The sequence below is a fragment of the Pleurodeles waltl genome, chromosome 3_1 (assembly GCF_031143425.1).
Source record: "Pleurodeles waltl isolate 20211129_DDA chromosome 3_1, aPleWal1.hap1.20221129, whole genome shotgun sequence".
Classification (NCBI taxonomy): Eukaryota; Metazoa; Chordata; class Amphibia; order Caudata; family Salamandridae; genus Pleurodeles; species Pleurodeles waltl.
Window position 1 is genome coordinate 455,464,284 of NC_090440.1, and position 144,179 is coordinate 455,608,462.

The following is a 144,179-nucleotide window of genomic DNA, read 5'->3' on the forward strand; positions in this document are numbered from 1 at the left end:
TCTTCAGGGAGGTCAAGAGCTTGTGGTCCAAGACACATTGATCTGTTTCTGAGTCTGTCAATCATGTTTAGTGTCAAGATCAAATATGAGTTGTCAGAGATTTCAAAAAGTCCACCTGGAGTTCCAGCTTGTTTATTTGCCATGTGACAGCTAGTAGTGTGTTGTTAACTGAGCTCAGCAGACTGCCAGTGAGAGTGGTTGTGATTGGTAGAATGTCAGACTCTTTTTTTCTATTTTTGGCTTGGACTACTTCTTTACCTGATTTGATCTGTTGTACATCAGAGAGGTCCATTTAGAAATGCTCATTGTCCATTGGCATGTTCTCTGCTTAGAGACTGTGTTCCATAAGGAATCTTAGAGGCCTCCTAGATGAAGGCTTATCAGCTAAAGATTAAAAGGCAACAATACAACACGAATGGGGCCCATACTGTGAATGTGAACTTGAGGTACTGTCTCAAAGGTATTCAGATTTACTGAATAAGCCCTGGGCATTGTTTCTACTGGTGGTTTCAAAATAGATGACTGAATTATGGTGCAGTTACTATTAATAACCCCATGTAATTCGTGTGCGACAGGGGAGCTTGCAAGATGCTGTTAAAGTGCTTGGGTGTTTGTGCAAGGGGGGAGCTTGAAGAATGCTGTTTAGGCTTTAAGGTGTTTGCACCTTGATGGATTCTCTCAAATAATTCTGTGATAGTGTGTCATGGATGAGCCTATGTTGATTTGCCAGCTGTCCATGTAGAGTATATTATTGCAGGTTGTTTGCTTGAATTGGGTTGTGAGACCCCTGAGTTCATTTGGAGTGCTTGTTCTGTATCGATCAGTGCTTAATTTGTGCCAGTTTTTCCAGGGCCTCAGCGCCTGTACTTAGTTGTAAACTCCAGCCCCTAGTTATGAGAATCTACCACATGGGGGTGCTATGTGTATATTTCTTTAGCAGAATTAATTAGTGGAACATTTAACTATTTAATATATATTTAAAACATGATAAAACTAGGACTTAAACCTACAGTTTAAAGTGACATAAGGGTTATGCAGCTATAGTGGACCCATGTGAAAAACCTTGGGCCCTGGCACTGAAAGTTTTACAAACTAATCACTGGTCCTATAGATGTTACATTTTCCCCAAAACACACAAGAAATCTGCTCTCATGAGTGCAAATATAATCAACCTGGCCAAGAAAATAAGGCTAAACTAGATAATTGACACATCACAATAAGGACTGGGAAACCCGTTACTGCTTGAAGGAGAAGCTCTAGATAGATGCTTGTAAAGTATTAAAGAAAAACATATTTCCCTGTAAATTCAGAAGTTTGTCTTTCATAAGTGTCAGTTGTTGATGGGATTATATCTCAATAACTGTACCACTCACGGCTTGGAATACTGGGACCCTGACCCCCTAGAGCTTGCTAAGTTATGCTAGAAGACTGCATTAACCTGTAGGAGCCTAATCATCACTACACCATGTTTAAACAAGCATTTGCAATGCAATGGGTCTTGTGTTTGCTCGAGTTAGAGCTATTAGTATTGTAAACTCCTAACCGGACTTTTCTTCCCACATAAATTGAAAATGAAAAGTAAAACAGTTTCACATAACTAACCAGACTTTTCTTACCATATAAATTGAAAAGTAAAAGTTTCACATAAGCGAGCCAACGGCCGCCATAAGTGCAAAGCAGACACACAAAAGGAAATAAAGGTTCACTCTGCAAAAGTGCAATTATCCACATAACCGGCAAAAGTGCAATTACCTATGTAACAGGATCGATGTTATGGAAAGCATTCCACTACTGCCCAGCGAGATCGCGCTGCTAAATAAAGAGAAAAAGTAGTCCAGAAAGTGAACGGAAAACATCGAGCCTCATATGTTTTCAGTAGTTGATCGGTGCACTCGAGGAGGGCTCAACACCGGAAAAGTAATGACGTATATATGCCTTTCGCTAATGAAAGCAAGCGGATTTTAAAAGGCACCACAAACCAATGAAAGTGACTGGCATGATATGGGCATGGTTAGAAGCCCAAAGAGAGATTCCAAGATAGGAGAGAGCGCTTTGTGCTTGCCCCTAAAAAGCAAAGTGTGGGGCCCAGAAAATTCCCTTTAAGGATATGTTTTCGGGTGCCAATTTGATCTACAACTGTCAGATTTCTAAGGATGAGCCTGTTGAATTTCATGATTTAAGACTTCAGCAGTCGCTGTAAATGTGGCCGTAATACCGCCAACAGGCTGGCAGTACATACCGCCACATTATGACATTGGCGGGTTGGCTACAGCCGACCCGCCAATGTACCACACCAACTGCCATGGTGGTAGCAGCTGGTAGGCCAGAGATAACAATCTCCAACCCGTCGGCCACTACTGTCCCAACTGCGGAATTATGACCCTGCATACTGTCATGGTTTTTGTGGCGTTCGTAATGCTACGAAAACCATGGCGGTAGGCCCTACCAGTGACAGGGAATTCCTTCCCTGTCAGTGGTAGGAGGACCACCCACCCCCCTAACACTCCGTAGACAACCCCCACCCCCTCCTCCATCCACGCTCCACTCCCTTCCAATCCTCCCCCCGCACACTCACTGGCACACACCACGCATTCACACACTCACTCACACAGGCATACATGCATTCATACAGGCATGCATCGGTTCATTAACACACAAATACGTACACACATTCAAACCAACATGCAGGCACGCATTCACATTTCCATTCATTCACTCATTCTCACACATGCACACACACACGCAAACAACACCACACATTCATTCACATTCACGCACACACTCATACATTCATGCACATACCCCAACACACAATCACATCACCCCCCACACCCCACCCCTGTCAGAAACCCGACTTACCTGCATCCAGGGGGTCTCCTGGCAGGGGACGGGATGGGGTGGTGCAACCGTCAGCAGCGCCCCCCAGCAGAACACTGCCAGGCTGTGTTATATATCATACTACGGCTGGCGGCGGTCTACTGATGTGGCGCTGCTGGTGGTAGTAGAGCCACCTTAACATCGTCCGCCAGCATGGCCACAGCCGGATTCCCGCCCTTCTTGTGGCGGAAATCCAGCTGTGGTTATATTATGGTGGATGGATGGTAGCCGTCTGCAGCGGTAGGCGGCACTTACCACCAGCGTTATAATGTTGCCTATTGTCTTCAAGTACCCAGATTTTCATTTTTCGTGTATTTTGCACACATTTCCAAACGGTTAGTTGATACAAAGCAAAATATCCTTTCAAATGATAATTTTCATTATGTATTACTAGAGATTTTATTACATTTGCTTTTAGGCATTTGATTCATTTTATCATCCTTTTAATGAGATACAATCTGTTTTCCATGCTACATCAGGTGATGCTCATCAGACAGAAACACAAATAATTAACTTTCTGCAAAAAGACATGAAAACAAACACAGATTCTAATTAAACTGCATGAGATTAATAGTCATACCATAACCTAATTTTTAAATAAACAAACACTTGGGTGGAAATAGATCTCAAGAGCTCTTTACATAAACACAGCAGAGACATTAGTTAAATGTTTATTAGTAGCTGCCATATTAGCATGTCATGAAGTTACTGCAATATACTTTATTGAAGAAGGTCATTCCACATGCATTTTTTACTTAAAATATGGTACCTAAGAGAGTATTTGTTGTTAAAATCGTTGAACACTGTAATTGCCAGTTTCTGTTCGGGATATCTTAATATTCTTAATAAAGAACTACTAATTACGCATGATCATGGACTTTCACATATAATTGTTATCATATCTAAATTCAAGAAGTGAGATTGGAGTCCATATAGTGAATTATTCGTTGATCATACATTGGTCTTTCTTTATCATGTTGTCTTTAGATCCTATGTATTCATCGATTCTGGTAAGTGGGATGTGATTACATCACATGTTAAATTTGGAACAATGCTTATGAAGCCTTAGAACATAAATGAGCAATGTTAAACACTTTAAACAGTATCTATTGTAGTTCTGTCAGACTGGAATATTTGCTAAATAAAACAAAAACATACATGTTGTCTACTCATTTTATTAGCAACATTAATTTTGATACAGACACTGAAAGCTAATTTTAGACAGCTCTGGTACTGGCAAAAACATCTAATTTTGGAATTACCACATGCTGGAAATGAAACTTTCTGAAGGGTTGTCCCCAAACGTTTTGTCTTTCTCCTCCTATTTTTATGACCCTCTTTCTGTTGGCTTTAGGACTGGGCACTCTACCACTACTAATCATTACTAAAGTGCATGTGCTCTCTCACCTAAAATTTGGTACAAATGGCTTACACATGTTTTGCTTGTTTGATTTACTTGTACTTCCCTTGTAAAGTGGTAAACCATATACCAAGGGCCTGTAAATTAAATGCAACTACTGGTCCTGCAGCGCTAATTGTTCCTCCCACAAAAGTAGGCTTTCAAACTTGTCTCAGGCCTGACACTGCAGGGCCTGCATGCGCAGGTTACTGCTTCACTAGCTTGGCAAGTCAAACTACTTGCCAAAGCCTGGACTCCCTTCTTACTACATCAAAGTCACCCCTAAGGTAGGCCGGAGATAGCCCTATGGGCAGGGTGCTGAGTATGTAAAAGATGGAAAATAAGGTTTTATGTGTTACATGCCATAGAGTTGACAAACACCCTATTTTGTTTTACATTGCTTTAGGTGCGGGTCCTCTCGTAGTTTATCACTGGGAATTCCCTTATATTTGTCTAAGTGGTAACTTCCAGTCTATGAGGAGTTGTGTGTACATGTTTGGTATGTTCAGAATGCTAGTGAGAAATCCTGCTAACTAGTGTAGGTAGGTTTTACATTAGTATTTTAGAAATGCCACTTTTAGAAAGCGGGCATTTCTCTGTGTTTATAACTCTGCTGCTTTCCAGCCTGACTCCAATCCACGGCTGGGGAAGAGTGACAGCTCCACTTTGTGAATACTCTCCAGACAGCCATCCAACAGTGAGGGTTAAGTGTGACAGGGGTACATCTGCATTCATCTCTATATTGATGGTCTTCCTGGGATGGAAGAGGGGGTGCACTTTACACTGGTATAGGCTGTTTCCTGCTCTCATACAAAGGGCTCGTTTGCCCCCTACTGATGTCTGGAGTCAGGGTACGGGAGAAGAGAAATTTTTGAACTGGTCAGATCTGCCCGGAAACCTTTTCCTGCCTTCTATAAGCTGGGCACTTGGAGTATAAGTACAGGGGCTCTTGCCCATGATTTTTAGAGCACTTTTGGAACTGGAACTGAGATGGACCTCTGCCAGAAACAGACTCATCAAGGCTGCTCCTATGCTGTTCCCTTTCTACCTGCTGTCTGCTGAATGGCATAAATGACTCCCTGGATTGTTTTAATGCTTGTAAGCCTGCTTCCAGGTGCTCCCTGACTTTGGAGGACCCAGGCACAACAAGGACTGCCAGGAGGACCTGCCATCCCTCTAGATGAGCTGGGCTGCCTATCCCTGTTTTGCCCCGTTGAGAGTCTCCCGAGGAGCCCAGCACAGGGAGATCACTGATTTCCAGCTCCTTGGCTCACACCTGGAGAGCTCATTGTATCTTTATTCTTGTGTGCTGACTCCAGTATCCTCCAGGAGCAAAGATGGGTGCTCACCCCTCCACCCCCTTTCGACTACCAACAACCAAAAGGATTCCCCTCTCTTCAACTTAGCAGCTTTAGTCATTTAAGGCTGTTGAGGCACTTTACCTGTTCCCCCAACCCATCACATGCAGAGTGGTTCACCTTGCCTCTAGGGGAGAGCCAGTGTCATGATAAGCCTCCATATGCAAGCCCCCACATCTCCTTGGTAACCTGGGATCCCTTTTCTGGTGACGACGGCCAGAACCCTGCAAAGGAGGCAGGGGTTAGTTAGGAATGAGGCCTCTGCCATCAGGATCATACAAGCATGGGGCATCTAGATGAGAGGCCTGTGGAGCAGCCCCGAGGCAGTACAGACCACCATTTACAACCGTAGAAGGTGCCGGGCACCATCAAAGTGCGTTGCTCTGTGTCCAGGGCCAGGCCGGCACTCTGAAGACTTGCTCAAGCTGGCCCTTTCCCCTTGTCTTGGTGCATACCTGCACTGAATCCTCCACGCAGCTCCCTGAGCTTGGCACAATCATCCCTTTGCCCACAAGGTACAGTGGAGTTAGAAGAGACTAGCAGGGGTTATATCACCATCCCACATTCCTTCACCAGCGGCCTGAGTTTTCAGAAAGGAAAAGCTTGGCTTCAGGTCGGCAGCTGCACTGCGTACTCACAGGCAGCTGCAGCATTCCTGAGTGTGAGGGAGACAGGACAAGGTCCCCTGCGTGGTGTGGCAGATTGTGCTTCTACTCACTCTCTGGAGACGGCATGTGGGCTGTAGCACTGTTGAGGGTGAATGCAAGGAGATCTGGGGAGGTCTTCCTATCCCTACCAGCAGGGTGTACTGGTGGGCCCTTGTTCAGTGCCTTTCCTATACTACCAGAAACATGGATGCACCAGCTCTGTAAGCTTAGAGGTGGAGCTCGAGGTATCTCCAGCTTTTTTGTGCTACTCCCTCTGAGCAGATCGTTTATGTCACCTTACCATTTCCATGTTACTTGGCTCAATAAGTTGCTCACTGGCAGTAGACATACCAACTGTATAATGCACATTGCAATGAGATTGGAGTTTTCTTCTGTACAAAGTGGTGGGTTTCTGCCTGGCTGAGGTGCATACCCTAGCCAACCAGAAATGCAATTTCTAACACTGCACATTTACACTTCTACCCATTTAGCTTAACATGGTAACGACTCAGTACTGTAAATGAGCAAAGAAATTTTGAAGAGGTGTAAAAGACAGATAATTCTTGAACAAACTGTATAATTTAGTTTTTTACTTTTCTTGAGAAGTATATGTGCATATATTGTACAGTGGTATTAGCCTTGTATGCTTCTTCGTAGGATATGTATTTTCCAGGTTAGGCTCGAAAAGGTCAATATCTGAATGTGTGTTGGAACTTTTACGCTTGCAATATTTTGCCTAGAGCTGCCTTGCATACTGTCCTTCAGGTTCCTTAGTAAACCTAAAAATGTCCCTATTTCTTACACTCTTTGGAAAGACAGGTTGCAGAGGGTCAAACAGGCCTTTTATTCCACCATCCATTTCCCCATTGGGCTAGAGCCTTGGAAGCTGGGTTTTGAAAGGCCGTGGCTGGTCCAGTACTTCTGGCACCTTCATCCAGCTTCTCATGATGAATTAAAACAGTCACTGAGAGGCTTCAGGAGAGATAGAAACAGCGGGGATGGGAAAGATAGAGGGAAAGCAATTGGAGAGGGAGTAGAGAAAAAGGAGAAAAGTGAGAGATAGAGATAGAGATAGAGCATGGCTGGATGGATGAAAAAAAGAGATTGCACAAAGAGATGAAAGGAGCAGGTCTAGTTTGAGAATTTTTGCCTGGGCTATTTTTGGTTTCCTAGCCTGGCCTGGGGCTGCACCATCGGAAATAAGTGTGTGGAATGGGTAAGCCCAAGAAACCATGGTAATTTACAACTATTGTTATGAGTGCTCTGTAATGTCCACTTTTGGATCAAAGGTCTATTCCTCCGAAAATATCATCTGTCTATACCATAACAGTAATGTAGTAGTGTGAATGTTGTGTGTGATATTCTCCATTTCTACAAATAAATACATGTTAACAGCTTTTCTTGGATGTACTGTATGAAACTGACCAAGAGGGCTTCAAACAGGGACTAGGGTGGGCAACAGAGAGTAGGAAGTGGCTAAATGCTTTTTATAAATACTGTTACAAAGGTTTAACAGTCTTTTGCTTTTTAGAAGCTCTCACAAAGGCAGCCCGAAGACTGAAAAATATATTGTTCTCTTATCTTTAGGAGTGTAGAATGAGCTTGGATCTCATTTTGAAAGAGATCCTATGGTTGATACATAAAACAAGGTGAATGGATAGTGCAGTTAAAATAATAAACTTACATCAAAAAGAAATAATATATTAGGTGAATACTTAAAAAAACAAAGAATAGTGGGGAAGAAGCTGAACTATAAAAAATATGCTTAACTGATTCGCTCATAGTATTTGCTGTAAGTGGAAGTGATAATTCAAATGGAAAAAATATTTTAAGTGTTAGAAAAATTAAATAGGGGAAGCTTCTCACACATGCCCTTTCTAGCAAAAAAATGCAAAGGACAGCAATCATTCCCTTGACAATTCTCATTACTTTAAGTGGAAAGGGTGTGGAAATGCCCTCTGAATTGGTGGGGTCAGTTACAGCGTCACATGCCACTAACAAATCCACTCTCTTTTGGAAGCTGGACCACTTTAGCAGTGTTTAGCCTTCCTTTGACAGAATTTACACTGTGTTAAGTTTAGCCCTAGCGACTAACCTGACCCATTGAGAAACGTTCTTATCTGCAGCCCTCACCTGGGATAGAGGTAAACCTATCCTACACACATAGGCCTCCTAGCATGTTAATAGAACAGCCATGGCCAACAAGGTGACGTGGCTGATCCTGCCACCTAAGTCAGGCTTCAGTCCCCATGTGAGGACCACCTTTTCCCTATAGCCAAGCAACCCACAGTGGACACTTTGAACTGTCAGTGTCAGACAGTAGCCTTCTAGCCACTGACAGACAGGCGTATGCTCCAATCTAGTGTCTTTAGTAGGCCTCACATCAAGCCATTGGGCCGGCAAGAAGACACCCATCAGCTTCTGAGATATTTTTTGCCTCTTAGGTTTTCCAGAGTAGAGGGCTACAACCTCAACCTCAGATTACAGATACCCTCCTTCAACTCTCACTTCAGCCATCTCAAGGTCAGTATCCTGAAATTTACAGTGTGCCTGGTGCTCCAGAACTTCAAGACCCCTTCATGGGGTCTATGTCTTGCAGGAGTTTATCTGGCACAAATCTCCTGTCTTCTGTTGCTGGCTCTAGCAGGTAACCACTCAGACTCTTGTTTTCCCACACTGGATAGCACCTAACTCTCACCCTTTACTTGTCTCCACGGTCTCTGCATCTTATGCTTGCGCAAAACAATGCGACATCTGTTTTTGAGGCTCTATGAGTATCCGCACCTTCAGGCTCTTTTCTTACCCATGGTAGCTCACTGCCAAGAATGTAGTTTATAGGCATGTAGAGATTGACAATTACACTCCTCTGGGCAAATACCCCCTTCCAGTCTAAGGATGCCATGACTGTTTAGTAGCCAGATTCCTGCCCTTGGACTTTCTTCACCCTGCAGATATTGGTGTCAGAAAAGCATCTCTTCCACTACTAATCAATGAACTTGCCAAACCCAAAGCCAGCAACATAGACCCCCCACACACACAGCCCCTATGTGACGCACTTTCCAACCACTTCCTCCACAAATTCCTGGACATCCACAACAGCTTCATACCACACACACCCACCACACATACCCCTCACTCACCCAACCCAACCCCCACTCAGGACCCCCCCACCACACTCTTCACATGGACCCCCACCACACACGAAGAAACCGAAAAAACCATGAACTCCATCCACTCCGGTTCCCCCTCCAACCCCTGTCCACACCGCATCTACAACAAAGCTAGCCCTGCCATCGCTCCCATACTCTACAACATAATCAACTCCTCTTTCGACTCCGCCACCTACCCAGACCCCTGGAAGCATGCGGAAATCACCGCTCTCCTAAAAAAAAAAAGCCGACCCAGAGATCCTCTCCAACTACCGCCCCATCTCCCTCCTCCCTTTCCCCGCCAAGGTTGCAGAGAAATTAGTCAACACCCGCCTATCCCACTTCCTCGAAGCAAACAACACTCTTGACCCCTCACAATCTGGGTTCCGCAAGAACCACAGCACAGAAACCTCCCTCATCGCATGACCTGACGATATCAGGACCAAAGTCGACAAAGGCGAGACCGTCGCACTCATCCTCCTAGACCTCTCTGCAGCCTTTGACACCGTCTGCTACCACACACTCCGCACACGCCTCCACAACATAGGAATTCGCCACAAAGCCTTTGACTGGCTCACCTCCTTCCTCACTGACTGGACCCAGAGAGTCCGCCTTCCGCCCTTCCACTCCAACACTACCAAGATCACCTGCGGAGTCCTCCAAGGGTCCTTCCTCAACCCCACACTCTTCAACATCTACATGATCCCCCTAGCCAACATCCTCCGAGCACACGGAATCACTATCCTCTCCTATGCAGATGACACCCAACTCATCCTCTTCCTCACCCGCAACCCCACCACTGCCAAAACCAACCTACACGCCACTCTCCTCGACACTGCCAACTGGATGACCACTAACCACCTCAAGCTCAACTCAAACTAAACCGAGATCATCATCTTCGGCCCCAACAAAACCACATGGGACGACTCCTGGTGGCCCACAGCCCTAGGCCCGCACCCACCCCCGCAACCCACGCACGCAACCTCGGCATCATCCTCGACCCCTCCCTCTCCATGACACAGCAAATCAATGCTCTAACCTCCTCCTGCTTCCACACACTCCACACTCTAAAAAAATCCTTCAAATGGAAAGACAGTCACCCACGCACTCATCAGCAGCAGACTGGACTACGGTAACGCCCTCTACGCTGGCACCACACTCAAACTCAAACGCAAACTCCAGAGAATCCAGAACACAACCGCACGCCTCGTCCTTGGCCTCCCCCGCCACAAACAAATCTCACCACACCTCAAATGCCTTCACTGGCTCCCCATAGACAAGAAAATCACATTCAAGATCCTCATCCACGCACACAAATCCCTCCACAACACCGGCCCAACCTACCTCAATGAAAGAGTTAACTTCCACACTCCCACATGCAACCTCCGTTCAGCCGACCTCGCCCTAGCCACAGTCCCCCGCATCAAACGCACCACCACAGGATGCAGGTCTTTCTCCTACCTCGCCCCAAAAACCTGGAACTTCCTCCTCACCGACCTTTGCAAAAACCAAAGACCTACTGGTCTTCAGAAAGAACCTCAAGACATGGTTGCTCGATCAGTGACCCTCCCTGCCCCCTCCCTGTTCCCCCGCCCCCAGTGCCTTGAGACCCTCACGGGTGAGTAGCTCGCTCTACAATTTTTTTTGATTGATTGATTGATTGATACCAAGATGTGGCTGGCACAGGTATCCCACATAACAGGACACATATCCTGTTCACTGTGACCCTGTAGAAGTACTTCCTAGAACTCTCAGGGATCACCAGCTTACTTTCTAGGTCCAAACTGAGGTGGTATGGTGGGTAAAAAGTGATGGATTGTTATGCGGCTTGAGCAACTTCCAGTGGCTGAGATTATTTCAAGCATTCCATCCATCACCTTGTTGTTTTTGCACTTGTCTTCCTAAGTGCGCTGGGTATGCTCAGATATTGAACCCTGTCTCACTGTGCCAATGCAACTGAAGAGCCCTAAATAGAGTGAACCGGTCTTAGGTTGCTTGTGTTCCAGTTCAAGGAATACCTGGCCTGGCAGTTCGGGCCAGACTGTTCCGTTGAGGAACAGGGTCAAGACTGATTTGCATATCTCTGGGTCCAAGCTGAGTTGGCATGGTAGGAAAAAAATGATGGATTGGGATGCAGCCTGGGTGACTTCCGGAGGCTAAGATTAATGTAAGCATTCCATCCATCACCTTGTTATTTTTGGAGGTTACTCCCGGTGTCACAGTATTTTTTGGCCTCACCCCATAACCTTCTTCTAGATTGATTGCCTTACTATCACCCTTCAGCAGTACCTCCTATCTCTCTATACGCCCCTCTCTCACATACATATAATTTATTTATAGGGATACTCAGGCAAGTGTAGGGTGTACGAGCATTTTACATCAGACACACATTATGTAATGAAACATATGTGTGCGTTGGACTTGGCCTACTCTGCAGGGTCACCCTCCAAACCTTTTGCCTTTTCCTCTCCTGTTTCATTTTAGTTGGCCTTAGGACTGTGTTCACTTTAATACTGCTAGCCAACACTAAAGTGCTTGTGTTCTCTCATGATTCACTGCATTCTGTGGGTGTGTGTTCTTAAACTGCCATTTTGACCTGCCAAAGTTATCCTTTTGCCAGACCTAAATGTTCCTTTTTAATGGCTATGGTTCACCCTTAGGGTGGGCCCCAGACAGCTTAGAGGGTGTGGCACACTGTATGTAACCTCTCCCAAAGGATAACATTCGAGTTAACTTTTTACATTTAATAAATGTAATTTCCAAATGGGGACATCTTACCAGTTGATGTTTGGTGTCTTTGGAATTGTAATGAAAAATTCCAATTTATGAAGTCAGATTTTAAAGTACAATTTTGAAAATGCCACTTTAAGAAATTTGGCCTTTTCCTACCTTTGCCTTTTGGTGCCTGCCGACTGTCTCTGGGCCATATGACTGGATATAGTTGGCAGTTAGGCTTTGTGTATTCATCCTAAATAGCCCCACACATTGGGGAGCTTAGGTGTGACTGGATAGACCATCACTGGCAGGATACAAGGGAGAAGCTGGGTCCCTCTCCAATTACACTGGACTAGGTTGTGTCCTGTCCCAACAGAAAGGGCTACATACCCTCTGTAGTTAGCCTGGAGCCAGGACCAGGTAGGCAGGGTACCTGCACATTTTGAAGATATTCCTCTAGAAGCCTAACCTCACTTCAAAGGCACAACTGGGTATAAATACTGTACCTTAGACACTAACTATTGAGTACCCTTCTGGATCCGTGGATACTCTGCCAGAATGAGGGACTGCTGTGCTGCTGAAGGGACTGACAGTATGCTGGACTGTTGCCTCGAAGGACTGCTGTCCTACCGTGCAGACCAACTGATCTCTTGCCTGGGTGAGAAGAACTGGACCTGCATCTATGAAACCCAGATCCCAGAGTGGCTTCAAGGGCTAGTTGGCTGGCCTCCTGTTCTGAAGCCTCAGGGACACAACATGCTTCCAACAACCTTGTACCTGCACCTCAACTCTGCTGTCTCTGAGTCCACACTGCCAAGCGGTGCCACCTTGGTCCAGGACCCTTGGAAGTGGGCTTAGGATGCTCTGCCAGCCTTTGTGGATGTGAGGGAACTAATGATACAGAGGTGAACAGAACCAACACATTCCCATTGCTGCATGGATTGGACCCAACATAAAGACCCACACCATGGCCCACTGGACTCGCCGCTCCACAATGCATCCTGAGCGCAGGCCCTCAAATTCCTCATCTATGGCAGCCTCGACGATGACGACGGACTCTGCATCACAGTCATGCAGCGCTTCAGAACTGATGCATCACCCCGACTGCATGCTACATCATTGATGTTGTGCTTCACATCGTAAACCCTGTTGCTGGGATCCTTGACAGCAACCGAGGCCATCGCATCTCAGCTTTGGTGCATCTTGGAACTGATGCATCACATCAGCTACTTGGTGTATATTCTTCCCTGATCCTCACATCGCACTAAGAAACCTGAATTTTAGATACTCTGATGAGAGGGCCTAACTGAGTCCTGTAGCCAGCTGGTGCTCAATCATGGTTGGCCTAAACCTGTGATTCTGCCCCTTACCGGAATGACCAGATGGGTACTTTGTGGATTTTGGCACTATTTTCACTGAAATCTTTAAAATTGCATATCTCTGGCAATAATGATTAGATTTTTGTCATTTCATAAACTTCTATTTTTAAAATTGGGTGGTGTTTTCACTCTATTAATGTTTGAAGTGTTGCACAAATACTTTAAACATTGACTCTACATTAAGCCTGACAGCTCTGTGGCAAGCTATTATATGGTTGAACACAGATTTATTTACGATTGGCTTGCGACTCAACCTGACAAGGATTGTGGTTTCCGCTTGACCCTTACACCCAAGTCAACCAGCAAGCCAATTTATGACAAATACTTATATGTTTACGCTAAGGTAGGCCTTAAACAGTCATTATGGCAGGGTACATTGTATTCAAGAGGTTAGACAAGTAATTTTAACTTTTATACGTCCTGGTAGTGAAAAACTCTCAAGTTACTTTTTCACTAACGCAAGACCTACCTCTACAATAGGATTACATTGGATTACCTTTTACATTTAATAAGTGAGAACCTTTGCATGAGAGCAGGTAGGACTGCCATGCTGGTATTTGAGGAATTTAATTTAAACCCCTCTTTAAAGGTAAATTCTGATTTTAAGTCACAATTTTGATAATACCATTTTAGAAAGTTGCCAATTTCTTACTTTACACATTGCTTATAAGTTAAGCTTGACTGATTTTGTACCACTCTACCAGGGGGTTGAATACAGGCCATTTCGGTGACTCTTGCGCTTCAACCTTACAGTGATTGGGGCATTGCTTGAGAAGGGCTCACACCCTACCTAACCAACAGGCCAATTTCTAAAAGTGCTTAAATCTGGTTTTAGAAAATGTTACATAAGACAATGAGGATTACAAGATGTAGGAATCACTTGTTACCAAAACCAGTAGGCAGTATATTTTATTTTACAAGGGTTTAGTCTGGAAAAGCAGTGACTCGGGATTTAAAATGTATCACTGTGGTTGGTGTTGGCTTTACTAATACCCAAACTAACCCTTTTTACCAGCATTGGAACTGGGAAAAACATAACGTTTATCCTAAACCATGCAGTTTGCATGCAGCCCTCTGATGACAGTTTATAGGCCAATGTGCTGTAGTAGGATTGTAACATATAAACTGTCAGTAACAAAAGGAACTCTGTGACAAAATGGATAACTGACTTAGCTATCAACATAAAATACAGTTCTGCGATCTACATGGTACATGGTCTTTGCAGCAGGGATATTAACCCTCTGCTCTATTTTATGATAAGCCAAAACTGTCAGTAGGCAAAACACTGATCTCTCTTCAGCAGGAACGTTAAACACTAGAGTTATCTTGACATTTTTGTTGTTGCCTGGAATCTTCTGGTCACACAAGGAACTGTGAAGCAGGTGCTTTTAATCCTATATGTTGTTTCTAAACACAGCTCCCCCCATGTCCAGCGCCAGGTGGAGCTGCACTTGTTGCACTCCCCTGAAGCCAGCCCTTATTGGAAAGGTTCATGGGCCATCACACCAGAATACTTAAAACTGAAAATATGATAAGGAATAGAATGGTAACCTGGCTAGTTTTCATAATGCATTTATAGATTTGCAAAATCATGTGCTGTGTAAGGCCACACCCAAAAATGTATGTGATAGATACCCTGCTACACTCAAAACACTATGCTATTCTGATGTTACATTTGCAAGTAATATACAGAAAAGGAAAGAGTTAAATTGTTAGCCGAGATATTTTCATAAACCTGGATTAAAATTTCCAAGTTGTGAAGAGATATTTAGAGATAGTAAATTCAAAGGCTTAAAGGTATCTGTTTGAATATCCTTACATGCAATGTTTTTGAGCTGGTTAAGAAGCTTACCATCTGCTCGTCTTCATGAGGAGACCGAATAACATGGTGTAAGCAGTTGGTCAAGTTAGATGCTGCAACACTCATACTCGACCTCTTACACTACACTCACATCACACAGCATTTCAAGAGGCTTCACTGGCTCCAGCCAGTCAATTCAAACTTCTCACACACACATACAAAGCCCTACACAAAATAGGACCACCGCTTTCACTCACATACATTTCCTGCATCTGCAGAAACAAAATAGGAGGTTCATCATTCTCCTACATTGCCCCCCAAGACATGGGATGACCTCCCTCAACATAGCCGATCCTCCTTTTAATTCTGGAGAAGCTGTAGACCTGGCTCTTCCTATAAGCATCTTGGGGACCACACACCTTCCCAACTGCCTGTATACCCTCTCTGGTGATTAGTGAACTGTACAACTCAATATAACATAACATAACAAAGCTTACACCACTTTTTTTGTTGGCCCTAACAATTGACAAATAGAGGTGGGAAACTTTATTGAAAACCCCTGGGGAATGTCTCTTAGGAAGGGGTAGATAAGCCACAAATCTTTGGTTAAGCTATTTAAAGAATATACTTTGTGCAACTGGCATACCATCACTTTGGCATAATACAGACAAAATAAAACATATTTACCCTGAAAGTTCTCCTCTAATCTTTGCAGAAGATATTAGTCAAATAAAACTCTTAAAGGAGAATCTGTTTAAATGTCATCTATCCAACTACTTCTGCGTCCCCTTTTCTTTGTTTCAACCGAGTATCTTGTCCATCAGAGACGTTGTTGCTACCTGCCAATGTGCCTATTTTTTCATCCAGTTTTATTCCGATGCGAGGCAGATAGAGCCTTTGACGTAATTTTTCTTTGTTCTGTAGAACATAGCTCCTTCCTAAAATATGTTAGTGTTTAGAATTTAGCAAAGGCCAGAAGTGAATGTTGGTAGACTGAGTCACAAAGAACGTGTCAACAGTTTCAATGTATCAGACCTTGGAATGCAAGGTTTTTGATCTAAGCAATATTGAGCTTTTTTGGTGTGTGCATATTTAAATGAGTAATGTGCCGGGGATGTTGTTGTTGTGTACAAAGATCATCCACAGAGCTGGTGACATAGTAGGATTCTGCAGTCCCTGTATACACTTCTGTCTCTAATTTCTTAATAATAGGCAACTTGTGACTACCCAGTCACTGATTATAAAGAAAAGATGTAGAACTCCACTATCATAAAGTTCAGTTCTGACATCACAAGGTGAAGGTCAGGTCGGGAGCATAATTGAAGCAGCTGTTTAAAGCATCACAAACAGGATGTTTTTCTTTCTTCTTCCTTATTATTTTGCCTTACAATGACAACATGTTTGCTGTTTGCACTCATGAGATAGTGAGAAAAAAGCTAGAATATATCTGCATGTTTCTTTACATTCCTAGCTAGTGCAGCTTTATCTTTATTTTTAAACTTACTTCGATTGATCTGTTTTTGATATATGCTTGCAATAAATGACTAACAGGCTTTTGAAGTGTTGAACTAGAGGTTTTATTTTTATTCTTCTGGTTTGCAAACATGCTTGCTTTTACATATGATAGAGATACCACCAAGGTTTGAAGCTGTTTGTGGGTAAAGTGAAGTTATTAGATGGGAAGTCTGGCTATGACACATCTATCGTATGCTGATTACATTGTTCTGTTAAGCCACACAAAAATAGGGTTGCAGCGGCTGGTTAGTGCCTTGGGCGAATTTGCAAAGACAAACAAACTAGAGGTTAACACTTCAAAGACAAAAACGTCACAAATGTCAATAGGCTGCTCTTTGAATCCTGCAAATAAAATAAAATTGAACGGTATCACTCTTGATACGATCTGCAGCTACAAATATCTTGTATTTACGGTAGACAATAAGATCAATTTTGTGCCGCAAAACCAGTATATTCTACAGAAGTGCAAAGCCTTGGCACTCGCTTTCTGCACTCTTGCTAAAAGATTAAAGGGCCCATCATATAAACCACTAATGTCGGTTATGTCGGCTAAATTCCTTCCAGCAATTACATACGGAAGCGCAGCCCAATACGGGAAAGATGCTAGCCTTCTGGAAAGGCAACAAATAAAAATCTATAAGCAAGTCTTTAATCTTCCTCGCTCTGCTTCCCCTTCACAGATAAGGCTAGAATTTGGTCTAATACAACAGCAGCTCAACAGGAAGGCCCACACAATAAAGATCTGGTACAAAATAAGTAAAAACACTGTCAGCCCGCTAGTAGTGGCACTATGGAATTCAGTAACTCAGTATACAACAGGTACCTGAACAACTCCTTGCAAGAGATGAAAACAAAGTACCTATGGGATTCCAACATCTCGTATTCCCTTTTGTGTCGAGCGATAAAAAAGGAAATAAGTATCCAATCCTTTCTAGATGATAAAGCTAAACTTGCGCAACGCTCACACGCCTGGCTGGTAATGCATACTTATACCACCATGTCCCCATCACAATACCTGGCCGCAACCTTCGCACTTCACATCAAGCATCGCTTTTTGACTCTGCGTTTGGGAACATCTCCTGCTAGAGCGGATCAACCATCGTGGAAGAATAGAGGAGAGACTTCCAGCAGGCTATGTAAAGGCCCAAAAGAAGATATGGTTCACCTGATTTGTATTTGTCCAGCCTTAAAGGAAGCCCGCAGACAACTATTAAAACCGCTTTTTATGAGAAATGGGACTCGTTCCTGTCGGTCAGCAGTGATGTCAATGTTTGATCCTAATGATGCACAATCAATATGCAAATTTATCAAATTCTTGACTGCACACACCAAAGACGTAAACCTGCTATCCGGGATGTATGCTTAATCACGCATTTTTTTCACCTTAGAGTTAAGAAACTGATTTTAGATCCGCGCATGGTTTCATGGCCAAGGAATTTACGGAATTTTATAGAATTTTTGAATTTTTTCTTTTCTTTTTTTCTTTATACATGATGTATTATGAGATGATTGTTATGGTTTTTATTAACTAAACAATAAAGATTATTATTATTATTATTATTAAAAGTGAAGTTATTAAAATCTTTTATGTGAGATAAAGTAGGTCCTGGCGTACATGATAAGGATTTTGCAAGCCACCTCAGACCTTTATAACATTGTAAATGAACTCGGCCTTTGGCTTCATTCCTCTATTTGGTTGCGAAACTCCTTGGTGTCTTGCAATATCCTTATAATGAATAGCTGGGCATACTTTAGTACTAATGTAATGTTGCATAAATTAATTCAGTGGTTGTTATATGTGTAATTGCTTTCATATAAAATTAATCACTGCTTTCCTATATCAGAAAATGGCTAAGAGTTTTAATGACAAAATAGTATGATACTGCAATCACTAGTAGAAAAGATTTGTCTTATGGGCTCTAATGTAAATTATATGGACCTGACTGTCACGTACCTCAAATGTGTACTAGCTTCATGTCAAACTGAGCAATATATCATACTTATTTGATGTCTACCCCTGATAATTTTGAGTGGCGTAATACTGCAGAGTAAATGTAGTATTACTAACAACCAATACCTCTCTATACATTGCCAAAGGTTGCACCTGCATTCACAGTGTTTTACGCTGCCAATTCAAAATACAAATGTCTTTGAGTAAATATGCCAAGTAAGCCATCAGGAAAACCTAAAACAACAAATTGGTAGGGATGCAGTCAAATAAAAAAGGATGAGGGTTAAGGATTGCACAATGGGAATGGTGTAGATTAGTGGAATAGGTTACTTAACATCGAAAAGAAAAATGCATAGTCTAGGACAAGAACATCAGGGTTCACCCCATTATAAAGGAAGATGACTTTTCCTCATCATACTATGACCACAATAGTTTTGCAATGCAATGTTATATGGCAATGTTATGGTAGTGCTCAATACACCACACAAACATGTTGGACCAAAGATAGCATTTAATTGTACTTTTAATTCATTTTCAAATTTGCAGCAGGGGAAGTTTTTCTTCTGCCACACTGTGCAAATTTAGTATGCTAATTTATTAATTTAAGTTTTACTTTTGTATTTTCCCCAGGATTGAGGGGAAAAATGTTGTGTCATTTCCATTTGAGTTTGGTTGACACAGAGCATGACAAATACTTAGCTTTGATCCTTATGCAGCATCTAGTTTAATTTTTTAATGTATTCTTAACCCCATTGATGTTGAGGGTGGTCTCTGTGGGCGTGTGCTGGGGATGTTTTCGAGGCATTCCGGCAGCAACCTGTGTTGGGAGTGTGTGCTCTCCCCTTACAACCCTGCAACATGCCTCCATTGGGCATAGTATCAGATGAGCTTCCACTGCCACCCGCAAGCCCTCCCTCAGCAATCTGATGACATCAGCTCATGTACTGCACACTAACATCATCAAATACTGCCAGGGATGTGCTGGAAGCCATTCGCTTCCAGCCTGTCAGAGAGAGGAGGTGAGTACTTCTCTGGGTGGGCAGTTTAGGCAAACAGGCACGGGATAAGGAAAGAGTTTTTTCTTTCCACCTGTGTTTGTAGTGGATTCCTGTTCAATGATCACTGGTGGGGCCATGATCATGAAGCAGGAATCCATTACCCTAGACCACCAGGGCTTTTTCTTTGTTGGGGGAGTGGCCCGTTGGACATGGGTCTCTCCCTTGTGGGACAATAATTTATCCATTTTTTGGCCCCCCCTCAGTGAGAGTTCAGCCATTTTTTGGGGCCGATCTGCCCCCAGCAAGGTCAAAACACACTAGATGCCAGGGGCCAAGGATTATTTGAAAATTGTCAGGGACATCCCTTGGGGGATAATTGTTTCTGGAATTCCTCCCTCCTGAAAGGGCAGATTGGCACCAAGGAAATGTGTTTTGAAGTGTAGCAACACCTTGGGCAAGAACCACTCTCCTTGGGGGGCAGTTTTTTGGTAGTCTTCTTCTCCTGATGTCAGATCGGCCATTTTTAGGCTGATCTGCCATTTGGAGGGGGGAGAAGCTAGTAGACACCATGGAAATATGGTTAGAAGGGAAGCAACGCCCTGGGCGAGTGTAGCCCCTTTTGGGGTCCATTATTTTTTTATTCTACCCTACACAGGGCAGATCAGCTCTTTTTAGGCCGATCTGCCCTTTGGGAGTGTGGTAGCCCATTAGACACAAGGGATTTTTATTTAAAGGACAGTGACTTTTGAGGACCATATTTCTTTATTCTACCCCCGCTCAAAAGCAGTTAGTTTTTAGTCTTTTTTTGAATGGATGGGGTCTCAGGGTGGGAGGTAACACTTGAGTCACCAGGGAAAAGGGCCATGTATATGAAGGAGGATTCTGCTTCTGGACAGGGTTTGATTCTATCTGGTGATATTTTTTTTGCGTTTGTCACGCTTTCTTTTGGGAGAATTTCAGTGTCTTTTGATTGATCTTTTGTTATTATTTTTATTTGTATTTTAAATTTATTGCAGTGTCAATCATTTCCTTTGTCTTGGTGATGATTCCTGTTTGCGGGTGCAACAGTGGCAGATCTGTAGTTTGTGGAGCTGAGGTTGGAAAACAACTCCTTTGTGATCTTTTCATCCAATGTGTGTCCTTGGCCTTTTGACTGCTGTACTAATGTTTGGATCTTTTGTTTTTTGTGAGATTGTCTTTCAAAGTAACATATTGATGTGTACATGTTCTATACTGTTGTGTGATATGTGTAATGTGTTTTTTTCAATTTTCAGTGGGACTTCTTTGGTGTTTGCTGTGTCTGTGCAGAGTAGACAGAGTTGAGCCACAGTCTTGTTGTCTCTGGCAAGTGAGTGGAATAGTTTTTGAGTATATAGGTCTTTGTGTGCTTTGTAGTGATTGACTTTGCTTACAGATTACTGTATGCCAGTAGATTTGCTTTCTATTCGATAAAGCCACAGTTGTATTACTCATTTTATACAGTGTTGTTTATTGTTAACTATTTGTTATGTTACTTTTATTAGTGTGGATTATGGCTAACTGCAGGATTTCCACTCAGCAGGTTTTTGGTTTGCTTTTTGAAACTTTCTCTGACCGTGGGTCTGAGACTGACTCTGCATCTGAGGCAGAGGAGGAACTTTAAGATTCAGGCAGTGCATTTTCTGTTTGAAAAGAATATCTGATAATGAAGCCACTATCAGTGCAGAGGAAGTGCCTCTTTTAGAGGCGGACGCTGATATGCCAATAGTGCAGCAAGAAGAATCTGGATTGCAGACTGGGACTGAAAATTTTCCCACTGGAAGTGCTGAACTATGGGTTGCCCCAAACATGGTTCAGCCTATGTTGCCTGCCTTTAGTTGAGTTGCCGGGTGTAGAGTCAATACTGAAAATATTCTGCCCATAAATTTATTTCAGTTGTTTATGGATGATGTATTTTTGAGAGAAATTGTTGACCAGACTAATTTGTATGCTGAACAGTATTTGAAGGACAACAGTGCTAGACTGCAGCCCCATTCTAGAGCTAACCAATGGACTACCACAAATCTGGATGAGCTGAAGAAGTTCTTGGATTTAACTTTTTGATGGGAGTGATAAAAAAGCTGTCGCCATCTTCATATTGTTCTACTAGTTCCTTGATGGCAACTGCTATATTTGCTACAACCATGAGTCATGATCAGCATTTGCTTGTGCCTCGAATGCTGCTTTTGTTGATAATGTTTTAGCATAGCCACAGGACCACCCTGATTGTGACAGTCTCTTCAGGATCCGGCCTGTCCTTGATCATTTTGTAGTTCAGTTTTCAGAAATCTATATTCTAGGGCAATAAATGGCTTTCGATAGGTCTTTGGTCCTGTTGAAAAGCCGTTTGGGTTTTATGTAGTACATTACTAGCAAGAGGGCACATTATAGAACTAAGACGTATATACTGTCATAGCAGGACTGAATATGTCGGTAATTTCAGGGTGCACACTGGTAGGGATTCTTATATTGATCCCCCCTCATTGTCCATCCACCTTTGGAATCAGTGAGAAAATTGTGTGGAAGCTTGGGAGTGGACTTTTGAACAAAAATCACCATTTGTACGTAGATAACTTCCAAACTGCTGTGCAATTATTGAAAGTGGATGCGGTTGCTTGTGGCACAATCTGCCCTACCTGTAAAGGTTACCCTAAAGAGCTTGGATGTACAAGTCATCAGAGGGGGGGCAGTGCATTGCTTGCAAAGGGGTGAATTCCATCTGTGAAATTTTCAGACAGGAGAGATGTCCATTCATCATAAAAGTACTTAACCTGTGACTCATTGGGGTCAGGTTGCTTAAGTGAGCAAACCTGTATGCATTCTAGATGACAATAAACACATGGGTGGTGTAGAAAGAGTAGATTAAACGGTTGGAGTCTTACAGTGCTATTCATAAGTCATACATTTGGTAAAAGACGTTGGCTGTATATTTGTTTCATTTGGCAACCTTCAATGCTTTTGTTGTATTCAAGGATTGGTATCCAGATTCAAAGATGACCTTTCTTCAGTTTGAGCAGTATGTGATAGGCAGCCTTGTTGTAGTTGAGCAGGCAAGTGTTTCTAGCATTAGAATAGTGGCGGATGTAGCTAGACTTTCCTGATTACATTCCTGCAACACCCAAAAATACTTTCCTTGTCAGAAATGTAGAGTCTGTGTCTGAAGAGGCATGTGAAAGGAGAGTCATATGTACTGCCCCAAGTGTCCGTCTAGCCATGTGCTATGTGTGGCCACCTGTTTTAAATCATACCACACGCAACTGAAGTATTGGGAGCAACCATGAGATTAAAAGTGAACTTTTTCCCTTTATATATTTTGATCAGTTTCATGGTTGTCGGTAGTTTGATGTATTCCGTTAAACTTGTTGTGTTTGTAGTCATAGTTGGTTTTTCATATCCTTCAAATTGGTTTGTGTTTTCTTGTTTGTTAAAACAATTTGATGACCATGTGCGTAGACTGGTGCTTGGCTGGTGGATATGCGGACTGGTGTCTGGTTGGTGGTGAGTGTGGATTGGTGCTTGGCTGGCAGTGTGTGTGTAGACTGGCACTTGGCTGGTGGTGTGTGTGAACTGGTGCTTGGCTGGCGGTGTGTTTGGATTGGTGCTAGGCTGGTAGTGTGTAGACTCGGTCTTGGCTGATGGAGTGTGTAGACTGGCACTTTGCTGGTGGTGTGTGTGAAATGGCATTTGGGTAGAAGTGTGTGTAGTGACTTGTTGCTGGTTACTACACACACATTGCCAGCCAAACATTAGTCACAAACTCTGCCAACTGACAGGTGATGTCATTATTTTGCCAGTTCTGTAGGATTATGAAAGGGGTGGGCCCTTCAATGGTACTCTTTATTGATGGGAGAGGTGTAATGTGCTGGGCCCGCGGTGGGTGATGTGAATGGCTTTGTGTGTGTTGCGCATGAAAGGTGTCTGAATGGCCTGTAAAGCGGTTGGTGCCTTGTTTTGGCTTTAAAGCCCATGAGCTGTGAGTCATTGGTTCAGTATCCTGAAGTTTCATTTATTAACAGTGTATTTCATTTTTGTGAAATATCTTGTCATTTAAATTTACATTTTGAATGTTTTACTCATCCCATCCAATTCCAGGAGCAGATGGTTGTGCAATCATATTTGCCTTTTCTGTCTTTCTCTGATAGGGTGAACATTTGGTCTAGGGAAAATATACCAACTAGTTTATTTTCATGAACTAGACACCAGGGGGACTCCAGGGTGGCTTGCGTGGATCCATTAAATGACTGGAATATGCTGGGAGCCTCAAAATTCCTGGCAGCCAGAGTCCCTACATGTCGCCTGATAAAAGTGGTACCTCAACAATGTGGGTGCGCCTAGTGGCCACAAAAGTGCAGGGCCCAAGACACAATGTGGCAACATCAAAAAAGGGGTAGCTTCAGGGGCAATATCAATAAAAGGGGTAGCTGCAGTTTTTGGGCTGAGTTCAGTGGCCACCCAGGAAACCTACTAAACCCAGGCATTTCTGAAATGTAGACACCCAGGGGGAGTATAGGGTAGTGTGCCTCTCATGGAACCCATACATTTTCTTACCCATAATTCCATACAAACCCCAACATGTGACTAAATCATACATTTTCCTTGCATTTCTATGACATATTCTTCCAGAATCATAAGGAATCCACAAAATTCCTAACACTTAGCATTTCCTTACTTTTCCTCATAGACGTGCTACCCCACTTGTGTTGCTGGGCCTAGTACCTACAACAGGAATGGATCAAACTAATATCAAAGGCAGTCCTTGCAAAGGGAACACATATGGACGTGATGCTCCACCACAGAAGTAGGGCAACATTTATATTGAGATAAGTGGGAGAATGCTGGATGGAAGGAATTTCAGGGATTTCTGCTGATTCCAGAAGTCTTCTTCACAGAAATGCAAAAACAATGGGCAATAATAGGCACATTTTGAGGTTTGCAATGGCTTGTGAGTAGGAAAGTGTAATGGGAACCACACCTCACCCATCCTGGATTTTCTAAGGTGTCTAGTTTAAAAAAATGTACAAGTTTGCTAGGTTTCAATTGGTGTCGGCAGAGCTAGGGCCAAAAATCCACAGCTAGACACAATGCAAAAAAGGTCAGTTTTCAGTAGAAAACTTGTGTGTTTTGGGGCCTTTCCTGTCACGAGTAGGCCTGTGAGGAGTTCGCGGAGTCAAGATAAGCGTGACTCTGCAAAGTGGTTAAAAAACTCTGACACACTACGCAGAGTTCTGCGGGTTGGCGGAGTTTCCCTTTGCACCCACTTGCATTGGGTTTTATGTCAAACACAACACAGAGTATTTATTTACATTCAAAATCTGGCATGAACGGCACCATGAGGTTCGCATAGACGTGGCCATTTTTTTTTCTTACTTTGTTCAACTCCTCCCTAATCTTTTCTATCCTCAATCCTCCTAATTAATCTGTCCCTCATGTGTTAATTGTATTAAGTTCTTGTTTTTGTGTCTGTCTATTTAGAGTTTTTTTTTTTTAAATGTAATGTTTTTTATGACTTTTTGTATTTTTGTTTAACCCCTTGGGTGCGGGAGTCGGCCACTGGCCGACGCCTGCACTACCTTCCTGGTGCGGGTCACGACCAGTGGCCGACACCAGGGAGGGGGTTAATAAATCCTTGGGTGCGTCGCGCCCGAGGATTATTTTTTTTTAAACCCCGGGAGACATGGAAGCTTTTCCGTGTCTCCCCCCGCCCCTCACCCGCCCCTTTGTGACTTGCGCTGACGTCACTTTGTTGATTTCCCCATCGGAGCAGGAAGCGCCCTTGCGGCCGCTTCCTGCTCCAATGGGGAAAACGGCCCCAAACGGCCTTCCCCCGTTCGGGAAGGCCTCGTAAGAAAGGGGAGACTCTCCCCTTTCTTACGAGGCCTTCCTGAAAGTGATTCCTGGCCCCCGATCGCAGCACAGTTGCGATCGGGGGCCAGGTAACACCACTAGACACCAGGGATTTCACTTGGGGTGGTCGCCCCCCTCGGAAAACGGGCTGTCCTCCCCCGGGGCATATTTAAAAAAAAAAAAAGGTAGGTGTCCCCTGGCCGGGCACGATCGCTCGCGATCGCGCCCCCCCCCCCCCCAGGGGCTAAATTTATTTCAAAAAATAAAATACACAAACAAAAAAAAGAATAAAAAGAAATGGACAGTGGGTCACCCGTGGGCAGGGCGACCCCCTGTGGGGGCAATATTTTTTTTTTGTTGTTGTAGGGTTTCCCTGGGGGTTATTTTGGCCCCCAAGGAAACCATACAACTACTAAAAAATATATAGATCTATATATATATATATAGAGCTATATATATAGACATATCTATGCAGATATATCTATCTACATGATATATCTATAGATAGATCTATATATATATATATATACGTATATATATATAGATCTATCTATAGATATATCATGTAGATAGATCTATATATATATATATATACATATATATATATATATATATATGTATACATATATATATATATAGATCTATCTATGGATATAGCATGTAGATAGATAGATATAGAGATAGATATATATATATATATATATATATAGATCACTTTTGTCAATACATGTGTGGTTTCCCTGGGGGCTACGATCGGCCGCCAGGAAAACCAGACCCACATATAAAAGTGATCTATATATACAGTATATATATATATATATATTTGCCACCAGTTGTCTTGCAGTTGCAGCTTGCGCCTTCAAAGCAATGCACATACTTCAACTGACGCATTTCAACTGTAGCTTTTAGGCAGCAATAAAAAAGTCAAGTAAGTATTGTGATTATGTTTCTGCTACAAAAGGATCAGACTTTTGTCTAGTGGCAGTTTTAGTGCCATAAAGAAGCGCAGAAGGTTTATATGCCAACTGCAAAGAGCAAATCTGTATTTTATGTATATAGCTGAGTACATTAGTAAAGTCAGCCATTACCTGCGCTGTAATACAAATGAAATGTATGTGCAGGGTGGAGGGCGGCTATGGAGAGATGAAGGGCACTTTTGCTGGGTGGTAATGAGGGAATCCGAGGAGGAGGGAGTGGGAGCACCAATAATATTTGTTGGACTGGGCGCAGGAGGTGCTAAAGACTGTGACGAATGGTATGTGACAAGGTGTTTTTTGAGTGTCTTGAAAGAACTTGCTGATTGAGGGAAGAAGCGCAGGTAAGGTGGCCTCTACTGTTGCACGTATCTCACACACACCATTGATTTTGTGACTGTCTACGTAGGCTAGTGTTTTAGAGCAACAGATTAGCCAATAGCAGAGATTGCATCTTCATCTTGATGGATGACTGCTGCCGTCACTCGGGTTATAGAGGACAGCTCTGACATAGGATCAGAGACTGAGACATCAGATACTGAGACAGCATCTGAGGGATAGGACAATGGCGCAGACTCTGGGAGTGATTTTTCAGTCGGAGGAGTCCCATTTGATAACTTCTCTTCCAGTAAATTATGGGGGAGGTGATGAGGACAGTCCTGCTGTCCCTTCGCAAGCAAAGTCTGTGCAACGGGGTAATAGTGGGTTAGCCCAACCCAGAGAGCAGGTGAATGCGGCGGCAAGCAGAGAGAGAGAGTGCTCTCTTGGGAGCTCCCCAATTTAGTTCAGCCCCAAATTCCACCGCCCAAATCGTATTGTGGAGACTTCAAAATTATCTATCACAAAACAAACTGGTTTTGTAAGGCAGGCACCTGTGTTTTTGGTCCTGGGTTCGGCGGCCATATAGAGAAACATACTAAACCCAAACATTTCTGGAAACTAGACATTCTGGGGAGTCCACAGAGGTGTGACTTGTGTGGATTCCCCAAAGTTTTCTTACCCAGAATACCCTGCAAAGCTGAAATGTTGAATAAAAACTCTATTTTTCTTGCATTTCTGTCACACAAACTACAGGAATATGCTTGGATCCACAAAATTCCTACCACCCAGTGATTCCTCACCTGTCCTGATAAAAACACTACCCCACTTGAGTGCTTATACCTAGTGTCTGCGTCAGGAATGGATCACCCAAGGGTCAACAGCTGCCTCATATCAGGACCAACATTGACCGTTGTGTGATCTATTCCTGTCGCAGGCACCAGGCCTACCCACACAAGTGAGGTACCATTTTTATCGGGAGACTTGGAGGAACGCTGGGTGGAAGGAAATTTGTGGCTCCTCTCAGATTCCAGAACTTTCTGTCACCGAAATGTGAGGAAAATGTGTTTTTTAGCCAAATTTTGAGGTTTGCAAAGGATTCTGTGTAACAGAACCTGGTCAGAGCCCCACAGGTCACCCCATCTTGGATACCCCTAGGTCTCTAGTTTTCAAATATCCACAGGTTTGGTAGGTTTCCCTAGGTGCCGGCTGAGCTAGAGGTCAAAATCTACAGGTAGGCACTTTGCAAAAAACACCTCTGTTTTCTGTCAAAAAATGGGATGTGTCCACGTTGTGTTTTGGGGCATTTCCTGTTGCGGGCGCTAGGCCTACCCACACAAGTGAGGTATCAATTTTATTGGGAGACGAGGGGGAACGATGGGTGGAAGGAACTTTGTGGCTCTTCTCAGATTCCAGAACTTTCTGTCACCGAAATGTGAGGAAAATGTGTTTTTTTAGCCACATTTTGAGGTTTGCAAAGGATTCTGGGTAACAGAACCTGGTCAGAGCCCCACAAGTCACCCCATAGGTCTCTAGTTTTCAACAATGCACAGGTTTGGTGGGTTTCCCTAGGTGCCGGCTGAGCTAGAGGCCAAAATCCACAGCTAGGCACTTTGCAAAAAACACGTCAGATTTCAATGTAAAAATGTGATGTGTCCATGTTGCGTTTCCTGTCGCGAGCATTAGGCCTACCCACGTAAGTGAGGTACCATTTTTATCGGGAGACTTGGGGGAACACAGAATAGCAAAACAAGTGTTATTGCCCCTTGTCTTTTTCTAAATTATTTCCTTCCAAATGTAAGACAGTGTGTAAAAAAGAGGTCTATTTGAGAAATGGCCTGTAATTCACATGCTAGTATGGGCACCCCGTAATTCAGAGATGTGCAAATAACCACTGCTTCTCAACACCTTATCTTATGCCCATTTTGGAAATACAAAGGTTTTCTTGATACCTATTTATCACTCTTTATATTTCAGCAAATGAATTGCTGTATACCCGGTAAAGAATGAAAACCCATTGCAAGGGGCACCTCATTTATTGGCTCTGGGTACCTAGGGATCTTGATGAACCTACAAGCCCTATATATCCTTGCAACCGGAAGAGTCCAGCACACGTAACGGTATATTGCTTTAAAAAATCTGACATTGCAGAAAAACTTTACAGAGTAAAACGTGGAGAAAAATGGCTGTTTTTTTAGCTCACTTTCAATATTGTTTTATTTCAGCTGTTATTTTCTGTAGGAAAACCTTGTAGGATCTACACAAATGACCCCTTGCTAAATTCTGAATTCTGTCTACTTTTCAGAAATGTTTAGCTTTCCAGGATCCAGCATTGGTTTCACACCCATTCCTGTCACTAACTGGAAGGAGGCTGAAAGCACCAAAAATAGTAAAAATGGGGTATGTCGCAGTAAAATGCCAAAACTGTGTTGAAAAATGTGGTTTTCTGATTCAAGTCTGCCCGTTCCTGAAAGGTGGAAGGATGGTGATTTTAGCACCAGAAACCCTTTGTTGGTGCCATTTTTACAAAAAAAACACAAGCCTTCTTCGGCAGCCCTTTTTTCCCATTTTTTTGAAAAAAATGAAATTTTCACTGTATTTTGGCTAATTTCTTGATCTCCTCCAGGGGAAACCACAAACTGTGGGAACCATTAGAATCCCAAGGATGTTGGAAAAAAGGACACAAATTTGGCGTGGATAGCTTATGTGGACAAAAAGTTATGAAGGCCTAAGCGCGAACTACCCCAAATAGCCAAAAAAGGGCTCAGCACTGGCGGGTGGAAGGCCCAGCAGCTAATAGGTTAATTTTCCCTCTACTTCCTTATTTGTTCCTTCCTTCCACTGTTTCTTTTCTTCATCCCACCCAGCGCAATGGCAGAGTAGGACAGCGACCAGAGGAGTGGTGGCACCAGGCCCCCGGAACAGCCAGGAGCAGCAGCTGCCTAACTTGTGGACGGTGGTGCTGCCAATGGGTACAGCCCTTACCAGTCTTTTATGAGATGGAGGTGGCAGCCCTGTTATTTTACCTGCAGCACTGGCAGCAGGTCTGGCAGTGAGTGCCCCCTGCAGGAGCGACAGCTACACTGGGGAAGGGTACGCAGATGTGCGGCACAACAGCCAGGTCCAGTGCACCACCCAGCAGCTGATGTACCACTGTGTGGATATCCTTGACTTGGAGCAGGACTAAATCAACTTGTTAAATGTCCAGATTCCAGGGCTAGGTGAGAATTGATTATATTATTTGTTGTGCTTATGTTCTACAATGCTAACTTTTTTTTTTTAATAGCATGCTGCTTACACTCAGAGGTGAGCTACGTTTAGGTTACATTAAGAATATTATTATGTGAGCCAGTTTGAGCAAGGCAATTTCTCAGCACTACCAAATTGTACTCTTTGGCTCTCGCTTTGGTTGATTATTTAGGAAGCCACTGCAATGCAGACTCCTTTGTTTTCCTGTCACCATAGTGAATTAGTGATATCATCGAGTTAGTTTTATCTGTGACTTTCTTTATGTAGCTCATACAGTCACATGCAATTTCACAGTAATGTGTAGTCCTAGTATGCATCTATGCATTTAAAAAAAAGGAGACCGTCAAGGGACTGAAAAGTGAGAATAGAATCAAAGATCATTCATTGCAATTTCTTAGTTCCAAATGTAACTTTTGTTAACAAAATTGAGAATAGGGATTTTAGGATTAGTATAGCCAACTCAATGATAGTCGATAATAGTACTATAGGTGATCTCATTTAGATAACTATGTTATTGCATTTGCCTGTTATAATAAGTTTCTGGAGATTAACTGTACCATTGATATATTTTTTTAATCTTCTTTACTTCCTATATCAATACCCAAGGGCAAGACGGGGGCAGCACCAAGGCTAGTCCGGGAAGAGTTGTGGAGGAGGTGCTGATCACCAGCGCCGCTGCTGAGGGCTCGGCCCACCCCAATAAGTTCTAATATTTATTATTATTTTCCTGACTTTTATCTCTGCCCACTGATATACAACTTTTAATTTTGCCTTGTCTCTTTTTTTTCTGGCTCCCCTATCCAATTTTTGTTTAATTCTGTCATCCCTGTGTTATCAATGTTTTCCTCATTTCATGTTTTTTTTTTTTTTTTTGGTAGCTGACTTTTTCCGATTTTACTAGTCTGTAGATTTCTTCTGCTTTGTTGGCAATCTTTCCCTCTCCCCTATATATCTTGTGATACTGTAAGAGCAAGAACAGATATTTGGAAGTCTACTGTCCACTGTAAAGATTGCAGACCCAAGCTAGTATTATAAATAATAATCACCTTGAATGTTTGTTGAGAAGGCTTTCTTGCTCTTGCTCATGTTCCATCAGTTAACAAGAGAATGGCCATGGTCATGGACTACCTCCCCCAACCTCCAATATTGTGCTATGTAATTCATTTATACAGTATACAAACAGTTCCCATGACAGTGCAGCACATTTGAAAAATATGAGGTCCCATTGCATTTGCCAACCAACACCATACGTATTTCACTGACCATCAGTATTCCCCTGCTTCATTGCATTTCAGTGATTCAGAGTCATGATCATCATCATAGGCTATAGCTCTGTCCTCCATTACAAGAAGTTTTTAGTTGGCTTGACTAAATGCTTTTTTAACATTATGAATCAACAAAATGTCTAGAGTAATATTTTTGATAGAAGATTCTGCAGTGCTAACTAAACTGTATTGATGTATTGCAGTTGTATTTTTGTATTAAAAAAATTAAGGGGAGGCATATCTGGCATAAAAAAAGTCTATTATTTTTTTCTAGCCACACATAGGTCCTCATTACAACCCTGGTGGTCAGTGATAAAACAGCGGTTATAACGCCAACAGGCCGGTGGTAAAACAAATGGAATTATGACCACAGCGGAAACCCCCCACACAGACAGCCACTTTAACACACTGACCGCCATGGCAGTAGCAACTAGCAACTGCCAACAGCCAGGCAGAAGACAATGTTCTGCCCACAGTGTTACAACAGGCCTATCCGCCACCTTTACCGGGGCAGTACCAACAACATCAAAAGCACAGCAGAAACAGAACACAGAAGGCAAAGGACTCACCTCTGGAGACTCAAGGAAGAACGACAATGCTATGGAGCCTGAGTTGCACATATTTCCCATGATTGTATACCTCCTCATTCACTACGAACAGCAAAGCCAGCGTATTGCCGCCTAGCACACAAGGGATGGAGGAGGAAAACAAGAGTGACACACACACGCAACACGCAACACCCCCACCCCCAACACCATACACACAAACAGATGCAGTAACATTACATATACACCCCCTAACCCTCAGGAAAATTACAAGGACAAAAGGAATTGATTAAAATGAGTGTAATAAGATAAAATAGTAGAAAATCGTGTTTCAAAATCAAAACAGTATACTAATGGAGGGACACTGCCCAGTTCTCAATGTCCGTGGGCCACAGGGCCACATCACATAGGCCAAGGCCCCACTTGACTCCTGCAACAACATGGAGAGAACACTGCAGGGGCATCAGGTCAAAAATACACAGGCACCTCAGGGGGATGGGGAAAGGAGGGACACCTCAGCCGGAAGATGGTACAACACCACTGGACCTGGAGGCAGCTACATGCTCTGTGCGATGTCCTGGGGAGTGCAAGGCCACAGTCTCTCAAGTGGGTGGTTTGCCCACGGCTTGGTCCTTGGGGGGTGCAAAGCCACATTCTCTCAAACGGGTGGTTTGCCCACTTCTTGGTCCTCGGGAGCGCAAAGCCACAGTCTCTCTAGTGGGTGGTTTGCCCACTGCTTGGTCCTGGGTAGTGCAAAGCCACAGTCTCTCAAGTGGGTGGTTTGCCTACTGCTTGGTCCTGGGGAGTGCAAAGCCACAGTCTCTCAAGTGGGGGGTTCACTCACTGCTTGGTCCTGGGGAGTGCAATGCCACAGTCTCTCTAATGGGTGGTTTGTCCACTGGTTCTGGAGGAGTCCTTGTGCCCTGTGTGCTTCATCCTGGCAAGGAGGGGGTGAGTGGATGGCTTCCCCACTGGTTCTGGAGGGGGCATTGTGCCCTGTGTGCTTCATCCTGGCAAGGAGGGGGTGAGAAGATGTCTTCTCCACTGGTTCTGGAGGGTGCATTGTGCCCTGTGATGCAGATCTTGGGGAGTGCAAGGTCACAGTCCAGGACGCACTACAGCCCATGGAGGTAGGACTACACACTGCCCGCCGGTGGTGAAGACTGCTCAGTGGTGGCAGTGGTGGGGGGGCTCCAGCCCTTCTCCTGCAGCCTCGGACGGCTGCCCACATGGGCTGCTGCTGCTGGCAGTGGTGCTGGTGGCGGTGCGGACAGTGGTGATGGGAGGCTCCAGCCCTTCCCCTGCAGCCTCGGATGGCTGCCCACTGGGGCTGCTGCTGCTGGCAATAGTGCTGGTGGTGGAGCTGGTGGCAGTGCTTGTGGTGGTGCTGGTGTCAGGGATGCCAGTGGTGGGGGGAGGCTCCAGCCCTTCCCCTGCAGCTTCGGATGGATGAATCACCATGGTTGGTGGTGGGGGCTCAGAATCAGTCCCAGCACCAGGCCTCCCGTCAATCCTGCCTGCAGGTGCAGGCCCTTTGCCCTTCCCCTTGGCAGCTGGTGGTACCTTGTTGCCCTTCCCCTTGGCAGCTGGTGGTGCCTACTTGTCCTTGCCCTTGGCAGCTGGTGCATGCACACTGTCAGTGCTGATGGTTGGTTCCCTGGAGCCTCTCCCACCTGCAGTAGCTACCGACACTACTGTGGCCGTGGACTGGGTGGCTGAGGTGCTAGCCTAGGGTCTGACCACCCTGGCCCGACATTAAGGATGGGGGGAGGGGGAGGGAAGAGGTCAAATGTGGAGAGGAAAAGCTTCTTAGGGACACTGGGGCGTGAAGAGGGTGAAGGTTTGGGAGTGGAGGAAGAGGGAGTAGTTGTTGGAGGTGTCCATCTGCTGTGTTTTGGGTGCAGGTGCATGGGCTGGATGCTGTTGTGAGGTGGATGGTTGTTGGGTGTCTGAGTGCTTGCATCTGTGTACCTTAGGAGAGAGGCACAGACACAGTGGGAGAGGACACAGGGAACGTGTGCATGGATGTGGGGGTGGTGATTACAGTGAGGGGTGTGTAGTGATAGGTGTGATGGTGATGGTGATGGGAATAGTGGATGATAATGTAGTGCATGCAGGTGTTAGTGGAGAAGCTACTGGGAGGGTGGTGGATGAGGAGGAGGAGGGGGACACAGTGGAGGCAGTGGATGTTGTTACGTCTGCATCTGGATGCTGTTTGTGTGAGTGCCTGTGGGATGATGTGTGGTGCTTGTATTTGCCTGGGCCACTCCTGTGTGTTGTCTTGGGTGCTGGTTGGTCTAAATGTGTGTTTGGGATAGGTTGGGGTTGAGGGGAACGTGACTGGGCAGAGGAAGTTGGAGGGGGGAGGCTAGAGACAGGGACAATGGCTACCATTAGGGAGGAGGCCAAAGCCTGGTTTGTTCTCTGTTGGGCCGCCCTGCCAGTGTGAATGCCCTCCAGGAATGCATTTGTTTGTTGCAAATGGCCTGCCAGCCCCTAGATGGCATTCACTCTGGTTGACTGCCCAACAGAGATGGATCGCAGGAGGTCAATAGCCTCCTCACTCAGGGCAGCAGGGCTAACTGGTGCAGGGCCTGAGGTGCCTGGGGCAAAGGAGATGCCCACCCTCCTGAGTGAGCGGGCACTGGAAATTCACTGAGGGGGCTGCTGGGAGGGCGGTGCTGGTACGGGGTGGCGGCTGTACCTGTAGTTTGGGTGGGCACAGAGGTTTCTGCTACCAGCAAGGAGCTTCCATTGGTGGAGGTATCACTGTCCGAACTGTCCCATCCTGTCTCCGCCGTGGTGCTCCCCTCGCCCTCCGTCCCACTGGTGCCCTCACTGTCGGTGGATTCGGCCTCCTGGGCCCTGTGGAATGCAGTTCCCTCAGTCGCCTGTGCCTCTGCTCCTCTGCCAGATGATGCTAATGCACATACGGACAGGGTGACAAAAGAAAAAGGGGAGGAAGAGACAAAGGATACACTTGGTCAATGGCAGCAAGAACACCACTGTTGGCGTGCATGACACATACACACAAAGGAACAGCCCTACGCACTAGGCCAGTCACAATGCTAGTCACCAGCTCATGGACAGGAATACCTAATGCCAATAGCAGCATACCTGAGACCCACAGACACCTGCCCATAAGTGGATGCCTACTAGCTTGGTTGGAGGAGGTATTCATCAGCCCCTGCCCAACATGGAACCTACCCTGCAATGTCCGGCCTGGCCTAGGGGTACCCAGAGGCCCACATCCCCCACCCGGAGACTACCCCACCACGCACACGTAGTATATTGTGAAACTGTACTCACCCCCTTGTGGCTGCTGTGAGGCCCTCAAGCACCTATCCAGCTCTGGATAGGCAACTGGCAGTATGCGGGCCATCAGGGGGGTCAGGGTTCGACGTGCACCCCTTCCTCATTGGGAAGCCATCCCCAGCTGGGCCTCCGCCATCTTCTTTGCTCAGTGTCTCAGGTCCTCCCACCGTTTGCGACAGTGGGTGCTCTGCCTGTCATAGACCCCCAGGATCCGCACATCCTTGGCAATGGCATGCCATATACCCTTTTTCTGATGGGTGCTGACCTGCAGAAAAAGGTTAATTGAAAAAGTTATCAGTCATACCGTCCGGCCTGTTACACTCATGGCCTACCATAGCCCTCACATCCCCTTACGCACAGACATTGCCTACCATGCATGCATCACGCTGCTCAGAACCCTTCAACCAACCCCCCCCACACGAGGCCCTCACACACAGCACTCCATGCATCCATGCCCCTTGCATCGTGCTCACAGTGTACTCACCTGTGGGAAACATCCTTTATTACGACGTTTTATTAACGAAGTCGTGGTTAACGAAAGCGCAACAACGCTTTTTTTAACCACGACTCCGTTATTTTGTGCCTTAACTACGTATGTTCTGAACAACGAACATGCGTGGTTAAGGTACAAAGAAGGGAGTTGGCGAAGGAGGACGACGCAGGTGACAAGGGGTCGACTAAGGTAAGTTGGGGGTTTTAGGTTTTGGGGCGGGGGTGGGGGTCAGGGGGTTTTAGGTTTTGGGGTGGGGTTGGGGGGTGGGGCGTTTTTGGTTTTGGGGAGGGGGTCGGGGGTCAGGGGGTTTTAGGTTTTGGGGTGGGGTTGGGGGGTGGGGCGTTTTTGGTTTTGGGGAGGGGGTGGGGGGTCAGGGGTTTTAGGTTTTGGGGTGGGGTTGGGGGGTGGGGCGTTTTTGGTTTTGTGCAGGGGGTGGGGGGTCAGGGGGTTTTAGGTTTTGGGGTGGGGTTGGGGGGTGGTGCATTTTTGGTTTTGGGGAGGGGTGGGGGGTCAGGGGGTTTTAGGTTTTGGGGTGGGGTTGGGGGGTGGGGTGAGGGATGTAGGGTCAATGGTGCCTATTAGTAATGCTTTTATCAGGAATGCCTTTACAACGAAAATCGTTGTTAAGGCATTCGTGGTAAAATCATTAGTAGTAACAACGAGATCGGTGTTCCGACCTCATTGTTAAGGCACTAGGGGCCAGATGTAGCATGGCTTTTGTGCTTCGCAATCGGCGAAAAACACCGTTTGCGAGGCGCAAAAGCCCTCACGCGATGCAGAAATGCATTTTGCGAGTCGGAACCGACTCGCAAAATGCGTTTCCGACTTGCAAATAGGAAGGGGTGTTCCCTTCCTATTTGCGACTCACAACGCGATGTAAGTTGATTTGCGACCGCGAAGGCGGTCGCAAATCAACTCGCAGTTACCATCCACTTGAAGTGGATGGTAACTCATTCGCAAACGGGAAGGGGTCCCCATGGGACCCCTTCCCCTTTGTGAATGATCACAAAAATATTTTTTCAGAGCAGGTAGTGGTCCTATGGACCACTGCCTGCTCTGAAAAAAAACGAAACAAAAGGTTTCGCTGTTAAGGAAAACGGGCTGCAGATGAAAAAAAAAAAACTGCTTTATTGAAAAGCAGTCACGGACATGGTGGTCTGCTGTCTCCAGCAGGCCACCATCCCCGTGAGTGCCCAGACTCGCAATGGGGTCGCAAACTGCGACCCAACTCATTAATATTAATGAGGTGGGTCTTTGCGACCCCATTGCGAGTCGCAGAAGGTGTCTGAGACACCTTTCTGCATAGTAAATTGCGAGTTGCAATTTGCGAGTCGCTCGGACTCGCAAATTGCAAGTCGCAATTTGCAACGTACCTACATCTGGCCCTAGTTGTTTTGGAAGTCGGTGTTCCGTCGTACAACCCTCAACTGTTGGTCTAGAGGCCCATGCAGCATTCGGTACTGAGGTAGGACCCCATCCACCAGTCTCTCCAACTCCACAGTGGTGATGGCAGGGGCCCTTTCCCCAATGACATGAGCCATGGTCGATTCCAGACACAGGTCACAGCAGCACTTGCAGTGTAGGTCCTCTCCTGTTGAAGGTCATGTAGCAAGTAAGTGAACAGATAGAAAATTGCGATCACGTCCGCAGCGGTGCGTACCATCACCGCCGGCGTACATCACTATTGGCCACTGAAACCCATAGGGTCTATAGACAATCAATGAGCCTCCCGCAATGGCACACAATGTCAGCAGAATTACCTTATTTCCACCTGTCCCTCCAAACAGGACAGGTGGACACCATTTCAAGGGGGGTGTGGGGCAGGCCATGGCACCTAACTGCATCACAGTACACATAGGAATCATTTGGGCCTATCCAACAACATACTGTTACAGTCAAAACATGCAATGCAGTGTACAGTTTGGAAATGTGGAATACTGACCAGCTGCTCCCCATTTTGCCCCCTTGATTTCAACCACTGCGGATGAATAGGAGATGGAGACATCACCCTGTGTACAGACCCCTGGTGGACTTGTCAACAATGGAGGACAGGAACATTATACTCACCTATAGACTTGACAGGGTGACAATCACAGCGATGTGTTCCCAATTGGAGCCTGACCTGATATCTGCTATCCGTCATCCCCCGGGATCCCCCTCTTGTGCAAGTCCTATCTGTACTCCATTTCTTGGCAACTGGCTCCTTCCAAGTGACAATGGGCTTGGCAGCAGGAATGTCACAGCCAATATTCTCAATAGTGCTGACCAGAGTGTTGTCTGCCCTGATTAAACACATGCGCAGCTACTTCGTTTTCCCCCAGGTGGAGGATTTGGCCACAGTGAAAGCTGACTTCTATGCAATGGGACATATTCCCAACATTATTGGGGCAATTGATGGTACACATATTGCATTTGTTCCCCTCCGGAGAAATGAACAAGCGTTCAGAAATCGAAACAGCTTTCACTCAATGAATGTGCAGATAGTGTGCCTGGTGGACCAGTACATCTCCCATGTCAATGCAAAGTATCCTGGCTCTGTGCATGATGTCTATATCCTGAGGAATAGCAGCATCCCATATGTGATGCTTCAACTGCAGAGGCACCGGGTGTGGCTAATAGGTGAGCCCTGGTTCCTACCCAGTGTATGTTGGTGTATGGGTATGGTGTGGCCCCTAAGGGTTAGTGTGTGTCTAACAGGTGTCCCTCAATATTTGCAGGTGACTCAGGTTACCCCAACCTATCATGGCCACTGACCCCTGTGAGGAATCCCAGAACAAAGGCAGAGGAACGTTACAATGAGGCACATGGGCGTACTAGGAGAATAATTGAGAGGACATTCAGCCTCCTGAAAGCCAGGTTTCAGTGCCTGCATCTAACAGGTGCTACTCACCCAAGAAGGTATGCCAGATAATCATGGCATGCTGCATGTTGCATAACCTTGCAATGAGACGCCAGGTGCCTTTTCTGCAGGAGGAGGAGGCTGGAGATGGGCGTGTGGCAGTAGTGAACCCTGTGGATAGTGAAGATGAGGAGGAAGAGGATGAGGATGAGGACAACAGAACAGCTATTATACAACAGTACTTCTAGTGACACACAGGTAAGACACTGTAACTTCACTTTGCATTGACCGTTTTGTATTTGACATTGTACATGGCATGCAGATTTTCCCACTTCTATGCCCACTTACTGTACCATTTTGCATCTTCATTTTCAGATATCTGTGCCCCACTCTGGCACTTGGTTTGTTGGCTTCAGCCAACTACAGGTCACTCCTATGTATACATTACTGTACAGTTGTATTGCAGTGTTTAAACCTTGTTAAACAAATACATAGTTAAATCATTTGACATACTCCATACTTGTATTTCTTCAAAGGGTGTTTATTTAAGTGCTAAGAGGTAGAAGGGGATGTGTAATGGGCTGGGGGATGATGGAGGAAAGTCCAGGATAGAGTCCAGTCTATTTGTATCACAGGTGCACTGTCAAAAGGGGCAAAGGAAGGGGAGCAATGGCAGTTCAAGGTGGACAGGGTGACAGAGTGGGACACAAGGGTGACAATCAGGAGAGTCTTATTTCCTGGCGGGGGTCTCTGCAATGTTCTCTGGCTTCTGCCTGGATCGCAGGGACCGTTTGCGGGGTGGTTCTCCTTCTGCAGGGGGAGGGGTTCTGGTGGCCTGTTGTTCCTGTGGCGGTGCCGCCTGTCCACTAGCGGCAGCGAAAGTGGAGGGCTGTTCATTGGTGTGGCAAGTGTCAAGGGCCCGGTGGTGTGCCACAGCCTCCCTCATGGTGTTGGCCATGTCTTCCAGCACCCTTGCAATGGTGACCAGGATGGTGTTGATGTCCTTCAGGTCCTCCCTGATCCCCAGGTACTGTCCCTCCTGCAGCCGCTGGGTTTCCTGCAACTTGTAAAGTATCTGGCCCATCGTCTCCTGGGAATGGTGGTATGCTCCCAGGATGTTGGTAAGTGCCTCATGGACAGTCAGTTCCCTGGGCCTGTCCTCTACCTGGTGCACAGCAGTCCTCCAAGCTTCCTTGTTGTCCTGTGCCTCTGATTCTTGAACCGTGTGCCCACTGCCACTGACCCCAGGTCCCTGATCGTCCTGTGTTTGTGGGGTTGCCTGTGGTTCCTGTAGTGGTGGACACACTGCTGATTGACGTGTCCTGGGGACAAAGGAATGGGCCCGCAGGGTGGGTACTGTGCTGATGTTTCCTGAGGGGGGAGGCTCTATGGTGGTATGGGACTGTGCCTGGGTTACCGACTGTCCGGAGATCCCTGATGGGCCAGGTCGGTCATCCTGATCCAGGCAAGCTGTGGGCCTCTTCCGGGGCGGGGGACTGAATGTTGCTGGCACCTCCTCTCCGGTGACATTGGGTGGGGGACATTTGGGGATATAAATGCAGTGTTATAGTTTCTGTATGTGACATCATGTACATGGGTGTGTTCCCCTGTATAGTTGTGATTGCCCTTTTAGCTTTGCCTTGTGTGAGTGGTAATTTTGTGGGCTAGGTGGTTCTCTCTAATGTGCATGCTTTAGTGATGGTTGTCCATGTAGGTCTGTGATCGGGGTACATGCATTGGTGTTGTATGCAGGGTTTGGTATTGGGATGGGTGGGCCATGATGGTGGGGTATATTTGAGGTGGTGGAGTGATGGGGTGAGGGTAGTGGTGGGAGTTCATGACGGCATGCAGGTAGGGGGGTGATAGTAATACAGATTTGTCTTACCAGAGTCCAGTCCTCCTGCTACTCCTGCCAGGCCCTCAGGATGCAGTATTGCCAAGACTTGCTCCTCCCATGTTGTTAGTTGTGGCGGAGGAGGCGGGGGTCTCCGCCAGTCCTCTGCACAGCTATCTGTCCATGATTCTCCGCCATAGCTCCATCTTCCTGGCAATGGATGTCTACTGCACCTGTGATCAAAATAGCTGTGGCTCTACCTGGATGATTTCCTCCACTGTGACCCTTAGCTCCTCCTCTGAGAACCTGGGGTGTCTTTGGTGTGTCATGGGTGTAGTGTGTCTGGTGTGTGTGAGGGTGTGTGGGGTGATGTATTGGGGTGTGTGCTGTGAGGTGCGTGGATGGTATATGGGTGATGGTGTTCTGTGGCTCTGGTTCTGTGGGTGCTCTTGGTGTCTCTCTCTCTGCTGTAAAAAAAATTGAGTCGTGAAGGGGTGTGGGTAATGTGTGTGAGTGTTTTATAGTGATGTGGGTGTGTAGGTGTGTGGGTGTGGTGTGTGTATGGGTGTCAGGTGTGTTTAGTTTGAATTGTCCAATGTAGTGTTGTTTTGTACGTGTGTGTGTATTTTGAGCACAGAGGTATGTACCACCAAAGTTTTACAATTGCTGAATATCTGCTGCCGTGATTCATTGGTCATAATGCTGTGGGAGTAGTTCTGTTGGCATAACGGTGTGGGTTTTCGTACCGCCAGTTTATCACTGACCTTTGGGCTGGCGGACTTCTGTGTGTGTCTGTATAGTGACGCATTGCTATGTGTGGGTCATAATATGGGTAACGGTAAACCGCGGCGGCGGCGGTATTTTGGCAGCAGTCGGCATTGCGGTAAGCAGGAGATACCGCCAATGTCATAAGGAGGGCATTACTGCCATTGGCTTAAGTGCTGCTGCAGGAGGAAAAGGAGATTCAGTTGGAGGAGGAGAAACAGCAGCAGGGAAGGGCGGTATTAAGTCCCATTGCTTGCTTATTGAAAATTACTAATATACTCACTAGCTACAAGGGCATTGTTGTGACTTGTGATCATAAACCCTCTGCATTACCAGCTACAGCAGTGGTTGAGTTATGGCCTCTTCTATCTGTATTACAACAAAAGCTCACATTAGGTACGCAAAAAATGATGGCTTCATGGAAATGGGAAAGAACAGAAGGCTAAAAGAAAGGATGGGTGAAATGAGTGAAAGAAAAGGATACGTGGATGGGTGAAAGGATGCATGGGTGAGTATTGAGTAAATGGATAATGGGTTAAAAGATGGTTGAAATAAAGGGTGGACACTGAATGGATGGATGACGGATTTGCAATTTTGGTGAAAGACGGGATGAGAGAAAGTAAAGCTTAAATCATATTGGCTATGGGTGCATATAGTAGGAAGAATAAAAGAATCATTTAATATTTATATGGATGAATAAAAAAAGGAGGTGTTCTGGAGAGAGGCACGCTGCTCACCTACTTCAAGCTATGGTTCAAAGTGGTGGTATTTTAGTTTTTTGTTCTAATCCCTTGACTCACTGAATTTGTTAAGTGAGGCATATACGTATCCCATCCATCATCATTCATCAACTCCCTCAACCCCCTCACTGTCCATGGCATCTTGCCACCCATGACTGAAGTGCAGTATGGTTAAATTTGTGACTGCAGTGTTGGATGTGCAATGTGCATCTACAATGTTTTCAATGCATTGCAAGTGGAACATACAAGGTGTATTTCCCTTCACCTACTCAGTCACCTCTTAGTTCTTATTCTTTCCAAAGTTCTTCTATCCCAGACTGCCAAAAAAAAGGAAACATCTATCCTTGGCTTATGCCTTATTTGTGTGGCCATATGAAGTGATTCCAAAATATATTTTGTAGTTTCATCATAACAGATTTATTTTACACTTTAGACCTTTGTCTATTATATTACAGTGACTGAATAAGCAAGAGCTTAGGCACATGATACATTGAAGATCGGTGACACCCCTCTACTCTAAAGCAAAAGCTCTACGTACCCATCTAATCCCTCTATGATACCCTGCAGTAGAGTAATTCAAGTTTCCTTTCCTTACTGCTCGGCAAATCAATGTTTTAGAAGTAACTTGTGGTGGTAGGCAAGGCCAGTGAATAAAGTAGGACTAAGTACCTGATTTGATTTCAAGTTTAGCGTAAACGAAAGTCTGTGATGAATGTGCTAAATACTATCTATATAGCCTGTTCCTTTTGCATTAGTGCAGTGCATCGTTTTCCCCACCATCTGCTTACGGCAGACAGAATAATAATATCCACATTTTATATATGCGTGTGTTGTTGTTTCTTATTTATTCTTTCTCTGCCTCTCTGGAGTCAGGGTAGAAAGTGGAAGGCATTTGAAGAAGAGCAGGCTCATTGGAATTAAACCTAGATGTACCAGTCAGTGCATTTTGTGTGAGGCATGTGTTGATAAAGAAATAAAATTGGTCCTGTTACTCTCCTAATTATAATAACATCAAATTCTAATGTCCCTAGGAGACCACTAATGTACTGCTACTGTGACACTCACTCAAGTGTTTGCACAGAGCACTGTTTTTTTTTTTTTCAATTTAGCTACTAGTCCACCAGCACCACCCACCAGGCTGGAGATAGAAGCCCATCTGTAGTGCGGAGGCTGGAAACTATCCAGGCAGAATACCAGTGGCTAGTGGTCCTGGAGGATGAAGAGGCAGAAATAGTTGCACCTGACCCGGGCCACAGTTTAGCACGCCATCCCCAGCCTCCCGGTCATTACATCACAGATGTCATCGGGCCTGACTATAACTGCTATTGCCCCCTTTTGCTCTGACAGGGCATTGCTGGAGTGTATCCTGCAGTGGATGGGTAGTGTGGAGAGCCGGCTCTGCAAGATAGAGCAGAATGTGGACCAGCCTTAGACACAAATAGACATTGCCCTCTTCTGAGTCCTTTTTAAATGTTTTGTTTTGTTGGAAGGGAGTTATTGTGGGTGGAGAGTTTGGGACCTTTTTTTTTTACTTTGGATTTATGTTGGACTTTGGGGACGTGGCCATTCATTTGGGGGAGTGGATGGGCATGTTGTGGGAGGAAAGTTAGGGTTTTCTATTTGTAAAAAATAAAAGGAGATATTTTATTTTACTTCATTTATGCCTCACATGTTTATTTTGGTGTTTTAGTTTTCACTGCTAACTTTTAGTGTAGCCTGTTTTTTTTTCATCTGTTAAAAAAGTGTATGTCACTTACTTATACACTTGCTCTACCGCCCCCTGTAACTATATTGACCACTAGAAGATTAATGTCATTACATATTTTGCCTACCAAAACCTAGATACACACAAACAACATCTGCTTCACTAGAAGTTCATTACTAACTAAACAAGTTCACTTCAATCCATAGTTCATCTCTTACCTGATTAGATAAAGTGAGGAGCTGATACCTCAGTCTTCTTACTGCAAGGTTTTCCAAAGGTGGCATCTTATCATCTTATCTTAGTGGGGTGTAGAGTTAGTAGAAGCAGGCTAGCTTGCTAGCAGGGAAGATACATGGTGCCACTTCTACCTATGTGCACTCCAACTGCAGTATTAATCAAATGGTTATCCATCATTGTCAACTAGATTGAACTAAAACAAAGAGTTAGTGGGTCTTGTATTATATGAAAACTTTAGGAAGACTGAGCCTAGACTACCACAATGACAGTATTTGACACACAACAAACAATACTTGATTTGATAATAAAAACTATCAAAATCTTCTGAGCAATGGGTAGCTAGTATATAATAAAAGCTAGACGTAGGAAATGAAATCCTTGAGTCAGGAGAAGTGGGCCCAAAGTCAGGAGTGGTTAGACAAGGTTAAGCAATTATGTAACTCAAGGTCTTAATGATGATGTTGACGGGGCCTGTGTGGAATATTCCTCAGGTAATAGAAGGTCATGCAGTGAGTTGATGTTGCTTTCGCCACATCTGACCCAGCAAGTATGTCATTTATGCTGTAAAATTAGGCCACACCTCAATAAGTCACACAGTCCAGGGGAAGAGGGTTAGGGGCTCCATAAATAAATGGGAAAAGGAATTTGGGAAAGGTGTGACAAAGACAAACACTACACAAAAGAAACCATGACAATATTCATCGGAGCACTGAGCAGCACACCATCATCAATCTTTTGTGGAAGGAAACGATGTAGGAATAAGTATGACACAGTTCAGTTAAATGTATTGCAAACTTTCTGCTCCAGGAAAACCCAAGATGGCATGTCTCTAAATATTGGTGGTCATTACAACCCTGGCGGACGGTGTTAAAGTGGCGGTAGGACCGCCAACAGGCCGGCGGAAAAAAATATTGGAATTACGACCGTGGCGGAAACCGCCAACAAAGACAGCCACTTTAACAATCCAACCGCCACGGAGGTACAAACAAACAGCGTGGCGGTCACCGCCAATAGACAGGTGGAGGACAATGTACCGCCCACAGTATCATAACCTACCAATACGCCACCTTTTCCGGGGTGGATTCCCCGTGAACAAAAACAGGGCGGAAACTGGACTTCGAAGGGAAAACGCTCACCCCTACACACCCCATGAGGAACCAGGATGCCATGGAACCAGAGCTCCACATTCTCCCTGCCCTTATCTTCTTGCTCCTCTATCAGGAGCACGAACGCCGGCGGCGAAGACCACGGTGAGTACTGCACCTGCGACACAGGGGAGGGAGGAGGGAAAAAACAGGGACACACACATGCAACACGCAACACGCAACACCCCCACCCTCACCCACTACAACACACACACTAATCCAGCATGATACATTACAGTTACACCCCCCAAGCCCCCCAGAAGAATGCAAAGACAAAAGGAAATGAGTGTAACCATTGTAATATATTAAAATCCAATACGCAAAAATATATATACACTATTAACAAATATATACACCAAGAATAGTAGTCCAGGTATAGCTCCATTGAAGTCCGTGGAACACTGGGCCCACACGGCATGGGCGAGGCCCACACTCAATACCCGAACATGACGGAGAGAACACTGCAGGGGCATCAGATAGCAATAAAACAGGCACCTCAGGGGGAAGGGAAGGGGGGGCACCACAGCCGGTTGAGTGCACAACGCCAAATCCACGAGGGGGTCCCATGCCCACTATCCAATCCTGGGGAGTGCAAAGCCACAGTCTCTCAAGTCTCTAAAGTGGGTGGGTTGCCCACTGCCATATCCTGGGGAGTGCAAAGCCACAGTCTCTCAAGTCTCTACAGTGGGTGGGTTGCCCACTGTTCAATCCTGGGGAGTGCAAAGCCACAGTCCCTCAGGTCTCTACAGTGGGTGGGTTGCCCACTGCCATATCCTGGGGAGTGCAAAGCCACAGTCTCTCAAGTCTCTACAGTGGGTGGGTTGCCCACTGCCATATCCTGGGGAGTGCAAAGCCACAGTCTCTCAAGTCTCTACAGTGGGTGGTTTGCCCACTGCTTTATCATGGGGAGTGCAAAGCCACAGTCTCTCAAGTGGATAACAGTCTCCACTGGTTCTGGAGGGGGCTTTGTGCCCAGAGTGCTTCATCCTGCCAAGGACTGAGGTAGTGGATGCCTTTCTCTACTGGTTCTGGAGGGGGCTTTGTGCTCAGAGTGCTTCGTCCTGCTCATGGCGGACACAGTAGCGTCAGTGCCCTTGGCGCTCATGGGCCAGCGGTGCTTGTGGCGGCGGTGTCTTGCTCAGCGGTGCTTGTGGCAGCGGCGTCCTGTTCAGCGGTGCTTGTGGTGGCGGTGTCCTGTTCAGCGGTGCTTGTGACAGCGGTGTCCTGTTCAGCGGTGCTTGTTGCGGCGGGGTCCTTGGCAGCGACTCAGCTGCTGGCGGTCCTGTCTGGGCCAGCGGGGCTGGTGCTGGCGGTCCTTTCTGGCCCAGCGGGGCTGGTGCTGGCAGTCCTTTCTGGCCCAGCGGGGCTGGTTCTGGCGGTCCTGTCTGGCCCAGCGGGGCTGGTGCTGGCCGTCCTGTCTGGCCCAGCGGGGCTGGTGCTGGCGGTCCTGTCTGGCCCAGCGGGGCTGGTGCTGGCGGTCCTTTCTGGCCCAGCAGGGCTGGTGCTGGCGGTCCTTTCTGGCCCAGCGGGGCTGATGGCGGTGGCCTCCTGGGCAGCGGGTATGATGACGGTGGCCTCCTGGGCAGCGGGATGATGGCGGTGGCCTCCTGGGCAGCGGGGATGATGGCAGTGGCCTCCTGGGCAGCGGGGATGATGGCGGTGGCCTCCTGGGCAGCGGAGATGATGGCAGTCTTCTCGGCTGTGCTGCCTTTCCCAGACTTGCTGAGTTTCTTGTGCCCCTTCCCCACCTTGGAAGGTGTCGCAGCTGATCCACACTCCCACTTGTACCCCTGGGAGCGGCTTTGGTGGATGGAGTCTTCCCCCTCTCCCGCCAGGCACTGGCCAACTTTTGATGCTTGACAGGTGAGGGACTGTCCATGCTGTGGCTCCTTGCCACACTGGCTGCCCTGCTGCCTGGTGCACTCCAGAATCCGGTGACTACTGGCACCACTGGTCCCGGAGATGTTGTGGCTGAGGTGCTAGGCTGGGACCTGGAGAGTCGGGCCCTAGGAGACTGACGGGGTGGGGGAGGTGAGGGAAAGAGGTCAAGGGTAGACAGGAAAGGTTTCTTGGGAACACTGGGACGGGTAGCTGGAGGGGGTTTGGGAGTGGAGGAAGAGGTTGTTGTAGGAGGTGTACGTTTGGTGACTTGGGTGAAGGTGCATGCGCTGGAGGCTGTCGTGAGGTGGATGGCTGTTGGGTGGGTGTGTGCCTGCATTTGTGTATCTTGGGAGGTAGCGTCACAGACACACTGGGAGAGGACACAGGGGACGTGTGAATGGTAGTGGGGGTGGTGACTGCACATGAGCGGGGTGTCGTGGTGTGTGTACTGGTGATGGAAGTAGTGGCTGTAGATGTAGTGCATGCAGGTGTGAGTGGAAACGAGACTGGGAGGGAGGCGGGATACGAGGAGGAGGGGGACACAGTGGAGGCAGCGGATGTTGGTGTGTCTGCATGTGTGTGATGCTTGCGTGAGTGCCTGTGGGATGTGTGGTGCTTATGTTTGCCAGAGCTTCCCTTGTGTGTTGACGTGTGTGCATACTGGTCTGATGGTGTGCTTGGGATAGGCTGAGGTACAGGGGTGTGGGTCTGGGTGGAGGAAGTTGGAGGGGGGAGGCTAGAGAAAGGGACAATAGCAGCCATCAGTGCTGAGGCCAGAGTCTGAAAAGCTTGCTGAAGGGCTGCCTGACCAGGATGAATGCCCTCCAGGAATGCATTTGTTTGTTGCAACTGCCTCTCTACACCCTGGATGGCATTCAACATGGTAGACTGCCCAACAGTGAGGGACCTGAGGAGGTCAATGGCATCCTCACTGAGGGCAGCATGGGTGACTGGGGCAGGGCCTGAGGTGCCTGGGGCGAAGGTGATGCCCACCCTCCTGGGTGGGCGGGCACGGGGCAAAGGCTGAAGGGCTGCTGGGAGGGCGGTGCTGGTAGTGGGGAGCTCCCATCAGAGGACGAGTCCGTATCACTGGTCTCAGCTCCTGTCCCCGCCGTGGAGCTCCCCTCGCCCTCCGTCCCACTGGTGAATTCCGAGTCTGTTGTCTCGCCCTCCAGGGCCATGTGGGATGCAGCTCCCTCCTGTTCCGGTGCCACTGTTCCTCCGCCTGATGATGCTAATGCACACAAGAACAGGGAGACCACAAAAAGGGGGGGGGGGACGACAGAAGAAAGACATGTTGAGTGCATGCATTACCGCTACCGTTGGCGGACACGACAGACACAGAAGCCCCCTGAACTACACCGCGCACTTGGGGTCCACTGTTCAATTCCTGGGACATGGCCTACAAGGCTATGACCGACATCTGCACACATGGATGTCACAGGAGCCTGACTAGGTGTAGTTAGCACTGTACACCGGTGGGGTGGGGTTCCACAGGGTCTGCCAGAAGAAGGTGACTAAACTAGCACACTCGCCCTGGCCTAGGGAAACCCACAGCCCACCTCCCCCACCCAGACACCTCCACTGCGCGCTGAATCAGCTGAATGAGAGTGTACTCACCCCCTTGTGGCTGCTGTGATGCCCTCAAGCGCCCATCCAACTCCGGGTATGCCACCGCCAGGATCCTGAACATCAGGGGGGTCATGGTGCGACCGGCACCCCTCCCACGTTGGGAGGCCATCCCCAGCTGGGCCTCTGCCGTCTTCGTGCTCCAGCGGCGAATGTCCTCCCATCTCTTACGGCAGTGGGTGCTCTATCTGTGATAGACCCCCAGGGTCCGGACGTCCTAGGCGATGGCACGCCAAATGTCCTTCTTCTGGTGGGCGCTGACCTACATGAATTCTACAGGGGAAAAAGAAAAGTTATTACCAACTGTACCGTCACAGTCATTGACTCCCATCCCTACCCTTGCTAAGTGGCACATGCGCTCACCGCCGTTACATGCACGCCTCAATCTCCCCCCATCTTTCATCCACCTCACTCCACACAAGCATAGCCCATACAGCATGCTCCCAGTGTACTTACCTGTTTGTCTGGAGGACAGTAGAGTAGCGTGTACTGTGGGAGGACCCCATCCACGAGTTTCTCCAACTCTTTCAGTGTAGGTCCTCTCCTGTTGAAGATCAGGTATCGAGTGATTGAACAGATAGAAAATGGCGGTCACGTCCGCGGCGGTGCGTACCGTCACCTCCAGCGTACATCGTCATTGGCTCCTGGGACCCATATGGCCCAATGTTAAGCAATGCAGAATTGCGCAGCGGTCTTCGACCGCCTACCGCGACGGTGTACAACGCCAGCGCAGTTACCTCACATCCCATTGTCCCACTTTACAGGTCAGGCAGCCGCCATTTCAGGGGCCCACATGGCTTAATTTTAAACTGCGTCACACATACCTAGGCCTTGCCTCAACACTAATACATGCTTATTTCAGATTATGAATCGTGTACTGTGTAAGCTGTGGCTACGTACCTCTGAGTTGGTTGACTCTGTGCTCGCTGTTGTCCTTCATAGGCACAGTCCGCTGGGACATGTGAGGAGATGGCGGCATCCTCCGGTGTACAGACCGCTAGTAGACCTGTCGACAATGGAGGAAAGTCATGTGATCATCACCTACAGGCTTGATCGTGCCACAATCCTGGAACTGTGTCCCCAGTTGGAGCAAGACCTGATGTCAGCTATGCGCCATCCCACAGGAATCCCCCCTCTAGTGCAGGTGCTGTCAGTACTCCATTTCCTTGCAAGTGGGTCATTTCAAACAACAGTGGCCATAGCATCAGGGATGTCCCAGCCTATGTTTTCCAACGTGTTTTCCAGAGTGTTGTCTGCCCTGCTGAAAACACATGCGGAGCTACATCGTTTTCTCTCAGGTGGAGGATTTGCCTACAGTGAAAAGTGATTTCTATGCCCTGGGACATATCCCCAACATCATAGGTGCCATTGATGGAACACATGTGGCCTTGGTACCCCCCGCAGGAGTGAACAGGTGTACAGAAAGCGGAAGAGTTATCATTCGATGAATGTGCAGATGGTGTGTTTGGCCGACCAGTACATCTCCCATGTTAATGCCAAATTCCCTGGATCAGTGCATGACGTTTACATTTTGAGGAATAGCAGCATCCCTAATGTGATGGGGCAACTCCAGAGGCACTGTGTTTGGCTATTAGGTGAGCACCTGGAAGCAAGTCAGTGGGAATGGTTGTCTGGGTCTGGGGATATCCCTCCAGGTTAGTGTGTGTCTAACAGTTGTCCCTCACCATTTGCAGGTGACTCTGGTTACCCCAACCTGTCATGGCTACTGACCCCAGTGAGGAATCCCAGGACAAGGTCAGAGGAACGATACAATGAGGCCCATGGGCGAACTCGGAGGATTATAGAGCGGACCTTCGGCCTCCTGAATGCCAGGTTCAGGTGCCTCCATATGACAGGTGGATCCCTATTCTACTCACCAAACTAGGTGTGCCAGATCATCGTGGCCTGCTGTATGCTTCACAACTTAGCTTTGCGATGACAGGTGCCTTTCCTGCAGGAGGATGGTCAAGATGGAGGTGTTGTGGCAGCTGTGGAGCCTGTGGACAGTGAAGACGAGGAAGCAGAAGAAGAGGACATCGACAACCGGAACTCAGTGATCCTGCAATACTTCCAGTGAGACACAGGTAAGAAAACAAACCTGCCTACTACATGTACTTTGACACTACTACCTCTCTACTGTCTGTCATTTTCACCCAGTGTATGGTCACTGAGATTTCACTTTCGCTTACGATTTCACAGATGTGGGTCCCACTGTGAGACATCTGCTTTGTTTCCTCATGGACTAGAGCTGTGTGACATAGGTATGTTGACATTACAATTTAAAGACCATTTTGTCACTGTAATTGCTAATACACTATTTCGAAATCACAGACAGACTCCAGATTGTTTTGTGCTTTAAGGGTGTTTATTTAAGTGCTCAATATTGGAGGGTGCTGTAAAATGGTGAGGGGTGATGGTGGAGGAATGTCCAGTCTATTAGTCTCACAGGTGCATTGTCCAAATGGGCATAGGAAATGGAGCTGGGGCAGTTTGAGGATGGACAGGGTGACAAGGTGGGACAGAATGATGACAATCAGGGCGGTCTAATTTCTTGGCGGGGGTCTTGGCATCGTTCTCTGTCTTTGTCCTGGATCTCAGGGACCGTTTGCGGTGTGGTTCTCCCTCTGCAGGGGGTGGGGTGCTGGTGTGGTGGTCCTGTGGCTGTGCCTCCTGTCCACTAGCGGAGGTGGTGGGCAGTTCATCGTCCAGGCTAGTGTCAGGGGCCCCTTGTTGTGCCACAGTGTCCCTCCTGGTGTTGAGGACTTCCTTCAGCACCCCTTGATGGATCTGAGTTCCTCCCTGAAGCCCAAATACTGTTCCTCCTGCAGCCGCTGGGTCTCCTGAAACTTGGCCAGTACCGTTGCCATTGTTTCCTGGGAATGGTGGTAGGCTCCCATGATGTTGGAGAGGGCCTCGTGGAGAGTGAGTTCCCTGGGCCTGTCCTCCCCCTGTCGCACAGCAGCCCTCCCAGTTCCCCTGTGTTCCTGGGCCTCTGTCCCCTGGACCATGTGCCCACTGCCACTGCACCCAGGTCCCTGTTGTTGTTGGGGTGGTGGGTTAGCCTGGGTTCCCTGTAGTGGTGGACACACTGTTGATTGACATGTCCTGGGGACAGAGGTATGGGCCCGCTGGGTGGGTGCTGTGCTGGTGTTTCCAGAGGGGGGAAGCTCTGTGGTGGCCTGTGAATGTGTCAGGGGAACTGACTGTCCCGAGGTCCCAGATGGGCCGGGCTGGTCATCTAGATCCAGTTGGAAAGAGCTGCTGTCATCACTGTGGGCCTCTTCTGTTGGTAGTGTGGACATGTGTGGACCCTCCTGTCTGGTGACGTTGGGTAGAGGTCCTGCAGGGGTGTAAAAGGATGTTTATTGCATCTGTGTGTGCCATGGTGTGCAATGGGTGGGTGACCGTGTACCCCAGTGCTTGCATTCCTGTGTGGGACCTTGTGTGATGGTGGTTTTGGGGGTGGTATGGGTATGTGCAGTGGCCATGCTTTGGTGATGGGTGTACATGCTTTGTTGTTGCATGCAGGGCTTGGTGTTGGGATATGTGGTTTGTGATATTGGACATTTGTGAGGAGTTGGAGTGATGGTGAGGGCGAGGGTGGGGGTATGTGATGGCATGCAGGTAGGGTGGGGGATGTAATAGTTAAGATTTGACTTACCAAAGTCCATTCCTCCATCTACCCCTGCTAGGCCCTCAGGATGCAGAATAGCCAAGACCTGCTCCTCCCATGTTGTTAGTTGTGGGGGAGGAGGTGGGGGTCCGCCGCCAGTCCCCCTGAACCGCAAGGTCGTGTCTTGAGACCACGGAACGCACCTTCCCCCCTAGGTCGTTCCACCTCTTCCTGATGTCATCCCTATTTCTTGGGTGCTGTCCCACTGCGTTAACCCTGTCCACTATTCTTCGCCATAGCTCCATCTTCCTAGCTATGGAGGAGTGCTGCACCTGTGATCCGAATAGCTGTGGCTCTACCCGGACGATTTCCTCCACCAGGGGCCGGGGAATTCCGCTACAGCTATTACGACCCACAGCTCGGAACAAGCCATAATACAGACACCCACACAAGTCCGCCGCACCAAAGGCCAGTGATAAACTGGTGATAACAAAACCAACACCGTCACCCCAACAGGAATATGCCCACACTATCACGACCCACGAATCAACGCGGCGGTCTTTCAACCGCGGTAATCCATTGGCGGTACACACAGACGTGCTCAAAATACACACACATTTACAAAACACAACCACACTGGACAATTCGAAATACACACACCTGACACACATACACACACCACACCCACACACCCAATCCAATAGAAAGCACACACCCACATCACCCACAAACCCTTACTACCAGAATTCTGAAACCACGCAAGAGAGAGACACCACCATAAACAACACTAGCATCCACAGACACACAACACCATCACTTACACAACATCCATACACCTCAAATTCCCACAACAACACATCCCCTCACACATCACAATACACACCACCTTACACATCACCCACACCACATCATGGCACCTCAACGACACCCCAGGTTTTCTGAGGAAGAGCTCAGGGTCATGGTGGAGGAAATCATCCGGGTAGAGCCACAGCTATTTGGATCACAGGTGCAGCACACCTCCATTGCAAGGAAGATGGAGCTATGGTGCAGAATTGTCGACAGGGTAAATGCAGTGGGACAGCATCTAAGGACTAGGGATGACATCAGGAAGAGGTGGAACGACCTACGGGGGAAGGTGCATTCCGTGGTCTCAAGACAGACACCAGATTGCTGTACAGAGGACTGCAGTGGACCCACACCTACTCCCCCACAACTAACAACATGGGAGGAGCAGGTCTTGGCAATACTGCATCCTGAGAGCCTCGCAGGAGCAGCAGGAGGACTGGACTCTGGTAAGTCAACTCTTTACTACTTCATCCCCCCCACCCTACCTGCATGCCACACACACTCCCACCATCACCCCCACCCCCATCACTCCAACACCTCACATATGCCCCACTATCACAACCCACCCATCCCAATACCAAGCCCTGCATGCAACACCAAAGCATGGAAACCCATCAACAAAGCATGTCCACTACAGATACCCACACAGACCCCAAACCAAATATCACACAAGGACCAAGACAAGAATGCATGCACTGGAGTACAGGGTCACTCACCCATTGCACATGATGGCACACACAGATGCAATAACCATGCCTTTACACCCCTGCAGGACCTCAACCCGACGTCACCGGACAGGAGATACCAGACATATCCAGTCTCCCCACAGAGGAGACCCACAGTGATGACAGCAGTTCTGCACAACTGGATCAAGATGACCAGCCCGGCCCATCAGGGACCTCGGGACAGTCGGTTCCCCTGACACTGGCACAAGCCACCACAGACCCTCCCCCCTCAGGAAACACCAGCACAGCACCCACCCAGCGGGCCCATCCCTCTGTCCCCAGGACATGTCAGTCAGCAGTGTGTCCACCACTACAGGGAACCCAGGCAAACCCACCAACCCAAGAAAATCAGGGACCTGGGGGCACTGACAGTGGGCACACGGTTCAGGGAACAGAGGCTCAGGAAAACCGGGAAGCTGGGAGGACTGCTGTGCAGGGGGAAGACAGGCCCAGGGAACCCACTCTCCACGAGGCCCTCTCCAACATCATGGCAGCTTCCCATCAGTCCTCAGGAGACGATGGCAACGGTACTGGCCAAGTTTCAGGAGACCCAGCGGCTGCAGGAGGAACACTACCTTGGGATCAGGAAGTCAATTAGCAACACCCTGGTCACCATTGCAGGGGTGCTGCAAGACCTTGTCAACACCAGGAGGGACACAGTGGCACAACAAGTGGCCCCTGACACTAGCCTGGACGATGAACAGCCCTCCACATCCGCCGGCGCTAATGGACAGGAGGCACCGCCACAGGAACACAACACCAGCACCCCACCCCCTGCAAATGGAGAACCACCCCGCAAACGGTCCCTGAGATCCAGGAACAAAACAGAGAACATTGCCAAAACCCCCACCAGGGAATGAGAACCCCCCTGCATGTCACCCTTCTGTCCCACTTTGTCACCCTGTCCATCCTTCAACTTCCATTGCTCCACTTCCTATGCCCCTTAGGACAATGCACCTGTGAAACAAATAGACTGGACTCTGCCATGGACATTCCTCCACCATCCCCCCTGCCCACTTTACAACCCCCTCCACTTATTTGCACAGAAATAAACACATTTCAATCACAAAACAATCTGGAGTCAGTCTGTGCTTTCACAAACGTGTAATTGCAATAACCATGGAATATAGCAATGTCAATTTACTTGTGCACATACCGATGTAACACAGCTGTAGGCCTGGAGGAAATATAGCAGAGGGCACAAAGTGGGACCCACAGCTGTGAAATGGAAAGGCAAAGTGACAAGTCAGGGTCCATACACTGAGTGAAAATGACAGACTTATGCTAGCTCCAATAATAGTATGAGATATGGGAGGCAGTGACATCTTCTTACCTATGTCTCACTGGCAGTATTGCATGATTCTGTTGTTTCTGTTGTCGATATCCTCTTCTTCTGCCTCCTCTTCTTCACTGACCACAGGCTCCACAGGTGCCACAAGACCACCATCAGGCCCATCCTCCTGCGGAAAAGTCACCTGGTGTTGCAAAGCCAGGTTGTGCAGCATACAGCAGGCCACGATGATCTGGCACACCTTCTTTGGGGAGTAGTAGAGAGAACCACCTGTCATATGGAGGCACCGGAATCTGGCCTTCAGGAGGACGAAGGTTCATTCTATCATCTCCTAGTTCACCATGTGCTTCATTGTAGCGTTCTTCTGCCCTTCTCCCAGGATTTCTCACTGGGGTCAGTAGCCATGACAGGTTTGGGTAACCAGAGTCTTCTGCAAATATGGAGGGACAACTGTTAGACACACACTAACCCGTAGGGACAACTCCATACCCAGACACCTATTCACACTGTATAGGGTCCTTCTCCTCACCTATTAGCCACACACAGTGCCTCTGGAGTTGCCCCATCACATAAGGGATGCTGCTATTCCTCAAAATGTAAGCGTCATGCACTGAGCCAGGAAACTTGCCATTCACATGGGCGATGTACTGGTCTGCCAAACACACCATCTGCACATTCATAGAATGGTAGCTCTTCCGGTTTTTGTACACCTGTTCACTCCTGGGGAGGTACCAATGCCACATGTGTCCCATCAATGTCACCAATGATGTTGGGGATATGTCCCAGGGCACAGAAGTCACCTTTCACTGTGGGCAAATCCTCCACTTGAGGGAACACGATGTAGCTGCGCATGTGTTTCAGCAGGGCAGAAAACACTCTGGACAGCACGTTAGAGAACATTGGCTGGGACATCCCTGATGCAATGGCCACTGTTGTTTGAAAGGAACCACTTACCAGGAAATGGAGTATTGACAGGACCTGCACTAGAGGGGGTATCCCTGTGGGATAGCAGATAGCTGAAATCAGGTCTAGCTCCAACTGGGCACACAGTTCATGGATTGTTGCACGATCAAGTCTGTAGGTGACTAGTATGTGTCTCTCTTCCATTGTCGAGAGGTCCACCAGCGGTCTGTACACCGGAGGATGCTGCCATCTCATCACCTGCCCCAGCAGACATGCCCTATGGAGGAGAACAGCGAGCAGAGAGTCAGCCAACACTGAGGTATCACAAAATGTCATTTGCACACATTTATGAATCTGCAATGTTCCTATAACTGTGTGTATTCAAGGCCTACATTGGTGTGACGCAGTTATTATTAATGCCATGTGGCCCCCTGAAATGGCAGCTGCCTGACCTGTAAGGTGGGACAAGGGGATATGAGGTAACTGCGCTGGCGTTGTACACCGTCGCGGTGGGCGGTCGAAGACTGCGGCTCAATCCAGCATTGGTTAACATTGGATCTTATAGGTCTGAGCAGCCAATGATGATGTACGCCGCCGGTAATGGCACGCACCGCCGTGGACGTGACCACCATTTTCTGTCTGTTCACTCACTTGATACCTGAACTTCAACAGGAGAGGACCTACACTGCAAGTGCTGCTGTGACCTGTGTCTGGAAGTGACGATGGCTCATGTGTCTGGGGAAAGGGCCCCTGCCTTCACTTCGAAGGAGTTGGAGAAACTAGTGGATGGGGTCCTCCCCCAGTACACACAACTGCACGGTCCTCCAGACAAACAGGTGAGTACACTGTGAGCATGCTGCATGGACAGTGGCTGTTTTGAGTGGTGTGGATGGAAGATACATGGGGGGTTGCTGAGACCTGCATGTGCAGACGGTGAGTGTATGTGCGTCAGGGCAAGGGTGGAAACGTAGGCCAAAGAGGATGACAGTCCGGATGGGTAAAGAATTTCCTTTCCCCCTGTACTATTCCTGTAGGTCAGCGCCCACCAGAAGAAGGATATTTGGCGTGCCATCGCCAAGGACGCCTGGACCCTGTGGGTCCACCACAGACGGAGCACCCACTGTCGTAAAAGATGGGAGGACCTGCGCCGCCCAACGTGGGAGGGGTGCCCGTCGCACCATGACTCCCCTGATGTTCTGGATCCTCGCTGTGGCGTATCCGGAGTTGGATGGGCACTTGAGGGCATCACAGCAGCCACAACGGGGTGAGTACACTCTCATTCAGCTGACTCTGCGCGCATTACGAGGTGTCTGGGTGGGGAAGGTGGGCAGTGGGTTCCCCTAGGCCAGGGCTATCTTGTTAGGCAAGGTCCCTTGTGAGGCAGGCTCTGTGGCACCCCAACCTCACTAGTGGTTAGTGCCATCTACATCTGGTCATGCTCCTGTGACTTCCAGGTGTGCAGCAATCGGGCTTAGGCCTTGTACCCCATGGGCATGTGATTAATCTAGGAACTATAAGTGCATGGCGTAGTGCAGAAGGTTGCTGTGTCTGTTGTGCCCGCCAATGGTAGTGGTGTTGCATGCATTGAACATGTCTTTCTCCCATCTTCCCTTCCCCCTTTTTGTGGTCTCCCTGTTCTTGTCTGCAATAGCATCCTCAGGCAGAGGAGCATTGGCACCGGAGCAGGAGGGAGCTGCATCCCACTTGGGCCTGGAGGGCGAAACAATGGAGTCTGAAGCCACCAGTGGGACGGATTGCGAGGGGAGCTCCACGGCGGGGACAGGAGCAGAGACCAGTGATAGCGACTCCTCCTCTGATGGGAGCTCCCTTGCAGTGGCGGGCCCCTCTTTTCCTCCTGCATCAACACGTACAGCCGCCACCCCCCTACCAGCACCGCCCTCCCAGCAGACCCTCAGAGTGTTTCCCGTGCCCGTTCACCCAGGAGGGTGGGCATCTCCTTCTCCCCAGGCACCTCAGGCCCTGCCCCAGTCAGCCCTGCTGCCCTCAGTGAGGAGGCTATTGACCGCCTGAGATCCCTCACTGTTGGGCAGTCTACCATTCTGAATGCCATCCAGGGTGTTGAGAGGCATTTGCAACAAACAAATGCATACCTGGAGGGCATTCATTCTGGCCAGGCAGCCCAACAGAGAGCATTTCAGGCTCTGGCCTCAGCACTGATGGCAGCCATTGTCCCTGTGTCAAGCCTCCCCCTCCAACCTCCTCCACCCAGACCCAATCTCCTGTACCTCAGCCTATCCCAAGCACACCATCAGACCAGCATGCACACACATCAACACACAAGACTGGCTCAGGCAAACATAAGCACCACACATCCCACAGGCACTCACACAAGTATCATACCCATGCACACATATCAACATCCACTTCCCCCACTGTGTCCCCCTTCTCCACGTCTCCCTCCTCCCTCCCATTCACATCTCTGCTCACACCTGCATGTACTTCATCCTCAGCCACTACCTCCATCACAAGCCCGCCCATCACCACACACCGCTCACGTGCACTCACCACCCCCACTACCATTCACACATCCCCAGTGTCCTCTACCAGTGTCTCTGTGAGTCCTCCTCCCAAAGTACACAAACGCAGACACACACCCACCCAACAGCCATCCACCTCGCAACAGCCTCCAGCCCATGCACCTTCAACCAAATTCAGCAGACGTACACCTCCTACAACCACTGCCTCTTCCTCCACTCCCAAACCCCCTCCATCTGTCCGTCTCAGTGTGTCTAAAAACCTTTTCCTGGCTAACATTGACCTCTTCCCTACACCACCCCCCATCCTTCCCCTAGGGCCAGGCTTTCCAGGTACCAGCCCAGCAGCTCAGCCACCACATCCCCAGGCACAGTGGTGCCAGCAACTGCGGGGTCATGGAGTGCGCCAACCATCAGGGCTGCCAGTGTGCCACGGAGCAAGGGCAAGGACATTCCGCCACCTGCCAAGGTTAAATAGGTGCCCACATCCCGGAGGGAGAAGCCGAAAACACCTGCCACCAAGGGGTTCAGCGAAAACTAAAGATGATAGTAGCAAGACAGCTGCGCCACCATCAAAGGTGGGGAAGGGCCAAAAACTGAAGCGCAGGTCGGGAGAGGGCATAGTGGCACCGACTGAGGGACCAGTGTCATACCTTCTGTCCACGTCCATGCCAATCTGTACGGCGGAGAACACCGCCACCTGCACCGCCGCCGACCCCGCCGCCAGCACTGCCGCCACAGACCCCACAGCCAGCACCGCCGCCACAGACCCCGCAGCCAGCACCGCCACCACAGACCCCGCCGCAAGCACCGCTGCGACTGACACCGCCGCAAGCACCACCACGACTGACACCGCCGCAAGCACTGCCAGCGGCCCCCCGATGTCCTCAGACAGTGGCACCACCACAGACATGGCTACCATCCCAAGTGGTCAGTCGTCCGAGGCTGGTGGTGAGTTCCAGGATCCTGGGCAGCTTCCATGAAGCATCACCGTCATCACAGTTGTCACCTGCATATGGAATGCGAAGCCGCAGCAGTGTGGGGTATGTCTCTGCCTCCATGGCGTATCATGCTTCCAGGACCTCAGCAATCTTGTGACACACACACCCATGCGAATGTATTGTTCCAGCCACACTGCACGTGGAACACTCTGGGCACAAAGCCCCCTCCAGAAACAGTGGAGAAATACATCCACTACCTCAGTCCTTGGCAGGATGAAGCACTCTGGGCACCATGCCCTCTCCAGAACCAGTGGAGAAATACATCCACTACCTCAGTTCTTGGCAGGATGAAGCACTCTGGGCACCATGCCGCCTCCAGAACCAGTGGAGAAATACATCCACTACCTCAGTACTTGGCAGGATGAAGCACTCTGGGCACCATGCCCCCTCCAGAACCAGTGGAGAAATACATCCACTACCTCAGTCCTTAGCAGGATGAAGCACTCTGGGCACCAAGCCCCCTCCAGAACCAGTGGAGAAATACATCCACTACCTCAGTCCTTGGCAGGATGAAGCACTCTGAGCACAAATCCCCCTCCAGAACCAGTGGAGACTGTTATCCACTTGAGAGACTGTGGCTTTGCACTCCCCAGGATACAGCAGTGGGCAAACCACCCACTGGAAAGACTTGAGAGACTGTGGCTTTGCACTCCCCAGGATACAGCAGTGGGCAAACCACCCACTGGAAAGACTTGAGAGACTGTGGCTTTCCACTCCCCAGGACAGAGCACTGGGCAAATCACCCATTGAAAAGACTTGAGAGACTGTGGCTTTGCACTCCCCAGGATAAAGCAGTGGGCAAACCACCCACTGAAACGACTTGAGAGACTGTGGCTTTGCACTCCCCAGGATAAAGCAGTGGGTAAACCACCCACTGAGAAGACTTGAGAGACTGTGGCTTTGCACTCCCCAGGATACAGCATTGGGCAAACCACCCACTGGAGAGACTTGAGAGACTGTGGTTTTGCACTCCCCAGGATGAAGCAGTGGGCAAACCACCCACTGGAGAGATTTGAGAGACTGTGGCTTTGCACTCCCCAGGATACAGCAGTGGGCATGGAGCCCCCTCATGGAGCAGTGGTATTGTGCGTTCATCAGGTTGAGGTGCCCCCCTCCCCCTGAGGTGCCTGTATATTTTCTGTCTGATGACCCTCCAGTGTTCTCTCCGTTTGGAGTCAGGTATCATGTGTGGGCCTCGCCCATGCATTTTGGGCCCAGTGGTCCACAGAGAATGATTGGTGCACTATCCGGACTTGTGTAGTTGGTGTACAAAATTGAATATACTGGATGTTGAATTTTGATAATGATATTTCACATGATTACATTTGTTCAAATCATTTCCTTTTGTTCTTGCGTTCTTCCAGGGGATGGGGGGGCGTATATGTAATGTTGCAGCATGTTTTTGTGTGTATGGTGTTGTCGGTGAGGGTGGGGGTGTTGCATGTGTGTGTCACTCTCTTTTCCCTCCCCCCTCCCCTGTGTTGTAGGTGCAGTACTCACCGTGGTCGTCGCCGCCGTCGTTGGAGCTCCTGATTGAGGAGTAGGAAGACGATCATCGGCAGTATCTGCAATTCGGGCTCCATGGCGTCCTAGTTCCTCGTGGGGTGTGGAGAGGTGAGTGTTTTCCCTTCTGTGTACTGTTTCCGCTGTGTTTTTATTCGCGTTGGTTCCGCCCCAGAAAAGATGGTGGATAGGCCTGTTGTGATAGGGTGGGTGGTACATTGTCTCCCACTTGTCTGTTGGCAGTGTCCGCCGCTCTGTTTGTTTGTACCGCCGTGGCGGTCGAAGTGTTAAAGTGGCTGTCTATGTTGATGGTTTCCGCCATGGTCGTAATTCCATTTTTTTTACCGCCGGCCTGTTGGCGGTATTACCGCCGCTTTAACACCGACAACTAGGGTTGTAATGAGGGCTATAGTCTTGGGCTTAGGTTGGGTAGGTGCTGTTGATGTGGGAGTGCTGCTCCCGGGGCCAGGTGTGGCAGGCACATATCTCACAAAAAAGGTTGCTGTCAGAATGCCACTAGTAGAAAGCTGCTTGATCTCACTGACCACTTTCTTGGGAGCAACTTTCTTTGTGGCCATCTTTAAGATCTCAGTTGATAGTGGCAGTAAGATGCACTAGCGGAAGTGATTGGAGGACTGAAAGCACTGTACAAGCCTTGTCTTAGGCTGAACTGCGGCTCTTCTCTTGTGCACTTAAAAGCAACCAAGCACGAAAAACATGTAGTTAGTGAAAAGTGACATTGTTGCAGATTGAAATAGAACATACAAATGCAATATCCATACAGTTGGTTACTTCTATAATAAGTACCAATTTAATTAAACAGTGTAAAGTCAAACCCCACTACCACACCGTACAATGTCATTTCAAATCAAGCAATACAACATGCAGATATAGCTCTTAGCATTATCTCCGTCTGTTTTAAAGGAGACACTTGTGGTAGTAAGAGAGGGGTGCATGGGTAAATTGAATAACCCTTAAAAGAAACTATGGCAGAATGGTGTCCAGGAGGAAATGGAATTATTATACAGCCAAAGAAACTGAATAAACGGAATGCTGCAGTGTGGCTGTGCACCTATGTTGGATGGATGAAGGCAAAATGCTAAATTAAACCAATTGAAAGAATGAAAAACATTTTAAAAATCATATAAATAAAAAAACGTAAAACAATTACAATTAAAATAAAAAGTTAAAATAAAAAAGGAATTATTCAAATAAAAAATTAAATTAAAAATTAAAATGTAAACTTAAATTAGGCAAATGATCCATAATTGTCAATGTTTGTATGGGAGGACAAGAAGGAAAAAGCTATTGTTAGGAAAGGACAAATTAGTCTCAAAATAAAAAATGCTAAAAAAGGGAAGGAAATAATTAAGCAATGTTCATCAGAATAATTTTCTTTTAGTATACATATACTACAATGTTCCCCAAGCATATCCATACACACTGGTATGACATCAGTCCATGCTATCTGATGGCAAAGGTACGCTGGCTGGATGCACAACATGGCTGCCAACCACATGGTCAAACAACAACAAGAAGCAAGGAGGAATGGGGAACAAATAACACACATAAGCCTATGCCAAATGCACACTGGCTGGATGCACATAATAGCCACCAGTCACATGGTCAAACAAGAACAAGGAACAAGGAGGTATGGGGAACAAAAAACATATGCACACCAGTGGCAAAAATACATTGACTGGATGCACCCATGGCCGCCAGCCACATAGCCAAACAACACCAACAGGGAGCAAGGGGGCATGGGAAACAAATAATACCTGCAAGCTTATGGCAAAAAGACACTGACTGGATACACAAAATGGCCACGACAACAACAAGGAGCAAGGAGGCATGGGGAACAAAGAATACATGCAAGCCTAGGGCAAAAAGGCACTGGCTGGATACACAAAATGACTGGCAGGCACATGGTCAAACAAGAACAAAGAGCAAGGAGAACAAGGAACACATGCAAGCCTATGGGAAAGGCACACTGGCTGGGTGCACAAAATGGCCACCAGCTACATGGTGGGACAACAACTGTGACAAGGAGGTATGAAAAACAAAGAACACATGCAAGCCTATGGACACAGACTATACAAAAATGCCCCTGGCCACACAGCATGGAAAACAAAGATAAATGATGGTCTATGACAAGCATACTCACACACACACACACACACACACTGGCCTAAGGAGCCATGGTGGTAACACTAAAGAAAACACTAACATTAATGCAGCAATGCAAAACACTAAAATTAACTGAGTTATAAAAATTGTACAACACATCCTCCTATGTAATCAAATATTACCTCACAACGTATACACTTTTTGCAAAAAATGAAATGCAAACGATAGATAACAGTTTTAATATAATTCAATGCCATTGCTGCCCTAAATGAAGTTTTAAAAACTTATACGACTGAAATTTGTTTTGTATGCGCTGATGACTACTAGTAATGGGCCTACTGCTAGATGGCCCTTTGGAAATCTAGGCCACATAGTAAAATAATATAAAAAATGTTGCAAACATGTAGAAAAGGTGCTGAGCTGTGCCACAATGTTCCTTCACAAAAGATGGAAAAATCAATGAAATGCAAAACAAATAATAACTAAGCCCATCCTTAAACTCCAGGCCACCCACCACTATAAAATTAAAAAATCAAATTAAAGTACAAATAAATACTGGTGCATGCAAAAGCAAACAAACACCATCATTATACAACTGTTTTTAAACTTACTTGTGTGATTTCACAAAAAAGTCCTTAAATCCAAAGGTATATCCATGAAGCAAAGAGAGTGATCTTTCTACCTCGAAGTACAAGTTAAAAGTGACCAGGAGCTGGGGAAAACAAAGCCAGAAAACTTCTGGGCAGGAACAGTAAGTTGGAATCTCTGGGTCACTTCCTTTCGGTTTGAAGGAAAAGAACAACCTGAAGGGTCAATTAGAGAAGACAATCCACTCAAAAACCTATTTGTGACTACATTTGCATGCATCTCATGAAGAAAATCTGCTCCAGGTGCTTTGGCGCTCACAACACTGTTTTGTCCGCTGTTGCAGCTGGAAGCAGCATGAGAGGATGCAATGTCTTGCACCCGTGGCTGGAAGCAGCACGAATAAATGCAAAGTCTTGCGTGTGGCAGCAAGCAGCACAATGAAAGGCGAAGTCATGTGCGCTCTTGCTAGTGGTCAGACAGAAAGTATTGTGGCATTCGCTCGCGAGTGCCAAAACTAAATCTCACAAGCAGTGAATGAACTCTGCTCCACACCAGAAGGTGGATATCGGGAACTCAGGTCTACTCCACCTACCTCAAAGTGCTTGATTTCTGAAAACTCTACCAGGGGAACAGAGTTCTGTGCCTGGGCCTAGTCACGAGAACTAGCCCTTTCCACACAAGTGAGGTATAATTTTTTTGGGAGACTTGGGGAAATAGTAGGTGACAAGAAATTAGGTGTTCCAGAACTTAACATCACAGAAATACAAGGAACTGTGTTTTAGTCAAAGTTTGAGGTTTGCAAGGGCTTCTGAGCAGAAAAACCTGGTGGGAGTCACACAAAGTACCCTACCATTGATTCTCCTACATGTCTAGCATTCAAGAAAGTACAGCGTTGCTGAGTTCCCTGGATACCAGCTGAGTTAGGGCCCACAATCCACAGGTAGGCAGGCACATTGCAAAATGAGGGTCAGTTTTCAGTGGAAAAATGTGATGTGTCCATGTCAAGTCTTGGGGCCTTTCCTGTCACGGGTACTAGCCCTACCCACACAAGTGAGGTACCTTTTTTATTGGGAGACTTGGGTGAATGTAGTTGATAGGAAATTAGGTGCTACCTGCAGATTTCAGAACTTTCTATCACAGAAGTTTAAGGAAAATGTGTTTTTTGTCAAAGGTTTGCACTCTATCCAACCCAGTCCAACCCCATCTGAGCTTCCAATTCTCAATCCCAACGTTTTTAATTGTTTGTGCTACTGTCTCACTTTCCTTGTGTTAATTTTATGTTTCTATGAATTTTTGTTTTCCTTTCCTGGCTTGCCATCTCTGTCTGTCCTTCTGTTTTTTTCCTTCCCGTTCCAAGTCTAGCACCTTCCCGAGTCCCAATGGCAAAAACAGGCAGCTCCACCCTCACCCCCTACGGGTGACATAGGAGGCAGATGTGAAGCCCCCCTCACCTTCAGCCATTGCCGAGGTGACTGCTCTCATTTTCTGGGTGCAGTGCCACATCCACCACATGCTAGCAGCAGCCCTTGAAACGGCTATTCCTGGACTGAGCATCAGGTGCTCTGGGGGTGAGTGTGGAGGTGTGGGCACTGCAGTACTGGCATCACACACACCCAGCTGCAGCTTATGCACCACTCAGCAGATATCCTTGATGTACATGTACCCTCTGGTAAAAGCCAGGCTAAAAAGAACATTTTATTTAAGAGCTTAGTAACATGTTCATGCAAAAGTTTTTTTAAATATTAGTGTGTGCGACTCACTTAAATAAATGCACTTTAAGCATTGGAGAGTGCTCGTAGTTGAGTCCAAAGTCTGTGTTCCAAAAGGAGTGTGGACGTGATGTAATAGTACTCCAGGTCAGTGGAGTACTGGCTGCATCAGTGGCAAAGACCCTGAGTTATCAAAGTTTTGTGCAGTGCAGCAAGACAACTTGCTGTGCTACATCAAAGGAAGAGGGCAGAAATGTGATATTCATTTCTTAAGATGTCTCATTCGTGCACTTTCATTGCACTGCCACACCAAATGTTGCCTAGTGCAACAATGCAGGTACCCATACATCATGAGGGTACAAGTATGCCACATTACATGGCACACCACCCTTGATGATTTTGTGCAGGAAGGGGCACCTCCCTGTACAAAACCAATCCTTAGAGGCAAGGGCAACACAAACCCTTGATACAGTAATGTTGCATGCTACCTGCCTAACGGACAGGATGTATGAAGTTAGGAGTCCAGGAGGGGAGTTGATGTCAAGTGAATGATTCTGCCAGGATTCTGGTTCAGTTTGAGCTAGACAAGGGCTTACTTGGGCTGATATAAGTTTTTGATTGTCAACTCAAAATGTCACTCACACCTACAATGGTAGTATACCAGGGGTGCTGCATAATGTGGCTGGATGTAGCTCATAATTCCAGTCTCCCGGATGTGCAGTATGCAAAGGGAACTGACTTGACTTATCTAAAGGGTGAGGAGAAGCAAAGTCAATTCTTTGGAACTCATGAATATTTAAAAATGTTAATTTTTGATGTTTAAGCTTATGAATTAAGGAATCAGCTATCTGATTTGAAAAGTACAATACTGTGACTGTTAATTATTTTATTTTTTTTCGAACGGAGCACCACCAATCCTTCTTTTTTATCATCTTTCTTAAGCACCTAAGGGCAAGAGGGCACCTTGGCCAGTTGCCACCACCAGCCAAACCGAAAATGTTGACATTGTAAAGGGAATCGCACTGGCAGACTCAAATACTCTAGGCACCAAACATTTTGGTGGTTTCCTTGAAGACAATAATGATAGATAGCTAGCCTAACTGTAGTGAGATATTGCTGTTGTACTTGAAAAAAATAAGTACTGCGGCGGCTATCTGGTATATAAAATGGGTGCATTATGTTTTTCTCTAGGCACACAGACCACCAGCAGTGATGTCACAAGCTCAGGGATATTGGAGGAGGCCCAGCCAGTCAAAAGAGAAGTCCTATTGGTGGCAAAGACAAATGATGTAACGTTGCAAATATCCGGCCATTACCTCCAGAGTCCAGCCCCTGCCCTCTGCATTATGCCTTCTAAAACTACGGCATGGTTTAATTTGATACTGCTGTGAAGGTGGTAAAATCATGTGCGTCTGCTGTGGCACAGTGGCATGATGTAACTAAGGGGGTCATTACAACATTGGCGGTATAAGCCGCTACGGTCATTATGACCCACTGTTCGGAAATCGCCAAAATTGAGACACCCACACAAGTCCGCCACACCAAAGGTCAGTGATAAACTGGTGAAAACAAAACCTCCACAGTCACGCCAACAGGAATACGCCCACACTACCACGACCCACAAATCCACGCGGCGGTCTTTCAAACGCGGTATTCCATTGGCGGTACACACCGCCACGCTCAAAATACAAACACTCTTACAAAACACTACCACATTGGACAATTCCAAATACACACACCTGATACACATACACACACCACTCCCACACACCCAATACAATATAAAACACCCGCCCACATCACCCACAAACCCCTACTACCAAAAATTCCGAAACAAGGCCAGAGACAGACACCACAATCTACAAACAAGCATCCACAGGTACTCAACACCATAACTCACACAACAGCCACGCACCTCACACAACACACCACTAAATATCACCCCACACATCACAACACACACCACCCCACACATCACCCACACCACCCCATGGCACGGCAAAGACACCCCAGGTTCTCTGAGGAGGAGCTCAGGGTCATGGTGGAGGAAATCATTCGGGTAGAGCCACAGCAATTCGGATCACAGGTGCAGTACACCTCCATAGCTAGTAAGATGGAGCTATGGCGAAGAATAGTGGACAGGGTCAACGCATTGGGACAACACCCAAGAAATAGAGATGACATCAGGAAGAGGTGGAACGACCTACGGGGAAGGTGCGTTCCGTGGTCTCAAGACACCGCATCGTGGTTCAGAGGACTGGCAGCGGACCCCCACCTCCTCCCCCCCAACTAACAACATGGGTAGGAGCAAGTCTTGGCTATTCTGCATCCTGAGGGCCTCGCAGGAGTAGCTGGAGGAATGGACTCTGGTAAGTCAAATCTTAACTATTACATCCCCCACCCTACCTGCATGCTATCACATACCCCCACCCTCCCCCTCACCCCCATCACTCCAACTCCTCACAAATGTCCCAATATCACAAACCACCCATCCCAACACCAAGCCCTGCATGCAACACCAATCATGGAAACCCATCACCAAAGCATGGCCACTGCACCTACCCATACACCCCCCAAACCATCATCACACAAGGTCCCACACAGGAATGCAAGCACTAGGGTACACGGTCACCCACCATTGCACACCATGGCACACACAGATGCAATAATCATGCTTTTACACCCCTGCAGGACCCCTACCCAACGTCACCGGACAGGAGGGTCCAGACATGTCCACACCACCAACAGAAGAGGCCCACAGTGATGACAGCAGCTCTGTCCAACTGGATCTAGACGACCACCCCAGCCCATCTGGGACCTCGGGACAGTCGGTTCCCCTCACACAGTCACAGGCCACTACGGAGCTTCCCCCCTCTGGAAACACCAGCAAAGCACCCACCGAGCGGGCCCATACCTCTGTCCCCAGGACACGTCAATCAGCAGTGTGTCCTCCACTACAGGGAACCCAGGCTAACCCACCACCCCAACAACAACAGGGACCTGGGGGCAGTAGCAGTGGGCACACGGTTCAGGGGACAGAGGCCCAGGGAAACAGGGGAACTGGGAGGGCTGCTGTGCGACAGGGGGAGGACAGGCCCAGGGAACCCACTCACCATGAGGCCCTCTCCAACATCATGGGAGCCTACCATCATTCCCAGGAGACGATGGCAACAGTTCTGGCCAAGTTTCAGGAGACCCAACGGCTGCAGGAGGAACAGTATTTGGGCTTCAGGGAGGAACTCAGATCCATCAATTCCACCCGGGGCACCATCGTAGGGGTGCTGAAGGAAGTCCTCAACACCAGGAGGGACACTGTGGCACAACAAGGGGCTCCTGACACTAGCCTGGATGATGAACTTCCCACCACCCCCGCCGGCGCTAGTGGACAGGAGGCACCACCACAGGACCACCACACCAGCACCCCACCCCCTGCAGATGGAAAACCACCCCACAAACGGTCCCTGAGATCCAGGACAAAGAGAGAGAACGATGCCAAGACCCCGCCAAGAAATGAGACCACCCTGTTTGTAATCCTTTTGTCCCACCTTGTCACCCTGTCCATCCTCAAACTGCCCCAGCTCCACTTCCTATGCCCCTTTGGACAATGCAACTGGGAGACCAATAGCTTGGACTCTGCCATGGACATTCCTCTACCATCACCCCTCACCATTTAACAACCCCCTCCAATATTGAGCACCTAAATAAACACCATTAAAGCACAAAACAATCTGGAATCTGTCTGTGATTTCGAATTAGTGTATGGTAATGTCAACATACCTATGTCACACAGCTATAGTCCATGAGGAAACAAAGCAGATGTCACACAGTGGTACCCAAATCTGTGAAATCGTAAGAGAAAGTGACAACTCAGTGACCATACACTGGGTGAAAAGGACAGACAGTAGAGAGGTAGGAGTGTTAAAGTACATGTAGTAGGCAGGTTTGTCTTCTTACCTGTGTCTCACTGGAAGTATTGCAGGATCACAGAGTTCCTGTTGTCGATGTCATCTTCGTCTGCTTCCTCGTCTTCACTGTCCACAGGCTCCACAACTGCCACAACACCTCCATCTGGACCATCCTCCTTCAGAAAAGGCACCTGTCGTTGCAAAGCCAAGTTGTGAAGCATACAGTAGGCCACGATGATCTTACACACCTTCTTTGGTGAGTAGAATAGGGAACCACCTGTCATATGGAGGCACCGGAACCTGCCCTTCAGGAGGCCGAAGGTCTGCTCTATAATCCTCCTAGTTCGCCCATGGGCCTCATTGTAGCATTCCTCTGCCCTTGTCCTGGGATTCCTCATTAGGGTCAGTAGCCATGACAGGTTGGGGTAACCAGAGTCACCTGCAAATGGCGAGGGACAACTGTTAGACACACACTAACTCTTAGGGATATCCCCAGACAACTATTCCCACTGATTTGGTCCCAGGTGCTCACCTAGTAGACACACACAGTACCTCTGTAGTTGCCCCATCACACAAGGGATGCTGCTATTCCACAGGATGTAAGTGTCATGCACTGAGCCAGAGAATTTGGCATTAACATGGGAGATGTACTGGTAGGCCAAACACACCATCTGCACATTCATCAAATGGCAACTATTCTGGTTTCTGTACACCTGTTCACTCCTGCGGGGGGGACCAAGTCCACATGTGTCCCATCAATGGCACCTATGATGTCGGGGATACGTCCCAGGGCATAGAAGTCACCTTTCACTGTTGGCAAGTCCTCCACCTGAGGGAAAACGATGTAGTTCCGCATGTGTTTCAGCAGGGCAGACAACACTCTGGACAACACGTTAGAAAATATAGGCTGGGACATCCCTGATGCTATGGCCACTGTTGTTTGAAATGACCAACTTGCAAGGAAATGGAGTACTGACACCTACACTTGAGGGGGGATCCCTATGGGATGGCGGATAGCTGACATCAGGTCTGGCTCCAACTGGGCACAGTTCCAGGATTGTGGCACGATCAAGCCTGTAGGTGTTGATTACATGTCTTTCCTCCATTGTCGACAGGTCCACCAGCGGTCTATACACCGGAGGATGCTGCCATCTCCTCACATGTCCCAGTGGACGGTGCCTATGGAGGACAACAGCAAGCACAGAGTCAACCAACTCAGAGGTACGTAAACACAGCTTAATCAGAAAACTATTCATAACCCGAAATTTGCCTGTATGAGTGTTGAGCCAAGGCCTAGGTATGTGTGACGCAGTTAAAAATAAAGCCATGTGGGCCCCTGAAATGGCGGCTGCCTGACCTGTAAAGTGGGACAATGGGATATGAGGTAACTGCGCTGGCGTTGTACACCGTCGCGGTAGGTGGTCGAAGACCGCAACGCAATTGTGCATTGGTTAACATTGGACCCAATGGATCCCAGGAGCCAATGATAATGTACGCCGGCGGTGACGGTACGCACTGCCGTGGATGTGACCACCATTTTCTATCATTTCAATCACTCGATACCTGATCTTCGACAGGAGAGGACCTACACTGCAAGTGCTGCTGTGACCTCAGTCTGGAAGAGACAATGGCTCGTGCGTCTGAGGAAAGGGCCCCTGCCTTCAGCACGGAGGAGTTGGAGAAACTCATGGATGGGGTCCTCCCCCAGTACACGCTACTCTACGGTCCTTAGACAAACAGGTAAGTGCACTGTGAGCACGCTGTATGGGCAATGCCTGTGTGGAGTGGGGTGGATGAAAGATGGGGGAGGGGGAATGAGGCGTGCATGAAACGACGGTGAGTGCATGTGCCACATTGCAATGGTAGGGATGCAGGCCAATGACTGTGACACTGCAGTTGGTAATAACTTTTCTTTTTCCCCTGTACAATTCCTGTAGGTCAGTGCCCACCAGAAGGATGTTTGGCGTGCCATCGCCAAGGACGTCCAGACCCTGGGGGTCTACCACAGACGGAGCACCCACTGCCGTAAAAGATGGGAGGACATTCGCCGCTGGAGCAAGAAGATGGCAGAGGCCCAGCTGGGGATGGCCTCCCAACGTGGGAGGGGTGCCCATCGCACCATGACCCCCCTAATGTTCAGGATCCTGGCGGTGGTGTATCTGGAGTTGGATGGGCGCTTGAGGGCATCACAGCAGCAACAAAAGGATGAGTACACTCTCATTCTGCTGATTCAGCGCGCAGTGGAGGTGTCTGGGTGGGGGGGCTGGTCTGTGGGTTCCCCTAGGCCAGGGCGAGTATTCTAGTTAAGTCCCCTTTTTTAGGCAGACCCTGTGGCACCCCACACCACCTGGGTACAGTGCCAACTACACCTAGTCAGGCTCCTGTGACATCCATGTGTGCAGATATCAGTCATAGCCTTGTAGGCCATGTCCCAGGGATTGAATAGTGGACCCCAAGTGCACAGCGTAGTGCAGGGGGCTTCTGTGTCTGTTGTGTCCGCCAACGGTAGCGGTAATGCATGCACTCAACATGTCTTTCATCTGTCTCCCCCCTTTTTGTGGTCTCCCTGTACTTGTGTACATTAGCATCATCAGGCGGACGAGCAGTGGCACCGGAGCAGGAGGGAGCTGCATCCCACATGGTCCTGGAGGGCAAGACTACGGACTCCGATTTCACCAGTGGGACAGAGGGCGAGGGGAGCTCTGCGGCAGGGACAGGAGCTGACACCAGTGATATGGACTCGTCCTCTGATGGGAGCTCCCTTGCGGTGGCGGGCCCATCTGTGCTCCCCGCATCACCCCTGCTGCCCTCAGTGAGGAGGCCATTGACCTCCTCAAGTCCCTCACTGTTGGGCAGTCTACCATTTTGAATGCCATCCAGGGTGTAGAGAGGCAGTTGCAACAAACCAATGCATTCCTGGAGGGCATTCATTCTAGTCAGGCAGCCCTTCAGCGAGCTTTTCAGACTCTGGCCTCAGCACATATGGCAGCCATTGTCCCTGTCTCTAGCCTCCCCCTCCAACTTCCTCCACCCAGACCCACACCCCTGTACCTCATCCTATCCCAAGCACATCATCAGACCAGCATGCACACACCTCAACACACAAAGGAAGCTCTGGCAAACATAAGCACCACACATCCCACAGGCACTCATGCAAGCATCACACATGCAGACATACCAACATCCACTGCCTCCACTGTGTCCCCCTCCTCATCTCCCTCATCCCTCCAAGTCTCATCTCCACTCACACCTGCATGCACTACATCTTCAGCCACTACGTCCATCACCAGCACACCCACCACCACACCCCGCTCACGTGCAGTCACTACCCCCACTACCATAAACACACATCCCCTGTGTCCTCTCCCAGTGTGTCTGTGAGCCCACCTCCCAAGGTACACAAACGCAGCCACACACCCACCCAACAGCCATCCACCTCATGACAGCCTCCAGCCCATGCACCTTCACCCAAAGTCAGCAAACGTACACCTCCTATAACCACTACCTCTTCCTCCACTCCTAAAGCCCCTCCACCTACCCTTCCCAGTGTTCCTAAGAAACTTTTCCTGGCCAACCTTGACCTCTTCCCCTCACCTCCCCCACCCCATCAGTCTCCTAGGGCCCGACTCTCCAGGTTCCAACCTAGCACCTCAGCCACAACGTCTGCGGGACCAGTGGTGCCAGTAGTCACCGGATTATGGAGTGCACCAGGCAGCAGGGCAGCCAGTGTGGCAAGGAGCCACAGCACGGACAGTCCCCCACCTGTCAAGCATCAAAACTTGGGCAGAGCCCGGCGGGAGAGGGGGAAGACACCAGCCACCAAAGCCGCTCCCAGGGGTACAGGTGGGAGAGTGGAGTCAGCTGCAACACCTTCCAAGGTGGGGAAGTGGCACAAGAAAACCGGCAAGTCTGGGAAGATCAACACGGCGGAGAAGACCGCCATCAGCCTGCTGCCAAGGAGCTGACCGCCAGCAGCCCCACTGCCCCAGACAGGACCGCCAGACACAGCCGCCACAAGTACCGCTGCCAAAGACACTGCTGCCAAGGACACCACCATCACAAGCACCGCTGCCAAAGACACCGCTGCCACAAGCACCGCTGCCAAGGACACCGCCGCCAGAAGCACCGCTGCCAAACGCACCGCTGCCACAAGCACCGCTGCCAAAGACACTGCCACCACAAGCACCGCAGGCCCATGAGCGCCAAAAGCTCTGACGCTACTGAGGCTGCCATGAGCAGGATGAAGCACTCTGGGCACAAGGCCCCCTCCAGAACCAGTGGAGAGATACATCCACTACCTCAGTCCTTGGCAGGATGAAGCACTCTGGGCATAAGGCCCCCTCCAGAACCTATGGAGAGATACATCCACTACCTCAGTCCTTGGCAGGATGAAGCACTCTGGGCACAAGGCCCCCTCCAGAACCATTGGAGACTGTTATCCACTTGAGAGACTGTGGCTTTGCAGTCCCCAGGATTAAACAGTGGGCAAACCACTCACTGTAGAGACTTGAGAGACTGTGGCTTTGCACTCCCCAGGATTGAACAGTGGGCAAACCACCCACTGTAAAGACTTGAGAGACTGTGGCTTTGCACTCCCCAGGATTGAACAGTGGGCATGGGGCCCCCTCGTGGATTTGCCGTCGTGCACTTAACCGGCTGAGGTGCCCACCCTTTCCCTTCCCCCTGAGGTGCCTGTTTTATTTCTATCTGATGCCCCTGCAGTGTTCTCTCCATCTTGCTCGGGTGTCTTGTGTGGGCCTCGCCCATGCATTTTGGGCCCTGTGGTCCACGGACTTTAATGGTGGAATACCTTCGACTAATATTATTGGTGTATATATTTGTAAATAGTGTATGTATTTTTTTGAATACTGAATTTTAATATATTACAATCGTTCACCTCATTTCCTTTTGTCTTTGTATTCTTCCAGGGGTGTTGGGGGGTGTAACTGTTATGTATCATGCTGTATTAGTGTGTGTGTTGTCGTGGTTGAGGGTGGGGGTGTTGCGTGTTGCGTGTGTGTGTCACTGTTTTTTCCCTTCCCCCTCCCCTGTGTCGTAGGTGCAGTACTCACTGTGGTCTTCGCCGCCGACGTTCGTGCTCCTGGTAGGGGAGCAAGAAGATAATGGCTGGAAAAATGTGGAGCTCTGGTTCCATGGCTTCCTGGTTCCTTGTGGGGTGTGCAGAGGTGAGCGCTTTCCCTTCGAAGTTCTGTTTCCGCAAGTGTTTTTGTTCGCTGTGAATCCGCCCCGGAAAAGGTGGCGGATTGGTAGGTTGTAATTCTGTGGGCGGTACATTGTGTTCCGCCTGTCTGTTGGCGGTGACCTCCGCTGTGTTTGTTTGTACCGCCGTGGCGGTCGGAGTGTTAAAGTGGCTGTCTATGTAGACGGTTTTCGCCACGGTCATAATTCCATTTTATTTACCACTGGCCTGTTCGCGGTCTTACCGCCGCTTTAACACCGACCGCCAGGGTTATAATGACCACCTAAGTCTGCAATGCACAAACCGTAGACAAGGTGTGTTTCCCAGTGCCCGCACAATAATCTACTATTGCTTCCCATTAGCATGCTGTCTTTCTGTCCCAGCATACCTAACAATTGTAATTCTATCTCAGAACATGATGTCATGCCATGGATCATAGTACAACACATGGCTCATTCCACTACCACTCTTGTATCCCACATTATACAGCAGAAAGCCTTACCTCCAGCCTGGAAAATCTGCAAGGGACTAAGTTGGCCCATTCTGCACCTCACTTGTTGGCTGAGCTGGAGGTATTGCTCTCCTTGGTGGCCATATTCTTCCTTTCTGTTGTTTCTTCCAAGAATTCCTGTGAAAGGTTTTTACTCAACCAACCAATCGATAAAAGAAGCTATAGCATGTATTCCTACCAACATTTCCCAATCCATCACGGTGTCCTTACATCTTTCTCCATGTGAATTCCTGGTTTTCGGTATATAAGGAGCCACACTCCTCACTGATGCTGGTGTGTCTCTGCTCCTGCTGGTGCATCCTTGCTCCTGCTGGTGTCTCCTCATTCCTGCTGGAGCATCATCACTCCTGCTGGGGTCTCCTTGCTCCTATTGGGGATTCTTGTTCCTGTTACGTCCCTTCTGTAACTTTCTATTCTAATGGTTCTGGCATTTCCACTAGCCTTATCTACATCCTCTGATTCTTCCGTCAGTACCAGTCCTCACTGGCCCCTGGGAGTCTCCAGTCGCAACAGAGGTTTTTTCCCTTCCTCTTTCTGTTTTTCCTTTCTGGGGGGCTCCTGCTGGAGGGCAATATCTGCTTTGATGTTCCAATGTCAGTGGTACTGTGGTTACCAGAAGTGCTCACCCCTATCTTTGGCAGACAAGCAAAGTCAAAACCTGGACTTGTGGATTTTCCCAACTCTCTAAGGCTGCACATAGAAGTCCGTCCCCTGAGGAACCTGACGTGATGTGTGTTCCAAATTTCTCTGCCCAAGTGAAGACATATTTCATGGTTTGCATTACAGAATGAATGTTTCCATTTTGTTCATACCATCAATCAATATGACTAAGAAAAAGTGTAGTCCATGATTCCCTACCAGTCCGTTGCTAAACATCTACCTGCCCCAATCCATATAATCGACCTTCCTGTGGACTAATTTTCCCCACTGCCAAGTGAAGGTATTTCTTGAAGGTAATGTGTGCTGGAGGCCTGTGTGTAATGTGGAACAAAGGGCCTGATTTAGAGTTTTGGGTAGGGGATACTTTGTGCAAAATAAAACATCCTGTTCTCTGTTCTACAGTTCATCATTTATATTCTATGCACTTTCTACTGTAATAGGCTGGATGGGATATCCATTGTGCACCAAGTGTTCTAATCTGCCAGACTCTATGAGTCTAGGCCTATAAACTTAAATTTGGACTTAGAGTATTAAATTTGAAGAGGGAGTTGGTGAAAAGCAGGGCCATTGGACTCATAACTTAATAACATGATGCTATAGCTGCTCTGCCCCAAAAACATGCTGAGAGTACCTATATCTATACACCTTGCTCATTAATGGCAGGTAATTTATTTATTAACACATATAAAATTGACCTTGGAGGAAGATGAGGAGGAAGCACAGGCCTCCAGTTCCTTGGGGCACCAGCCTGGCCTTTCCCTAACCTGGCCATGACACCGCCACCACCACCTGAAGCTGGGGTCCACTGCTGCCCATAACACCAGCCACATCTCCTCATCAGAATCTTCATCATGCCTACTCCACAGTGTCCTACAAGAGCTGGTACATCTGAGGTACAAAACAGCACTTGTCTGGCATGGGCAGCAGAACTTGGTTGAGAAGATGGCAACATTCTCCGCCGAATTGTTTGCCTTCAAAACCTTTTTTTATTGAGTATTTGTTTTGGTGGGAGGGCATGTTGTGGGTGGAGAGGGTAAAAAAGGAGGAAAGTTGGGGAAAGGGTAGAAGGGACATTTGTTTGCTTAGGGAGGGGGTGGACATGTTGTGGGTGGAGAGAATGGGTCTCAAAATGTAAAACATTAATTGAGCTATGCTTTTTTCTTTGTCATTCTCTGTATTTCCGTTGCTAGTTTGTGTAATATAGCATTGAGGTTCAGCCAAGTGAGGGCAACAATAAGCTAACTTATGAAATGATCACTCATTATACATCAACTGTTCTCTCTAGACTTTCCCTACATGCGGTCCATTGCCATGTATGTGTTTTTCAATAGGTTACTTGCATCTTCCTGGAGTCCAGTAATTTATAATACCCCACCAGCTGTGTTGCACTGTCTTGGAACTGAAAACTGGTAAGTCCTGTTTGCTTTATGAGGTTTTGCAGCACACAGCCACCTGTCAATTGTACTGTATGGTATACTAGTTATTGTAGTTGTCCTTATGGAAACTTGGCTGCATGAAGGGTCGGGGCCAGATATTAACCTGGCATTACCTCCAGGATACCTGATAGCCAGGGTGGACAGAATTGCCTCTAGAGGGGGAGGACTCGCAATTATTTTAAGGATTATGTTAAGATGACCTACCAGCCCCTCCAGGTATCAGAAGGGGAAGGCATGCTCTTTTCTCCCGTGCTTAATCCTCTATTTACACTCTCAGGAATCTTACTTTATCGTCATCCCGGCTCGCCAGAGAACTTTTTAGAGTCTCTCCCAGACCATATTGCCGATTTAATATGTAAGAGACCCAATTTCACCATCTTAGGTGATTTTAATATTCATGCTGAGGACCTAGATCAGCCGGCAGCGAGACGTCTCCTGGGCGACATGGACGCACTGGGACTAGAGCAATTGGTGAGAGGCCCCACACACGAAAAGGGACACACCATCGACCTAGCGTTTAGCAATCTAACAGCTTTAACTTCTAAACCCCCTATTCCTTTGGCTTGGTCAGACCAATTCCTCAGTTCACTGGATTTAGCCATTGATATCGTAGGAAGCAGCCCCAAGCCAGTTGCGCAGGCCGGCAGGCCGTGGCACAAGCTTAGTACCAATGAATGGATCGTTGTGCTAGAAAACAATAAACCCCTGTTTTTTAACATCATTGATACCGAAGCGGAGTCATTCAATGATTGGATCATTGACAGTCTGGATATAGCACTCTCTTGTAGGGTAAAAAATGTTACTCGTAGGAAAGCTAGTGCTCTGTTATTTACCCCTCACCTGCACCTTCTGAAAAGAAAGTGTAGAAGGTTAGAGAGAAGGTGGAGAAAATCATATGACCTGGCTCATAGGGACGCGTATAGGAAAGCGATTAGATTTTACCACGCTGAGATAAAATTAGAACAGAGCACCTATTATGCTGACAGAATTGAAGAAGCCTCTGGCTCTCCCGAATAAGTCTTTCAGGTGTTAAAAGAAATTCTCCAGGTACCCCTAGAAGAGAATCTCATTGAAGCTTCCCTAGAGCATAGCAATAAGCTAGCCGGTTTCTTCCAACAAAAAATCCTGGACATATATTCTGATTTTCCTAACAGAATGCCCAGGTTAGAAGAGCAGGATAAATCCACCAATTACGGCATAGCGACTATTTCCCAGTTCACCCTCCTCTCCCAGAAGCAGGTTGCTTTGCTTCTCACCTCACTCAAATCAGGATCTCCTTTGGACCCTGCTCCCCCACCCATATACTAGCTTGAGGGGTGGCGGCGATTGTCCCGGTCCTGATGGCCATTCTGAATGTATCAATATCTAGGGGGTCAGTCCCCGGTCAGTGGAAGCACGCTATAGTTAAACCACTGCTAAAGAAATCCACCTTGGATGCCGCAGCAGTCAAGAATTACAGACCCATTTCTCTACTACCCACTCCGGCCAAAATATTAGACAAGCTTATTAATACTCAACTCTCCACCTTTCTGGAAGAAAATAACTGTCTCCATCCTACCCAGATGGGTTTTAGACCCCAGCACAGTACAGAAACAGTGCTGAATGCAGTCATGGAAGAGGCTGGGAAGTGCATGGATCAGGGACAGACCACAGCTGTCATACTTCTTGATTTGAGTATGGCTTTCGACATCGTAGACTGTCAGGTGTTGGGACAAAGGATGAGGAAGATCAGAATTGAAGGTCCATCCCTTGCATGGCTTACCTCTTTCTTAGAGGGTAGATCATTTCAGGTCCTTGACCGATCCTACTTCTCGGATAAACTCCACCTCAGCTGCGGTGTGCCACAGGGCTCATCGCTTAGCCCCACGCTTTTTACCATATATATGGCCCCTTTGGCCGAGCTGGTGGAATCCTTTGGATTATCATTGGTGTCCTACGCCGATGAAACCCAATTGGTGGTCACTTTTTCATCAAATTCTGCCCTGGAGGACTCCTCACTGTCCTCCTGTTTACGAGCAGTCACAGGATGGATGATAGACAGTGGGTTGCAACCAAATGGTGATAAAACGGAGCTAATGATCTGGGGCCATGATCCTGGTCCAGGCAAGCTGGTTATGATTCCAAGCGCCCTGGGGGAGCATCCCTCCCCCTAAGAAACATTTTAAGAGTCTAGGGATATGGTTGGACCCTTTACTAATGCTTGAACAGCATGCTAGCCATATATTTGCCACTTGCTTTGGCTTATTGAGACTCCTGAGGAATGTTTTTACAATTCTTCCATCCCTGGCAAAAAGACTTATCATTCAGGCAATCATTCTCTCCAGACTTGATTACGGCAGAGGTTTATTCCTTGGCTCTCCTACATATGTGAAAAAGAAACTGCAGTTGGTACAAAATGCAGCAGCTCGCCTTCTACTGGACATCCCCAGACGTACCTCTGTTAAATAAGCATTAGTTTCGTTATACTGGTTGCCTGTGAAACAGCGCATACAATTTAAGGTTTTGTGCTGTATTCACAGGTCTCTTTACAACAGAGGCCCTCCTCTACTAAAGAACCTTGCTTCCTTCTATATGCCTAACAGAGACCTCAGGTCGGCCCTCAGCAGCTTTGGCCACCCTACCTAGAGTTAAAAAAAACAGATGGGGTGGTGCCACAATGGCATATTTGGGAGCCAAGCTGTGGAACTCCCTCCCTCCCAGACTTCGGCTTATAAGCCATGAATATAACTTTTGTAAGACACTTAAAACCTGGCTTTTTTAGAATTGGCTGTCCCCTCTGCCTAGTTCAGGTTGAAGTCCATCAGCGCTGGGAGGCCCTAGGGTAGCCATGCGCTTTATAAATTTTATAACATAACAACATAACATAGTTACTGCCCTTGTACTCCTATCTATAACTATATTAACTACTAGTGGGGTCTGCCAAGAACACACACAAAAATGTGATATTATGCCTCCTTCCAAAGCACAACTTCATTCCTAAGTTATTGACTAGTTCTTCAAATTGTTACCTAAATGGATGAAACGTTGATTCCTCTCACAATCTTCCCACACCTTTTTGCATGGTTTCCTAAAAGGGCCCTCTTAGTGATAATGATATCAGTATTTATGTGCTAACAAAGAAAACATCACAAGGCAAGATCCTACTCCCTCGTATTCCAAGTGAGGTGAGCTCCAACTGTAGAACTATTCAGAAAGATTATCCATCACATGCAACTAGACTGAAAGAAAACACAGAGTTAGTGGGATAACAAAGGCTGATACCAGTTCACTATGACATTAAAAAAACATAATACAAAAACTGGCAGTAGTCACTTCTAAGCAAATTGGGGGTTCTCATTTATAAAAAAACAAACAAAACTTACAAAATACTCGGGTCAGGAGTCAGGAATCAAGAGGAGAAGGTTTGGTTACTCTCTGTTGCATAGCTTTTGTAGGTAACACAGAGAGGGCCTGATTCAGAAAGTAAAGTTATACAAAGGTAAAGTTACATTTTTGGTGTTAGTTTACTGACTCTTACAGTGTACATTTACAATTAGTATCTTTTCCATCAATAACCTTATGATTAGTAACTTTGCGAGTAGTATGGAATCCGTATTAATTTAAAAGGAGTTACTACTAATAGTTAGTTACTACTCATAAGGTTACTGCTCGCAATCATAAAGCTCTGGTAGCTCAGTTAAACTGCTACAGTGAATCCGTACCAAAAGTACAACATTACCTTGTGAATCAGGCCAGATTGTTCCACGATAGGCACTGCTAGTGTGCCCTGCCATTGTTCTGACTGCACTATAATGATGTTATCCCTTTCAAGCCTGGGTGAGTACATGGGGCTGGCGTGGGCTATTGTTCAAGTGAGAAGATCCTGCAGTGAGTTGGTTTATCTTTTCACCACATCCGCCCAACCAAGTGTGAGATTCAGTTATGGTCTAAACTTGTAAGTCACACCTCAATATATCACACTGCCTGGGGAAAGAGGGTTAAGGGTTTGATGAATGGATGCGTATGGAGAGTTGGAAAAGTGATAGCAGAAAGGAGCACAACAACAGTATTCATTAAGTCGATGAGCAGCACATCATCATCATCAAATCTGTTGCGGGAGGAAACAAAGGATTGACACAGTTCAGTTAATAAATGCATTGCAAATCGTCCTTCAGCCCTAAAGATTCAAGTTGTTATGAAATTATTCTATCACCTTGGTATGAAAAATATAAATTCGAGACCAGTGGATCCACACAGTTAAAAAAATTATGATCGTTAAAAAATGAAAAATGATACTGTGTCAAAAAGTTCAAAGAATTATGATTGTTAAGAAATGAGAAATTAAAAATGTAGTGTGTGTATGCCATGAGGTAATTATAGTTAGGACTTAGTTCTAGAGAAAAAGCACTTTCTGTTTTGCTAATAACTTTGGTGCTGTTTGATGAATCTTCACACATTTTTTTACAAAAATACGACGCTCACTTTAGCGTCTATCTGGAAAGTTTTGGGGTGATCAGTCAAGCAGGGGCTTAGAAAAAGGGGGGGTCCCAAAATGTCTTGTCAATATATATATATCATTTTGTCTAGGGTGCATGGCTGATCCAATAAGGTAAGCAGGAGTGATATGAGACTTTGCTACAGAAGAAGAAAAGGCATGAGGATTGAAAAACTGTAAATGTCAATACTGTAGAGTCAAGGAGAAGTTAACCTTCATGAGGACCAAGAGGCAGAGCAAGAGCATAGGCTGCTGCAATCATGACTCATGTGCGATTAACTGAGAAGTGAAACAATTTTACAGCTAATCCATGAAGTAGCTGCATGTAGCTAGAAGATCAATCTCCCAACCATCATCACATTTATCTGAGTGAGTCCATCATGTGACATGTCTCCATTTGCAGTTCCGCCCCAAACACAGCCACTTAATTAAAGAAATTTTACATTTTAGCTAGCACCCTAATTTGCGTTTCCCAAATTAGCACACCTCTCCCCAGTCTGCAGTGCTGAGTAGGCCTCTTTGAGTCATGTTTGCTCCCTTTGAAGTAGATAGGTAGGGTAAGAACTTCTTTCTTCTCGTTATTGAGGTACTTCCACCCTGAGACCCAACCCAAATGAGATTGAGAGCAATAGACTTGTAGTGCACTGCTGTTGAACAGGGAGGGCATAAGAATTTGAAAATGTTGTGTAGATTTGACTGGCGTGGTCTCTGAAGAACCTGAAAAAAGTACAACAAGAGTAGGTCATGTAAGTAAATCTAGCTAAGTGTGAAAGGGGCAATCACATTCATACTGATTCACCCATCACCCCCAAACATTGCAAATTGTTGACATCAAGTTTATAAATTAGTTGAACAACACCCTCACTGTCTTCCATCACATGAATAATGATCACTCACACTCACTCAATTTATATTACTAATTTGTGCAATAGTTATCTGTTCCAAGCATTGTGGTAAACAAACGCATTTGTGTCAGGCATTTCACTAGCACCCATTTGTTAATGGTCATACTTTTTCCAGTTGCATCCACTCCTCTTTGAAGAATGATAGAAATGGGGTATTTGGCTGGCAGTCAGGTTACCCCCTGTCCAAGCAAGGACCCTCACTCTAGTCAGGGTAAGTGTTGAAAAATAGGTTATTGGTAAGGGCAGGTAAGTACCTACACTTAGCAATAGGCCACTAACCTCCACTTTGGTCCAGTTAGGGCTCAGTAAATTAAACCCAGCTCAATCCTTGGTAGCTTGGCAACGAGCGCCAAGGCTTAACTTAGGAGACAGAGGGGGTCATTACAACCTCAGCGGTCTTTCAAAAAGACCGCCGAGGCTGCAGGAGCCAGAATACCGCCATTGCCGGCGGTATTCCTGGCTCCCTATTATGACTTTTCCGCTGGGCCAGCGGACGGTAACAGTGTTACCGCCCGCTGGCCCAGCGGAAAAGTCACATCAACATTGCTGCCGGCTCGTAATAGAGCCGGCGGCAATGCTGATGTGCAGCGGGTGCAGTAGCACCCGTCGTGCATTTCACTGCCCGAAATTCGGGCAGTGAAATGAGCGACAGGGCTATGCCTGGGGGCCCCTGCACTGCCAATGCCAAGTTCATGGGCAGTGCAGGGGCCCCCAGGGGCACCCCAAGTCCCCTTACCGCCAGCCTTTCCATGGCGGTCTTTACCGCCACGGACAGGCTGGCGGTCAGGGACTCATAATCCCCAGGGCAGCGGTGCTTGCACTGCTGGCCTGGGGATTATGACCGCCAGGCGGAAGCTTGGCGGTATGTTGGTGGGGCCGGCGGTATGGCCGTGGCTATTGCGCCACGGTCATAATAGCTGGCGGAACACCGCCAGCTTACAGCCGGCCTCCAGGGTCGTAATGACCCCCAGAGTGTAAAGCATTCAAATATCACAAAACAGTAATTAAATAAAACACAGGAAACAGTTTAAAAATGCAAAATCAATTTATAACAATAGGAAATATTTTTATCTTTAAAATGACACCAAAACTAATCAAATCGGATAAGGGGAACCAGAGATATGAATTTTTAAAGAATTAATGCTTTCTAGCGCATAGAAGCAACTAGCGCTTAAAGGGTCAAAAAAGGTCACACTGGAAAGGAACAAAGTCCAGTGTTCAGGCCACCCACGAGGTAACACTGTCACACTTACTTTCAGAAGTGTTTGATTCAGGAAAGTGGTCCACAGCACCAGCCAAGGGTTCAGAGGCTCTGGTAAATATATAATATTTATCTGATTAGATGCAGGTCAAAACAAATAAGATTTGATAAGTACACTTTGAATTATCACTGTAGGAAATGATTAAATTAGTTTTTAGTTCTTAAAAAGCAACAAGTGTCTCCTGCAAGCACAAAATACCTGGTTTGCATTCAAATTCTCCACACGGGACCGCAGAGGAGGAGATGCGTGGAAAACGGGGAGGTGTGCATCGATTTTTCCGGCACACACAGATTTTGTGCCAATATGTTTTCATGCAAGGCAGGCTTTGCGTCGATTTCCGGAATGCAGACTGGGATCCTCTTCAAATAGCGGGGTTTTCGAATGCCCCGGAAATGATGTGGAGAAATCCTGGGCATGCAGGACGAAATCACAGGGGTTGCATTGATCCGGTGTGGGATGTGTGGAAATTTCTGATGCACGGCAGGCGATGCGTCGATTCTTCTCACAGGAAGCCGGGCTGCATTGTTCCGGCTTTGCATCGATGCAGTGGGCCATGCGTCGAAGTTCCAGTCACAGCACTGGCACTGCTTCGATCTCCTCTCGGGGAGCTGGCTGCATTGTTCAAGTTCAGTGTGAGGTGATTTTCTCACTGCAATGCAGGCTGTCCGTTGTTTCTTGCAGGCTGTGCATCGAATTTTCACCACACAAGGAGTTCTTTGCAGGATGAAGGCTTTTTGGTCCGGAGACTTCAAGGAACAGGAGGCAAGCTCTATCCTAGCCCTTGGAGAGCACTTTCTCAGCAGTAGGAGAGGGCAACAAGGTAGCAGGGCAACAGCAGGGCAGCAGTTCTTTGCAGAAACGCTGTCAGGTGAGTCCTTTGGCCAGCCAGGCAGTTCCTCTTAGCAGGTTGCAAGTTTTGGTTCAGAGTTTCTTCACCAGTGGTATCTTGTCCAGATAGCTTAGAGGCCCTGTTTAAATACCGAAATGTGCCTTTGAAGTGAGGGAGACTTCAAAGAGTGGCTTAGAAGTGCACAAGGCCCCCTATCAGTTCCACCCTGTCTGCCAGGGTCCCAGTAGAGGGTTTGGTAGTCAATTGTGTGGGGGCAGAGCACTGTGTTTTGACATGTAAGTGTTAGGCCCTCCACCCTTTCAGCCCAGGAAGACCCATTCAGTATGCAGATGTGTGCAGGTGTGACTGAGCATCCTGTGTTTGAGGTTGTCTGATTGGAATGAACAAGGGAGCTGTCAACTAACCCAGCCAGATGTGGATTGTAAGGTACAGAAGGATTTAAGTGCAGAGAAATGCTCACTTTCTAAAAGTGGCATTTCTAAAATAGTAATATTAAATCAAACTTCACCAGTCAGCAGGAGTTTGTATTACTATTCTGGCCATACTAAATATGACCTTGTTACTCCTTTCAGATCAAAATCTACCGCTCAAACAGTATATGAGGGTAGCCCTAACGTTAGCCTATGAAAGGAGCAGGCCTCACAGCAGTGTAAAAACAAAAAACACTACCAGGACATATAAACTGCACAGGTACATGTCCTGCCTTATATCTACATAGCACACTGCCCTATGGGTTACCTAGGGCCTACTTTAGGGGTGACATATTTAGAAAAAAGGGAATTCAAGGCCTGGGAAGTACTTTTAAATGTCAAGTCGAAGTGGCAGTGAAACTGCACACACAGGCCTTGCCATGGCAGGCCTGAGGCATGGTTAAGAGGCTACTTATGTGGGTGGCACAATCAGTGCTGCAGGCCCACTAGTGGCATTTAATCTACAGGCCCTGGGCACATGTAGGGCAATTTCCTGGGGACTTAAAAGTAGATTAAATAATCCTATTGGATATGAACCAATGCCACCATGTTTTATGGGGGACAGCATATGTACTTTAGCACAAAGTGGAGGGAGGCAGGCAAAAAGTTAGGGGTGACCACCCTAAGGCTGTCAGGTCTAACAAAGGACATAGTCAGAGATCAGTCTGGACTGCTCAAACAGATGTTTCAACTTGTAGTAGGTTGCATTACAATGTGTTGCTACCTCCTGTATGAGAGTTTTAACAGGTATTCTATTAGCACGCAGAATGATCCTCAACTGGTTTTAGGTTTAAGTTTATTGTTTGAGTATTTAAAATCATTACAATAATTTAAAAAACATAACAAAATGGTCTTGCCTACTGTTCATTTCTGATACAACATACACCTTGCATTGCATACATAACAAAAGCTCACTTTTCACAAGCATAGGTTATCATTCGAAAAGAGGCTCGTTCACAAAATCTATGCAAAATTGCTAAAGTGCTTAACAAAAATTCTAACTTCTTTAACTTCTGATCAGTTGCAGTTGACTTTTCACAATACTAGGTTATCACTCAAAATGAGACATGTGTAAAGCTCTCTTAAAGCCTGTGCAAAATGTTTTTAAGTGCTTAACATTAATATTTCATCTTTACCTTCTAATAAATCATTAGTTAAAAATGAACATGTGCAGTTCTTCACAAGACCTGTGCAAAATTTAATAAAGTGCTTAACATTAATTCCCCATCTTTTGACGTCTGTTCAACTACTCAGTAGGACATATAAAACGTTTGTAAAGCGTATAAAAAAGTCTAAGCTGCTAATCATTGGTCAAATTTCCCAGAACCTTAAACATACCCCCAGTATAATACCATTTCTGTATACATGGCATGTGCAAACCATTCACAAAACCCAACAAAAAAATTGCTAAAGTGCTTAACATTGGTACTCCATCATTTATCTTTTAATTAATCATTAAAAAAAAAAAATTCTGCTCATTCACAAAGCCTATGCTTAACTTAAATTCACCATCTTTTAACTTCTGTTTAGCTACTGATTATCAGTAGTACATCTATAAAACATTCATAAAACATAAAAAGAAACTGTTAAAGTTCTGAGGACTAAATAAATCGATTAGTATATTGCGCATATCCAATAGGTCACGTTCTGAACATTTGCAAATCATGTGCAACCACACTGAGGTGTTTACCATAAGTTTGTTCATATTGCACTTACATGTGTTCAGATCTGACATGTATTTAGATATTGCACTTCTGATAGACAACTTAAGATAAGATTGAAAATGTATATATATTTTTATCCACCTCAAACAGGAACTTAACAAGAAGACAAATAAGTTGAATTGACTTGCCAGATAAGCAAAAAATCAGTGATTAACAATATTTTTTACACTTGCATTTAAAGACAAAGGCCCATATTTATACTATTTTTACAAAATACAATAATATTTTGTAAGTTTGAGCTGCTCTTGCATAATAAAATTACACTAATGTTGCACAAAAAAGTATAAATATGGGCCTAAGTTTTTAATAAAATCTGATTAACACATAACAGGATTGGACAGACACATACTATATGTAATAGTGTTTCTTGTGGATACCTACAGAGCCTATACCTGCTAGTTGGCCATTCATGTTGCCATGTTGGAGTCCTATATTAGCTTCAAAAATGCATTCCGTTAATGTGAGGGAAAAAACATAAACTGATTTAGATTTGGGCGGACGGGTAACTCTGTCACAGCAGTGATGGGTATCCCATCCACCAAAATCTATATCAGGCCATTGTCATATAAATTTGAATACCCAAGTTCTTATAGGAGTTTATGACTGTCCAGGCATGCTTTTTGGCAGATAGCACACCTTTATCCACATTGAATGAACATTGTTTTGTTGCTTTGTTCAAAAGATGTTTAAGGCACACAATATTCCTCTCTAGAGTCCTAGAAGCGTGTAACCAAAAAGTTTGATAAGATTCTATTAGGTAGGCCCTCCATGCACCAGTATAGGAAGAATTGTTGTTTTCTTGCCTGCACATATTTTCAAGTGAGCTAGGATCGGATAAAAACAGAGAATGTAAACATTTTAAAAAGACGGCCTGTTGTACTAGACCCTGCCCTTGGAAGACAAACTCTAATAACATTTTAGTCTGGCCAGTGTTTGTGGAAACCCAAAAGACAGACTTTATGGCTTTAATTTGTAGCAGATCCAATAATTTAGCATCTTTCCCATGAAAAATAACTGAACCAAAAGCTAATGGTGACATTAATTTAGCAGACATACTGTCTAATTACGAGTTTGGCGGTCCCACCACAGGACTAATGCCACCACCATAGCGGTTACTTTCTCCCCCCAATTGTATTACAATGTTTATGCTGGGTTGACCGGAGGGAACATTGTAATATGCATTCCTGTCAGGCTGCCCGGCGGGAATAGTGTTAGGATCCTAACACTGCAGCACCCTCGGAAAGTGAAATGTCTTAAAATCATAAAGTGTGAATTCCGACAGAGCTGGGCAGGGGGCCAATGCGCTGCCAATGTCTTGGTTGTTGGCAGTGCATAAGCCCCCCTGTGGCCTCCAGGGCTTCCTTTCTGCCAGCCCTTCCCTGGAGTGCTCCCCACCCTGAAAATGCTGGCAGAAAGAAGGGGTTGTAATCAGCCAGGTGGCACTGAGTTCAGCGTCACAATGGCTGTTTGCAAGCCTGACAACTGATATGCCGTCCGGAACCATTTTTCCAGTAGGGATGGTGGTCCTTTGGTAGTCTGACCGCCAAAGTTTTAATTTGGCAGTCGGACTGCCTAAGCCTCTACGGTCTGACCACACCACAAGTTTGGTGGTCTCATGACGGCCACACTCGTAATAAGGATAACAATTTCTACAAGAAGGTTATAAGTAGGACACATAAATTGTCTCAAAGAGCTTTGAAGGTAGAGGTAGAAGAAGCTGTTTTGGCTCTTATTAGATCAAAATGCCCTCTAAAAGAGATCTTATATTACAAACAAAATGCCAATGTATAGCTCTGCAAGCCAAAGGGTGTCTGACTGAATAGAATGGTATCATCAGCATATTGTAGATATTTTAGAGGCGTGTTTGAAAATTTGGGGGAATGTGAATTTATTGTTTCCACTTTTTAATTCTGATCCACCATTAAGAGATTAAATAGACATGGGACAAGTACACAATTTTGTTTTAAACCATTAGTTGTTTCAGTTCTCTTTGTTAGAACAGGTTCGATCTCCCTGCTTAACTTCAACCCCAGTGTATGTGTGAAGGAGGATGATATGGTCTTTTAGTTTTGGAGACATGCCCCATGCAGCTAACTTTTTACAGAACAAGGCTCGAGGAATTGTGTTGAATGCTGCTTTTAAATTAATAAAACAGCTACACAGTCTTTGCTTTCTTAGTTCTGAACTTTCGGCCATTAGCATTAGGTCAGGCAAATTGGTAGGTGTGGACTGACCCTTATGAAATCCAGATTAGTTCATTGGAACTAAATGCCCTGTTGGTAACCATTCTTCAAACTCCTTGTCTCAACATCAATCAAAGCTATTATGATAGTTTGTAGGAACATTAACAAGGTTGCTTTTGTAGATGGGTTCTAGGATACTTCCTTGCCAATTTGTCAGGAACAATTTCCATCAGTATGACCTCATTGTAAAGCAGAGTCAGGATCTCTGCCCACAAATCAAGACCCAAACGAAAGAGAGCATTTTTTATGCCATTTGGCCTAGGTGCCACATTTGACCTAATCTGTTTGAGCAGTGCTGATGTTTCTCCGTATAGATCTGATATAAGGGGAGATGATGTATCAATCCTGCTGTCTACCATAGTCAGACTTTGCTGGTTTTTGTGAGAAATGCTTCACATTTTTCTTCCAGGTTTCTCTGACAGTATCATGGTCAAAGAGGACCTGTACTCAAGGGCTGTTTCCCATAGTATACCATACAAATTGATTGGATATATAGCCCATCCAAGCCTTCTCTGTGATGTTTACACTACTGATGCTGTTGCCATTATTTTCTAGACCAGTGGTTATTGACCAGAATTCCTGTTAATTGACATGCTTGTTGATAATACATTGTTTCATAACTCCTGATGGCAGTTATTCTTTATGTTCCATAATTCATGGTTGTATGACTTTGTTAAAACTTTTAACATTTGTTTAAGTAGAAATTGAGTAGAAATATGTTTCTGAAGTTGTTGCTACAGCGTGGGCATATTGAACTGTGAGAATTTATAAGAGAATTTGTTGTTCTAACATTTTTGATTTGTGAATCTAGAGATTAAGGAGTAGCTTACAGAATTCCATTTGTCCATCATTGAGATTTTAGTGGCAGTCAAAGAGCAGTTAGATGTAATTATTGTCTCAACTTGCTGCCTTATCTCTTCCTGTTTGCTTGTCTGCCAAACCAAGCTTTTCAAATATAGGAAAATGCCAATTGATGTAGAAAATTAGATTTCTGCATACAACAAACAGACAAATCTAAAACTAGTTCTTTAGAATTGTGATCACTTTCACATCTTGGCATTGTGGCATAACTAAAACCATAAGCAGGAAAGCCTTTTGAAATGATGGTATAATCATTTACAGAGCTGTGGTAGGAAGACCTGGATGTCAGAACTGCAGTTAAAGCTTTTGAAACACATTTGTTGACATCAATAAGCCAAGTCATTGCAATTGTTCTAAATAGGTTTGTGGGATATTATCATGTCCCTTACCAGATGGTCTGAATGATATTACACTGCCAGAAATCACCAGAGATAATTAAGTATGCATTGCAATATTGAAAAGCTAGTGATTCAACAATGTCCTACAAAATGAACAGTTAGATTTTCCTTCTATTTCTCTTCGTGCTCAAGTTAATATTTCTCAATTCCTTCCGAGCTTTAAAGGAATGACTGAAATGAGTGCAGATTCTATTGCAGGTGACCAACAATATGTTGCTGACTATGGGTCTGATTTAGAGTTTGATGTATGGGTTACTCAGTCACAAACGTCACTGATATCCCACCCGCCATATTTAGATTTTTATAAGATATATTGGAACCAAAATACAGCAGACAGGATATCTGTCACATTTGTGATGGAGTAACCCCATACACCAAACTCTGATTAAGCCCCATGTCTTCTTATTTTAGGAAGTCCTACACAATCAGGTTGATGCAATGCACCAAACACAGGACCCTGAAATATCCACCATCTGCCATGGCCTTGACTAAATTACTGCCATCTCTGTGGCAACAAATCTGATTTGAAGATCTCTGGGTCATAACAATTCAAACACCTTGCTATTAAAATCTTCCAAGATGTTTTCAGCTTTATGAGATTTCTCCATGGTGAATATCATGACTGCTGTATGCTGCCAAACACCATTAAAATGTTCTTCAGTGCTGAGACTTGCAGATAGCTGTTATCTAACTCTTAAAAAAGAGACCCAGTGTGCAGCGATTCACACGTAATCAGTTGCTTGATAACTGGCCCACATGTCTGTGGTCAGGAGAACAGTGTGACCAGCACTCTGCTGCAAAGCTTGTCCAACCAATTGCAGCACATCGTGATGGAGCCCTGGAACAGCAACTATGGCAAAATAGGTTCATAAGGGAACCTTCCATTTGAGGCAGATGACCACCACAAATTCAGAAAATTGCACTACTTCCACAGAAAAAGGGATGAGGTCCAGCACTAACATTTTAGCCAGATTCCCATTGCACAATGTGTCATTGGGTAGTTGAATTCATAGGGTCACGTTGACCTAAAAATAGTAGCTTAGATTTATTTTCTTTTGTGGTGCTACTGATACAGGCGATGTCTGTAGAGAACCACAGATGGTAGACTCAATGTGCATCTTGGAGCAATCACTGTATGTATTTGTGTCTCCACCTGAGTCTTGTGCCATTTGGAGGTTGCTGATGTGCGAAATGCTGGCACATGGAAGGATACAGGGCTGCTTCTGTGAAGCTGTCATATTCTTCTTCCTCATCACCTCCTTCTTTCACTGTGATCTGAGCAGCTTCCTGTTGGAAAATGGGTTATTGGTAAGGGCAGGTAGGTACCTACACCTAGCAACAAGCCACTAACCTCCACTTAGGTCCAGTTAGGTCTCAGTAAATTAACCCCAGCTCAACCCTTGGTAGCTTGGCAACGAGCGTCAAGGCTTAACTTAGGAGACAGTGTGTAAAGCATTCAAATATCACAAAACAGTAATTAAATAAAACACAGGAAACAGTTTAAAAATCCAAAACCAATGTATAAAAATAGTTTATATTTTTATCTTTAAAATTACACCAAAACAAATAAAATCGGATAAAGGGAACCGGAGATATGAATTTTTAAAGAATTATTATTTTTCTAGCGCTTAGAAACAAAAAGCGCCAATCGGGTCATCTGGTTGCAACTCTACCGGGGCAAAGTCAAAGTTTCAGGCCGACTGCGATGGAGCCCTGCTCGGCTAAAGGTCGCGGGAGCCCTCGGTTAAAAAGTTACCATCTGACTTAGTCTTTTTGAAGATTTTCTTCAGCGGGACGAACCTGCCAGTCCTATCCGACCTCCTGGAGCCCTTCTCCGGATACGCGATGCTGGATTCCTCGGTGGAGATTGTTACCTTCGGACTTAGTCGTTTTTTTTAGGTGAAAATCCTTCGACCGGGGTAAACCTGGATCTTGATCCGACGCCAATGGTGCCCTTCTCGGATACGATGGCCGCGAGGTCCCGGTCAACTTTTTACCTTCGGACTTAGTCTCTTTTTCTGAGATTTTTCTTTACCGGGACGAACCACCAAATCAGGCCGGGTCGCGGTTGAGGCAAGCCGGCTAGAATTTCCGCGGCGGGTTGGTCCCTCTATAGAGCTTTTTTACAAAAATTCTCAAATCTTCTCCAAACTTCTGGGGCTTCACCCAGATGTTCTTTTAAGGTTCTTTTGGGGTCCACAGCTCACCCCAAGCGTCCAGAAGTTCTGAGATGGTCCTTGGGAGGTGCGGACTTGATGAGGTATGAAGTGGCCTGGCTCAACACAAAGAGATGTGCCTGTGGGAGGAGATCTCCCCTCAGCTGATGGGGAAGCAGGAAGGGGGAGAGCTGCCAAACTGGTCTTCAAAGGCAAGGAAGGACATTTGGAGCAACCCAGCAACAACCTCACATCCTGCAAACCCAGACAATTATGTGTCCCCTTGATTAGATTGGGAGAGGGCAGGAGAGGGGTGTGTTTAGGATTTTTAGCCACACCAGTGGGTGGGCTCAGCCAGATGTAACCTTCAAAAATCACTTTCACCCATGATGGATTTTTGAGGACTGTTGCTCCCTGGGATTGATTTTTGCCACACTTCCCAGGAAGTGGTCAGCACAGGGGTAAGGACACTGTTCCTAATTGGAGAACCAGGACCCCCCCTGTTTTTCACCCAGGAGCAAGGATAAAACTGGCAGACCTGCACCCAGACCTCAGTTCCCTACCAGACCCCCACCAGAAAGAACTACAGAAGAAGAAGGACTGCCCTGCTGGACCCCTGGCCTGCTCCTGGACACTGCACTCTGGAGGACTGCACAAGCTGCACACTCGGGCTTCACCGCAAGAAGGGTTTTGGAGGGCTTCAACTGGTTCAAGGAGGGACTCCCTGTTTGCCACAGGTGAATACTTGCTAACCAGAGTCCCCTGCACCAACTCCTGAAGAAACCAACCAGCTGACCACTGTCCAGGGGCCAAAAAGGAGTTTGCACCAGGTGCATTCTGGGAGTTGTAGTCCGCACCCTCAAGGGGCATCTCAGAGCTTCTGGAACCTTGGGGTGAACTGTGGACCTCAAAAGAACCTTAAAAGAACATCTGGAAGAAGATCCAGAAAAATGACTAAGTCCTAAGGTAAACTTTTGACCGAGGTCTCCCACGGGCTGTAGCCGAGCCGGACTCCATCGCGGTCAGCCTTAAACTTTGACTTTGCCCCAGTCGAGGTGTGACCAGATGGCCAGATTGGCACTTTTTGTTTCTATGCGCTAGAAAGCAATACCTCTTTACAAATTCATATCTCCTGTTCCCCTTATCCGATTTTATTCATTTTGGTGTCATTGTAAAGCTAAAAATATTTCCTATTTTTATAAATCATTTTTTAATGTTTACCCAGTTTCCTGTGTTTTATTTAATTACTGTTTTGTGATATTTGAATGCTTTATGCTTTTCTCCTAAGGTAAGCCTTGCCGCTCATTGCCAAGCTACCAAGGGTTGAGCTGGGTGTTAATTTACTGAGACCTAACTGGACCTAAGTGGCGGTTAGTGGCCTATTGCTAAGTGTAGGTACTTACCTGCCCTTACCAATAACCCATTTTCCAACAGGAGTTCTCTGACAGTACATGTCCAGATCATCAGAAGGGGGGCTTGGAGAATATGTTGGAGTACCCTTTGTTTTTCTTGCTGGGGATCATGAAGCCAATGTTCAAGAGCTGCATCTTCCTCAGCAGGAAGCTCAATCTCCTATTCTTTTCCTACTTCAGGAAGAACTGTTGCTGCCTAAAGCTCCTGTTGTTTACTTTGCTCGGTTTCCTGCGATCATTGGGTACTTCTTGGCTGAGACAAATGAAATTCAGATTCACTGCTCATCACCATGATTGCAGTGGCTGCCTCACTGAGAGAAATGGCCTTGGGCTTAGGTTGAGGACGGTGTGGCAGGCACACGACATTCCCTGAAAAAGGTGGATAGTGACATCACATGCAACAATCTGCTTTTTCTTTTCCTTCTCACTAGCTACTTTCTTGGAAGGAACATCTTTCTTTCTGGCCATTTTTAAGCTATGTCAGTTGGGACTTAGTTGCACAAGGGGAAGCACAGGGTGACTCAGGCGGGCAGTACAGTGGATGATGTCTCTTGTGCACCTAAAAGCAAACAAGCACAAAAAACATTCAGTGAAACATGGCATTTTTGCAGTTTTAATTATTTATACTTTAGTGTATCCATTCCAATCAAAATGATAACATATTTAAATTAGGACAGCAACATACAGAAATGTTTGTTTTATGAGCCTCTCAGATGAGACACCTGTGACAGGCAGGCAGGTGCAAGAAAAAAGGAATAATCCTTTAAAAATGAATGCTGGTGTGTGCCTATGGCCTAGGAGACCTATGGCATGCAAGGATTTCACAGGGAAATGGAATAATCCTTGAAACAATTAATGATGGTGTGGGCCTATGACAGACAGGCGGTGCAGGGAAAAATTACATAGGGTCTTGTTATGAGTTTGGCTATCGGACCACCAGTTTGCTATAGTGGCCGCCATAGTGGCGGTCGCCAAAAGACAACCATAGTGGCAGTCGCCAAAAGACCACCCTATTATGAGTTACAGAGGAAGGATGGCCAAAATCCAGCCAAAAATGCCAACCCGCTAGTACTGTTGAGGGTTGGAAATAGGCAGTCCAAACACCAACACCGACAGCCCATTGACCAACCACCAACTCTATTGCAAGTTAAAAGACGCAGTGGTGGTCAGCCATGGCAATCCACCAATGGAGGTCCGAACCACAGTGATTTGTGGCCACTGAAGTAATCCACATCCCCACATGACACACCTGAAAAGCGTAGTAAAAAACACAACCCTTTACACACCACAGTCCTTTGCATCTCCAAAGCCACACTAAGAAACACATCCAAACAATTCTAATCTGCAGAACAGGCACCCCTCCAACTTTCCCAAAGCACATATCCCACACCGTCAACACACTTCTGTTTTCTATCACATCCATTTGCACTTTCCTAATTCATAAACTCACTATCACCTGGTAATTTGCTCCTTATTTTTTATCACCACCATGTTACCCAAGAAATATCCCTGTTTCACTGAAGATGAGTTAAGAGTCATGGTGGATGAAATCATAAGAGTAGAGCCATATTTGTTTAAAGTTCAACTCTAAAACACTACTATCACCAGTAAAATTTTAATGTGGTAAAGGATAATCCGCAGAGTGAATTCTGTGGTCCCCATGACATCAGAAAAGGTGGAACAACCTCAGTGGGAAGGTCCATTCCATGGCATCCAGGCACCAGCTGCAGGTCCAGAAGACTGGTGGTGATGACCCCCCTTTGTCCCTTACAACTCACATCCTGGGGGGAGAAGGTCTTAGCCATCCTGCACTCTGAGGGCTTGACAGTAATACCTGGGAGAGTGATGTCTGGTAAGTCACAACACAAAAATATCTCATCAAAATGCATTGAATTATAGTGCATGCTCACTGCTCACCTTGTACCACCTTCGCTGTCACTCTATCACCAGCCCAGTGTCCACCTGTCCATAGAACTGTATCTGGCATCTCACATGTGAAGTAGACTCACCTGGTGGGAAAACATCTGTGTATAGTGTGTGTAGTACAGATATTGACAGCACTACAATTCCCAGCAGGCACTGTTCTACAATTACAGAAACCAGAACAGTGTATCCTTCTGTAAATTAACTTGTTTGTCTTCTCCCCATTGAGAGGATGACCATTGTATAGTGTGTGTATAGTACAGGCACTGACATGACTACAACTCCCAGCAGGCACTGTTATCGTCACTCTACTCAGCAAGCACAGTATTCTCTGCACCAAGGACCCTTGTCACTCAACTCCGAATTGAAGTGTCCTCATCTTGGAGGATAACATCTGTATACTCTGTGTAGTACAGGGACTGACATGACTGCTAATGCCAGGAGGCTCTGTCCCTGTTACAACACTCAGCCAACCCAGTGAACCCTGCAACAAATACCCCTGTGTCACAACCCTCTCTGGAAGTCTACTCACCTGGGAGGATAACATTTATGCAGTGGCAGGACTGCTAAGGCCAAGGGGCTCTGTTACTGTTACTCCACTCAGCCAGCCTGGTGACAGCTGCTCCAAAGACCCTTGTTTGTCAACTCCCAATTGAAGTGGACTCACCTGGGTGGATAACATTTGTGTAGTGGCTGTAGTACAGGCACGGAGATGGCTAAGGCCAGGAGGCTCTCTCACTGTTTTTCCACTCAGCCAGCTCAGTGTCCTCAGCAACAAAGACTTCCAGTTGAAGTGTACTTACCTAGGAGGATAACATTTCTACACTGGGTGCAGTACAGGGACTGACATGACTACAACTCACAGTAAGCACTGTTACTGTAACTTCAAACACTGGAACAGTGTATCCTACTCAAATGTGAATTGTTTGTCAACTCCTAATTGAAGTGGACTCACTTGGTTGGATAACATCTGTGTAGTGGTTGTAGTACAGGCACTGAGATGACTGTTCAGGCCAGGAAGCTACATTACTTTTATTCCACTCAGCCAGCCCAGGGTTCTCTCTAACAAAGACCCATGTGTCACAACCCTCTGTTAAAGTCTACTCCTCTTGGAGGATACCATTTGTGCAATGGGTGTAGTGCAAGGACTGACATGACTTCTAAGGCTAGTTGGCTCTGTCACTGTTATTCCACTCAGCCAGTTCAGTGTCCTGTGCAACAAAGACTCCCATTTGAAGTGTACTCTCCAGGGAGGATAACATTTCTACAATGGGTGCAGTACAGGGACTGACATGACTACAGCTCACAGCACCAGAACAGTGTACCCTACTCAAATGTAACGTGTTTGTCAACTCCACATTGATGTGTACTTACCTGGGTGGATGACATTTGTAAACTGTGTGAAGTACAGGGACTGACAGGTCTACTAAGGCCAGGAGGCTCTGTTACAGTTACTCCACTCAGCCAGCCCAGTGTTCCCTGCAACAAAGACCCCTGTGTCACAACCATGTGTTAAAGTCTACTCACCTAGGTGGATAACATCTGTATACTGTGTGTAGTACTAGGACTGACAGGACTGCTAATGCCAGGAGGCACTGGCACTGTCACTACAAACACCAGAAGAGTATCCTCTTCTCTGAAGTCCACAACACTTTTAAATCTTATATGATGTGTACTCACTGGGGGAGTAGGCATCTGTCAGGTACTCTGGAACAGTGAGAGTGACAAGACTGCAACTCACAGCAGGCATTGTTCCCCAACTCCAAGCAAAAAAACAAAACGTTGTTCTCCCCAAAATACCCCTGTGTACCAAATCATCATTGAAGTGTACTCAACCATAAGTATAGTGTGTGTAATACAGGAAGTAAAATGGTCGCAAATCACAGTAGGCTCCCTTACTGTCACTCCAACTACCAGTCCAGTGTATATGCCCTTCTTTGGGAATTCACACATGAAGTCTACTCATCTGGGGGGATGAAATATAACAAGTGTATGAAGTACAGGGTAGACATGACTGCCAAGGCCAGGAGGATCTGTCCAAACACAAGCACAGTGTTCATCTGCTCAAATATACTTGGTTGTCCACTCGCAGTGGAAGTGAACTCACCTGGGATGACTTATGTATACTGTGTGTAGTACATGGGATAACATGACTGTAAATCCCAGGAGGGCCTGTCCCTGTAACTCCAATCACCAGGCCAGTGTCCATATGCCATAGTTCATCTGTCTGTGAACCCACAAATTAAGTTTACTCACCTGGGAGGGACCAGGATACAGATCATGGTACACTCTGTGATGTGGATAAATACCTAAATCCATCTTGATCAGCTAAGCCAAGATTAACATATTGTGGACAGGGAGGACAGCTTGACCTGTGTGAAAAAACACAAGAACCAAAGGTCTCAAAATTCGACATGTGAATGGTATTGGCAGCAGACACATTCACAATGCACTGACAACATGATGACTCCAATCACATTTACAACAAAGTACTGTTTCCGCCAGCATAACAGTTGATGAGGCCTTAAAAGGTTCAAAGCCACATCTGGCCCAGCCACTGGTTTTCCTGCACTGGTGGCAAGATGTAAGCCTATGCCCATCCTCCCAAATACTAATGAATTCATAAGCCCTGCAGCTGGTTGGCTGAAATGGAATTGGTATGTTTCACAAATGTTAGGTCACTACAATTTATACCCTGTATACCTGTCACATAAGGGAAACCTGCTAATCCAATATGTACACAGCCTTTGCTAAATGTCACTGTCAACTATTGGAGGTAGATGTCAATATACAACCTGTACCATTGTATCTCTCACATCAGCAGGTCGAGCTGCCACTGGGGACACCAAGACCACTGAAAGACTGCCACTACCCTCATGGATGAAGCCCTCAGTGAGGATAACACTCCTGGACATTGAGGACGGTTCTGGCCCATCAAGGCAACCTGGTCAGATGACACCAGTGAGCCTCACCATGACCACATCGACTCCTCCCAGCCCTGTAGCATCAACATTGCAGGCAGCCATTCACCCACCAACCTGTGTCCCTAGGGCAGTGACAACAATCTTGTTCCCGCAGTCCAGGATCTTGAGACAGCAACACACTTCTGACAATGATGGTCCTGTAACCAGTGATAGGGGGCAATCTGTGACAAGGACGCAGGCACCTGGGGGTAGGGTGTATGAGAGGGATGTTGTGGGCCAGTGGCATCAGGCCACTCGGGATGGTCCTAGCCAGGACACCATTAGCCAAGTCTTGGGAATCCAAAGCCGTGATGAACCAGGAACTTACTGAACTCAGGGAAATGAAGCAGCTGCAGAGGGACTTCCATTGTGAGTCACTGGAAAAGTGGGAGGTCACCAAGTGGGAGGTCACCAACGCCATCCTGGCCTCCCTACCAAGAGTGTTCATGGAGATAAGCAGTACCCTTATCAGGGACTGTGAGCAACACCACACCCCTTTCCTTTGGCCAAGTAACACCAGTCCCTTCAACATCAGTGTCAGTCACTGGAAGGGAGGTCCTGTCAGGGGAAGGGCCTGCCTCGGATACCCCTGCCTCTGTAGCATCAGAACCCCCATGCAGGCAGGGACGTCCAGGCAAGCATCCAGTGGATTCAGATAGCAAGACACCAACCACTGCCAGTAAGTGACCACTTCCTGAAGGAAATCCTTTGTGTGCCACATTTTCACTCTGTTGACTATTCTTCAACCACTATCCATTTTCATGGCAGTAGAACACCAGACTTTGGTCTTCAAAGATTGTGGCTTCTGCTAAAATTATTATTTCCTGCATCTATGTCAATAAACTCACCTATCCAAAATCCCTTGTCTGCTTGCTTCTGTTCCACAGTTTGATATGTTGAGATGTAATCCCATGTGATGCACATAAGGAAGACACAAGATGGGAATGAAAGGAGATATATGTCACATGTAGTGCCATGCTGAGGATTACTAGCAATATTATACACACGTCTGGTCACACCACACATTTTATTGCACTGTATAGCACATAGGCTGTCAAAATATCTGGACTGTCATGGCCAAGAATAGATGAACCATAGTGAGTCAGGCTAGATATACCAAGGTACAATCCCCCAGACCACAGAGGAAAGGGCTTTTTCAGACCCCATTCCATAGAATAGGCTAACAGTTTTGTTGATGTTGTCACCAGCTTGAGCCTTATCTTATACCAAAACCAGGTATGCCAATATAACATAAGCCATGACATAGACAGGGGACAGTATAACAGTCCCTGATCATAGGTCCATCCCATTATAATGCCCAAGGATTTGGTGGTCTGACACAAACCTATGTCAGTGTTGTGGCACAGGCACCATGACACACTGTGGCCCGCAATGATGTAACACATCTACAGCTACATACAGGTCATATAAGATCATTGTCTACACAATGTGAAGGGAGAATGAGTGGATTGCACTTGATTACAACATATCTCAAAGCCATATGATCACACACATGAGACAATTGGACCAACACACTACATCAAAGCTATGTAACGCGCACTTCAGACTTCCCCCCACCCACTGTGCAAGTAGGTTGGGCACATGACTCATACACCCCAAATCTGTGATCAACATTACCTGGATCAATCCATGTCCACTTCCTATGTCAGAACAGCATCAGATACCTGCCAACGTCACAACTCTGAAATGCCCACATGAGGATATCATGGTGAGGCTACCTAGATAAAACCCATTCAAGGAGTTTAGGTTGGAAATTCATACCTATTACCAAAGGCTCATACCAAACACCAAACATGAGTTGATCCACTTATATTGCAATGAGTCTGACACAAACCCAACATATAATCAAGGTAGTGAAATGTTCACGTCTGACTTAGTAAGTAACCCTTGGCTGTATACTGCAAAGCATGAGATCCCCTATCTTTTAGAAAAACACCGTACTCCACACATCCTGACAACTACAGTTCCTCATACAGTCACAGTAATCACATCACAATACATATTTACACTCAGGTAAAGTAGTGATTGATGAGATCTGCCCGCAAGTCTTCACCTTCCTCCTCATTACTGTCATCCTCACATGGCATTTCAGGATTCTCACTGGCACTGCTAGCTCTCCCTCATCTGGGATGTATGGGGTATTCCTTCACAGGGCATTGTTGTGGAGCATGCAGCAGGCCACAATGATTGTACAAATGTTTTGGGATGTGTAGAGGAGGGCTCCACCTGTCTTGTCCAGACACCTAAATTTGGTCTTCAGGAACCAAATTCTGCTCCGTGACACGCCATGTTCTTCCATGGGCATAGTTGAAGTACACTGCCCCTGGCGTAGTTGTATTCCTCACCGACATCAACAACCATGGAAAAGTTGGGTATGCCTAGTCCCCTGTGATGGAATGGGACACATATGCAACTAAGAGCTTTTCTCATCAGATTTGTAGCAGCAGACATTAAACACACACAAGCAGGACAGATGTGACTTATCAACCAGCCATGCCCTCTCTGGGTACAGTTGTAGCATCAGCTAGGGGATTGTGCTGTTTTGCATAATGAAAGCATCATGGACTAAACATGGAAAATGGGCAGAGACCTGTGAAATGTAGAGATCCCACAAACAACTGGGACATTGATAGAATGGAAGCTCTTCCTGTTGTGGTATACCTGTTTATTGTCATGTGGTGGGACCAAGGCAACATGTGTACCATCAATGGCTCCCACAACATGTAGGATGTATGCCAAACCATGGAAGTCAGCCTTCACATGAGTGAAATTCTCACTTTGAGGAAACAGGATATAGCTGCCCAGGTGTTTCAACACTGCTGAGAGTATATCCTTCAAAACCGGACTGAGCATGTGCTGGGAAATCCGAGCAGATAGGGCCATTGTATTTTGGAAGTACCCTGGGCCAGAAAGTGCAACATTGCCATGACTTGTGCAATGGGTGGTATGCTTGTTGGATGATGAATGGCAGGCATCAGATCTGGATCCAACTGACAACATAGGCCCACAATGGTTTACCTATGCAGATGGTAGATATGGAGGATGTGGCATTATTGTATGGTCTGAAGGTCTGGCAGTGGACAATAGACAGGAGATTGTTGCTTCCTCCCCCTCCCTAGGTACCTATGTATGACAGGAAATGTATATTGTCATTATCCAATGTGCCCCTTCCAACACACAGGATGTATGTCAATGAGAAAATGTGAGAAGGTATGTAGCAAGGTGTGGACATGGTATACTGTACACATCAAAACTGAAAATCACACATAAGTCACATTTTACCCCTTGCTTTACAGAACACACATGTACACATCATATATCTGGTAATCAACATTTTGTGCAAAAAAAAAGTCACTTGAGCTGTGACTAGATGTGCTTAAAAAATTACCTTTGTTGGGGGGGGGGGCTATACCCCAATGCAAATTGCCATATGTGCTTAGCAATTTACAACAATGGTGTTTGAGTAGGAGGAACTACATGGCAGGACAAGGCAAGCACTCATTACTGCAAATAAAAACATGTTAGGAGGTGTGATGCATCATTTGGAGCTATGTAATGCATTTCTGGCCTCTAAAATGGCAGCTGCCTGACCTACTCCAATGGACAATAGGAACCGCCTGTGACCACTGGCGGAAGTCGTCATGGCGGTAGACAACTCCAACCGTGGCATACACAGCCATAGGCTAAAGTTGTTGCCAGTGGTGGTCGCAGGACAACGGCTGTGTCTGCCAGTGGTGACAGCCAGTGCGTGGCAGACGTGACTGCCATGTTCTGCAAAATCTGTCACTTGACTCCTGACACTGGTGTCAGCAATACCTCCACTACCTGACCTGCTGTGTACCTCCTATACATATGTCCTATGCAGGCTCATTGCATTTTTTACATTTCAAAAGTGCAAAATCTGTGCTGTTTTTAGGGAATCCATGTTATGTGATTCAGTAGTCTAGTCACATAGCTGAAAATGGACGATGCATGCCTATGCTATTATGGCTGCAATCTATGTAATATGGACACAAATGTCCAAAAATGTGTTATGTGTTAATCATAAGACACACAGAACCCCATCTCCTGAAGTAGAATGAGTCTGCATTTGTATCAGCACATGTCCACACATGGACAGGGTAGACTCTTTCTGTACCCACCATGCCAGTCTCTTCATTGTTACCCATGTAATATGTCATCTTGTACCACAGCCAGGAGTGTGTCACTATTGTTTTTGTCTGACAAATGATTTCATGCGTCATAGTATGTCATATGTCATGTAAAAGAGCAGTAGCAATGAAGGACATGACAGGGAGGCCAAGATTGTGTAACCACTTTGTGGATATTTATTTCCTTGATGTGGAATCATGTGTGCACTGCACATGAGTAATGGTTAAGGATTGTGGCCTGACTGTTGGCTTACACCATGGAGTGACTTACAGTGATGTTGACATAACATGTTTTGGATACAGTCATCCATCCACAGACAGACACCAGGGTTGTCAGGTCCAAGATGTAAATAGTGTTGAGGCTTCTCATTGGGCAACAGGTTGAGGGGCTTCTATTAGTCCTTGCAAGTTCTGTGCCTCCCCAACATGCCATGAGGTGATAGCTTTACCAGAAACACTCAAAGGATGCCATTGTAATGGGTGTCAGACATTAGTGCTGACTATCATGGAGCTTGCTGATTCCTTGTTTTGTGTATTCTGCCTAACATTTTGATCCTGACATCAACAGTGTTCATTTCAATGCCTTATGTGTCAACTAGCTAAGTGACTTGATACTTCCTCCTTGACTCTGTTGGGACAGATGTCACTTGGAGAAGTGTACTGTGTTGATATATTTCCAGTGTGACATAGGTATTTCCATGTCACATGCTCAAGGATAATGCAATATTGTAAGCAACATTGCAGAATGTCAGGGCATTGTTTCTCATTGTTGGTTCATTATGTATGCCAGGGAGATCTATGCATGACCTTGTGTGGGATATGTGGGGATGGACTATACAATGGGATATTATTGTTTGCCATTAGTTTGTTGAGGTCGGCTGCATGTGGGAGAGCTTTGAGGATGAAGAGCTCTCCTGGTTGTTGTTTGGTTATTGTGGTTCAAAGAGTACATTCATACAATTGTAGTTGCCTGAGATCCTGATTCTCCTGTGGGCAACGTTCAGAAATCCACATGGCATGCATGCATATGTAATGGCACATATATGTGCCACTTAGGTGCATGTTTTTGCTTGGGGGCACTTGACATAATGGTATTGTAGGAAAGTACCCTCTTTCTTGGTATGGTTACCCCCTTTTTCTGCCTGATGTCAGTGTGTTTGACTGTGTTCACTGGGATGCTGCTAACCAGGACACCAGTGAATATGCTCTCTCTCCCAAAACTCTGTATTTCATCCCCCAATTGGCACACTAGTGCCCAATTATAAATCACTAGTATAGTACCTAGGTACCCAGGGCACTGGGGTTCCAGGGAATCCCTATGGGCTGCAGCATATATTTTGCCACTGATACGGAGCCCAAGCAAAGGGTTCTGCAGGACTGCCATTGCAGCCTGAATGAAAAGGTGCAAGCACCCTTTCACTACCACTTTTCACTGCACCAGGTCACTTATAAGTCACCCCTATGGCAGGCCTTCTAGCCCAGAGGGCAGGGTGCAAAAAACCTGTGTGTGAGGTGCCACACATAGGTATTTTGTGCCTCTATCAGAAGTGCCCCCACAAACTCCAGGCAATTTTTCTGGACTTCGTGAGTGCAGGGACACCATTTTACGTGTGTACTGGACATAGGCCAATACCTATGTCCAGCTACATAATGGTAACGCCGAATATAGGCATGTTTGGTATAAAAATGTTGGAATCATACCCCAACACTTTTGCAAGCATTTGTTGTATGATTCCATGCACTCTGGGGGCTCCTGAGAGGACCCCCAGTAATGCCATGGCAGCCTTCTGAGGGTTTCCAGGTAGCCCAAGCTGCTGCCACTTCCCAGACAGGATTCTGCCCTCCTGTTGCTTGAGAAGCTCAAACCTAGGAAGGCAGAACAAAGGATTTCCTTTGGAAGAGGAGTGTTACACCCTCCCCCTTTGGAAATAGGGGTTACAGGCTTGGGAGGGGTAGCCTTCCCAAGCCACTGCCACTGCTTTGAAGGGCACATTTGGTGCCCTCCTTGCATAAACCAGTTTACACCGGTTCAGGGACCGACAGGCCCTGCTCTGGACTAAAACTGGACAAAGGAAAGGGGAGTGACCATTCCCTTGTCCATCACCACTCCAGGAGTGGTGTTCAGAGCTCCAACAGAGGGTCGCTGGGTTTTGCCATCTTGGATTCAATGTTGGCAGGGAACTCTGGGAGCATCTGAGTGGCCAGTGTCAGCAGGGTACGTGAGAGCCTCCTCCTGATAGGTGGTCACCCAGCTATGTGACCAATCCCCCTTTCAGGGCTATTTAGGGTCTCTCTCTTGGGTGGTTCCTCAGATTTGGATTGCAAGACTCCAGCAGGATTCTTGTGCAATATCGACTTCAACTTCTGACCAAAGAAACTGCATCTGGACGCTCCACGACCCAACAAACTGCAACAAAAAAGCAAGGCACCTCCTGCAACATTGTATCCATGGCTGCTTACAGCAACTGCAACATTTCCCCTGTTGTGCATCCTCTGAGCACAGCCTATCTTCTGCCTGCATCAGACGCAAGAAGGAATCTCCCTTGGAGTGAAGGAGTCACTCTCCTGTTTCTGTAGGCACCAACTGCAATGACGACTGGCTGCGTTGATCCCCTCTCCTACTGAGCTATATGGATCCTACATCACAGGTGGTGGGCTGAAGTGACCCCAATGGTCCTCTCTTCCAGCTGTCCAACTTGGGTGGAGGTAAGACCTTGTATGCCCACGCAGGAGAGTACCCCCTTGCACGGTGTCCTTTGCAGCTGCCAAGGCTTGTTGGCACCATTATCAAGAGATCTTCAGACATTTTGAAGATCTAGCCCCCAGCACTCCATCCTGCGGTGCACAGCTCCCTATGTGGTTCTCCAGTAGCATGGGAGCCTTTTTCGTAGTGCTGCATGTGCCTCTTCTGCGACTTTTGTATCCCCCTCCTGTGGGACTCCTGTGGGTGCTGCCTATCCTTCAGTGGGCCCCCTCTGATTCCCCCTCCTAGGTAGAGTCCACCTGGTCCTTCCTGGTCCCCGCAGCTCCACTTTAAGCTAACCCTGAGTTAGCTGCAATCCTCCATCCATCATGGGACATCACCTGCATCCTCCAGGGACTCGACTTTGTCTTCTAGGGTACAGTGCTGACTCTCCTTCATCATCGACTCACCTCCTGAACCTTCAGTCTGGTGGGTAGGGGCTCCTGCCCTTCCTGGACTCTGCTGTGTTGCTTGGACTTGGTCCCCTTCTTCCACAAGTCCTCTTGTCCAGGAATTCACTGTTGGTGTCTTGCAGTCTCCTCTATACTTTGCATTACTCTTCTCTTCTTCTAAGTGGGTGTCCCTGGGAATTTATAGTGATTTACTCCTGCTTTCCTGGTCGCTGGGGTGGGTTGTGGTACTTACCTTTGGGTTCCTAGTACTCCTAACGCCCTTCTACACACTCCACTTACCTATGTGGGGGACAGACTCTTGCATTCCATTTTTTTAGTATATGGTTTGTGCTCCCCCTAGGGCTATTTCTCTCTATTGTGATTTTCATTAATTGCGCTGTTTTCTAACTGTTTTATGCCTATTTATTCATACTAGTGTATATAATTTTTGTATTACTTACCTCCTAAGGGTGTATAGCCTATATGGTATTTTTGGTATTTGTATCACAAAAATATAGTACCTTTATTTTTGTAACACTGAGTTGTTTTTTTTTTAATGTGTGTAAGTACTGTGTGACTACAGTGGTATTGCATGAGCTTTGCACGTCTCCTAAATAAGCATTGGCTGCTCATCCACAGCTACCTCTAGACAGCCTGGCTTCTAGACACTGACCACTCTGCACTAATAAGGGATACCTGGACCTGGTATAAGGTGTACGTACCACAGATACCCACCACACACCAGGCCAGCCTCCTACGGGTATTGCTTGTCAAGCAGAATTGTTGGTCAAGTGTTATCATGGACATGTGATGACCCGCTTGCTGTCTGACTTGTAGCATCAGCACCAGCAAGCGAAGGAGATGGGGCCAAGCCAAGTAAGGAAGCATCTGGCCACAGGACATCAGTTAAAGACACCACTAACACAGAGGGACCCAGTGGCCTAGAGGGTGAGGAGGAGTGCCACTGGGGAGTCCTCATCTATACCCTCATCATTCTTGGATTCCCCATCCAGTGGCTATTTACAAGTAGTGGTGAATCTATCAAAGCAACCTCCTGTTCCATATTTGACGGCCACCCCCATTCTATCACAACTCTCCTTGTTGCATACCACCCAGTTGGCCGTGCCTGCTCACCTTAGGGGTTGGGCATCTCCTTTGCCACAGGTACCTCCCCCCCAGTCCCTTTCCCCTACTGCCATCAGTGAGGAGCCTATTGATCTCCTGAGGGGTATCTCTGTAGGTCAGCCAGCCACTGTGAATGCCATTTAGAGAATGGCAAGTCAGCTTGAATGAATGAATGCATTTCTGGAAGGCATTCATTGTGCAATGGCTGACCTACATAGAACTATTCATGCTCTGGCCTCCTCAATGACCGCAGCCAGTCACCGCCACTTACTGTTCCCCCTTGTAGGAGGTTGGCATGGCTTGTACTGGGTACCTTGGGTACTTACACTTTATACCAGGTCCATTTATCCCTTATTAGTGAAGCAGGAGTGTTCTAGCAGCTTAGGCTGATGAAGGTAGCTATAGCAGAGAAGCTTAGGCTGAACTAGGAGACATGCAAAGCTCATGCAATACCACTTTTAGTTACACAGTACTTATACACAAGTAAAGACAATACTCGGTATTACCAAAAATAAAGGTAGTTTATTTGGGTGACACAGTACCAAAAATATCTTAGAGGCAATACATCTTCTGGAGGTAAGTATTATACACAATATATAGACTAGACACCAAAATAAGGTAAGTAATGAGACATAGGATAGTGCAAACAATAGGAAATGCAATGGGAGAAAATCAGTCTGGGCAACACAAACCGTATACTAAAAAAGTGGAATGCGAATCACGAATTCTCCCCTAGACAAGGGTAGTGTGTGCAGAATCGCTGGGAGAGTAAGACTACAGTAAAGGTAAGTAAATTACCCCACCCCATAGCCCACAAAAAGCAGGAGTAAAGTACTGCAAGTTTCCTTAGGACACACTACACCTCGTGATTGGGATTTTGCAACAACAACAACAACTGCTGGATTCCTGGACCTGAAGACCTGCAAAAGAAGGAGACCAAGTCCAGAAGTCGAAAGAAGTTCCAGGAAGGGCAGGAGCCCCTGCCAACCCAGAAGAGGGTGCAAAAGAATAGTCCGTGGTTGGATGAAGACTGCAGGAATGCATCCTAGGAAGATGCCAGTGGGTTACTGCATGATGCAAAGGATGTTCCACGACGTGAAGATGGATGCAGATGTGCTTTCGTGTTGGAATTGGCCAACAAGCCTTGGTTACAACAAAATAACTTTTTGCATCAAAATGGCGCTGGCTGGACCCAGGAGGGACCTGGGGGCCTGAACTCTGTGTGAGGAGAAAGATGAGGCTCTCAGCACTTTAGAGAGCCCTCAGGATGCCAGACAGCACCCACGGGAGTCCCAGGACACGGGGACAAAGGAGATGCAAAACACAGTTGGTCCCGCACAACAAAGGAAGGTCCCACGTCTCCGGAGAACAACTCAGTGAGTTGAGCATTGCAGGTTGGAGTGCTGGGGACGTGGGCCAGGCTGTGCATGAAGGAATTTTGCAAATAGTGCACAGAGGCCTCAGGAGGTGAAGAAGACGCAGTACACGGGGGTACCGTTGCATTCAGGGAAGGCAAGGTTTTACCTGCTCCAAATTGTGTCAGCAGGACCTCACGACAGTCTATGTTGATGGAGTCCACCCTCTGTGTCCTTAGGAGTATGCTCGTCGCTGTGAGAGGAGACCAAGGGTACCTGACGTCATCTTGGAAGGTGCCTGCATGAGCAGGGGAGTGACTCCGTAACCCCACGGGAGATTTCTTCGGTCCGCCTGGTGCAGGATGAAGACAGGGAGTCCTTAGAGCATGCGCACCATGGAAACTGTAGCAGTTGCTGGCTGGAGCTGAAGTTGCAGAGAAAAAGTATCCCTTGTGGATACTTTGGTGCTGTTACAGCGGTTCCGGGAGAAGGCTGCGGTTGATCTGAGGTCAGAGGATGAAGTAGTAGTTGCACAGGATTCCTGAAGGAAACTTGCAAGCAGAATGTGAAGAGAACCCACAGGAGAGACCATAAATAGCCCTGAGAGGGGGATTGACTACCTTATCAGGAAAGAACCTATCAGGACGGGTCTCTGATGTGACCTGCTGCCACTGGCCACTCAGAGCCCTTCAGAGTGTCCCCACACCTTCCAAAGCAAGATGGCTGAAGCCTGGATACACTGGAGGATCTCTGGGCACCACCCCTAGGGTGGTGATGGACAGGGGATTGGTCACTCCCCTTTCCTTTGTCCTGTTTCACTCAAGAGCAGGGGACAAGGGGTCCCTGAACCAGTGTAGACTAGCTTATGCAAGGAGGGCAACATCTGTGCCCTTCAAAGCATTTCCAGAGGCCATGAGAGGCTACCCCTCTCAGGCCCTTAACACATATTTCCAAAGGGAGAGGGTGTAACACCCTCTTTCAGAGGACATCCTTTGTTCTGCCTTCCTGGGACTGAGCTGCTCAGACCCCAGGAGGGCAGAACCCTGTCTGTGAGGTGACAGCAGCTGTAGCTGCAGTGCAAGCCTCAGAGAGCTGGTTTGGCAGTACTGGGGTTCCCCCAGGATGCAGGGAACTGGCTCCCCAATACCAGATTTGGAATGGGAGGACAATTCCATGATCTTAGACATGTTACATGGCCATATTCGGAGTTACCATTTTTAAGCTACATATAGGTATTGATCTATATGTAGTGCACATGTGTAATGGCATCCCCGTACTCACAAAGTCCTGGGAAATGGCCCTGAACTATGTGGGGGCACCTTTGCTAGTGCAAGGGTGCCCTCACACTTAGTAACGTAGTGCCTAACATTCAGCAAGTGAAGGTTAGACAAATAGGTGACTTATAGGTTACTTAAGTGCAGTGAAAATGGCTGTGAAATAACGTGTGTTATTTCACGCAGGCTGTCTGTGCAAGGGTTTGTCTGAGCTCCTTATGGATGGCAAATGTGCAAGGGTTTGTCTGAGCTCCTTATGGGTGGCAAATTAAATGCTGCAGCCCATATGGATCTCCTGTAACCCCAGTGCCCTTGGTCCCTAGTACTATATACTTGGTACTTATAAGGGGGGTCCAGTGTGCCAATTGAAATTGGTAAATGAAGTCACTAGCCTACAGTGACAAATTGAAAAGCAGAGGGAGCTTAAGCACTGAGGGTCTGATTAGCAGAGCCTCAGTGACACAGTCAAGCACTATACAGACACACACATTAGGCCACAAACTATGAGCACTGGGGGCCTGACCAGCAGGATCCCAGTGAGACAGGCACAAATATACTGACATACATGTTAAAATGGGGGTAACATGCCAAGGAATATGGTACTTCCCTACACCTCTCCATCTCACACTTCCCAGTCCAAATCCCCCTCCCCTTACCTACCCAAGGCACACAGACAGATCCACAGACATCCACCTCAAAACCCAAAGGTAGCTCACACAAGCGTAAGCACCACAAAACACACCAGCACAAACACAAACAACATCCACCTACAGACACAAAAACACCCCTTACTTCCCTGGAAACTACCACCACTCCCAGCATCACAGACACCACATCAGGCATACCTTCAGACACAACACCAACAGTGACAAGCAGTCCCAGTACACCCATGAAGCCTGCAGACACCACCACAGCAGACCCGCAGACGTCCACCACAAGTACCATACCCACAGGCACCACAGCTACAGAAACACATACATCCGCCACATCCAGCCAACCTGCAGTCACCACCCCAACAGGTACATACACCCTTGTCACTCCCACATCCCCCAGTACTTCTTCCTCCCATCCAACCAAGAAGCATAAAACACCCACACTCACACACCCAACAAGCAACCACCACACACAAACATACCTCCCATTAGCACACATCCACACCTACACAGCCTACAACCACTCCTTCAACCTCCAAATATGGACCTCCTTCTGATGACCATCCCGGGTGCCCAAAAACTTGTTGTGTCTAACCTTGATCTTTGGCCTGCCCCCCCCCATCTAATTGGTATGGTAAGTATTTCTTTTTGCGTTGTCCATTGTGGGAATGTATGGTTTTAGACTTTTTCCCCCTGATATAGCATATGTATTTATGTGATGTGTGTCAGCTGGATTTTTCTTTGCACAGACATGGAGTGTGTTAAGTTGTGCTAGCTGTGTTTGCATTTGTCTGTGCATGTGTCTATTTAGGTGTGTGTCCCATTCAGTTAATTCCTGTAGAGGTATGTCTCATGCAGAAAGTGTTGTATGTGCTCTGTTGACTTACCCTTCTCCATTGTGCAGATGTGCCTGACATTTTGGTTTAGCATTGTTTGTCCCTTGACTCATGTAGGGCCATTCCCTCTGCACATATTGTTTTAGGGGCCTGTTTAAGGTGATATATCTCCCAGTGCAGTCTCCTTGCCTGGTGTTCTAAATGTCCCCCCCCCAATTGTGCTGGCATGGTTGGAATGTTGTTTTTTGTCTTTTTGTATCTCTATGTTTTGTGCATGCCATCATGCTTCCATTGTGCTGTGTGTGTGTGCCCATTGCAGGATTTTTAATGTGGTGTTGTTGGTGTTGCATGCCACATCAATACATATGTGTGTTGTATGTGAGGGCAGTCCCTGGCCAGTGGTCGATGTGAGTGTTTGATTTGTATTTGCATTTGTGCTATAGGTGTGTTGTGGTTGATGTATATGACATTGTTGTGTAGCCTTCAGTCTCCCTCTGCCTGAGCTGTGTGGCCGTGTATATTTGTGTAGTGTTGCAGTGCAGTATAAGTGTGCTGCCCAAAGGGGATGTATTGTGACTGTGTGAGTGTCCATGTTATTGTATGTTTGTGAGTATGTGTAGTTTGAGATGTGTACCCGCTGACCCTGGTGTGTCCCCCCATGATGTGTGACCTGGCACAGCAGACAATTTTTAAGATTTAGGATACTGGTAGGTGCGTACTTAAGGTTGTTGGCATCCACAGCGGTGTTAATTTTGTTGTCTTTCGATGAGCATCACCAGCAGCATGGCAACACAAAATGGCCACCTGTCACATGTTCAATTAACAAGAAGCAAGGAAGCTTGGACACCAAAGAACACATGCAGGCCTACGGACACTCATAACACAAAATGGCCCCTGGACACATGGCATGGAGAATAAAGACAAAATGGTGGCCTGTGACAAACACACACACATACCCCACCCACACTCAAACACACACACGTCTAGACAAAAAGGCATAATAAACAAAGAAGAAACCAATTAATTCAGCAATGCAAAAATGAAAATGAAGCCAACTATAAACATTTTTGTAAAACACACATCCTCTGATGGCATCAAAATATTAGCTCACCCAAATAAGCCTTTTTCACATGACATTATAGGAAATAGAAAAAAAACCACAGTTTGCATTTAATCCAATGCCATTCCTGGCTTAAATCAGTGAGATGTTAAAACAACATACATACATCAGAGAAACAGTTGTTTCATTTTCCCAATGAGTATTACTGGTTGTATTGCCCATAGTCAGACTAGGCCTATGATAAAATAAATGAATAGTACCAATTTCACAAGCATAGACAAAAATGTATTTAACTGGACAACCTTTTCCCCTTATGAAAGCTAAAAATTGAATGCAAAAATAGGCCTCTACTGCAACTCCAGGTCGCCCACCACAACCACAATCAAATTTAAAAATGTAATATAAGGTAGAAATATTTATTAGTGTATGTACTCTATCAAATAACACCCTTACCCAAACATTATTTTGCTTACTTGTTGTGATGTCACAAGAACAAAGTCCTATAGTCCATCATTAGCAGTAACTGCAGATAAAATCAGTGATCCATTCACCTTGAAGTACAAATGAAAAGTGACCAGAAGTTTGAAAAACCAACCTGAACCCTCCATTTGAGTAGAATATTCATTGAAAAGGTGTTTTCAAGTTGGCTTAGCTGCTTCTTCAGGAGAACATCTACTTAAGAAACAGCCCCAACCACTTGTGACCACTAGCATTACAAAATGGTGCGAGGAAGCTCAGTGATGACCGGAAATTGTGCCAGGGGCCAGCAAATCTTCTCTCATTCACAAGAGCAGATTGACCCATTAAGGGACAGCTCACATCTACTGCCATAATGAAATGGCGCAGGAAGGCTCTGTAGTGACCAGAAATTGTTCCTGGTCTGGCAAATCTCAGTCATGCTTGCAAGCGCTTGCTGTTTTGCTGAAGGGCTTTGTTTTGTTCCTGTGAAAATTGTGTGGTGTGAACAGCAGAATAATTCCACCACACAGTCACAGTTATTGATAGCCTATTCTGACAAGAAGCCAAAAAACAGATTTGATGTTGCAAAATATATAGGAATTGATACCCCCTACTGTACATTATAAGTTTACTGCAAATCACTGAGGGTTTCTTTGACCACAGAGAGTCCTGAGGAGTTGGACTTGGTCATCTCATCAGGGTCACCCCAAAACGTTTTGCCTTCGCCCTCCTGTTTTCTGTATTTTGTTGACTTTTAGAACTTTGCGCAGATGGTAAAATTGGCTTACATCCAATTGGCACATTTAATTTACTCGTATGTCACTAGTAAAGTGGTACGACTTATGCCCAGACTGTAACTTAAATACGTCTAATGGGCCTGCAGCACTAATTGCACAACCCACAACCCACCTAAGTAGCCTTTTAAACATGCTTCAGGCCTGTCATTACACCCTTATTATAAATTTTAAACTGCAATTTCAACCTGGGAAAATAAAACTTTTGCCAGAGCTAAGCCTTATTTTTTTAATGCATATAAGTCACCCCTATAGTATACCCTAAACATAGAGTTTATTTAAAAAGTTGGACACATACTTTTGACATTTACGTCTCCTGGTAATTAAAAACTCAAACTTTTTTTCCACTACTGCTAGCCCTTCCTCTCCATAGGAATGCATTGGGTTACCTTATTACATTTAATAGTGATAACTTTTAGTTGAAAGTAGGTACGAATATAATTTTGATGTCAAAAAAGTGATTATTTAAAACCCTTTTCAATGGTAAAGTAGGTCACAATTCTGAAAATGCAGTTTTTTGAAAGTGTGTATGATTTTGTCCTAACCATTTGCTGCCAGTGTCCTGGGTCACATGGCTAGGGTGTAGCTGCCAGTTAGTCTTTGTTAATTGCTCCCAGACAGTGAGACAAAGGGAGAATAGATTTTGAAAATATGGCACATCTCTGACTTATTGAGGGGGGGAAGCTTTCACTTACCATATTTGCACATCACAAAAGCTCTGCTTGAGCACATTCATAAAGAGTTTTACACTAGTCTTTTATGTCCCTGAACAAGCAGGGGCAAGGGCAGAGAGGCAGGAAGTTCCAAAAACCTCTTACAGAACCATCTCCGACATCAAAGCTAGAACCAAGTATAAATACCTCAGATCCAACTCTTCAGCACACCCCTGGACCATTGAAGACTCAGAAGGACTGCAGTGCTGCTCTGCAAGAAGGACTGCTACTCTGCTGCCCTGTTGCTTGAGTGAGGACAGGTCCTGTATCTCGAACCCAGGGCCGCCAGAGGGATTCCGAGGGCAAGTTGGCTAGCCTCCTGTTCAGAGGCACGGTGACAGAAAATTCTCCAATCACCTTGAAATAAGCACCTGGACTCTGCCTGCTGTGAGTCGTGCCCTCCTAGTGGTGCCACCTCAATAATGGAACCTTGAAAGTGGAAGTGGGCCTGAAGGTGCTCTTCCCTTGCAGCTTTAGTCTTTTGGGCAGAACTGACACAGCATGATGCATTCCCTTGCAGGCTTGCATTGGAACCACAACTAGAAAGACTCATCCCTGACCCAGAACTCAGCAGCTCCTCGTAACCGCCGCTGCATGATGCAACCTCAATGCAGGGCCTTGCAACCCCTGCTGGTTAACTCATCCTCGATGTGGGGCATCACAATACTTTAACGTACTTTGTAGAGCAGGCCTAACATGGTCCCGCCTCTGCTCCATCTCAATCATCCTAAACTTGTGCCTCTGTCCTGGTCCAGTGTGACCAGATAATCACTGTTGGTGCTTTGTATGTCTGAGCAGTTTTCACTTAAACATCTAAATTTGTTTATCTATGATCTACTGAGTGGATTTTGTTGTTTTGATGTCAAATGTTTTATTAAAATTAAAAAATGTTTTATTGGTGTGTGATTTATTTTGTTTTGTGTTTTCACTTAATTACTATTTGAAATGCTCTATGAATGCTTGGCACCTTGCCTGTAAGTTAAGACTGACTGCATTAATGCAAAGCTACCAGAGGGTTAAAAACAGTTTAATTGGTGTTTTGCTTGTGTTTTACCCTAAAAAGAATTGTGGTTGGCACTAAATTTCCTACTTGAGGTTTCAGGATTTATGAGTGTAGACCACTACATAGTGTAGGATAACATGAAATAGGGTTAGGAGTCACTAAAATGTCAAATACAACTGCAAAATCACTACTTCTAGTGACTTTATGACCATATTTGACATTGCGCACAATGGACAGAGACTCCCCAATCAGGGTGGAGATCTTCCTCAGGTAAAGTATGGGAAAACTCTAAGAGTTCATTAAACTTAAAACATAGCTAGTTAAACAATAATGTTATTTACATTAAATATTTATTTTAAATCTAGTACAATGTACAAAATTTACAGCATTTATTATTTGATCTTAAATTAAAAATGTAATTATGTTGAATATCCTAAATTAGAATAAAATTTAACGTTAATATTTAAAAATAATACGTTATTTGTATTTTTTTAAACAAAACAATATATATTTTAGTAATAGATCTTTTTAACATTAACTTACATTTTTATTTATAGTTTGAAAAGTAATTCAATTGAATTTAACATTAGTTCCTATTAAGTTGTATTTAAAGTTCCTTCCTAAATTATTTTCTATGGGAGGGTGGTGCAGCACCAGAGGTTAGCCATATGTGGTCCTGGGCTTACTCCAACTCTAGGTTGGGAGTATATTTAGGGTTGTTTTGGCTGTAGTAATTATAGAAGATAACCTTTCTAAACCGCTCCATATTCCCCCTTCCTCTCTCTCTTTAGCTGTAAGTATTCTCTATTTTATAGTGTTGCTGCTCCTCTCACATATATATATATATACATGAGCAGAGCTCTCCGCAGTTGGAGTGGACCTCTCCACCTATAAAAGATAGGGTAGGTGGAGGCAAAGACCTTTACACATATGTTTGCAAATAGCATTTTATATTGTATTACTACTAAACATACACAAAATGAAGGCTGTATATATGCCCCAGTGTATTTTATAAGTGTGGGCAGGACATAAAGACAGTGTGCTGCTTTGTACAAAAATGTGTGAAAGTAGCCATCTGTTGAATGCTACTGGGAGTATGGCGGCATCACTAGTCAAATGTAACAATTTAGTTCAAGTGATTAGGCATATAATTTTAATATAACAGACTTGTTCTGTGGTCACTGAATTCTGAGGTCAGAACATGTTCATAATACCAACGTAAAATAAAGGACCTTCTAGTGAGATTATAGTTTACCATCTATTATATTCCAATCTTTCATAGATGGCCTGTAGATTTTTATTGTTTTATAGATGACAGGCAGTAAAGAATATATTTACAATATTCACAAACCAGAAATATTTTAATGAGCTATTGAATCACAAAGCAAGCTGATAGCTTGGAGCTGTATAGTTTTATATAGAGCACATAATTCAAATGTTAAGATTATAACTTTTTGATTACTGGTAGCTGATTGGATTTACACAACATCCTCCTAGACCTGCTACCTGCATACATTTATATACTATTCAGGAGGGCTTGATAGTTGCTTTCAAACACAAGAGACATCGTTATGGATGAGAATATGAGTCATAGAACAATTGATATACACTGATTTTGTCGGTATGACAGGAGGAGGGATAAGCTGTGGGAATGGTAGGTCTTCTCCCTTGCTTCTAAAGATTCAGAAAACTTTTCACATTTGAAGAAGGAGACAGCACAAGAGATAGTGGAGGCTGAACTGGTTGACTACTTGACAATGTCAAACAGTTGTTTATATTGGTTTCTATTTGAGTTTAAGTTTTATGAATGAGGCTCTAGTGTAAACTCTTTATTTCTATGATCATGTATCAGCATAAAGGATGGAAAAGAAACCTTTCAGTTGTATTGATCTAACTATTTCTCTTTAATCTCTGAGCTCTGTGGAGAACTACTGAACTCTTTCAATGTGTGGGCTGACAGACCTCAATAGTCTACTGGCACATATAAGAGCCTTGTCAATATGACAGTATGTTTTCCATTGGCAAGTTCAGAGACCCACCTGTTTTGCCAGAAAGGTAATTCTCTCAATGTTAGCTAACTCTCTGATCAGACTTACTTAATCGGAATATCAACTCTTATATTAGAACTCCTCAGAATTCACAAACGATGCAACTAAAGTTAGAAAATACAGGCACTTTGGTTGTCCTTATTCTCCAATAGAGAATTTACTAAGAATAGTGCAAAATTTAGAATTAAATTTGGACTTAGCATTGTTCCTCAAAATAAACATCATTTAGCTTATCCCAGATTATTTTTATTTTTTTCATTTTCATCTTTAAAGCACTGTGTTACTGGAATAGGTAATCACATATGGCTGTCAGGGCTTTTCCAGACTGAAGCATATGTTCTACTAAGACCATCCCCAGTCGAGCAGGAAAGTTCACTCTCACACTCATGACTCATATATTGCCTTCAGTGCTCACTGGTACCATTCTATGTCTTTTTAACACCACCGTGGGCTGTAAATATCCACTTTAACAAAAAACTTTCACAGCTGCCTGCGCCAGGAGGATCTTTACCGTTACCTCCTCTTCAGACTACTATTAGCAGCCCTGCTTTAATGATATCCAACTGGCCAGCTGATTGCTTATCCCTTAGCTGCTTCACACCCTGGCTCTACTCAGCATCCCACACCAGCCAAAAAGCAAAAACAATGTAAAATAACAATCAACACTGCAGCATCAACAGAGACATAGAATGTTACCTCTTAAGTGTAGCTGTCGGCCAATGGCAGAAATTAGACGCCAAAATTTATTTTTTTGCATGCAGGGGTGGGGGCTGCCTAGCATGGGCATGATCATGCTCCCTCCCAAATAAATGGGGCAACAGACTTTCTGCCCCCCTTGGGCAGATGTGGGTTAATTACCCCCAATCTGCCAATCAAGGTTGGGCAGAAACCGCGCAACATGCCAGGGAAAGCTTTTTTCTAAACAGAAAATAGACAATATAGGGGTGGGGACTTCCCACCATGGGCATGGCATGGCCATGCCCCCACTCCAAGGAAATGGGGCAACTGTCTTACTGTCCCCCTGTGGAGCAGAAGGGGTAGTTATCCCTGATCTTCACCTGGGGCAGCAGAAAGCCCACTAGATACCAAACTTCCGTTAGGCTGGGGCGGCCCACCATTTATCATGGCTATCCTATCTGAGAGGAACAGATCATACTAAGCAAAATGTGAGTCCCCTCGTAAGGAATCCCATTGACCTTGATTTGATCCTTTCCTGCTGCAGGTACTAGGCCCAGCCACACAAGTTGAACAGTCTTTCTATTGTCACAAATGGGGTAACACTAGGTAGTATGGAATTTTGTGTTTTCCTGTAGATTCCAGAAGTTTCCATCACAGAAATGTGTGAATTCAGGCAAAGTTTGAGGTGTATAGGGCTTTGTTGGTAGGAATATCTTGTGTGATCCACCCAAGGCACATCACGCTGCACTCCCCTAATTGTCTAGTTTTAAACAATGTGCAGGTACCCTAGGTTTCCCCAGGTGCTGCCTGAGCTAGGGCCCAAAATCTACACCCATTCATATTGAAAGAAAAGGATCAGTCAAAAAATATGTATCCATGTTGATTTTGGGCAGTTTCCTGTCGCAGGCACTAGGCTTTCCCAGACAAGTGAGGTTCAATTTTTATAGTAAGACTTGATGGAAATCAGGGTGGAAGGAAGATTGTGGCTCCCCACAGATTCCAAATCTTTCATCACAGAAATTTGAGGAAAATGGGTTTCTTTAGTCAAATTTGAGGATTGCAAGGGATGCTAGGTAAAAGCACCTGGTGAGGGCCAAGCAAGTCATGCCACCATGGATACCCGTAGGTGTAATTTTTTTTTTAAATGTAAAGGTTTGCTAAGTTTCCTTAGTTGCTGTATGAGCTACTGTCCAAAATCTATAGCTACTTACATTGTTGAAAAAAATGGTCAGTTTCCAGTGAAAAAATGTGATATGTCCAGGTTGTATTTTAGTCCATTTCCTGCTGCGGGCTCTAGGTCGACCCAAACAAGTGAGGTACCATTTTTATCAGGAGACTGGAGGAATGGTAGGTGGATGGAAGTTTGTTGCTTAACATAGATTCTAGAACTTTCTCTCACAGAAATTTGAGGAAAATTAGTTTTTTGTCAAAGATTGAGGTTTGCAAGGAATTCTGGGTAAAACATCTATAGAGAGCCGTGCAAGTTACCCTATCCTGGATACCCGTAGGTGTTTTTAAAAAATGTACAGATTTAAAAAAAGGTAGAGGTGATGGCTAAGCTACGATCCAAAATCTACAGCTATACATATTGGAAAAAAAGGGTCAGTTTTCAGTGGAAAAATGTAATGTGCCCATGTTGTGTTTTGTCCCATTTCCTGTTGTTGGCACCAGTCCTATCCACACAAGTGAGGTACCAAATTTATCAGAAAACTTGGAAGGGCGTGCAATAGTAGAACATTTGGATTTTACTGCATTCATGCCTTTGAAATGTCATCAAGTGTATTCGAAAGACGACATTTTGAAAAATAGCCTCTAAATTCAGAGATGTACAAATAAGCATTGCTTCTAAATTCCATAACTGGTGGCCATCTCAGAAATACAAAGGTGTCCCCGATGCCCATTTTTTACTCTACTTATTTCACCATATGAATTGATCAATCAATCAATCAATCAAGAGGTGAAATATAGTGTGACTAATCACCTGAGAGGGTATCCAGGTGCTTGAGACTCATGATGGCTCAAGTGACTCAATCGAACAGCCAAGTGTTGAGTGCTCTCTGGAATTCCAGTAGAGAGGTGGAGGTCCATAGCTGCATAGATAGGTTGTTCCAGGATTTCTCCACAAGATAAGAGAAGGAGCATCTTCTGCTGTTGCTTTGGTGGATGCTGGGGGAGCATACAAGTGAGAGGGAGGCAGAACGTAGTTGTCAGGTAGGGTGGTAGAAGTTCAGGTGATGGTTGATATATGCTGATCCTTGGTGGAGCAGTGCTTTGTAGGTTGAGAATAAGTCTGCAGCGGAGCTCTGTATGGTCTGGAGTTTCTGCAGAAGTTGTGTGGCAATCCCAGCATAGAGTGCAATGCTCTAGTCTAATCAGCTGAAGATTAGGGCATGAGTGATGATACATCTGGTTTTCAGGGGGAGTCATTTGAGGACTTAACATGTGAAGAGTGCAAACGCAGGCAGAGGTGACTGCTTGATCTGGGACTTAGTTGTCAGTTTTCTGTCCGAAGTTTATGGCATGCTCAGTCAATTTGGATGATGGTCCTAGTACAGAGGGCCACCAGAAATCATTCCATGGGGTGATTTTGTTGTGGAAGACCAGCACTTCTGTTTTGACACTGTTGTGCTTCAGGCAGTTGTCCTTCATCCAGTTGGTGATGCTCATCGTGCACCTGTGGAAGCTGGTTTCTAATTTGTGGGGAATCTTCTGTGAGCGCGAGGATGAGCTGGGTGTCATCGGTGTTAAAGGGTGGGGCTGAGGGAGGATCCATTAGGGACACCTCAGATGATGTCATTGGGTTCGGAGATGAATATAGTTAGGTGGACTTTCTGCGTTCTTCTAATGAGGAAGAAGGTGTTCCACTTGAGGTGTTTCCTTGGATACCAATATGATGCAGTCTTCTGATAAGGATGTGAAGGTATACAGTGTCAAAGGCTGCTGTGAGGTTTCTCCCTGGTAGAGGATGGCTCTGATGGCATTGGTAGCTGCGATCAAGGCAGTCTTGATACTGTGGTTAGTGCAAAATCCAGATTGGGAGGTGCCTAGGAGGAGGTTCAGCTCCAGATATTTGGTGAGTTGTCGGTTAATGCATTTTTCCAGGACTTTGGTGGGAAAAGGGAAATGTGTCAGCAGATTTTTAGTTTGCTTGAGTCGGCAAATGGTTCCTTGAGTAGTGGTTTCACTCCTGCATGTTGGTAGGAAAATCTTGTCTTCAGGAATGGTGGCTGTGGCAAGTGAGGAGTGGAAGAGGGTGGTGAACTCACTGCTGATCTTGCAGCTGCTGAGGTTGAATGAGGTAATGTGATGGCCTTTGTTGACTTCACTGACTGCGTGAAGGAAGCCTGAGGGCATGGGCTGGGCTTTGATGTTTTTAAAGAGCGTGGTGATCTTGTAGAAAAAATTGGCTAGTCTGTCACATGTTTCTTGGGAGGGAGTAATGCTGTTTCCTTTGGCTGTGAGATTGACAAACGTTTTGACAATGTTGAAGAGCTCTATGCTTTGATTGGAACTGTACTCAATGCAGATGGCTAAGACTTTCCTCTTTGTCTCTCTCAGTAACAGGTGATAGTGGTTGAGGGAGGTCTTGAAGGTGGTCCAGGCTGAGGTGTCCTTGATTGTGCAATAATCTTTTTTCCTGTTGATGGCAGTGGTGTTTTGCTGTTCTCAGTTCCTTGTGCACTCAGTACTCAGTAAAAAACTATTGTATGGTTTGGCTCAGTTGTCTTCTCTTGGTACCTTTGGTTCTTGGAGAACCTACAAACCCTACATATTCTGCAACTAGAAGGGTCTAACAAACGTAAACATATATTTCTTTTATATTGCTTTTGTAAATTGGCCTCTGTGGCAAACAGTTACAGATGAAAATGTCACAAATAGCCGGTTTTCCTACTCATTTTCAATATTTCTTCATTTCAACAGTTATGTTCACTAGGTACACCATATGGGATCTACACATATGACCCTTGCTGAGTTCAGAATTTTGTCCACAGTCCAGAAATCTATAGTTTTCCAGGATAACTCATGGGTTTCACAATGTACCAAACAACAACACAATAACACAGCTCTCACTGTAGCCTGGCATGGTGCAGGAATGACACAGTGGGAAGAACACCATACACAGTACACAGGTATCAGGGGATAATTCCTGCCCTTGAACCAGGCGAGCTCTTTCATTTGCTACAGATGTCACATTCAGACAACACCACTGTGGTCCCACATCCGCGGTTGGTAACTTAAAACACCCCCTTCTCAAATTACTTGACCCCAATAACTTGAGAGTCAGTCACAACATTACACCACACGCAAAATTGTTCTAGTAGAGAAAGTTAAAAAATAGGTCATCAGGAAAAAGCATGTTTTGTTCTTTAGAAAATGGAACCAGGACTTTAAGGGTCCATAAACAAAAACAAAACAAACAAAAAGGGCAATTTTGAGGTGTCAGATGTGATTGACCTTGGTATGTGGCTGTTAGTAGATGCTCTATGCATGGCATTATTGCTTCAGCATCGAACTCACTATCATATGTAGATCAGTTCAATTTGAGATATGCACACATTTATCTTTACTACCACTTGGTTAAATATAGCTAAGATAATATCCATTGCATGCACGTTAGGTATACCTCAATGTGTTACTAATGTAGAACTGCTGTGCGCGCCAGATAGAAATGTGTCCCAAACTGTGTCTAATTGAGGCTCATCTATAGCAGAATTGTTACTAGATGTGACATCTTGAATTTAACAGCGAACCTCTGCTTGCCTAATAACTGTCCTTGAAGAAGGCAACGCCACAGAAATGTGGTATAAAGCTGACAGAACTAGAGGATGGCAAACAGAAACTGTCAGGCTGGTGTGATACCCTGACTAATTCATAAAGCTGTGGGCTTGAAAAGTGATGTTTGTACTATCCTTTATGGACTTTGACAGCTGCTTACAAAGCCACTGTGATTGGGCTGTTGAAGCACTCCATGCAATCTGCCAGTAAATCATTCGGTATTGCACATGCAAGCAACTGCTAGGCCTCTTTTCAGAAGCCGTGGCTTGAAGAGTGTCCATTTCCACTCAGGATATAATGCATATGTTGGAAGGTAATTCTAAAGACAGTAAAGGGGAAAGAGCATTTAATGTTTTGAGTAAACAAACATGTGGAAGTAAATCAAATTCTTCCCTGAATGCACTTATCTAATAGTTAACTAATGGTTTTCGGCAAAGTGTGCTTGAATGTGTATCAAGCAAAATATCAATAACATCCACAATAGTTGAAGAATATTTACTCAGGTCAGACTTCCAAAAAGGCCCCTTTGGATCATAGGTCTAAAATATGAGTTTTTAAACATGTTTTAAAACATAAATAGTGTGATTGTTATTTATTTTGTAAAACATTTTATGAAATGGTTCCTGACATTATACCCATTATCTTGGTCATAGTAAACTTAGGACCATACTTAAGAGGGCCTAGTGCCATCTACCGGCACATTAGTGTCATTTTTTTTAAGCTAATGTGGCATTAGATGTCCAAAATCACTGCACCATTGGGCCACTTTGTAACCTGTTGTACCACATTATCCCTGTGCCATACATAATGTATGCAAGGTGGGAGGGGTGGGGGGGGGAGCATTACTCCATTAAGGGGCCACAAAAAAATGGTGCAAAGAAATCTAAGACTTTTTTTTGCCTCATTTCTTCCGGCATTTCTAACGCCTGCTCAGAGCAAACTTTTGGTACTAACCCTGAACAGTACATCAATAGCGTCAAAATTCTGATGCTGTCACCCCCCTACCCTGCGCCATGGTGTGACGTATTTTAAATATGGCACACACATGGTGGTGGTAGAGGCCGCAAGGAATTTGGCACTGCACTGGGTGCACCGCCACTTTTCTTAAATTTGCCCTTAATCTTCATACATATGTAAACGCCACTTCATTTGTATTGAATCTTAAGTAGCCATATATAGAAAGGCGACAATAAGTGTAGCAGGTAAAACTAAATTATTTCATATCGATTCAGGCTTATGATTTGTGTGTTTCCCATACCAGAGTCATATTCCAGAACCACTACTGAATCATTCTCCATTTCCCAAAAATATCTTTCATGGTCAATGAAACTTAGGGCCAGATGTATCATACAACCGATTTGCAATTCTCAAATAGCGATTTTTAAGAAATCGCTATTTCAGAAATGCAAAAAGGTATGTATGATTTTTGCGATTCGGTAATAGCGATTTCTTAAAAATCGCAAATGCTATTACCGAATCGCAAACAGAGAATCTGTCCCCATTCGCACCTATGGGCCTGTTGGCCCATATCTGCAAATTTTTTGCATTTCCAAAATTGCTATTTCTTAACCAGAAATCACAATTTTGGAAATGCAAAACCCCAGGGTGCTGGGGGCTTAAGGCCCCCCCCTGCTGCACCCCAATTTTTTTTGGGGTGACATGTAAGGTGCACACATGCCAAAAGGGCATGTGTGCTTTACATGTACATTTTAAAAATGCATCGCTATTTTTGCAATTCCTTAAAATTGCATTCAGAATGTCTTTCATACATTCTGAACTGGCTTTTTGCATTCTCAAACGGGCATTCGCACTGTTTGCGAATGCAAAAAACCTTGATACATCTGGCCCTAAGCTCTGTAATATCCACAATATCCCGTGTCTCCCTAGGTTTCCCAAAAATGGTTAGAACATGATTCTTCCCTGAGAAGTAATGCAGAAATAAGATTTGGAAATCAGCCAGTGCTCAAAATTAAGAAATAAATTCAATCACAACTGCTATCAACAGTCATACCATGACTGGTTCAGCATCCCCTCATCTTATTGAGGATCATCAAAGAACTAGCACAGAACTAACCTTCTATCAAACCTCTGCAAGAGTCAGGTCAATCGACCGGCTGAAAATATGGAATCTATAGCTTTATGTTATCCCTCATAATTCTGAATGTGAATTATGTCACACAAATTGGCCACGTTTTATGCCCTAATATCTACTCTGGTAGGTCATAATGAAATCGCTATCTGTTAGAAAATCTTGTATGCTGTAGTATCACATGACTGCAAATGGGCACAATCCTCGTAGCTCACTCACTCTTGGAAATACAAGACAAGCTACCTCTCACAGGAATCTGCCACCGCAACTAAAGACAGATAGCTTTGAAGTATTTAGCAATATGTAGATGTAACTTTAAAGGTAAGGGGTTTTATGTGCAATGTATTATCTTTCTAGGTTCTAGGTTCCATGTTCTAGGTATTTATGTTGTGAAGTTTGATGAGAACTAATCTGCATTTTCAACACCTCCATCTCCACAGCAACCTTCCTGGACGAATGGAAGCACGCAGGGGTCTGATTCCTCCTACAGAAAACCTCTGCAGACTCCAGCAACCTCAAACGCTACAGACCGATCTCCTCACACCCCTTCCTAAAGTGCTTTAGAAAGGTTTCATCCAACAGCTCACCAACTACCTCGAAGTAAACCCCCTTCTCAACACCTCACAATAAGAATTGTGGCCAACAACAGCATGGAGACTACACTGATTGCTGACACAGACAACATCAAGACCCTACTCGACCAAGGAGAGTTGGCAGCTCTGATCCTTCTGGACCTCTCTACAGCATTCGTTAGAGTCTCCCACCACACTCTTCAACAGACTCCACTACATAGGCATTCAACAAAATGCCCTTAAGTGGGTTGCCTTCTTCCTATCAGGCCTCACACAGAGCATCTGCCTTCTTCCCTTCACTTCTACACCCAAGAACATCACCTGCAGCCTACCACAAGGATCATCCCTAGGCCCAATGTTAAGCAACATCTACATGACCCCATCTTGTAGACATCATCAAATTCTATGGACTCAATATAGTCTCCTACGCCTGACAACACTCAACCAATCCTTCTACTAACCGAAGACCGCCACAACACCAAAGCCAACTTCTGTAATGCCATGGCCAATGTAGCAATGTGGATGAAAAACAGCTGCCTCAAACTAAAAACCGATGTTAGAAATGGGATGTTTGGTTGGCAGTCAGGTTATCCCCTGTCCAAGCAAGGACCCTCACTCTAGTCAGGGTAAGTCACACACAATCCACATTATCCTGTGCCCACCCTCTGGAAACTTGGCAAGGAGCAGTCAGGCTTAAATTAGAAGGCAATTTGTAAACTATTTGAGCAATATCACATGCAATAACACAGTAGAACACCACGAAATTACACCATACAGTGTTTAGAAAAATATATAATATTTATCTGGTAAGATGCAGGTCAAAACGATTAAGATTCAATTAGTACACATTTAAATATCACTTAGAAAATGATGTAAAGAGTCTTTAGTTCTTAAAAAGCAACAAATGTCTCTTGCAAACACAAAGTACCTGGTTTGTGCTCAAATTCTCCACAAGGGACCGCAGAGGAGGAGTTACGCGGAAAACGGGGAGGTGTGCATTGATTTTTCCAGCGCACACAGACGATGCGTCGTTGAGTTTTCACGCATGGCAGGCTTTCAGTTGATTTCCAGCGCGGAGACCGGGACCCTCTTCGGGTTGCGGGGTTTCCAGACACCCTGGGGATGATGCGTTGAAATTCTGGGCGTGCAGGACGAAGTCACAGGGGCTGCGTCGATCCGGTGGGCGTTGCATGGAAATTTCTGCCACAAAGCAGGCGCTGCATCGATTCCTCTCAGGAAGTCAGGCTGCTTCGTTCTAGCTCGGCTTTGCGTCAGTCCAGTGGGCCGTGCATCAAATTTCCGGTTGCAACACTGACGCTGCGTCATTTTGCTCTTCAGGAAGTCAGGCTGCGTCGATCCAGTTCGACAGGTGGGGATTTTCTTACCGTGAGGCAGGCTGTGCATCGTTTCCTGCAGGCTGTGCATCGATTTTCGCTGCACAAGGAGTTCTTTTGCAGGAATGAAGTATTCTTGGTCCTGAGACTTCAGGGAACAGGAGGCAAGCTCTATTCAAGCCATTGGAGAGCACTTCTCAGCAGAGCCAGAGGACAGCAAGGCTGCAGGGCAACAGCAGGGCAGCAGTCCTTTACAGAAAAGCTGTCAGGTGAGTCCTTTGGGCAGCCAGGCAGTTCCTCTTGCAGGTTGCAGGTTCTGGTTCAGGGTTTCTTCTCCAGTGGTATCTTGTCCAGAAGTGTCTGAGTTGGTAGGGTCAGAGACCCTGCTTAGATACCCAAATGAGCCTTTGAAGTGAGGGAGACTTCAAAGAGAGGCTTAGAAGTGCACAAGGTCCCCTTTCAGTTCCATCCTGTCTGCCAGGGTCCCAGTAGGGAGTGTGGCAGTCCTTTGTGTGAGGGCAGGCAACTCTCCTTTGACGTGTAAGTGTCAGGCACCCCACCCTCCCAGCCCAGGAAGACCCATTCAATATGCAGGTGTGTGCAAGTATGACTAAGCATCCTGTGTTTGGGATTTGTCTGAGTGGAATGCACAAGAGAGCTGTCAACTAACCCAGCCAGACGTGGATTGTAAGTCACAGAAGGATTTAAGTGCAGAGAAATGCTCACTTTCTAAAAGTGGCATTCCTAAAATAGTAATACTAAATCCAACTTACCCAGTCAGCAGGATTTTGTATTACCATTCTGGCCATACTAAATATGACCTTGTTACTCCTTTCAGATCAGACTCTACCAATCAAACACTATATGAGGGTAGCCCGTATGTTAGCCTATGAAAGGAGCAGACCTCACAGCAGTGTAAAAACAAATTTAGGAGTTTTTACTACCAGACATATAAATTGCACAAGTACATATCCTGCCTTTTATCCACATAGCACCCTGCCCCCTGGGGTATCCAGGGCCTACCTTATGGGTTACTTATATGTAGAAAAAGGGGAGTTTAAGGCTTGGCAAGTACTTTTGAATGCCACGTCAGAGTGGCAGTGAATCTGCACACACAGGCCTTGCAATGGCAGGCCTGAGGCATGGCTAAGAGGCTACTTATGTGGGTGGCACAATCAGTGCTGCAGGCCCACTAGTAGCATTTAATCTACAGGCCCTGGGCACATGTAGTGCACTTTAATGGGGTCTTACAAGTAGATTAAATTAGCCAATTGGGTATAAACAAATGTCAACATGTTTTAAGGGAGAGAGCATAGGCACTGCTGCACTGGTTAGCAGTGGTAAACTCAGCAGAGTCCTAAAACCAGCAAAAACAGTGTCCTAAAAGTGGGGGGAGGCGGGCAAAAAGTTAAAAAGTTAGGGGTGACCACCCTAAGGCTATGAGGTCTAACAACCAACAAAAAGGATGTCCTGATCTTCAGAAACAACACTTCCATATGGGACCATAGCTGGTAGCCAGCAGAAGTCGGACCAAAGCCCTCACCATCAGACCATGCATGAAACCTCTGCACCATCCTCAAATGCCAACTATCCATGAATTGACAAGTAAACTCAGTTGCCTCCACCTGCTCCTACATCCTCCATATGCTCCATTGAATCTTCAAATGGATCCCTACCTATTCCAGAAAGACGGTCACGCACAACCTGGTCACCAGCTGCCTTGACTATGGGAGCACATTCTAAGCCAGATTGTCCTCCCAGCTACTTAAAAGACTCCAGGCACTACAGAACACGACAGCCAGACTCATCTTCAGCCTCTCCAAGTGCTCAAGCATCACCCCACACCTCAGGAACCTCCACTGGCTCCCCGTCCAGAAGAGATGCCAATTTAAAATCATCACACTCATAGAAGGCTTTCCAGAACGTAGGTCAATCGTACATCAACTATTGACTGAAATTCGACATTCCAGAAAGACATCTACACTGTGCCTCGCTAAACCTCACACACACGAATCCATCGCACCCACCACAGAGGATGCTCCTTATCCAGTACATCAGACAAGTCCTGGAACAGCCTGCCCCTCACCTCCAAACAGCTCCCTCTCTGGCGGACCACAGAAGGAGACAAAGACGTGACTTTTTGACGTGCACTGTCAGCACCCAGATACCCTTAGGGTTGATGGAGCTACTCTTTACAAATGCTATGTGTGAGAAAGTAGCCTCTTTCTAGCATGGTTACCCCCACTTTTGGCCTGTTTGTGAGTGTGTGTCAGTGTGTTTTTACTGTGTCACTGGGATCCTGCTAGCCATGACCCCAGTGCTCAGAGATAAAAACTTATATGTCAGTGTGTTTTGCCTGTCTCACTGGGATCCTGCTTGCCAGGACCCCAGTGCTCATAGTTTGTGGCCTAATGTATGTGTTGTCAGTAGTGCTTGACTGTGTCACTGAGGCACTGCTAACCAGAACCTCAATGCTTATGCTCTCTCTGCTTTTAAATTTGCCACTATAGGCTAGTGACTTCATTTAGCAATTTCAATTGGCACACTGGACCCCCATTATAAGTCCCTAGTCCCTAGTACATGGTACCAAGATGCCCAGGGTAGTGGGTTCCAGGAGATCCTTATGGGCTGCAGCATTTCTTTTGCCACCCATAAGGAGCTCAGACAAACCCTTCCACAGGCCTTCCATTGCCACCTGCATGAAATAACACACATGTTATTTCACAGCCATTTTCACTGCACTTAAGTAACTTTTAAGTCATCTATATGTCTAACCTTTACTTGCTGAAAGTTAGGTGCAAAGTTACTAAGTGGGAGGGCACCCTTGCACTAGCAAAGGTGCCCCCACATAGTTCAGGGCCATTTCCCAGGACTTTGTGAGTGCGGGGATGCCATTACATGCATGCACTACATAAGGTCAATACCTATATGTAGCTTCACAATGGTAACTCCGCATATGGCCATGTAACATGTCTAAGATCATGGAATTGCCCCCCCATTCCAAATCTGGTATTGGGGAGACAATTCCATGCATCCTGGGGGCTCCACCATGGACCCCCAGTACTTCCAAACCAGCTCTCTGAGGCTTGCACTGCAGCTACAGCTGCTGCCACATTATAGACAGCTCAGTCCCAGGAAGGCAGAACAAAGCATTTCCTCTGGGAGCAGGATGTTACACCCTCTCACTTTGGAAATATGTGTTACAGGCTGGGGAGGGGTAGCCTCCCCCAGCCTCTGGAAAAGCTTTGAAGGGCACAGATGGTGCCCTCCTTGCATAAGCCAGTCTACAACGGTTCAGGGACCCCTTGTCCCCTGCTCTGGCATGAAACTGGACAAAGGAAAGCGGAGTGACCACTCCCCTGTCCATCACTACCCTAGGGGTGGTGCCCAGAGCTCCTCCAGTGTGTCCCAGACTTCAGCCATCTTGCTTTGCAAGGTGTGGGTCACTCTGGAGGGCTCTGAGTGGCCAGTGCCAGCAGGTGAAGTCAGAGACCCCTCCTGATAGGTTCTTACCTGATAAGATAGCCAATCCCCATCTCAGGGCTATTTAGGGTCTCTCCTGTGAGTTCTCTTCAGATTCTGCTTGCAAGTTTCCTTCAGGAATCCTCTGCAACTACTACTTCATCCTCTGACCTTGGATCAACCGCAGCCTGTTCCAGGAACCAGTGTAACAGCAACAAAGTTTCCACAAGGGATACTTTTCCTCTGCAACTGCAACAGTTTCCACAGTGTGCATGCTCTCAGGACTCCCTGTCTTCATCCTGCACCAGAAGGACCGAAGAAATCTCCCATGGGGTGTGGGGTGACGGAGTCACTCTCCTGCTTACGCAGGCACCTTTCAAGACGACGACCGGTACCCTTAGACTCCTCTCACAACAACGAGCATGCTCCTAAGGACACAGAGGGTGGACTCCATCGACATAGACTGTCCTGAGGTCCTGCTGATGCAATTTAGAGGAGATAAGACCTTGCCTTCCCTGAGAGCGATGGTTCACCTGTGTACTGTGTCTTCTTCACTTCCTGAGGTCTCTGTGCCCTATTTGCAAAATTCCTTTGTGCACAGCCTGGCCCAGGTCCCCAGCACTCCATCCTGTGACTCTCAATTCGCTGAGGTGTTCTCTGGCAGTGTGGGACCTTCCTTTGTTGTGCTGAATCAACTGTGTTTTGCATCTCCTTTGTCCCCATGTCCTGGGACTCCCGTGGATGCCGTCTGGCATCCTGAGGGCTCTCTAAAGTGCTGAGATCCCCCTCAAGCCCCCAGGTCCCTCCTGGGTCCAGCCAGTGACATTTTGATGCAAAATGCATATATGTCGTAACCAAGGCTTGTTGGCAACTTCCAACACAAAATTACATCTGCATCCATCTTCATGTCATGGGACATTGTCTGCATTATGCAGGAACCTGCTGGCATCTTCCTAGAGTGCATTCCTGCAGTCTTCATCAAACCAGGGACTCTTCTTTTGCACCCTCTTGTGGGTTGGCAGGGGCTCCTGTCCTTCCTGGAACTTCTTTCGACTTCTGCACTTGGTCCCCTTCTTTTGCAGAACTTCAGGTCCAGGAATCCAGCAGTTGTTGTTTGCAGACTTGGTTGGTTACTGCAAAATCCCAATCACGAGGTGTAGTGTGTCCTAGGAAACTTGCGATACTTTACTCCTGCTTTTCTGCGCTCTGGGGTGGGGTAATTTACTTACCTTTACTGTATTCTTACTCTCCTTGTTATGTACTGCGCTGGCCTTCTCACCTCTGGATACCGGGTTGTCGAATACACCAAGTCTCCTACAGGTTCTGTATACTCCCAGATAAGGGTGACCCCTTCTAGTAGCCACGGTGCCGCTTGACAGGCTACACCAAAGCAGACCGTACCCTCCAGCAGGAGTCCCAGAGGGAAAAAACCCCAACACTGGGGAAAAAAATCTCAAACAGGAACTCCTGAAGAAAAACAAGAAAAAACAGGACTAAACAACAGGAAACTAAAATAGGCAAAAATCTCCCAAGGCAAAAAGCAGGCACAAAGAACAGGCAAAAATCTCCGAAGGCAAAAAGCAGGAACAAAGAACAGGCAAAAATCTCCCAAGGCAAAAAGCAGGAACAAAGAACAGGAGCGAACAGCACAACAAGAAGGAAGTGTTTGCAACGCAAGGTGGAACAAGACTGACTGACTTATATACTGAGAAAAGGGAAGTGACATCACAGGAAAAGGAAAGAACACCATCTTGAATTATAGGAAAAAGGAAGTAGTATAAAAGAAAAACAGAGCATGCTGGGACAAAAACACGAAGAAGACAAGATGAACACAACATGGACAGAGACAGGTAAAAAGACCAGACAAACCCACCAACAACAAAAAAAGAAGAAAAAAGGGCTAAAGGTAAGTGTAGCGCGACCGGGAGCGAAATATATGCTTCTCAGAATGTGTAGTCAAAAAACACGGGGAACGGCGCTCCGAGTATCGGTAGCACGTTCCATCTGCAAGGACAGAAAGAGACGCTGCGTCTGAGCACAGCGTTACACTCCTAGCGATTCTGCACACACTACACTTGTCTAGGGGGGAATTCATGATTCACATTCCACTTTCCTAGTATATGGTTTGTGTTGCCCTTAGACCTATTTTCTCCCATTGCATTCTATAGCATTTCCTATTGTTTTCATTGTTCTATGACTAATTACTTGTCTAATTTTGGTGTCTAGTGTATATATTGTGTACAATACTTATCTCCAGCAAGAGTATTGCCTCTAAGATATTTTTGGTATTGTGTCACCCAAATAAACTACCTTTATTTTTGGTAACACTGAGTATTGTCTTTACTTGTGTATAAGTACTGTGTAACTATATTTGGTATTGCAGGAGCTTTGCATGTCTCCTAGTTCAGCCTAAGCTGCTCTGTTATAGCTACCTCTATCAGCCTAAGCTGCTAGAACACTACTACAGTTCACTAATAAGGGATAACTGGATCTGCTATAAGGTGTAAGTATCCAATGTACCCACTACAAACCAGGCCAGCCTCCTACACTATAATTGATTGATTAGTAATACCACTCTGGATGAGGTGTGGTGGATTCCTGAGGTCGTTTTGCAAGAAAAAGAGAAAGAGTAGATTGGTGGGGCTTACGTTTCCTGAAATGTCTGAGATTGCATGTTTTTTTTTTTTTTACGGTAAATTCCTGGAAGACTCTCCTGCTACTGATACATTTTATTCTCCACGTGGACAATCTGTATTTGACTACATGGCAGTGTCCTATCAAATGTTTAGTGTTTTATCAAAGTTGGACATTTTTGGCAACCAAGCTAAGTGATCATAGTATTCTATCTGTGGCTATTGACCTAGATCTTAAGGCTCTTGAAACCTGGAATCCCAGGAAGTACTAACTCGTCTATACTAAATCTAATGGATGAGCCTGTTGGTCTCCTGATAATATGAAACATTTGGGTCATAGTATTAAAATAGCAAGTTTGGGCTGTCCAGAAAGAGGCCGTCGCCTCTTTGAGCTCTTACAACTACTGGGCGTTAATAGCGGAATATTGCAATTCCAGAGTTACAGCTCAGGCCATTCCAATATACATTGATGAGTGGAAACAGCGTATTTCCCAATTATATGCCTCTAACTTAAATAATGGTGACCAACTTGGTTTTAGATCTGAAGTAGTTTCTATGGAATGATATGGTCCTCTTCCTGCAAGGAGATTGATGGATTTATCAAAGGTGTGAGAACTTCAGGTGCAATGGGACTGGATGAACTCCCTCTTGACTTTTTAAACAGGTGGCTGTCCTATTGGCTACTTTTTGTGCCAATTGATTTAGAACTGTTATCTATCTGGTGATATTCCATCCTCTTGGAAGGGAAGGATCATTGTACTTTTATCTAAAAAAATAAATCGAAGGCTTCTACTTCCAGTTATAGACAAGTTGCCCTTCTTGACACGACAGGCAAATTATTTGCCAAAAGTATATTAGTTTATTTACAGGAATGGCGTTTGGTGATAACCTTATGTCGGCTGAGCAGGTGGGTTTCTGTAAGAACTGCAGTATTCTTGATCACATTACGGCTCTCCATACTTCAATAGAAAAGTATCCTCTGACTGGGGGTGTCCATAAACTCTTCTTTCATTGATTTCTCTAAAGCATTTGAAAGGGTTGACCGAGGGATGCTCTGGAGAAATTTGCTAGCTCTGGGTATTTCCCTTCATCCCTTGAGGCTATTAATTGTCCTGCATTATTTTAGCTGGACTTAGGTCCTAATGGGAAGGAACTCATTTCTGCCTGTTTGAGTGGAGACGCATAATAGTTTAAAGCAGGGGTGCCTGCTTGTGCATCTCTTCTTGTCAGTTTATAGCCATGATTTGCCCCTTAGGTTTGACTTGGCAAGTGGGGATTCTCCTAAACTTGTTTTAATGAGTGGGGGGTTTCTACTTTATGCAGATGATGTGATCTTGTTGGACATTACCCCAATTGGCCTCCTAAGGCATCTTAGTGTGTTGGACAAATATGCAGAACAACATTTTCTAGAAATAAACATATCCAAGAGTAAAATTATGTTTTTTAGAACTAAGGGGTTCAGAGTGAGGCAAAACCTTAATTTGTCTTTGAAGAATGTTAAGATGGAAGTAGTGCAGATTTATTCTTACCTTGCTTATTTAGTAACTGGCTACATTTAAATCATATAAAACATTGTAAAATTAAGGTGCTGTCCCAGGCCTCGGCTATTCATAGGATATATAAGTGCTGTGGAGAAAGGCACTACACACATGTTTTATTGTTTATGAGACAGAAGTCCTGCCCACACTGAGTTGTACCTGTGAAGTGATGGATGAGCAGAATTGGTCTTTTTTGGAGAAAGTAGAGGGGCTAACATGGCGTCAAATTTGTCATCTGGATTCCTTGGCCTCCCACCAGCTCTGCGGCTTGAATTTGGGCTATCCTCTACATTTGTGCTTGCCAAGGCAGCTGTCTACATCTGGGGAAACAGTTTGCTGAGTAGCAAAACAGGCTCAGTTCAAGTTCGAGAAGCATTAAAGTGAGAAATTTTCCATAGTTTGAAAGGAAGAAGCACACTTTACTCCGACTTCAATAAAGCTATGGTAATGTTTGAGATTGTGCAGAGTAGAGACTTACCAATCCCTAAATGTTTTTTTTTTTTAATTGAATAAATAAATTATTGCCCACAGTGTGTAGGAAAAGGGATATTGCACTCTGCTTACAATATGTAAGGAATGAGATTATAATTGAAAGTAGCATTTGCAAAACACCTTGCTTATTACTGTTTTCTTTGGTGTATTTGTGCTATGAAGGACCCTGTATTTTATGAAAGAGCACTGTATTTTGTATTTTCTTGTGATTTGTTTATAGTATGTCTCACATTTCTGCATGATGGAGTACTGTACTATATTTGTCTCTCATCCGGATTTAGGTTATGCTGATGATTAGTCTGAAATCATGCATCTGCTGTGACTCTGCATATCTGCCCTCTTGAGTACTATGCACTTTATAATGGAGTACTGTATTCTGCCTTGAAATTGCACATTTGCACATTATAATAGTTTTGCATTTCTCATGTTGAATATTGCACTGTATTTGTTATTTTACTTGCTACTCTTCTGGTTTTAGGCTGTCTGCTGGTTGCGCCTGTGGTGTCTGTTAATTTGATTTGAATAATTGAAACAATGCATTTCACTATGTAGCTACATAATGCTTTTATATTGTTTATGGTTGTATAGTATTGTATTGTAATAGTATTTATATAGCGCTTACTACCCCTGACAAGGCATCAAAGAGCTTTTCGGCGAGTAGCACGCTACTCCAGAACCCAACAAGAATCAGTGATGGATTAATATCGGGAAATATGAGTACAGTTTTAGTATTATTATGAGTTACTTTGAGCCGCGGATATGAGAGTTTTTTAGTTAGATTGACTGGAGTAATGGAGGGGTGGAGGAGGAAAGAAATCCAGAAGTGTTAATTGGGAGTATATCCCTCATTTACTCATCCCAAGCCTTAAAGGGGGATAGAGGAGGGAAGAGTCTGTGGAAGGGTTAGGGAGATCATGGTAGCAGGGTGAGATAAATGAGGGCGAATTTAGTAGGATTGTTTGGTAGGTCATGGTAGTAGAGTGAGGTTTGGTGAGTTAGATGTGGAAGCGGAGGAAAGAGCTTAGGCAGAGTTATTTAGGAGATGAGAGTAGTAGAATGGATTTGGGATGAGTCAGAGTGGGAATGGAGGGTAGATTGATAGAGACATGACATATGATAATGGGTAGATAAGTGTGATAAAATGAGAGCAGGGATTCATAGATATCTAGTATAATAACCCACCCAGGAGCCATGCAATGACCCACAAACATGCCAAGCACAGAACAACATACACACATACATACATACATATATATATATACACACACATACACACACACACATACATACACACATGAATACACAAACATATGCACCCATATATGTACATACAATGCATAATTAGAACCATGGGTAAATATACTTAGTCAAACAGGTTTAAAGAGTGTGTGTGTGTATTTTATTGTTATGACATAGTAGCGATACATATTTTCTAAAGAACTATACATAACTAGAAATATACACATAATCACAAAAAATATTTATCAACATAGGCATATGCAGTCCATAGTTGTTTGAATATGGTGGTTATGAAGGAAAGAGCCAACTCTTGAGTAGTTTTCTGAAGACAAGAAAGTTATCTGTGGCTCTTATAGTTGGGGGTAATGAATTCCATAGTTTGGCTGCTTGAACAGAGAAGGATGTACCACCTATAGTCTTTTTCTTGTATGGTGGTGTTCTAAGGAGGGGTGCCAATCCTGAGCGGAGGTTTCTTTGTTAGATGTATTTGGTTATTTTGTTTCTGATAAAAAGCGGTCCTGTTCCATGTATAGCTTTGTGGGTGATACAAAGCAGCTTGAAAGTGCATCTTCTGGCAACGGGTAACCAGTGTAGTGCTCTCAAGGCAGTGGATATGTGGGTTTGCGGCTTTACATGTAATAGTAGCCTGGCTGCGGAGTTCTGAATATATTGTAGTTTTTTCATATTAGATAGAGATGATCCATGGTAGAGGCCATTGGCATAATCCAGTTTGGATAGTACAAGCGAGATAGTAGCTTGTACCTTGTGTGGAAATCCGCTGTGGGGTTAGATGCATCGTAGAGTCTTCAAGGTGATGAAGCTTGTTCGTGCTAATTTCTCCACCTGGGCATTCATAGTTAACTTGGAATCCATGGTGATTCCAAGGTTTTTAGCTTCCTTGGATAGTTGAGGAGATGGTCTGAGATCGTCAGGCCAGACGCACAGAAGGTCATAACTTTTCCAGTCACCACATATGAATATTTCTGTTTTGGAGGTATTGAGTTTGAGATGGCTCCAGGTCATCCATTGATCAACGGCTCTGACGCAACTGAAGATTTCTGGGTTTCAATGTTTTTGGAGCATTCTAATTTAAGTAGTATTTGTGTGTCATCTGCATAGTTGTAGCATGTGAGATGAAAATCATTGATCAGGTCTAGTAATGAAATCATGTAGATGTTGAAAAGCAAAGGTGAAATGATTGATCCTTGGGGGAACCCTGCTTTTGTGAGGTAGGATTTGGATGAGAAGGGGGGCGAGTGGATGATATTAGATCTTTTTTGAAGATAGGAAGTAATCCAGTCGAGAGCAGTCCCTTGTATGCCGGCTTCATGGAGTCTTTGAATTAGGATGTCATGGTAAACCTTATCAAAGGCAGCTGAGAGGTCCAAGAGAAGTAGTGCAGCAACTCCATTGGGGTCGACTGTGTTTTTAAGATCATCCCAGATTGCTATGAGTGCCGATTCAGTGCCTTTTCCTGGGCGGAATCCAGTTTGGAAGTCTGAATATTTTATGTGGCTCTCTATTGAGTTCTAAAACATAATACATTAATTGAATTGAATTGAATTGACTGCCAATATGTTGCTTCTAACTAAACAAAGATACAAATGAGTACCACCTTCCTTGGACTGGAACAGGTAACTATTGCACCAATGAGTGATATATTATTGAGTGCTCGTGAGTGATGTTTGATGATTCATGTGGTGGCAGACAGGAAGAGAGGGTGTTCAACCAATTTCTAAACATGATTTCAATGTTTTTCAAAGTATAGGGTTTGATGGGTGATTTTGCCTGAAGGTTATTGGCCCTTTTAACACTTAACTAGATTTACTTGCAGGGTCCGCTTCTTTTATTTTTTTTCTAGTTCTTCTCAGACCAGACCAGTCAGTTCAGTTAGCAAGCACACATCTAAACTGAAGGCTCAAATTCTTTTTCTCTTCTTGTTCATCAACAACAGTGCTCTATAGTGTCCAAAAATATTGAGAACCCACTTTAGAAGAAATGTAGGTTGTTTATGTAGTGACGAACTGTACTCAAATAATGACACGCTGAATATGCGCTTCCAGTTCAAACTTAGAATATACCTAGAACATTACCTTATACCACGAGGTCTCAGAATCTTGATTTTCTCTTCGATTGACAACACTTCTCAAGAAATACTTCAACAGTGGGAAGCCAACTTGCAGACGGCTTCCAATAATATGCTACGATTAGTGATAGAAATAGCTCAAGAGGAATATGAAAAACATCGACAGGATGTGGACACCCTTACCAAACAAATTGAAGAGGCAAATTGGGGTGATATCTCCTTAAAAAACTATGACATCCTCAACAAAATCATAGATCAATATGAAGAGGACAAAATTCAGAGGAAAAACAAGAAGTTTAGATGAGATCTCACTGGTTATCAGCAAGGTAGAGTATATACATTTGGCAAACAGTATGATAACATCAAGGCACAGAGTCTGTCCACAGAATTACCCAGCTGCTCCGTGACATTACCTTCATCTGAAGTGAAATTACCAGAAGAAATGGAAAGACGACAATCAAGCAAAACTACTGAAAATTATTGCGAAGAGGTCAGAAGACATCGCCTAGGCACAGCACAAGACAGTCGCACAAAACCACCTGGTACTACAACACAAGAGCCAAAAAAGCCTGGTGTACAGACAAGAGCTTGCAGCAAGGAAGCCAGACACAAAGATCAAAAACAGATTTAATTGTCAACCTATCCAACATAAACCTCAATAGGACATCCTCAATAAGGACCTCTCATTTTGCCCGACCCAGTGCTGGGACCTAGTGCAAACCAAAATAGACCTCTTCAAATTTACACGTTAACTTAAACTGAAATCCTTTGTCTCAACTTAACAGCCTAAACCTAATTTACTGCCACAACAACATTTCTCAAGTAATTTTTCAGTTCAGGACCTGGAGACAGTTCAGCTGTTAAGCAATCTTTTCAGAAGTGTGGATCAAGAACAGTCACTAATTGATATAGCCAATGAATTCAACATAGACTTGACACTCCTACAACAGTTTGATCTACCATTTAAATCAACTTTCACTCCCATACTACCCGCAGGCAACTCTATAGATCTATTTTTTACAGCCATGATGGAGGATCTTGATCATGAGTACAGAAAATATGCTAAAAACAGCAATATCTTTCTTCTAACATCAGTTCTGCACAAAAAAAAGCAATACAAGAATTACAAAAGGACAATACTATTGTAATATAAGAAGCCGATAAGGGAGGCAATATTGTTATTCTCAACAAAAGGGATTACTTGCAAGAAATCTACAGACAAATTCAAGATGCGACTTGCTGTAAAAAACTTCCATCTAACCCTTCCCAGGGAAATACAAGCTAAACTTAAAGACCTTTTAGACCATTGGTGTTCTAGGCAAATTCTCACCCCAGAAGAAAGGAACTTCCTTTTCATTAAACATCCCACCACTCCCACTTTATGCCTCCTACCCAAAATACATAAAGGAGGTCACCGTCCTAAAGGGAGACCCATCATTTCTGGGGTTAACTCTATTTGTTCTAACCTGGGCATCCTCATTGACTCAGAATTACAACCTTTTATGAAAAATCTTCCTTCATTCATCAAAGACACTAAAGACATCTTACAGAAATTACAAAATATAGATTGGCAACCTGACTACATACTGGCAACCATAGACATAGTCAGCCTGTACACCTCCATCAAACACCAAGATGGTTTCAAAGCAGTACAGAGCTGCCTTTCAACACGATCAGTACATCTTTTTGAACAAAACAAAATTATCATTGAAATGTTATCTTTTTGTCTTACAAACAACTTCTTTCTTTTTAAAGGACAATTTTTTCTGCAATTACAAGCGATGGGAGCCAAATTTGCACCTCCGTACGCTTGCATTCTCATGGGCGCAGTCAAATGATATTGGCTCTGGAATGAAGATCTGGACTATCTCACATGACATATCATTCATCTGGGGTAGTTATATTAATGACATCCTGCTTATCTAACAGGGTAAAGAGTCACTCCTTCTAAAATTTCTCAATTCTCTCACACCAAACAGGTGGAATATTGACATCACATATCAAAATTCCAAAACTACACTTGAATACCTGGATCTCACACTGTATGTTGATAATAACAGATTACATACCGACTCCATATTAAAAGCACAGCAGCCAACTTGATCCTACACGCTTTCAGCTGTCACCCACACAGTACAGTCCGCAACATACCAGCGGGAGAATTTAAACGGGCAAGATTATATTTTAGTAACAGTGCTGATTATGAGACTATAACCTCTGAAATTGTTGATCGTCTTTCTACAAGAGGATACAATATTTCAAACCTCAAAAACACTATGGAACATTTTGCTAAAATGGATCGGAATGTAATTCTCAACAAGACTAAAACCAATACCCAGCGATATCTCATTTGTTTTATTTCATGTTTTCATAACGGTCAACTTTACATTCGCAAACTACTTCGTAAACACTGGTATTTGCTCCAAAAAAATCCCTCTATTAGTCAACACATCTCTTCATTCCCACAGATTGGTTTTAAAAGAGCTCCCAACCTTAGGGACAAATGATGTCCTTCCTTTTACCAAGATAAAACATCCACCCATTCCCACATGCAAGCCCCATCTGGATTCTACACTTGCACAAAATGTTCTATCTGCAAACTTGGCTTGAATAAAACTAAAAACATCTTGATTGATGGACGCTCATTCACCATTTGTGACTTGAACAATTGTGAGAGCACTAATGTAATCATCTTATTACTTGCCCTTGCAACAAGGTCTACATAGGAAGCACAACTAGAACTCTCAAACTACGTATACAGGAACATTATCGTAACATCCAGAAGGACGACATAAAATTCCCTTTGGTTGAACATTTTGTTGAATGTCATCCATATACACGGTCCTTTGTATTCTGTGGCTTTATACATTTTAAACAACACCCTCGGGTGGCAACCTGGAATTCCAACTTTGACAGAATGAAAGCAGACTTATTATTCGTTTTGACACAGTACGACAAGGTCTCAATAAGGACCCAGAATGGCTTAACTGGCTTTATTAATGTACTACACGTGTAACCCTTAGTATCGACGTCTGTACTTGTTTTAATGCCAGTTAATCACTATGAGAATCCTACGGCCCAATAAAATATTTCTTTCTCTCACCATTCATTCACTTTCGCTCCAATCGTGGTATCTATTTGCACTTAACCCTAACATGCAGGTCTCTCAACCTAATGTCTTTTTAGCTAACTCAGACCATTCTTATATTACCACCTCTATATACCTATTCAGGCCAGACTTCTTAATGAATTAATTTTCCGCGTTCTGTACACCTACCTACATCTGTACAAATATTATACTTTATGACAAGACCCAAGTGTAGGTGTCCATATCCAAATAGGTTCGAGCCCATATATAATTCATCTTATCTGTGCCATCCTTTGGAGTAACAAATCAAGCTTTAGGATCATTATTTGAATTTCTTAAAAAGATAATTAGACCAACTCCTTGATGGATTAGCCTCTCCTTTTCTTTACTTCCACCCACCTATACACATTTGCAATATTTGTTTTGAAAATTTCCATGGGTGGTGTTGTGTACTGGGTATTAGTTTACCTGCTAATTTCACTCCGCCCCCCCCATACTTTGCTATACTTTTTCTGTTGCTTAAGTATTCTTTAAGGATTTCATTAATATTTCATTTTTCATTCAGTACTCTCTATCTCGATCTGTATCGGAGAAGGACAGATTCTTTACTGTACACTTCACTGTTCCAACATGGCCGACACTTCGCCTGTTTTTATGGCCCGTTTTGGATATAAGACCCCAGACAAAGAGGAAGTAGACATTTTTTCCCTCGTCTTAATTTTACTGAGATGAGGGACTTCAACAAATTTCGTTACTCCGCATAATACGATAAGATAACAAAAGTAGAACTACTCCCCTTCCCAGTTGCACTACAAACTAACCCAAATATCGGTATAAATATTTTCAATATGGCCGACGCCACCTTGCCTTCATCAGGCTTAAGTGCCAACCAGATCCTTAGCAATATGGCAGCCGTGACACTCACCTCATATCATTTAAACAAGACGAGGGACTTTAGTCCTTCTTCCCTTTTCTCCAAGCTCGTAAGAAGAAGAGTAGGACTAATCTCTCCCGCTACTTAAACACCATACGAGCCTCTCAAGATTTTTTGAAACACCCAAGATGGCGCCCCTTTAGAACGCCATCATTTCGATTCCTTTTTCGAAGGGATGTTCTGCTCATCCGACATTTGGTATAGAATACTCTTTCACACCTTGACCAATCTTTTAACTCTTGGTCACCTTCACTATTGCCCCTAGGATTATACCTGAAATATTTTACTATGTTTACTTTGACATTTAAAGGAAAGTACTATGGATCTAACACATGAAGATTCATGACCTCCGTAATACCCCAATACTAGACCTTGTTTCGCAGGAGACTGGGTACACCTTCTTTCCTCCCTTCATAGGTTTTTCTGTCTACTCCGTGCATACGCTCATAAAGTAAAACACGTCTATCTTCTTCTCCTGTATGTATGGATCCTCTGGCCCTTGTGAATCTTTACAATCAACATCGAATAGGTATATACATTATGTTGTCACCAAGCCGTGCTTCTTGAACCATTTTGCTGTTTTTCCTTTTCAACTAGCCATACTCATATAGATTTTGAACTCTTATTGAGACTTTCATCAACAATATCAAATGGAGATTTTACCCACCTGCTAACTTATACAGATATGTTTCTTCCATGGTCACTTTGTAAGATTACAAATGTATCCTAAACTATTTAAGTAATTTGTATTCTATACTAGGCAGGAAAATGCATAATGGCGCATTTATTTAACTTTTACTTCCAGCCTTTTTTGCAAAAAAAAATTACTTTGTGTTGACCAACAACGTAAATGGTGTGATGCCTTTGATATAATTATCTATTCACCTTGGTTGAACAATAACCAATGAATGTTTCATTTTCTGTCTTACGTAGCCAGCATCTTCTTTATTTTCATATTTTGACTCCCACTTTTATTCTTATTTGTTCAACTTCTCATCTTGTATTTTTCCATCAATGTCACAAATTTATAAGCTTGCGCCTATATTTTTAACTGTCACAAATCAATTTACTCACCCTTTTCTGGGCTTTTGGACTTTACTATGGGACTATATCCAGGATATGACTTTCAGTCAATATCTTTCTCTCTTTCTAGGCACAATAAGTCACTGTACACTAATGGAAGCTTGTTCTATTTCTGGGACTTTACTAATATTTGAAAACACTTTCTTCTTTGGACAGCACTATCACTTTGATCTGACTCATGGTTTATTATTTGCAGCCTTGAAAAAGCCCCAGCTAAATACACCGCAAGGGGGTGAAACATGTGTTGGCTGTTCCTCTATTTGTTCTTTGGAATAATAACTCCACTGTAACTGATCATTAAACATGTTTGAACTGGAAAGCGGATCCGGCATGTCATTATTTGAATACAGTTCGTCACTACATAAACAACCTACATTTCTTCTTAAGTGGGTTTTAGATATTTTTGGACACTGTTTTCTGACCTGGGGTAACTTGGTCCATCCCCCAACTGATTATCCACTGACAATTCATCTGACTGGGGCATTTTTGAGGAAGGGAGAATTGGACCTTGGCTATTTGTTTTTAAGCAGTGCATATAGGTTTATCTCTCACAATCTCATTTGGGTCAGAATGACATAAAAGATTCATTTCTCCGAGTCAAGACACAGGGCAGAACAACCCTAACACCAAAAGACAGAAAGTTCTTGACTTCAAAGTCAAGCCAACATGATGATGAATCGGAGAGACCTACTCAGCTCTGTGGAGTGGAGAGAGGTGCATTGATTTGGGAAAAGCTGCTGAGTAGTGTGTATGCTGGCTCAAATGTGAAAAAGCTCTATTATGTGGTCGTGCTTTGGGAGGGCTGGTGA